Genomic DNA, 128,501 nt, shown 5'->3' with positions numbered 1-128,501 from the left:
TACCTCGCATCGATGACGCGCTGGATTACATCGCTGGGTCCAGTTGGTTCAGCTCGCTGGACCTCCGCAGTGGTACTGGCAGGTGGAGCTTGCTGCTGAGGCACGGCCCAAGACTGCATTCACCATAGGGCAAGGACTGTGGCAGTTTAGGGTGATGCCTTTTGGACTATGCAATGCGCCAGCCACGTTTGAAAGGTTAATGGAAAGGGTCCTCAAAGACATTCCCCGTGCCCGCTGCGTGGTCTATTTGGATGACTTGCTGACTCATGCCAAGGACTTTGAACAGGCTGTTGCTAACCTGCGAGAGGTCCTGACTGCCATCCGCAGGGCCGGACTAAAGCTGAACCCGGCCAAGTGCAACCTTCTTGCTCGCCAGGTGAAGTTCCTGGGACATGTGGTGAGCGAAAAGGGGTGGCCACTGACCCCGAGAAGGTGGTTGCTGTGGGGGACTGGCCTCCCCCATCGAACGTCGCAGAGCTACGAAGCTTCCTGGGGCTGGCCTCCTATTATAGGAGGTTTGTAAAAGACTTTGCCACCGTCGCTAGCCCCTTGCATCAGTTGACAAACAAGGGTCAGTGGTTTGGTTGGACTGAGGACTGTGCAGCGGCTTTTGAACAGCTGAAAACTGCCCTTGTGAGTGCCCCGGTCTTGGCGTATCCTGACCCCAGCCAGCCCTTCCTCTTGGACACTGGCGCCAGCAACGTGGGGTCGGAGCTGTGCTCTCCCAGAGGGAGAGGCTGAGGAGCGGGTGGTGGCATACTACAGCTGCAGCCTCAACCGGGCGAGAGGAATTACTGTGTTACCCGGCGTGAGCTGTTGGCTGTGGTCCTGGCGGTTCGTCATTTCCGACCTTACCTCCTGGGCACTAAGTTCCTGCTCAGGACCGACCACGCCAGCCTGACCTGGATGCTGAACTTCCGCCAGCCGGAGGTGGACATCCTGGGTCCGTTCCCTGTTACTGATGCCGGCAACCGGTATGTCCTGGTCGCGATGGATTATTTCTCAAAGTGGCCAGAGGCGCACGCGGTGCCGGATCAGAAGTGCGATGACGACGGCGCGGACTCTGGTGGATGAGATGTTCACGCGGTTTGGTGTACCGGAGGAGCTCCATAGCGACCAAGGGAGGAATTTCGAGAGTCAGGTGCTGGGAGAAGTGTGTCGGAGGCTGGGGGTGAGAAAAACGAGGACCACCCCCCTTCATCCTCAGAGCGATGGTCTGGTTGAGCGGTTCAACCGCACGCTGGCCACCCAGCTGGCCATCCTGACCAGCCAACATCAGAGGGACTGGGACCAACACCTGCCCCTTGTTTTGTGGGCGTATCGAACAGCAGTGCAGGAGTCAAGTCAGTGTACTCCTGCAGCGTTAATGTTCGGAAGGGAGCTCCGAACCCCGGTGGACTTGGTGTTCGGGGCGCCCCCTGAGCCGGAGATTGCTGGTGGACCAGAGATGGACTACTTCCGGCGGCTCAGGGAGCGGTTGCACACGGTGCATCAGCTGGCAAGACGGACATTGGAGGATGCTGGGGCCCGCCAGAAACGGGCGTACGATACCCGTGCGCACGGTCCTATGCTGGGGGCCGGAGACCGGGTCTGGGTGTTTTGCCCCCAGAGGAAGCGGGGGCTGACCCCCAAGCTCATGAGCCACTGGCAAGGCCCGGGCGAGATCCTGGAACAGCTATCGGAGGTGGTCTTCCGGGTCCGGATGCCGGGGCGGGGAAGGCGGGTGGTGCTACACAAGGACCGGCTGGCGCCATACCATCCGCTTGCCCCCAACCCACAGACTGGTGCGCAGCCTGGGGACTCCTTGCCCCCTACGCCCGCCCCAAATGGGGGCGCCATGGATTTCCAGTCAAGGCCGAAGCGTACTCGACGCCGGCCCGGATATTTGCTGGACTACAGAGTGGACAGTTAAGGTTGTGGGGACACTAAACCTCTTGGGGGGGGGGCTGTGTAATGACCTGGCTGGGGTTGTTAGCCAGGTGCATTCTGGGTATTGTGTTGTTTGTGTTTTCTATCGTTCTGCTAGTTCCTATGTGTTTGATCCGCATGTTGTGTTAGTGTTATGTCGATGTAAGCCACAGTGAAGTTGATGTGTGTTCTGTGGAGCGGGTTGAAGTGGCATGGTTAGCTGACACCGCGACTCTATGTGGTGGAAGCGTGATAGGGGTCCGGTGTCAGCAGCGTTACAGTGTGGTTGAAAGAAATGTTAAATAAATGACTGGTGTGAACCACTACTGCCTCCTGCTGGATCATTTGGGGATTACAAGCCTGCTGCTGAGACGCTCGGGGTCGTGCGGTGTATGAGGCACGAGCGCTCTCCATTAATTGCAAAGTTCAGCGATAGCTGCTAGCGCCCTGCTAGCCGTTTTAGCTAGTGAACAGTTTAGCCAGTTTAGCTCTACTAACCCACGGTCATTACAATATGCTATATAAAATATTTTCGAACCCAACAATAACATTTCTCACTATTGCCCATTAATTTAAAATAAACTAAAAAGGGTAGGCCAAGTTATAAAAAAAAGTAAATTTACCAAGTCTTGAAAAATAAAACTGAAAAATAGAATAATAAAATAAAATATCCATTCAGATCTTTACAACCAACAACATAAAATTGATCTTAATTGGATAGACTAATTCTCAAATAAATTTGCAAAATAAAGTAAGAATAAAATAAAATTTCAATTCTCAAATGAATTTGTAGAACGCAACTAATTTTGTCTTGTTTTAAGCTTGTTTGTTTTGCAAGGAACTAAACTCTTTGTTTGCAACCGAACAGCTCCACTCTCCTTTCTCCTCAATTCACTCTCCAACAACAGCCTCCTGTTTCCGTTTCCAAACTGATTCATCCATATCCAGGTATTTTTTTGGGGGGGGGCTGGGGGGGTTGGACTTCTGATGGGCCAAAATCACCAAATTCCTTTTTATTTTGTGAAACAAAAGTAAATGAGCTTTACTAAAATCGCTGTGAGTACATCAGTAAATGAAACGAGGAAACGGTTGAGTGCAGTGTTGAAAGCTGGGGCAAGGCTTGGTGTGGGGTTTGACAGACACAGGCTTTCTGGTCGGCTCTATGGAGCAGACAGGCTCACAAAACCCCCCACTTCTCTACCAGACTGAAACTGTGCGAAGAACAATGGACTAGTCCCTCACTGACTGTACAAATATAGCTGTATTTTTTATTTGTTATTTATCTAACAAGTCGCTGTCATTTTGACAACAGAGATTTGCTGCTTCATTTTGCTCTTCCTTGCCTACTGAGAAATCTTAAAGTAATGTATATAACCCTGGTTCTCTGAGTAGCATGAGTGAGTGTCTCACTATGGGGAACGCCTCCTGTGTGACCTCATCAGAAGCTCAAATGCCATTATGCCAGCACTTACAGGCTGGCTAAGTGACGCCAATGTCAGGAGGGGCTAGTGCCTCCCTTTGAATGACATCTGACATAGGCCAGATGTCATTCAAAACCAGTGTTGGGCAAGTTACTTTGAAATAGTAATTCAATTATAGTTACTAGTTACTTCTTCAAAAAAGTAACTGAGTTAGTAACTGAGTTACAATATTCTAAAAGTAATTAATTACTTGGAAAAGTAACTATTGCGTTACTTAAAAAAACAAAAACAAAGAACGTTTAACCCTCTGGCGTCCAGAGTATAATTGGCCATTTTTTTACTACTCTTGATTTTCTCTCCACATTTTGCCTTTAAAAACTATTTACTTTGCCTTGTTTGGTATCATTCTTTTTAGCACAACCTCACGTGCCTGAATTTACAGTTATTTTCTCATTTTGTCATACTGTATAACCAGAATTGATCTAAAATCAGACAAAAAACATAAAATCACAGTAGAAAAAGTTATATTTTTACTGTAACAACCATAAACATGTTTAATGAATCATATTTCATAACTTCAAATGCAAATATTAATTGTCAATTTTAAAATCCTATGCACAAGTTTTGCAAACAACAAAGTTATTTGCATCCATTTACCTTTTACCCTTTTTTTAAATAACCATTTCAAACTATTTAAAGAACAATCAGCTGTTCTTCAATAAGATGCCACACAAATTATTTGTGCCACTCCAAAAAAATCATTTCTGTCCACTATAAAGGAAAACATCACAGCCTGATACCTGCAGGTCTGACAGCAGCAGGTGTATCACTCCTGTTTTCTACCTGGAGACAGCAGTCGCCTCATTGTTCTGACACACAACACAAAACTATCCACAACACTACACACTAACTACACAAGACAACACATGAACTACACACTCCAAACACGCTAAACGTCACAAATCTCACATCTCAAAACTTGCTCTCTCTCTCTTTCTCTCTCTCCCTCTCTCTTTCTCTCTCTCTCTTTCTCTCTCTCCCTCTCTCTTTCTCTCTCTCTCTTTCTCTCGCCGTCACTCCTAAAACTTTTTTTTGTTTTGTTTTTTTGCTCATAAGCAGAGAGTGCTTGCTAGCGCTAACGTGGCGAAACTATTGAGGAAAAAACGCCGCGTATATATTGTTTATCATGACTCTGGTTTTACGTGGCCCATCAACACAGTTTAGAAACTGGCACCTTGTTGCTTTGTCTTTAAGTGGTCATGTGATTGACTTACCACGACTACTTTATTCTTCCTCAGTCAAACAGCAGCACTCATGCGATTGTTTTGCTTCCTTAGCTCCAAGTGTTGTGCTAGACAGTGATCGTGATTACCGTCCGCGGGAGCGTGCAGCTGCTTAAAGCTGTAGCGCCCAGATTACTTACAGCTACTTCCGTGCAACTGATATAAGATGCGGTAAGCTGAAGACAGCTTCAACCGTCTGTTTGTTGAAAAATAGTAACGGACCGCGTTTCCTTGTTAGTAACTGTAATGCCGTTGTAACGATAGGAATAGTAATTAGTTAGATTACTCATTACTGAAAAAAGTAACGCCGTTAGTAACGCCGTTACTTGTAACGCTGTTATTCCCATCACTGTTCAAAACAAGCCCACCTCTTCCTCGCTTCCATAGCAAGGAGGGCGGTCTGGTGAGACACTCACTCATGCTACTCAGAGAACCGGGGTTATATACATAACCTTAAGTTCTCTTTCATAGCATTCATTTCGTGTCTTACTATGGGAGAAATACTGACTCCCGGATTGCCAGACATGCCTGTTAAGAAGACAACTGTTCCCAACAGCACTTCACAGGGGAGAAGCTCCCACCTGGGCGGAACCTGCACTGAGGACTGAATGCGCTAGGTTAGGTGCTGTTACATCTAACCTGTAAAACCTAGCAAATGTGTGAGGTGAGGCTCAGCATGCAGCTGCACACACTTCCTGGATAGAAACTCCCCTAAAGAGAGCCCATGAGGTTGCTAGACCTCTAGTGGAATGCGCATGCAAGCCAGCAAGAGGGTGAAGGCCCCTGCTAGAATAGGCCAGGGCAATTGCTCCAACTATCCAATGGGAGAGGCGCTGTTTAGACACAGGCTTTCCCACTTTGTCTGACCTTGCGATGGGGTGTTTCTTGTTGTACAGGTTTGCTTTCCACGTCACCGCAATCTCATCAAGTAGCTCTGGGAAAACAGGCAACACATGCTTCCCCGTCTTTTTCGCCTTCTGCAATTTCTTACCGCCAAAATGAGATTTTACAACCTCAGATTGTATGGCGGGCCATGGGATGTTGATCCTGGCAGCTAGGAGGTGGCTGTAGCTCAGGAGGTAGAGCAGGTCACCTACTGATCGGAAGATCGGTGGTTCGATCCCTGGCTCCTCCAGTCTGCATGTCAAGTATCCCTGCGCAAGATACTAACCCCAACTTGCATCCGATGCATCCATCGGAGTATGAATGTGTATGAATGCCGTTAGAAAGCACTAAGTGTAGATGAAGTGCTTGTGAGAATGGGTGTGATTCGGTGAATGAGGCATGTTGTGTAGAGTGCTTGGAGTACTCCGTGAGAGTAGAAAAGCACTATATAAGAATCAGTCCATTTACCATAGCTGCACACTTGCACATGCCCTGTATGTCGAGATCCAGGGGAGATGACGGTGCCGGTAGTTATTTATACCTCGCTGGTAGCCGAGGGCTTTGCAACCCAGCTGATGCTAGCCAAGGAGTTGGACTCTTCCTCCTCGTCATCAGACAGCAGGAGTTCCGAGTCAGCCAACTCATATCCATCCTCGTTAGCATCTCCTCCCCAGTTGACTCCAGGATGGGGGAAAAACTCACATTCTCCGTGTGCCTCCAGCGACGGAAAAGCAGTTGCGATGGGCTGAGGGTCTGCCTCTGCCCAGCTCGGCCCTAGTGTTGCGGCCAAATCATAGGGCATCTCAATTTCTCCTTGCGACGCAACAGCCTCACACAGAAAAGGGTCGCCACCCGACAGGTTAGCATGGCGAGCTAGCCTGCGGCGGAGTAGTTTGCATGGGAAAGCCGCATGTGTGGGTGTCAAGGCAGCCTGAGCGTGTGACAAGCCTAGGCATGCCGCACAGACGGGGTGTGTATCCCAAGCAGAAATCTTCTTGCCGCAAGAACAAAGTTTTGTAACTTCGTTGTCAGTCGTAGCCATGGTTAGAGGGTTGCGTAAGTTAGCAAGACGTACAATGTACAATGTACAATATAACACCCGCTGGAATACAAAAGTATATTATATAGTATATTATATAATAGCAATATTCTCCACACTTAAGTGTGGAGAATAATGCTATTCCTCAGCTAGTGTGGGGTGAAAAGTAGTGCTACTTTTAATGTGTGAAACCGCTAGCGCTGAAGGGTATTGCTACCTGATGGTGAAGCTAGTGGTACCTTTATTAGAAAAGTGTTTCTACTTTGCGTTGAGAAAATATTGCTACTTCCCACGGTGAAAGTATTGCTGCTTGACACCAGCACTAGCTACAGAACAGTGTTGCTACTGCTTGTATGCTAGTGGACAACTGAAATGCTGGGAACAAAGCTCCTGGTGACCGAGTTGTTCAGTCGAATTTGTGGACAGTTTAGCTTAGCAACCAATAGCACAGTTGTCTGCAGTAGTGGTGGGCGGATCGATCCAAATATTCATTGTATCGATAGCAAGTTGGCATCCGTATTGGATCAATACTGGCCTGGTGAGATCGATTCTTTGCTTTAAGTTGCGCTCTTGTTTGCAATGCTGTGATTTCGTCGAAGACGAAACAGCCAGGTCGCCGGTCGCTGGACTTGCCGCTTCTGTGTCAGCACAGAGCAGAAACACTTTGCTCCCCCTCCCCTCTCTTGTGTTTAGGTGTTGCGCTATCACGTGACGTGACTTAGATGCTTTGGGGGTTGTTAAGTTGTTTACATATTAATTATATTTCCACCAGTTTTTGTTGTTGAGAATTTTAATTGTAATTTTTCTATTATAGTTTCTCAACAGTACTTGTTTGTTTGAAGTTGTTTACTGGTTTCCGTGCACTTTCAGATTTTTCTTTATAAAAAAATAAAATAAAAGTTGGTACCTAAACCACCATGGCAGACCCGATGGCATTTTCATGCATCACAGCATCATTTATTTTTACAATAATCACACGGTTGCTGTAACACATTCAAAGGCTGCATCTCTCCCGCTGCCAGCTGTACACATCACCACCACCACCAACACAAGCAGAGCACAGGTTTTAAGCTGGCAAGGTGTGATTGCAGACCATTGGCGCCCTATGCCCCAACCCAGCGACGGGGAAGTGTCCACACTGGCGGTTGCCCGCGTATCCAGTGGCGCCGGTGACGGGGGGTTCCAGGGGCCGCCCATGTGGCAAGCAGCGGCGGCGCAGCAGGCATGGAAGTGAGCCGGGGCTCACAGGCAGCTGGGTAAGCGCAGGACCACGCAGCAGGCCAGCCTCTGTTGGAAGAGAGGCCAGATCGGACGGCCCACTGCCTTCAGGCGTGGCAGGACCCCCATGCACCTCGACCTCTGTCTCCAGCTTGGCAGGTCCCGCTGGCGCGCCAGCCTCTGGCTCACCCCGAACCGGTCCTTCCCATGCCCTGTCCACCCTTACGATAATCACACAGTTGCTGTAACAGTACATTCAATGGCTGCAGCTCTCCCACTGCCAGCCGTACACATCACCACCAAAAACAACAACAACACAAGCAGAACATAGGTTTTAATAATGCATTTTCTATTTAATTAATAACTTTGTCCTAATTATGTCCTGGGTTTAACTATTTAATGATAAAAAACATACAAAAAACACTTAAGGTCATGAAAATTAATTGAGATTTAGAAATTCAATGAGGCTTCCACCTTATTTATTGAAAATTATCGGTATTAGTATCGGAGATACTGGCCTGTATTTACTTGGTATCGGATCGACACCAAAATATGCAGTATCGCACACCACTAGTCTACAGGCTATTTTACCCCCAAACTGTCCATATTCAGTTTGGGGGTAAAATATTATTTTCTTTCAACTTCTAAAAGTTTGACTTAGGGGGCAAGACATTTGTTTGAGGGGTTGCCCCCTCTTGCCCTAGCGCAGAGCCAGCCACAGTAGGTGCCATACGGGTATACCCTGGTAAACCACCTTCATAGTAAAGAAAATCCAGGGTTTAATCCTAAAGTTAACTGGATAAGACGAAATCCTGCTTGGTTGTATAGGCATCTGGTGTATACCTGATGAATGCAGCTGTGGTCCAGGTGCTAGGGTGGATTGTCCACTACAGGGGAATGTTTGAAGTGAATAAAAACTGTTCTCTGGTCACAGTCCAAACAAAAACACATACCCAGACAGAAATATTTCTCTGTGTTTCTCTGTGTTTATGTTGGATTTATTGTAATTTATGGTCTGACAAATGTGCACCACTACAGTATGTACGTGTTTCCATTTGGCAGTGAAAAAAAAGAGGTTATTACCCACTGCTACCCTGTCAGAATTAAATAAGTCTACTTCTTTTTTATGAATTATACCTTTAGTCACTGGTTGTAGAAGACTTCAAAAAAGTTTTGTTGGGTTTTTTTTTTTTTTTTTTTTTTTTACCATTGTTGCCAGTTTACTAGTTTGACAGACATCACATGACAACAGTCTGCAAGTAAACAATCATTATATCGATTAATATGAAGCAGTTTATGTTGGACTTGTGTCAGAACAGTCCAGCATCACCTCTGCCACGTCATTTACCACTTACATAGCATCTCATAAAAAGAACATTATACCAATGCTTTGGCAAAATCTCATGCTCAAGCCCCCTCAATTTTTGCTGAAATTCAATAATTTTGAAAAGAAAAGTGGGACAATATTCCACCACAGCGATGTGAAACACTCAGTGCAGGTTCTTGTTGCCAAGGGCTGAACAACAAGTTATTAAGTTTAAGGGGGAATTACATGGGGCCAACTAGGTTTGGTCTTCCTCTTTCTTTTACAAAGAGAAATTCTGGAGAAGAGAACAGAGCAAAATAAAGATTTCACAGGATTCCTGCTCAAGTTGAGCCAAACCTTAACAGTGGAGTGTTGTCTCAGAACAATACACGGATCTAAAAACAAGTTAAAGGCAACCTAAAATGAAACTAACCTAGTTCAAATAGGTTGGTTGAAAATCTCTCGTCATAGGCCAAACTGTAAATAGGTAAAAAGTATGTGTTTCACTCTCTTTTTATAAAGAGGTTTCAGTAACACTAGTGCGTGTACAGTATGTGGAAAAGGCATTCTGTGGATGTCTATCCATTACCATGTACTAACCATATTACTCATGCTTATTTTAAAAAGTCCTTCTTGGCAAAACTCTGAGTTATATTTGTTACTTTTTAAGAGTCATGAAAACAGCATGGCATCCAGTTTTAAACGGGGAGATGACGCAGGGGGACTTCAGTCTTGTTTTCTGCAGAAGTACTACACGCATGTGGGAAAAAATAACTTGTCAATTTTAAGTACCATGTCCAGACATGGTTCCTTATTATTAGCCTATTATAAGCTTTATTTTAAAGTTAGTAGATTACTAAGACAGTTTACTAGCTTAGTTCAAATAAATACCTGACTCTGTGGTGGCTGCACCCCCTGACTATTGCCTACTTTTTTATCTGTGTTCAACATCTTTATCTTCTGCACATTCATGAAGCTCCAACTGATGCTGAAGTTTCGGACATCTGGAAACCTGACTCGTGCATCCTTGCAGGGGTGCTTTGCTGGAGGCCAGGACATGCTTGTCTTGATCTGTCAGAGTTGCAGTCAGGGAGAAACAATTTCACTAACTTCACCTTGTGAGTGTCTTTCCCAGAAATGACTGACATACGGTGGCTGGTGTAAGAAGAGGACAGACGGACATTACCTGTTCTCTCCCAGCTCTCTGAAAAGGGTCTGAAGAAAAGTTTCTATTTACTACATATAGTAAACTGTTTACTCCAACATGAGCACTCATCTGGTGGTAGTTTATGTTAATTCCAGAAAGTGACCAATTCATCTTAGCCTAATGTTTGTGCTTGTTTTTAGAAATGGACTGCATTTAGGCAAAAGGCAAAAAAAAACCTTAAAGAAGTTAACTCCATCTGTCTGTCTCTCTGTGTGTCTGTTTCTTCAGTTGATTTATCTGTTGTAAAAGGGGTCCAGCTGGTAGAACTGGGAATATTTAGCTTCTCTCAGCAGAAGTTGGATTTGGGAAACAAATTCAAAGTGATCCAAGGTGAGCCCAATGAGGAAAAGCTTTGCCGTTATATTTTAAAGAAGTGCTTACATCTCTTAAATCATCATTTACTGACTTTGGGTTGCCAGATTGTGGATTATCTTGTTGAACAGGGCTGAAGTGCATCTGGACTAAAAAATAATGTGCAAACTTAGCACATAGCCTGTTGTTATGATACAGTCATTGATCAGTGAAAAGGAAGGTTTCCCAGACAGTTGAGAGACCTACTATGATTTGGAGATAGTTGCACTTTATATAGGTGCATAGCCTGGCATAATCCATTATTTAGATATATATTCATATATTTTACATAACTCAAATTTGAACCTCTTTTTTTATACTGTTGATCATGTATCTTGCATTGTTATCACAGCACACTGTAAGTGTTCTTTTATTTATTTCTTTTTTTCACAAATATGTATGCTTGGTTTGTATTTGAAGCTATTAGCATCCAGTGAGCGTTGCTTAGGACAGTGATTTAAAACAGACAAAGTAGGATTATATAACACATCCAGCAGCTTTTAATGTAACAGATTAATATAACATGTTTCCTCTGTTTGATCCATGTGAGATAGACATGAGTGGCTTTAATTTCCTTAAGTCCTCTAAAGACAGTCAATACATTTGCCAAGATGTCAAACTTTTCCTGTACTTTTTTTTTGACATTTTGTGCATGCACAGAGACACTTGTGTGTCCCTTAGAGCAATACATCTATCAGTGGTGCAGCTGTATCACAGGAGACTCCATTCAGTTGAGACCCTGTGGAGGGATGCGTTAGGGAGACTCTGCTGCTGCTCTGGTGGCTTGTCTGTTCATAGTATTTTTCTTATTATGTGGAATCATTACAACTTTTTTTCCTTGAAAATTAACTAATTTCTCATCAATTTAAAGGTCCGGATAAAATGTAATAGAGCTTTTATTAATGCCATGGATGGAACTGGTATGCTGCCTTTAGCCTTTAACAAGGTAAGCTAAAATGTTTGCTTTTCAGTGTTACAGTGTAAAATTAATGCATTACACATGTACTCTGGTGTTGCTTCCCCTGCAGAGACCTGGGAGTGCTGCTTCTTTACAGCCCAGTGAACTATCCAGGTTTGAAAACCATCAGACTGCAAACCCTGTCACCCTGCAAGCTGTCCGCTGTCTTCAGCCAGGCAACAAAGCCAGAGACGAAAATGGATGGTGCTTGTCATCAGCTCCAGATCCAAGGAACGGAGGAGGTGAAAGAGCCTTTTGCACAAGCCTAACAATTCTGTGCTGAGCTGGGATTTGACAGTGCACTGACTCAAATACAGGTTGTTCTAAACGGCTTAACAACACAAGAAAAAACAAAATTCTTGTTCCACAGTCAGGATGAGCTGGAGCTGCAGTAACTATAGAAGCAGAAATAGATTAAATGGGATTAAAAATAAATGGCATTGAGCATGCATATGATTGCTTTAGCTTTAGATGGATCTGGTTCTGTCCAAAAAATACCCTCGGCAGCCACATGTAATGTCTTGTTTGTTAAATCTATCAAACCGCCTGCAGGATTGGGATTTTATGGTGATATTATGCAGGAAAACTATTAGTCTGTGGTTACACTGACTTGTTTTCTTTTCCAGTTTTAGAACAAGCTGAACTGAAGTGAAATTTATTTTGTCAGCTGATTTTCTTCAAGGACGCCAATGAGCATATTGTATATGTTACACTTGAAGATAAAGTGGTTACACCCACAGCTTTTTTCTGACACTATATAGAGCGACCTAAAATTTTTGTACCGTATCAGTATACTTAGTAATGAACACCTCTTTGATAACAAAGAATAGATGGGTAACTGAACCCATAGCACTGAACCTACTCGCCGTGTTGTGTGTCTCTGCAGAAGTTCCCCAGCTTAGAGAACCTGATTCCCATCGGTCGTTGCATCCTGCAAAGGTGAAAGCTGTTATTCTGAAGTCTGAGAAACTACATCCAAAACCCCCTGTGGAGGGTAGAGACAGGTACCCTGTACACAGTGATACAAAAAACACACACAGACAGACAGGCCCAGACACACACACACACACTCTCTTCATGCTGTGTGTCAGTTTACAGGTTGATGAGTACATGAGAGCTGAGCACTCAGTGTTGGTGTACAGGGAGTGCAGAATTATTAGGCAAATGAGTATTTTGTCCACATCATCCTCTTCATGCATGTTGTCTTACTCCAAGCTGTATAGGCTCGAAAGCCTACTACCAATTAAGCATATTAGGTGATGTGCATCTCTGTAATGAGAAGGGGTGTGGTCTAATGACATCAACACCCTATATCAGGTGTGCATAATTATTAGGCAACTTCCTTTCCTTTGGCAAAATGGGTCAAAAGAAGGACTTGACAGGCTCAGAAAAGTCAAAAATAGTGAGATATCTTGCAGAGGGATGCAGCAGTCTTAAAATTGCAAAGCTTCTGAAGCGTGATCATCGAACAATCAAGCGTTCATTCAAACTAGTCAACAGGGTCGCAAGAAGCGTGTGGAAAAACCAAGGTGCAAAATAACTGCCCATGAACTGAGAAAAGTCAAGCGTGCAGCTGCCAAGATGCCACTTGCCACCAGTTTGGCCATATTTCAGAGCTGCAACATCACTGGAGTGCCCAAAAGCACAAGGTGTGCAATACTCAGAGACATGGCCAAGGTAAGAAAGGCTGAAAGACGACCACCACTGAACAAGACACACAAGCTGAAACGTCAAGACTGGGCCAAGAAATATCTCAAGACTGATTTTTCTAAGGTTTTATGGACTGATGAAATGAGAGTGAGTCTTGATGGGCCAGATGGATGGGCCCGTGGCTGGATTGGTAAAGGGCAGAGAGCTCCAGTCCGACTCAGACGCCAGCAAGGTGGAGGTGGAGTACTGGTTTGGGCTGGTATCATCAAAGATGAGCTTGTGGGGGCTTTTCGGGTTGAGGATGGAGTCAAGCTCAACTCCCAGTCCTACTGCCAGTTTCTGGAAGACACCTTCTTCAAGCAGTGGTACAGGAAGAAGTCTGCATCCTTCAAGAAAAACATGATTTTCATGCAGGACAATGCTCCATCACACGCGTCCAAGTACTCCACAGCGTGGCTGGCAAGAAAGGGTATAAAAGAAGAAAAACTAATGACATGGCCTCCTTGTTCACCTGATCTGAACCCCATTGAGAACCTGTGGTCCATCATCAAATGTGAGATTTACAAGGAGGGAAAACAGTACACCTCTCTGAACAGTGTCTGGGAGGCTGTGGTTGCTGCTGCACGCAATGTTGATGGTGAACAGATCAAAACACTGACAGAATCCATGGATGGCAGGCTTTTGAGTGTCCTTGCAAAGAAAGGTGGCTATATTGGTCACTGATTTGTTTTTGTTTTGTTTTTGAATGTCAGAAATGTATATTTGTGAATGGAGATGTTATATTGGTTTCACTGGTAAAAATAAATAATTGAAATGGGTATATATTTGTTTTTTGTTAAGTTGCCTAATAATTATGCACAGTAATAGTCACCTGCACACACAGATATCCCCCTAAAATAGCTAAAACTGAAAACAAACTAAAAACTACTTCCAAAAACATTCAGCTTTGATATTAATGAGTTTTTTGGGTTCATTGAGAACATGGTTGTTGTTCAATAATAAAATTATTCCTCAAAAATACAACTTGCCTAATAATTCTGCACTCCCTGTATATTGGCACATATTGTCTCTCTCTCTCTGTAATGATGCACAGCTACCTTCCACACACAAAACTGTAATCTGGCTAAATCGTAAAGGTGAAACATTTCTCATGATACACGATCCTAAACCTACCGGAAGGCAACTTTAAAACCTGTAATTTATAAATTCTACATATGTTTAATTATATGTCATTTTAAATGCACCACTGCTGTTTATTTTTATGTTATTTTATTTTTTTACTTTTCCATCATCAAGTACTTCAATAATGTGCCTCGGCAGTAATGTGGATTGCAAACATATTAACCAGGATGTAAGCTTTCCTTAAAAGGTTTACTATTTTAATTAGAATTTCCTTTTCACAGGTGGTTAATATCACATGACCAAACCACATACTTACAAAGAATTCATTGTCTTCTGTGTGCAGTATACAGTAAAGTATATGGTTCTACTTTCAGGTCCGCCACCACCAAGTCACCCCGTGAAGCCCTGCCTAAACTGGAAGAGCACTCTGTGAACTGCTCTGGGCGAGTCTGTGCACTTCAGCACTGTCTCAACTTGACAACACTACTTTTAACTTTCTACTTCAGGTGTTTTTCTTATCTTAGTAAGCTAATGGATATTATTCATCCTTTTTTCAGCCAGCAGAAAACACACACACGCACACGCGCACACGCACACACACACACACACGCACACACGCACACGCACACGCACGCACGCACACGCACGCACGCACGCACACACACACGCACACGCAGAGCGCTTTTCAGAAGAAAAGCCTTTGATGGCTATTACAGCAAACAAACGCTTGGTATAATTGCAGACCAGCCATTTGCATGTCTCCATGGGAATTTTTGCCCATTCATCTTTAGCAATGAGCTCCAAATCTTTCAGGTTGGAGGGTCTTCTTGCCATCACCCTGATCTTTGGCTCCCTCCACAGATACTCAATTGGATTCAAATCACTGGGCCACTGCAAAACGTTAATGTTTTTGTCTGCTTACCATTTTTTCATCACTTGCTGTGTGTTTTGGGTCATTGTCGTGCTGAAATGCCCACTAGTGCCCAAGGCCAAGTTTCTCTGCAGACTGCCTGATTTTGTTGTTAACAATCTTCATGTATTGCTCTTTTTTCATGGTGCCATTTAGACTTAGTTTTTATCTTGCAGACGTCCATGACCACTTCCTTGGTTTTCCTGGTGTTGAGGGTTAAGTTATTGTAGTCACACCATTCTGTTAGACGTTGGATCTCATCTCTGTAGGCGGTGTCATCACTGTCAGTGATGAGCCCCATCAGAGTGATGTCATCTGCAAATTTGATGATGATCATGCAGGGATGTGTCACTGCAGTCACTGGTGTAGATGGTGTATAGGAGAGGACTCGGCACACATCCCTGTGGTGAGCCAGTGCTGAGTGACAGGGTGGATGATCTCTGGTTGCCAACCTTGACTGTTTGTGATCGGTCTGTGAGAAGGTTTTTGATCCATGCACATGTAGTGGGGGGATTCCTGAAGTCCCAGGAATCTCCAGGTGATGCAGAGTGGAGGGCAGTGGAAACTGCATCCTCGGTGGACCTGTTTGCCTTATAGGCCTTATAGGCAAACTGGTGGGTCTTTCCTGACTTGTGAACAGCCACAATGCGCAGCCGCAGGTCATCACTGAGCTCCTTTCTTCTAGCCATGACTGTCCACAAACCAACTGCAGCTGCTGGTTTTCACCTGTTGAGTTGATTAAAACAGCTGTTCCCAATTAATCAGGGTAATTAGGATGCTTTAGAACAGCTTGGACTATTTGGAATGGCATAGAACAGGGGTGTCGAACTCCAGGCCTCGAGTGCCGGTGCCCTGCAGGTTTTAGATCTCAGCCTGGGTCAGCACACCTGAATCAAATGATTAGTTCATTACCAGGCTTCTGGAGAACTTCAAGACATGTTGAGGAGGTAATTTAGCCATTTAAATCAGCTGTTTTGGATCAAGGACACATCTAAAACCTGCAGGACACTGGCCCTCGAGGCCTGGAGTTTGACACCTGTGGTATAGAACTTTGGAGTTTCTCAGAGACTGTGACATTTTGTGAAGGGTATTAATAATTCATGACATGGACAAGATACTTTTTGATCAAATGTAAATAAAAGCTGATCATTTCTTTTTTTACTCCGCAATAATGCCTCTTGTTCATCGTCTTATTATCTTTTGGGAGACACCTATGTCATTTTCAGTTAAAAAAAAAACAAAAAAAAAACTTGCTGGTTGAATAAAAGTAACTTTAAGTCAAAATAATTAATAATTGACAGCTTAACTGTATTAGCAGATCATTAGCAGCTCCAAGGACAGATTCCTTAAGGAGGAAGAATGAATAGAGTAAAAAGGGAGTTACATCGTTACATTGGACTAGTCCAGGCAACTCCAGGCCTCGAGTGCCGGTGCCCTGCAGGTTTTAGATCTCAGCCTGGGTCAACACACCTGAATCAAATGATTAGTTTTTTACCAGGCCTCTGGAGAACTTCATGACATGTTGAATAGGTAATTTAGCAATTTGAATGAGCTGTGTTGGATCAAGGACACATCTAAAACCTGCAGGACACTGGCACTCGAGGCCCGGAGTTGCCTACCCCTGGACTAGTCTTTCAAAAAAGGCTCCAGTGCAGGGGTGCCCAATCCTAGTCCTCGAGAGCTACCGTCCTGCAGCTTTTAGATTCATCCTTGTTCCAACACACCTGAATCAAATGAATGTCTTGTTATCAGGCCTTTGCCAAACTTGATGGCATGCTGAAGAGGTCATCAAACCATTTGATTCAGCTGTGTTGGAGTAGGGATGCATCTAAAAGCTGCAGGACAGTAGCTCTCGAGGACTAGGATTGGGCACCCCTGCTCCAGTGTATCCCTGGTTTCTGCTGGACATGTAAATAAGGGTTTGCTAGCAAGCTTGGTGTACACTGTGCAGTATCAGTCACTTGCTTGTATCCTTATGACTATAGGAGCTGTGCTACCAGTGTATGCAGTGGACCCAAAGAAATGTACCAGTGTACCTGAGGGGACAGCAGCAGGCAGATGAGAGAGCACTGGAGAAACTCCTATTGCTTAAACAACAAGAGAGGGACGAGCAGTACATGGAGGAAGAACAGGTGGGAGCACGTGTACACTTCAACTGCCATAAAGCGACATGCATCACCTTGATCTTGTCCCAGAAGTAAAACTTGACCCAAGACACTGGTGCTCATCCTCTGAGAAACATTTAATTTCTCAGCAACACATGCAATGGTTCAGTAGGACAATATAATCTGCACTGAAGCGTCACCCAAATAATGGACGTAGCATCATCACGGTGACTGAAAACATGGCGTTGGTTCGGTCAGGCCACAAAGTCTCAAGTCACAAAGCTCAGTCACACTGTCAATTATATGAGCACATAACCAGACTCAGCAGTGCTGTCTTTATTCTGCTACACATGCAATTAACAACACATGAGATCTAACTAATGCAAAACCAATACACTACCAGTACTGAATACAGCACTTATAGACATACATGAGTTGATCAGTGCAGTCTTTTATTTTAAGAGTGTCCCAGGTTATTTAAAGTTTTTAATATGCTTAAAGAAATAGAAATGCTATTTTTGCATTTTATGTTGTGACTTTTTTTAAGTTGTAGTTCACTTGAGAGTATCTTGGGAACCATTGTTTGTGGTCAAAAACAAAACCATGTCTCCGTTCAAAAAAAGGATGTGAGACCCAAAACTTGTCGTGTTATGCAGCTATTACATGTCACAATAAGTTAAAACGTCAGTCGTACCTTTGGAAAAAAAAATGACCAGTATTCTCTAACCACTTCTCATTCCTTTATATTTTGATAGAAAATGGAAAATAGCTACATTACGAACGTATATGCACATGACACTGCATTTGTGTAACCATGAACTTTAGCACTGTCTCATCTTGACTGTTCTAGATACACTTCACTGCTTCTGCTTTGGTGTTTTTTCCCGTTAGTAACCTTATTGTTTTCATCCACTTTCACTACTCACATGACATTGTTTTCAGGCAGTGGATTTTATTTAAAAAAATACTACCTGTTTAGACAGAGACGATTAATATGTAATGATAATAACACATAGTTGGATATTATCAGTTCTAAGAAGATGTTCCCTCAAGAGTTACCAAGAATAAACGGAGTGAAAAGAGAGCTGCACTGGACCAGTTTATCACTACGCATCTCTGGTTCTGTTTGCTGTGTAAATAATGGATTGTTAGCATGCCTGATTCATTGACACATGCACAAACAAACATGAAAATACAGTACATAAGGCAAAAACAGAGTTTATACAAATCTAACAAGCTTAAAAGTCAATATTTGATCAACTGACCACATTGATTCTCTATTCCCCACAGCTTGAACTCTCTTAGACAAGCTTTCTTGTCATTTCTGTAAGAAGTCTTCAGGAATAGTTGGCTGGCTTTTGTTCTCTTCTCTGTCAAGATGATCCCACACTGCTTCTGATCAATGACAGCCATACTGAGATCAAATGTTGAGGACACGTTGAACCGTCAGTAACTGCAGCTGTTTTTGCTGCTGTTAGCTACTGTTAGCTGTTGCTTACTGGTGGTAATGAAACCTTCTTTGAAGTGAACGTAACTTTATTGAACTGTGACACATGACATAAACTGTTATGTGAGAATTTAGTTATACTGTTTATGAGAGGGAACTCTTGATATGATATGACTGACAGTGGTTGTTCGTGTCATGTTCCTGGGTCTGTTGACCCAGCGTTTTGAGTCTTAGTTTATTTGGATGTTATGTTTAAGTTCTTTAGGGTAGCTAAGTTCATTTGTTTATTAAATTCCCTTTGTGTTTTCTACCCTTGTATTTAAGTTTCCCTCTCCCTTTATGTGTTTCATGCTGCATGTCTTATGTTGTCAAGTTTATATTGTCGTGTCTGCCACTCATGTTTCCTGTTTTATTTTGAAGGTCTGTGTCATATGTCAGTGTAGTCAGCTTTGCTTCCTTTGTCTCATTATGTCAGACTAGTGTCAGCTGTTTCCCCAGGTGTTTCCACTTCCCCTAATCACCCTTGTGTGTATTTAGTCTGTGTGTTTCTGTTCATTCTTTGTCAGGTCGTCTGTTGTTTCACGTCATGTTCTCCACGCCATGTTTCTAAGGTTGTTGTTTGTTCAGTTCACCCAGTTTAGGTTAATGTTAGTTTTGCTTCAGTTTCTCTTGCCCTTTGTTTGTACCTTTTTTACCAGCCTCATTAAACGGCTCGCAAGTTGGCATAATGTGTGATTTTTGTTTCGCTTTCTTAATTCTCTGATAAGCTGGCTTGGCCCTGGCTTATCAGAGAATTAAGAAAGCGGAACCGGCTGTCCAAACCGCCACAAAGCTGCCCGCTGAGATTGAATTGACGGGACGAGGTGCGGGTTTTCAGAAAAGGCTCACAGACGGGGACGTGGTCAAGAGCTTGGAGGCAATTGCGGCTGCAGTGAATACTCAGAATAACATCTCTGAGCGGATATTGAGACACATCAGGGAAGAATCCGCTCAAATCAACAACTATGGGCGGAAGTTGGAATACATCACGGATCAGTTGGCTGCGGTCGCGAGGTCTCAGAATCTGATCTGTGAGCAAAAGAATGACAAGATCACGGAATTGAAGGTAAATAACAACATGGAAAAACTCGCAACTATCCAACGGGTGATGGAGGGACCAGTGTCGGAGTGCTAAAAGAAACAGCTCAAAATTCTCATGAGTTGTTGGAAGACAATCGCAATCATAATATGACTACCCTTCCGGCGCCAGCTGCGGGCTCAAGGCTGGAGCCGATCAAAACAATCCCTGATAACGACTATGCTGAGACTGTTCCTTCCCATCCCATGCAAGGCCACCTGGGTTGGCTGGTAGACTGTTTACTTAGCCTGGCAGGGCGAAGGACACTGTCTCCGCTGAACTATGGACACGCATACACATACACTTACACTGATAAGCAAACACTCATCCCCCTCCCTTTCCAAACGCCTTCGATGCTTGTTTCCTGCGGGGGAACACGGCGGGTCTATGTGCCGCGCTGGAATGATAGCGCTGTGCAGGGCGGCTGCTGTGTTCGCTTCGGATAACTCCTCACCCCCCACCCATCCCCATGGCTTGTCATGTCCTTCATAATGTTGTGCTGTGGACATTCATGTGCTTTTTTGTGCAGAGGAGTTTTTGTTTCCTGTTCTCATGCTGTCCTACCATGGAAGCACAGCATGAGTAGGGGTCTCTTTTTTTCCTCTTGTACTTTCCCATTGTAATGTACATTTCAATGTTTTTCTCTAATGCTACCAATCTCCGACCGGTATCCCCATGTAATGTCTGTGTTGTATGTGTAAGGTCGGGGGGGGGGGGGTCCCATTTCACTGCAGGGCAACCTGCATGTGACGAATAAAGCTTTGATTGATTGATTGATTGATTGCTTGCTTTTTGTTGATACCCAAGTTTTGGTTCCTCGTTAATTTTGTGTCTGCATTTTGGGTCCTCTTTTCAAATTCCTCAAATTCTGCTGCCGCATACTGTGATAGCTCGTCTCTATGTGTGTTGGTGTGATCCCCATGAAGGACTGGCCAGCTGTGTAGCTGGTATAATGTTAGCTTATAACCAGCCTTTTTATTGCCCAAACACTATTTCATACCTGTTATCTTTGGTATTTTCATAGATTAATGCTTGAATGATTCAAAGGTCAGTGATAAGGGAGTCAGCAAATGACAAAACATTCCTCTGATAATGGTTAGACACAAGGGCTGGACTAAAAATGAGTGAAAAAGCAGACAATGACATACTCAGAAATAATGGAGAACTGTTGTTCAAAAACTCTTTAAAAAAATAAGAAGAATCACAAAAAACAAACAAAAAACCCCCAAACACACCACACACACACATCACTTCTTCATAGCAGCTGTGGAAATATAAATGGGGGTCTCGCTTTAACAAATCACCCACAACAACATATCACAATGTTGTTAACGATATGTTTAGGAATCCAAAAAGTTGTCTAAAGTTAATTTGGTGAGTTTGATATGTTTTACTTATAATGTTTTTATTATTTATTGTTTGTTTTTCTTCTCATTATGGACTTTCTGATAAGGCTTTTTTGTTTTGCTTTTTCTGGTAGGTGAAACTGAAAGAACGGCGTGAAAGAGCGAAGCAGGTGGCTGCATTCAACCTTCAAATGTCAGAGAAGGAGCTGGCTCCGCTTCATGTCAGTTCTGGAAGAGAAACAAAAACTGATTATTCCCACTTACAACCATTTACATCACAGTTTTGGTCATTTGCAGTTACTGTTCAAATTTCATGTGAAATGACTCAGTGAACAGTGACTAATTCTCTTATAGACACTTGTCGCAAATTTTAAGCAGATGACGTCATGACTCATTTATGACTCATTTTTATTTACTTTGTAACTCTCTCCCTCTTTTGAGAAACAGTTTGTTTGTTTGTTAATTTATTTCGATCATGTAAGCAATATACAGGTACATTTAGCAAAGCACGGTATTAAGATTTAGAACATACTCTGGGTTTTCTGTAGAATTCGTTCATCTTCCCGGCTCGGCCACTCACGCCTCCCAGGAGTATCCAGCAGCATCGTTACATGAACGAGCTTCAGATTCAAAGAGACAGACGACAGAAATTCAAGGCTCAAGGCGAACAGGAACGTCGTTTCATGGAGTGTTTAGACCAGATACATCTGACTAAGGGGTGTGTAAAGGTGCCACAAGCCAGATGTTTCAAATAATCATATGTTGTGATCACAAATATATCATGTAATGTTTACCTGTGTGGTTTAGGGTAGCTTTGCAGCAAGCTCAACAACTCCAACGTAAACGGGAAAAGGCTGAGCAATACAAGAGAGCTCTGGACACCCAGGCAAGTCAAAGTTACTTTCAAACTTGACACAAAGGCACAAATTCTTGCAAAGAATTGTGTTAAGTCGCATGGTCTTGGTAGCGAATATGGAATGAATTCAGCGCAAGCAATTATCGGTATAAAACTAATGTACCATATTAAAAAAAATGTTATGAATTTAATGATAGCAGCGCACCTTATGCTTACCACTGTGCAGCATGCCCTCTTCTTTTAAAAGTCCATAAACGGTTACAAAAAAGGTTACAAAAACTCATGGGTGAGGCTTTGGACCTCTAAACACAGCACGCAAAAATTATAGGTAGAATGTAGGGAAACTGTCCAGAAAAGTAGTTTTCAAATGTTTTTGTCACGTGACCATCTGCATTCAGTCTAAAATCTAAAATCAGACTGTTTAATTTGCCCTTAGATGTCTGAAAAGAAGTGCACAGAACCTCCAGATTGCCACCCTGACAGCTCCACGTTCAGCCGCTGCGAGAAAGCAGCGTGCAAAGCAGAAAGCCGCGAAAGGGCACAGAAGGTCACCATCCCTCCATAACAGTTTAACATTTCACTGTTAGCCTCATCATACTGCAACAACAACATTAGTCATACATGCTCTGTGCATATTCAGTCCACATTGTTGTATTAAAACTACCAAGTGTGATGTGTTTCACACTGACAGATCTTCCAGGTAAATTTTAGTGCTGCCACCGAGAGAACGAAAGAACTGCACAACCATCAGGCACAGCTGGAGAAGGAAAAGGAGATGCTGAGACGCAATTAAATGGAGTAAGTAAAGGCAAATAAAAGAAATGGACCAAAAAGTACATGCAAGGAAAAAGATGACAGAATAACTATGGAACGTACTTTCTTCTTCTCGTGGTTTCGTTTCTGTCCAGGCTAATGCACGATCGTATCAGACGCTTTGAGAAGATGCAGGTCATCAGCAAGTCGCTAAAGGAAGACTGGAGTCGCAGTGTGAAGCACAAATACCAGGAAGAGGAAGACGAGAGGCACTTTCGGAGGTGTGCGGGTGCAGGATCACTCTAACTTTTATAGTTAGTCAAAGTTTTGGACCATCTGCACAGAAAATACAGCACTTGTTTGAACATTGATGTGATTACTGACACTGATCTTCTAAGAGTCTCTGGACCTCTAATGAATCCAAGTCCAATATTTACTCTCTTTTAGCCCTATTTTTGAGTCTTACTGCCTCCTGGGGGACATATTTACCTCTTTAGCTGCTTGATGCTCCTCTTTGTTCGACAGATAGTCACTAAATCTATGTCTGTTCTGTCCAGTCTTTTATGTCATTTTCACTAAATATACAAATATATTAAAGTTGATGTCTGATGCATGATACACATATGAGAAAGAAAGTGCACCTTCTTTCAATTCTAAGGTTTTATGTATCAGCACATAATACATTTGGTCCTGCAGGTTATGAAATTATTTCAGTATATTCAGATAAACAGCACTCCCTGCTCCCCTGCCATTGATTTAAATAAATAATATTTATGCTGGTGGCCAAATTATTACATAAAACAGTTATTAGGCAATCAGATTTTTGGAAATGTTAGAGCTCAAAAACTGCAGGAAGGTGTTCGTATCTGAAGGATGGTTAAAATCTGAAAGCATTCCTCAGTCTATCTGTATACATGGCATGACTAAGATAGCCTAGTATCCAGACATGCTGGGTCATTGTCATAGCAAGTTCAATAAATTAAGCTTCTTCAAGATTAGGCAATCCGTCAAAGTAACAAATGATGGAAAAGATTAATCACTTTGTGAATCTTCAGAATTTATGAAGTGGAGTCAGACATTATAGCACGAATCGCGTAAAAGTTAGATTTTTCAAACTATTTATTTTGATTTATATAATATTTGCTAAAAGTGCATTAAACTGTATCACTACTTCCGTTCTTTATTAATTCAATTTCATCCTAATTGAAAATGAAAGATATTTTCAAAACGAAACATAAAAAGAGGACGTTTGGCAACCATCACTAAGACTGGTGTCAATAGAAAATTGTACTTAGTAGTCAGTATAATCTTTTAATAATATAAGTTTGCATATGATAGAATACTGCATGATGACCTCTTTATAACTCAGACTGTTTTTGATTCACTGTGACCCGTTATCATGCAGGGAAGGAGCAGTACCTGCTAGATAAGAGCTTAATAAGCAGTTTCACTTTGTACCAGGTAGAGGAGCCTCTCCTGGCACACGCGCACACACGCGCGCACACACACACACACATATATCCGCACATGCTCACGCATCAACATTCCATTGAACAAACGTATTACTCTTCTTGTGTATAAATAAAGACCAGGGCAGTGGCAGAGTGCGAGTCTCGGACTGGCTGCCCTTGCATGCAAGTAAAACTGTGTGTTTCTCCTCTCTGATTCTCAGCTGAAGAAGTGTCTTAGAGTACATCTCTTGACGACTGGTAATTATATTCAAACAGTAATTAGGCAACCACGTTTTTGTAATCATCAGCGTGCACGAACCACAAGAAGGTGCTCATTGGTGAAGGCAGTCCAAATATCCGGGAGAAATAAAACATTCCTCAACGTGTCGATGCTCATGTTCGCATCTATCATATGACTTGGAACAGCCAGTTTAATAAGTCAAGACAGATTCTTAAAGATGAGGCAGTCCTGTGTAGATGATATGATGAGCTGGACTATGAGAAATTATTTGCTCAAATGATGTTTTACCAGAAATCCACACAAAAATGAAAACAATATAACTACATCACATCACGTTCATGTGTAAAACCTAGGAAGTGAAAGCGCGTACTTTATTTTTCACATGACTGTATTGAGGGGAAACTGCGCAGTTGGGTGCTACTCCTCTGTTATTTACTACAAGCACAAACTTTCACATCAGTTTTGAAAGATCTCTAAATCAAATAATCATTGCACATATATCACCTCTACAATAGAAAAAAATAGATGTCACATATTCTCATGCTTTACATTTCTTTTCACTCTTTGAGGTTTAACTGTTTCTCCTTTAATTATGTCGCACCCAGACTGGAAAACACATTCTGGAAAATGGTAGCGAATGGACACATGCACTAGTTTCTCTGATTTTTTTTGTCCTCACAGTCTCAACTTGAACATGTCCACCATTCAAAATACAACTCATAATAATTCTGTCTTCCTGTGGTTAGGTCTGCTGGTCACCTCCTGGTTGATAAGCTTGCAGAGTACAGGCGTTGTAGCCAGTGTAAGAGGAGGACCACCAACTATGGAGAGACCAACATCTGGAAAGACTCTCATTACCTGTCTGGTACACAGTTCATGATCTGAGGACATGAATGTGAATAAACAACCAAACCTCAACTTATTGTGTGATGGTCACCTAAACAAAAATTACCAGGTTATGTACAGTGGTGTGAAAAAGTGATCGCCCCCTTCCTGATTTCCTGTTTTTGTATGTTTGTCACACTTAAATGTTTCAGATCATCAAACAGATTTAAATATTAGACAAAGATAACACAAGTAAACACAAAAGGCGATTTGACTAGGCCACTCCAAAGTCTTTATTTTGTTTTTCCTAAGAAATTCAGAGATGGACTTGCTGGTGTGTTTGGGATCATTGTCCTGCTGCACAAGTGCGCTTCAGTTTGAGATTATGAGAGATGGTCTGACATTTTCCTTCTGGATGTTTTGGTAGACAGCCAGAATTCCTGCTTCCATTTGCCACAGCAAGTCTTCAGAGTCGTGAGGCAGCAGATCAACCCCAGACAACTGTTGCGCCAAGGGCGTAGATTTGGTTTTGGCATTGGTGGGGACGGATGATTCAACCACCGAACCCTACCCTGTTCCTTTTCTTTTTTTTCCTTTTTGTCATTGCTTCTTGCTTCTTGATAAAAAGAAGGAGAAATATACTTGTCTACATATGCTATTCTTTTAAACCATTTAAAATTACAGTTCATAGTTTTATATGTGAATTATATAATGTTAAATTACTATTAAATAAATGACTGACTAAGTATTTTAGACTTAGTTTACTTCAGCCATATTCCATATAAATCAGGTATCATACAAAAATAAAAATAGCTTCAAATACAGTCATGACAATAAAAGAATATGACTTTAAGGACTTAAGAACATTACTTCAGTTATAGTACACCAACATCTCTTATACATTGGCACTAAGGGAACACTGAATGACCTGGTGGTTTTTGTCCATAAAACTACTCATCTAAGATTACCACAAAATTATTATTATGTGCTTGATGTGCCTCACCTTTGGCCCTGGCTCTTCCCCTCTGACTGCACTAGGACATATTGCCACTTGATAAAATAACACATTGATTCGTGCCATATAAAAAGTGAGACTTGTCAATTCAGATTCTTTGTCAAATATACACTAATGAATCAATTTACATCAGCAGCCTAACAACTGTCATGATAATAAATACTAGTTAATCTATAGCACCAAATCATCAGTCAGTCACCTGTGACCTTGCCTCTTCACCTCTGTCCGAGCTACAACATGGCAGAGCTGCCTCTGTCACCTGATGAATAACAGTGAGACATTCCAAATACATGCAGTCACACATGTGCTTCAAATACAGTAATGAACCATCAAGTCATCATCCAATTTCACCTGTGATCTTGTATCACCATTACTCTCTGAGCTTTGTGTTGGTTCTTCTGTCACCTGACAAATAGCACATACATGACAATAAGAATAACATGGGTAGCTGCTTCAGTGTTTCTGTCAATTTGTGCAGATCTTGACTCATCAGTAATGTTTGTAGGGTGAGTGCATTTTTAAAACAATTTGTGCAAACTGCACTACAAGGTGGAATATTTGCAAAATCATGACTACCTCATGATATTTTGTCTCAAAAATCAACCCTATGAATATGTCAGTGCCATTAGGAAAAAATTATTGTGTCACCAACATTTTAACGTTAGACATATAATTTTAACAGCCTCTGTAAACTGATATCCTGGCTTGCTCGAGGCTGCCGTTTTCTCTGACACTTTCAGTCAAAATTAGAAATGCTACTTTGGGAGACTGAGATAACTAATAGTGCTGACTGTTGTGCAGTTAGTTTCCAAAACACGTTATTCATGGTTACATACAATTTTAGACTCATGTGGGCCAAAGCCTAGCATAGCCTGTAACGTTATTATGACGGACACATTTTATGAGTGAACTTGGCTTTAAGTGACTGACAGGTTTCTTTGAAAAATACTTTCTTATATCCAGGTTCTTCCTTTTTGTTGCCATCCTTCTCTCCTCCTTGCAGGTCCTCGCAGCACAGGCTTGGCGCTGCTAAAACTAAACAGAGCTCCCTGAAAGGCACAGCCAATCACATTGGCCATATTTGTCACATGAGGTAGGACTCCAGTAGCGAACGTAATTTAAATCTTTCTGCACCGTTGGGTGAATGAGACGTTGATAGATCTTTTTTTTTTCTATCGGGTTTGTTTTTCTTTACTTGAAGAGAACAAATTATTGGTGGGGACAATTCAATAATCGCTGGATATTGGTGGGGACATGTCCCTTCCGTCCATGCCAAATCTACGCCCTTGTGTTGCGCTCTATAAGTAGTTATAAAACTTAAATTTTCTGAATTGTTGGGAAAATCTCTAAAGACTATTCTTATTTAATATTGTTTTATTTTTGGACACATTTCTAGTTCATTTTTGTAGTTCACTAGCTCCAGGAGCTTAGAGTTCAGACGAGTGATGTCATCAGTAAGCGCAGAAAGAACGGGAAAAAAAACAGTGTCTGAGACATGAGAGCAATGTTTTGCTGATGATACGCTATACTGCCTGTAAACTCCAAACCTGAACTGAGGAGAATAAAGTTGCCAAAAGGAGAATGGAGTCATGTCTCTCTGAGGGTGCAACACAACCACACTGCCACCACCATATTTTATCAGATCATTCCATTTTTATCATCCATCCATCTTCTTCCGCTTATCCGGGGCTGGGTGGTGGGGGCAGCAGCCCCAGCCACCTCCTCCAGCTTGTCTGGGGAAACACCAAGGCGTTCCCACGCCAGCCGAGAGATATAATCTCTCCAGTGTGTCCTGGCTCTGCTCTGGCGCCTCCTCCCAGCATGTCCCGGGCATATTTTATCAGATCATTTCATTTTTATCACTTCATCATATTTATACGATGTTCGTTTTCTAAAATGCTGTGTTAGTTTTATGCCAGATGTAACAGGACTCCAACCTTCCTTTTCATGATCTGAAACATGTAAGAGTGACAAATACGAAAAACACTAGGAAATCAGGAAGGGGGCAAACACTTTTTTTACACCACTGTATATATGATACTTTAATGGTGTGATGTTCAGGGTGCTGTTGCTACCTATTTTTGCATGTTAGAAAACTCACCTTTAACCATAATCTCTTCATTTCTCTGATATGCCACACACGCTGACTGTACTGTACCACTATTTCTTGAATAGACACAGATACATGCAGCTACATGTCTCTCTCTTCTTTGCTGGCTGGTAGATTTTATGAAAATGGTCTGTGTTTGGGCATTAATCGTCTTATGAAGAAGGCACAAGCAGTTAGGTCCATAAGTGGACAATGACAGCATTTTATAAAATCCACCACACTGGAATTTAAATCCAAGAATCCAGGAATCAGGATGTGACAGAAGTGCAGACTTTCTGCTTTAATTTAAGGGAGTTAACAAAACTTTTGCATTAGTAGGAATTATTATTATTCCCTTATTTTTAGAGGCTCAAACATAACTCAACAACCTACCATAAATACACAAAGTAACTACAGTACAAGGACTGTTTTAATACTGGAATGTAAATCCTTTGTTTTCAGTAACTCCCTGAAGTCACTGACTGCAAATAAAAATTACCTGTTTGTACCACATTCTAAAGCTGCGGGAGAGGAGGTTCATTTTTATTCTCCCAAATTCTCTCCCTCATGTGCTTCGAAGTTGTTCCATGTAATAGACGCAAGTATCCCATAAAAAGTGCTTGTGGTAAACTTGACTGTTGCTTTTTTGTATTCTTAAAGATTTATGATCACATGGAAAGCGTTTTATACTGAGTCTATGAGCACTGGGCCTGAGTTGACGGTAGCAGCGATTCAGAATGAAAACAGCAGGAAAAGAAAAGGAAAAGAAAAAAAACGTGGGATATTTCAGGTGTTTGTTTTAAGCTTCACCTGATCCAAGACATCGCACGAAAGTTTGGATTACTCACAGACAAGATTTTACAACTCCTTAAAGGTCAAGCTGTCAACTATGATCTTTAACGACATCAGTCCCATCCTGTTTTGTTCGTGCCAGAGTGGCCGATCCTAACTGAATTTACAGCTGCTTTGTTTTGTTTTTTTTATTTGACCTTAACCGTGACTGTTATTCACTGCTGAGGGTGAGCTGCTTGTACATGTACTGAACATGTCTGGTGTTTGCATGCATGCAGCCAGTTTTTTTTAAAATGTTAGATCACTTTGAATGCAGCTGAAATGCAGCGACGCCTACCGAATTTTCCTACAATACCTTATAACCGCGGACAACTGCTCGGGGTTCCAGGCCAGTGGGGGGCCTCCAAGAGCCAACAAACTTCAAAGTGCAACAGTAAAAAGGTGCAGTTTGCCTTGACAGCAGGAGAGACCTGGCCTGCCCCACCTCACTTGTTTCACTCACTTTAAAAGTGAAAGGCATTATTTTGTACAGCTCTACTTTCAATAGCACGCAGTCTTTGCATATGGAGGTCATAATAGAAACACTTCATCAGTAAGAAACTGTTTACATTTCACATTTGGTTTGTTCATGTCAAAATATTTATAGCATAACTTCTGTTACAGCTCAAAGGCTTGAGCAGACGTTCCACATACCACAGGCTACAGCACACCACCCAAAAAACAATGATTAACATGTGTTTGTGAGTTTTTCATTAGAGCCCCAGCAAACTCTAGAATCATTAAAACACCCCACGTTTTAATAAACTGCAGCCTTCTGCACTGCACACAGACTAGACGCTGCACATATTGTAAAGTTTTTTATCACCAATTTTCCTACATAGAACAAAAACACGTGTGGATTTCTTCAAAACTTTAAGCCTTTCCCAAATTGTAATCCTGCTGTCTTTTTTGTTGTTGTTTGTTTTGGATTTTCCAGCAATGTGCTGTAAAAAATGTTGCACTGTTCATGAAAATGAATTAACAAATATATGTTCAGTGGGTCTCTTTTGGTTTGGTTCAGAAGTCCATTGTTAATAAGAGTACTTCCACTGCATTCAGAATACATAACAACACTCGTACTCATGTCCAGTCTAGAAACATAATAATCAATATTTGCTGTTTCTCAGTGCTGGTCTTTTCTCTCCGCATTCCCTGAACCCCAACTGCTTGAGGCAGATGGCCATGGAGGTTTTTCTCTTAAATTTTTTATCTTTTAAAGTTTTGTTTTGTTTTTGTTTTTTTCTAACACACGTTACTATGTAAAATTCTCAAATATGACTCATGCTGTGATTTGGTGATATGTAAGTGCAACCAAGTAGAATAACACTGACTGTAAAAAAAAAAGGAAGTAAATAAAGGAGGCGTAAAAGAGCAGATCTGAACACTGAATGTGGCGTTCGTCAGTGCAGCTCAGCAGTCAGATGAGTAATGAAGCCGTCTGTGGTGAAGTTCCTTCTACTTTGACGGAGCTATCCCACATGTGATCCTCAGCACAGGTGTGTGACTCAAAATGCACTGAAAACATTACAAAATGATGAAAAGCAAGAGGCCCCAAGTTTGTGAGGACTGTGTGGATGGAAATAGAAAATAGGAATAGCTATGGATTTTTTTCATCTGTCATTAATGTAAAAACAAATTGAAGCAAAGATAAGAGTGAGGAAAATGGAGCAAGATGATGATAAACCATTTCTTTGGTGTGGGAGGATGTGTTCTGGCAGTGGGGAGTTTTTATAGCTGATAAATGTTGCGTTGCAGAATTGTAACAACAATCTTCTGGCTGGAGTTGCAGTTTTCCGATTACCCAAAACTCCCTTGATTAGCTCGTGAAGGGTTTCTGAAAGGTTTAAAACACAGCTGTAAAAAACTGGCCACACATTCTGCATGAGAGTTTACTAAACAGCAAACTGTGCTGTATTATAGGAAAAAGACTTAAATAGTGTTTTAGGATATAGACTGTGAAAACAAAATGTCCCCAATCTATTCTCTGCCGTAAGTGTTTAACTCTCAGTGTTTGTACTAGCTGCACTCTAAGACTTTTAGTGAGTTAAGTCTGTTAAATGTGCTGGAACCACTGATGTCAACAACTATCACTCATGATTTTTCTTCAGGGTCACCTGATCCACACAGAAAAAAGGGATTGGCCAGCTCTTGGATTTACATAAGCATCTTGCGTGTATTTAACACAAGTGCCTCATGCTTTAAAGTTAAGTGTAACTATATAGTGTAGAAACTACATGATATGCAGAGAGGCTAGATTAAATTGTTCATATCATGTACGAGTGAATTAAGTCAATAATATAGCAGTGTTAAATCCCGCAACACTGCACGGGATTTCAGTCTCATGCGCTTTGGATTGTGGTTTCAGGAAGGCATCCATCTCAGTCAAGTCGAGCAGCCGCCTCGACTTTTTTTGGTATACCGAAAAAAGTAATTTGGGTGGTTGTTACATTAAAAAAGTCTACCTTGTAATTTGAACACAAAAATGTTTCTATCTTGAACCTAATTAAATCATGTAGGATCTGTAGGAACAACTTAATTTGTTCTTGTTGAGATGACATGATACAATCTAGTAAGAGTGGTTAGTTGCTGAACTCGTGAAATTCACAAGATCACATTAGATTTCAAACTGCAGGGAAATCACTGGAATTATAAGAGGCAGACAACTACACCACGTGTATGTTATCGCTATTTATTGTGGTTTAACCTGTCAAGGACAAAAACGTACAGAAAATTCTGCATCAAGCCTTGAAATCATAGCTTTCCTACTTTCATTAAGCCTGGATTGGTGGCATGGTGGCCAATGCTGTTGCTTCATAGTAAGAAGGTCCTGGGTTCAAATCCACAATCCGGCTAGTTTGCCGTGGTTTCTCTCTGGGTATTCTGGTTTCCTCCTACAGTTAAAAGTCATGCAGTTATTAGAGTTAGGTTAATTGGTGATTCTAAATTACCTGTGAATGTAAGTGCAAATGGTTGTTTGTCTCTATGTGATTGGTAAGCTGTCCAGGGTGTACCCTGCCTGTTAACCTATCATTTCAGGGTTATGCCCCAGCCCCCCTGCAACCAGGATGAAGATAGGAGGATGGTAGTTGTTGTCAATTTTTATGGTAACCGGACTCTAGACTTTGTTGAACATTATGTAATATGAAGACAACATGTAGTATTTAAGTGACCAAGTAGTACTGGGCTAAAAGTTATTGAATAGTGTTGAAATAAAATGAGAAATTTGTGAAGGATTAAAATATTCCAAGAGCTCAACTTACTTCATCTAAACATGTTTCAATCGCGTTTTATGAACACAAAATGCACATGTTTACTGAATATGAAAAAGTTGCATTGATTTAACTCAGTTGTTGAAGTTTCTGCCAAAGCAAAACATTTGTGTGCAACCAATGTCCACTATTGAATTAAGTAAATCCAACATGGCCTTTTTTCAGTGCAGTCCTAAATATATGCTTCACGTGCATCACTCTGAGACATGACATTTCTAATTTTAGAGACATTGCGCAAATGGAGGAAAAGCACTCATACATATTTGTTTAATATGTGCACTGAAGGACGTAGTCAAAAATGACTCAAGGAACACTCACAATGTTACTGGAGGACAAGGCAATGCCATCCAGTATCTGCTTAGATACCACATTTCTAGGATTTTTAGTGCCAAGTACAATAACCTGAGTTTTATCTGAATTTAGACGCAGAAAATTAGATCAGGTCTTTATGTCTTTAGACCTGGATGACCTCTAATTTTCTGGGTCAAAGTGTTTACTGGGGTTAGCAGGTGCACACTTGCTGAAGGGTTCCTGTAAGCTTGCAGCATGGGGGGAAAAAAGTAAAGCCCAATATAATCTTATTTTGAAAAACATGTTTAGAATGTTCATGAGGGCTTCTGGAGCTACAAACAAGTAAATTACTACTCCTATTATGGTGTATTATTAATGTTCAAATCATGGCTGTATATTTGTAAAACATTTAAAATGTGTTTGTTTGTTTTTTTATTTGTGTGAAATATAAGATACTGATCCACCACACAGAGGAAAACAGCATACCTTCTCAGATTACCGAAAACAGGAAGCAGGAACAGGAAATCTTTCTTTTGAAACCAGTGGAATTATTTACTCATCTGCACTGCTGACCTGGCTGACAGCATAGCAGCCTTCCCCTCATTTGATAAACAGTCATTCTCAAAGAGAAAAGAAAGCTTGTTTGTTGATTCCACAACAGTTCTTTCCATGATCCCGATTTCAACCCGGACTTGTGTGCTGGACTTGTGTGCTGGACTTTTCCATATGGAAATCGTTCATTGCCGTCTTTTGTAGAGGGCACTACCTCATAAGACATCTTTCCTCCCCTTTGTCAGAAGACAGCAGGAGAGCAAGTGACAACATACTTAATGCACTTTTCCTCCCACGTGACGATTGATGGTGGGTGGAAGGGGTTATGTGAGGCTGAGCAGTTTTGTTCTGCAAAAGCACAAAAATGCCAGCAACATAATTGGGTCAAATGTGATCACAGTGCCTGTGGAACAAATCTGTGAAATGTCTGAAATTATAGAAACACAAACCATATGAACACCCTCTACTCTCTGTTCTCCCAGCTGTTTTTCATTTCCATATTCCAAGGGATAGTAGATCAAGTGGCTAATGGACAGTCATTACAGTTTTACTGGCATGCATGTAGTAGTTGGGTTTCTGACAGCAAGTGTCCAGCTCCACTTCATATCCAGAAGTTCCCACCCTGCCTGCAAACCACATTTACCACAAGTACAATCTCCACAAAGCAAGCAAATCATGAGTGGAGGGAACTGCTGTGTCACTGAGCGACAGCCAGAGCAATAATGGATAAAATCAGTGTTTGCAGGGGGAAAACATGTACCACTACAGATTGTCTCAAGATCATTTGTGACATGTGATTTTTGTCAGCATTGTTGATGTCTGGTGTTCACAAATAGCGTTTAGCATTTTGCTCAATAAAGACTGATGCTCTGTGTTTGCTATGTGGATAAATACTCAAAAGATCTAACATTCATTTCAAATGTTATCAAGCAATTTGTCATGTTAATCTGACAGAGCTTTTATCTGTATACTCCAGAATGTGCACAATTAGTGTTGTTATTGATGAGGCTGACCCAGATATAAAGTACAGGGTGGGCAATTTATATGGATACACCGTAATAAAATGGGAATGGTAGGTGATATTAAAGTCCTGTTTGTGGCACATGTGACACATCAAACTGTTTGATGTGTCACATGGCCCTCTTCCTATTGAAAAAACAAAAGTTGTATCCAAGATGGCCGACTTCTACATGGCCACCATGGTCACCACCCATCTTGACGAGTTTGCCCCCTCACATATACTAATGTGCCACAAACAGGACTTTAATATCACCAACCATTCCCATTTTATTACAGTGTATCCATATAAATGGCCCACCCTGTATAACTCATCTAAGACTCATCTGGCCCACTCGAATGGGTAATATAAGATGATTGGAGAAGAAAACTGTAATCAGCATCAAAAGTGAGCTCTGTTATTGATTAGAATCGTTTGCAGGACATCTGAGAACCAAAACCTGGAGTCCAGAAAAACCACACCTGCTCCCTAGGCCCCTGAACAGCACGTCCTACATGTGAACATGTGAGAATGCTCACACTCAAGGGCGCACACAGTCTCCATCATCATGTGTCACGCAAACAATGAACTCACAAAGTCTCACACACACACACAGTGAGGGCATCCCATGTCGCACGCTCTGCATTGCAAGAAATGCCATTTCCTGAGAAAAATAGAATGTGCTGTTCTGCTAAAGCCTCCTCCTTTCCTGTTCCCCTCATAACAGTAACACACACCCTAATGTTTCACACTTAACCTCAGTTTTGTTGCCTAAGAGCTGCTGTGACAAAACTTGCTTCCAACCTCAGTTTCCCAAATGTATCTGCATTTCAAGCGAGAAGCCCATCTTGGCAACAAACCGGGATCAGCATGGATTTGCCAAAGCATGTGTGCATGTTGTGGTTTGTGGTACAAAGTGCCCTCAGAACTAATTTCTCAAGCTAACAGTTGTTTTACAGCATTCAACAGCTCGGGCAGAAAGCTCCATTTAGACTAATAATTTCTAATCAGAGGATGAATTAGCTGCAAGGCTTTGCAGACAGCATGTTGTGCTGCGTTTTTACTCACTGAAAGACGCACTTCAAACTCTATTAAGCGTGACCTTGCATTCTCACACATGCATAGGTTCATGTTAAATCTGCTTGTTGCTCAGAATTCAGCTGTTCCTCATGCCTGTTTATGGTCAAGCTATGCTAAGAGGGTCGCTCAAAACACAGCCAGAGGGCATGGGAACAAGAAGAGAGAGTAATTGAGTGTGCAGACACAGAAAGAGGGAGGAACAGAGGATACTTGATTTATATATGTATAAAATTAAATAAGAAGCCCCCCTTACTAACAAATTTGACACTAATTTTGTGTTCTGCCATAAGTTCAACTTAGTATTTTACACACAAAGCAGCAGCAGGCATGATATCCACAAAATTTAATCGATAGTTAAATGGATGATAGATAGATTGATAGTGTCACAAATAACTCTGTGACGTAGGCAGGATAGGACCCAAACACAGACTCAAGGAGATAAAAATAAACTCAACTTTATTACTGGTCCAGAGAAAATACAAACTAAATTGGGAAATTACTAAACATAGCAGGAGACACCGCCATGAAGGATGAGAGAGAGAGATCACGACAACAGACAGAGGAAAACAGAGGCCTTAAATACACAAGGAATCATGGGGGAACGAGAAACAGGAGGGAAACACAGCTGGGGCTAATCAGACACAACGAGACAGGAAGACAAACTGAACATAACACACCTTCAAAGTAAGACAGGAAGTGACATGCACAGTGAGAGCCAGACAAAGACATGTGAGCTTGACAATGGCACACGCAGTGGTGATGGTAAATTTGATTCTTCTTACTGAATCGAGTTTTAATGAGTCACTCACCAAAGTGAATCGGGTTTTTTGAGTCATTTGATTCACTGAGTCAGTTGACCAGAGAGTGCAAAAAATGTACATTTTCACTCAAACTTAATTTCTTTTCTCTTTTCATGTAAATCCTACTGCTAAGATGAGTGATTCTAAAAGAAAACAACTATTTTATAGAGCAAAGAAATTTCTAAAGGGAACATTTATTTTGTTTATTTTTATTTTATTGGTATTTTCCTTAAATGTGTCAAATATATATTTTCTCATCTAAATGTCCACTGAGCTGTGAGCCAGGGGGCGGTAATGCGCCTTAATATTGGTTGCCAACCAAGAAGAAGAAGAAGCTGTGAGCCAGGAGGGAGGGGGTGAGTGAGTGAGTGAGTGAGTGATTCGTCTTGATGCATTCTCAATCATCCAGGAAAGTAAATCTCCAAAAGTTGAATCTGTTCATCTGGACGTAGCGTTTTGTGGGAGAAACGTTTCGTCACTCATCCAAGTGACTTCTTCAGTCTCAGCTGACTGCAGGTTTCCCCAAACCTTATAAACCGTACATTTGCATAATGACTGAAACCAGCCCACTGAAGGAACAATGGGCTGTGAGGTCAGTTCCTTAATCATAATTATGCAAATTCCCATGACCATTGATCAACAATCACTGACCAAAACCCACTGATCAAAGAACACTGATCAATGGCCATGAGTACCATTCACAGAGAGTTGGGGAATGGCTGCAATCACAGCATTGTAAGATGACAGCTCACCCAAACAGAGAAAAACATCCTTGCTAAAGGGTTGAATTTTGCCGTCACACCGAGACAAATCCCTCTAGTGGAGCTGATCACAGCCACAGAAACAGCAATTCGTAACAACAATATTGCAGAAGTGGAAGCAGAGCAACTACGGACGAAAGTTTCGGCCTGTCTCAGCAATGCAAAGCCCCCAGCATCCAACTCCATGGAGGAGAGGAAGGCACTCATATCACTTAGTGATGACAACAACATTATCATCCTTCCGGCAGACAAGGGTAGGTGCACAGTATTGCTTAACCAGAAAGACTATCATGAGAAGATTTTGTCACTTCTCAGTGATGAAAATACTTATGAGCCCCTGAAACGAGACCCAGGAAGTGGCTACAGGAAGAGGGTCATAGACTGTCTGAAGCAGTTAGAACAAGACAAGGCTATCGACCGGACCTCATACCACAGGCTGTACCCAGGGGAGTCTACACCAAGTCTGTATGGTTTACCGAAAATACATAAGCTGGGTGCACCTTTAAGACCTATTGTCTGCATGATCAACTCAGTCACCTATAACATCTCCAAGTTTCTGGCTTCGATCCTCAACCCACTGGTGGGCAGCTCTGAACACCACATCCAGAACACCCTGGATTTTGTTGAGAAGGTAAGAGATGTCATTATGGAGGCAGATGAAACCATGGTCTCGTACAACGTTACATCTCTCTTCACTTGCATCCCAGTCACGGAAGCGTTGGAGGTAGTCCGTAAGAGATTACAGGATGACACCAAACCTCAGCAACAGGACCACTCTCAGCATCGACCAAGTGTGTTTGCTTTTGGAACTGTGTCTTCATTCCACCTACTTCACATACAAGGGTCAGTTCTACAGGCAGAAACATGGGTGTGCCATGGGCTCCCCAGTTTCACCCATCGTGGCCAATTTGTACATGGAAGAAGTGGAAAAGAGGGCGTTGCTATCCTACCCTGGAACACCACCAAGCCATTGGTTCAGATATGTGGATGACACCTGGGTGAAAATCAAATGTCAGGACGTACTACATTGGACCAACACATCAAATTCACCAGGGAGGATATGAAAAGTGGCAGGTTAGCCTTCTTAGACTGTGAGATTTCCATCAGTAATGGGGGACATCTAAAAGCTGACGTGTACCGTAAACCCACGATACGGATCAGTATCTAAGGTTTGACTCTCATCATCCACTGGAGCACAAACTGGGTGTCATCAGGACGCTACAACACAGAGCGAACACCATCCCCACTGACACAGCGGCTAGGGAGGCAGAAGAACAGCACATCAAGAAGGCCCTGAGTAATGTGGTTATCCCAGCTGGACTTTTGTCAAAGCTGGAAGGCACCTAAAGAAAGCTCCAGCCGATCCAGGAGAGAAGGACAACCGCTGCCCAGGCGAAAACCTGTAGTGATCCCATATGTGTCAGGAGTATCGGAACAGTTGAGACGCATTTTTCTAAACACCGGGTCTCTGTGGCTTTTAAACCCCAAAATATGCTGCGCCAAAAACTGGTCCACCCTAAGGATCGGGTCCCCGACACAAACAGAGTAACATAGTGTACGCTGTTAAGTGCCAGGAGGATTGCCAGGATTTATACATCGGGGAAACCAAACAACCTCTAGCGAAGCGGATGGCACAACACAGAAGAGCTACCTCATCAGGGCAGGACTCTGCAGTTTATTTACACCTACAGGCCACCTCACAGCCCATTGTTCCTTCAGTGGGCTGGTTTCAGTCATTATGCAAATGTACTGTTTATAAGGTTTGGGGAAACCTGCAGTCAGCTGAGACTGAAGAAGTCACTTGGATGAGTGACGAAACGTTTCTCCCACAAAACGCTACGTCCAGATGAACAGATTCAACTTTTGGAGAGTGAGTGATTCGTTCGCTCAGTAGCGGTTTTAGATACAGGCGACACGGGCGGTTGCCCGGGGCGGCATCGTGGTGGGGGGGCGGCATCACGGGCATCGGCAAAAAAAAAAAATTGCTTGTACTCATGCTGCCCCGACATCATGCCAGTGCATATTGGGAATGTCATAGGCACCGATCGGTTTTCTACCGCCCATTTGCTGGGAGTAAGGGCGCCCTCCGCTTATGCAGGTGCGCCTGCTGCTTGCGGCACAGGGAGGAGAGGGCGGGCGGCGGGGATTCTCTGGCTGGCTGGAGCAGCATCTAATAACCAACTCGCAAAATAAGACAAAATAAAACAAACCAACAAACATGAAAACACCAGACATCATGATACAGACTTATAATTTGCAATCCGATGTTTTTCAAAATTCTATACGCGGAAAGTGAGCGCGAGAGCCCTCGGTGCGCCTGCTCGCTGCTGAAGTCAAAGTAAACTTTATTGTCATCTCCGCTACATACAGTCCAGCATATAGAGAGACGAGACGACAAGGCTCCAGTTACAGCAGTGCAAGGAAACAAACAATAAATATTTAAGAGTAAAAAACTAAATATACACTTTAGGACTCGGGGTAAAGGGATCAATAACAATTTAAAATGTATATTTTATATTTTGTTGATTTAAAGTCTCACACACAACCCGTTTTTAAAGTTTAAAAAAAAGAGAAAAGAAGAGGAGTGTAGCGACTTCCACAGTCGCTAGAGGCCGGGGACTGAGCCTGCCTATTTGCCTGACGCGCTGTCAACTTTACGCAATAATGCGAAAGGTGGAATTGCTTGCTTGTTTATTAAAGTGCTTGAAAAGTTTACAAAGCAATGTGATCGGCTCGCGATTCAAACTCTTAAAACGTCACAGGCTCTAATGCAACAAGGGAAACTCACAAAGCGGTCAACAAAACTACAGCTACCCAGCCCTGCTCTGACAAAATCAAACCAGTGAATGACAGACTGACAACGCCCTCTTAACGTCACCGCTACCACCCACGTGACTCCCGTTACACATCACCATAGCAACCAAACAAATGAAAACCCAGTGATTATTAAAATTCAATACATTTAATTATGGCTCCTACATGGAGAAAGATACAGGTAAGCAGATGCGTCATTGGATAATGGCAGGTCATGTATCCTAAAACTTTCAGAATACTTTCTTAATTATGTGGGTTACAGTTCCTCCAAGAAGAAATGGTAAAAATAGTAACAGTAACAGACTAAACTCCAAACAATATATACAATAATATAATATTAATTAGTCAGTGTCAATTGTTGATTTGTCCTGTTCTCATTGTACGAATTATGATGTCTGTTTAGTAGCCGTTTGCATACGTGTGTGTGTGCGTGTATGTGTGTGTGTGTGTGGGGGGGGCGCGCCAGAGGGGGTGTTCGCCCAGGGCGCCAAACAGGCTAGGACCGCCACTGCGTTCGCTCTATGATTCAGCACAGGAGGGAGGGGGTGAATGAGTGAGTGAGTGAGTGATTCGTTCGCTCTACGATTCAGCACAGGAAAGGAGGGGGTGAGTAGCTCAAATGTGCTGTTAGCATGTTAGCAGAGCGATGCTACTGTGAACCGAGGAGCTATTGTCTTGATGTGAGCTTCTACTCAGGGTTTTTTCTTCCAGTTCAGAGCAGAAATGTTTTTGTTAAGATACTGGATGTTGTGTTTTTCTCCACAATTTTAATTATAAGCTAGATATATTGCTGCTAACAGCAACAGGGATGAATCAGTGAGTCAGTTGGGCTTGTGAATCATGATTCATGAGTCAGTAAAGTGATTCTCGAGTATTGAACGATTCGTTCATGATTCGCGCATCACTAACACGCAGGCATGAAAGCATATGACAGACTGGGGAGATGAGATGGAACACAAGGAGAGAAACACGGGAACAGGTAAGGGAGACAAAACAGAGACAACGCTAAGAGGATAAGGGAGAGCGAGAGAGAACATGAGAGAGCAGGAGAGAGAGGCATAACAGGCTGGGGAAACATGGGCAAACATGACATACAGGGGAGGCATGGAATAAACGCGAGGAGAGGAACATTCCTAAATGGGGAAAACCCCACGCACTTTAAACAGAGACACACAGAGAGGGACACAGAGGACAAAGACACAATGGGAGCCTAACATAGAAACTATCATAGAATAAACTCAGGACTAGTAAATGAACCTTAAATTATAAACCATAATACAAATTGACATAAAAAATACCAGAAACTCAGAATGCTGGGTAAAAATAACCCATAACCATGACAAATACATTACTTTGATAAATGCAAGCACATTTACACCTTGTGTTTAGTTTAAGTGACCTGGCACATCGCTGAGCACATGAAGACAAAATGATTATCAACCCATCATAAAAGACCCTTTAAGTGAAGAAACTGGGTAGTCCACTAAAAAATGTGATTCTTTTCTACTGGGATGACTGGTTGCAATGTGACAGAATTTTCCAGTAGCTATTCCTCACATAGCTACTGGAAAAAAGGGACTCTGTAATATTAGATCTGAGAAATGATGTTCCTAAGCCCTCCTTCTTGCATACACAAACACTTCATGGTACTGCATGCGGGTACTGCATGCCATCACCTGTTAATCTGCTGCAGTTCGTGTCCTCATGTCTCTCTGCACTTGCTCTGTATTCTTTAATAACTGGGCGTCTCCTGACATTTAGATCTAAAGGCTCCCAGTGAGCTGCAGTAACAGGCCGTGTCTGACACAATAAGCCTTAATGCATCACTTTGGCAGAAAAGACCGTGAGGAGCCTTCAGAGAATTCAGTGTAATTCTCTTTGTGTGGTTGTTTTAAATTAATGTGTGCCTCATTATCTAAGACATAGAGATATAGTACTGGAAGAGTACTTATCCCTCCTCCATTATACCGCAAGAGGGAGCATCTCCTAAAATGAGCAGCTGTAGTGGGAGTAAACCTGCCAGGCCACTCACTCTAGCAGTGTGCCTACCAAAAGCCTAGAGACTGTATACAAATGTGTAACGGTTACTATGTCTATATATTTGCAGGTAAGCAGATACAAAATAGTTAATAAGTCCACAGGTTTGCAGGGAATGTGGGAAAGTTGGCTGTTAAACCCTTTGTGTATGTTTATTATGTATTTATCGGTTAGCTGTGTAGATTAGCCTTGAAGCTAGCAATTAGCAGCTAGAGCTAATTGACTAGGCTGCTGCAGACCTCATGAGTCTGTATTTATATACGTACCTGTCTGTAGTTACTGTGAATTAAGACTGAGAATCACAGTATCTTTATGTTGATGTTCATTTCATTTATGCTACTGTAAGGAGTATTGGTTGTTTTGCATTGGAAAGAGGCCAGGCCGCTCACCATAATGCAGTGAGCCTAGCAAAGGCCTAGAGACTGTGTACAAACATGTAACAATGTGCTATATATTTGCAGTATATACAGTAAAAGTGGACTCACAGAAAATTAAAACAAAAACTACAGAATTTGAACAACTAACTAAAATAAAATAAAATAGAAGAAACAGTTGTAGTTGCCTCCACCAAGGAGGTTATGTTTTTGGTAGTATTTGCATGCATGTGTGCCATTCTGTTCTAAATAGCACTAAAAGTTTTGGCTAGATTGTGATAATGTCATGCTCTGTTTGCCTCTCCCCCTCCTTAGTAACAATCAGGAAATGATACTGGTACATGGGGATTTTAAATATCACATTATTTTGCATCCAAATATCACCTGTGATCTAACTTTTACATTTCACATCTGCCTTTCTTTCAAGTTGACCCCAAAATGTGTTATTTTTCACTACACTACAAACTTAAAGTACTTAATCTAATGCTAGCAAGCCCTGACTAGCTCCCTTTCTAATTTTTCTGCCTTTTTCTATTTTGTTCACAGAATTATTCTTTAGAACTTTCAAGTACATGGTTTTGTGTGATGAAGGAGTACACTAGCAGTTTACAATAATGACAGTGGATGAAGTAAGACACTTATTGTAATAAGCTGCAACAGCTTCCTCCACTGTGAACTCATTGGCCTCCTATCATATCAGACATTGTTTCACTGCCAGCTCAGAAATGAAACAGACTGAGTAAGATTCACTTTACTGTGAAATTTCACTCTGTGTGTCCAGTGTTACAACACTTGAACCGCAGCTTGATAGATTACAGTGAAAAACAAGAGAACTGCAATCACTTTCATAAATACTACAGGAAGGGATCCCAGGAGGAGCTGCTGGAGTTGGCGTGAATTCTACTGAGAGACAAATTGCAACACGTCCATTCATCTTAATCAAAAACGTCTTGTTCAGATCCTCTTTTTTTAAACTGGATTAGTTTTACAAGCTGTGTCTACAAATCTGTGTGTAGAAAAACCAAAATACAGAACGATAAAGTTATTTTTTTAACAGAATGAAGATGTCAAAATACAGATGACATGACAGGTAACGATCGCGTGAATAAGTAAAGTTAGGACCATAAAATAACGCGGCAGTCACCCATTTCCTATGAACTCTGGGAAAATTACATTTTGTTCGTTCTGACTCATTTTGATATGCGGAAATATTTCACAGCTATCGCACACAATAGACGGAATAAAATGGGCCGGATGGAGCGAACAGGCTGTAGGAACTAAAAGAGTAACACTGGAACAATATTCCCATTGTCATAAAAACAAGGAAAACCCCTTTGTTGGCAGAATGACGCAGAGGACTCCCTCCTGCTGTGAGTGCACCTCTTCCCACACGGAAGCTCTCATTAACCCAAAATGCACCACTCTTCCTGCTGGTTGGTAATTGTGACTGGGATAAAAGCTCACTGTGGAAACTCTTCTTATTTTTGTGGAGACAAATGAGCGAGGTTTAATGATGACTGCAGAAACAAAGACTCAAGTGCAGTGAGGTAACTGACCTGTTCCTCTAACAAATTCTTTAAAAAGCTGCAGTAAAAAAAAGAAAATCTGTAAAAACAGACAATGTGCCTACTCGTAATGCACAGGAACATAACAGGAAGCTTTCTGCTGGACAAAATGGAGTGTACTGATTGGTATAGCAGGTCCCTGCAACACTGTAGAAAACAGCTGTCCGTAAAAACGCCCTTAATCTGTATGCTTTAGCACATTACGCTACATGAAGGCTCCCTGCAGACCTTACTTTGAAAAAAACAACAGCAATTGTCTTCTGGAAGCAGTACAATACTTCCCATGCACTGTCACAGCAAACACATCATCAGATTGACGTTATCTGTGTTGCTTTACATAACAGCAACCAGCTAAAAGCAGCTTCTGCTGTTTACCAAGTACAAAGCATGAAATGTAAGAATTTAAGCTCATCATGGACGACACTTATATAACCGTTTCTACTCTTAAGGACCAATCAGACACTTCATGTAGCATGCATCCAGTATTTTTTTTTCCTGGGTTTTTTGTTGTTGTTGTTTTTGTTTTTTGCTGCTCTTTAAGTGGTTTATTTACAATAAAAACATTTACAAACAATAAATAAATAAATAACAAAGCAGTAATGTCAAATGATGCTTATTACAACTCAACAAACCCTGTAAGAGAAGGCTTTCTTTCCACACTCTTGTAAGAGGCTGTAGAGTGTTTGTGGGAGTGGTGGTAGTTTTCCAGCCCTCGGGCCCCATATTGTTCTGGGGCCTTTCGCACTAAACTTGAACGCCTGCTTTTGGGTCACTCCAGGGAAACTCACTCAGTGACTCAGTGATGACCTCAGACCCTCAGAATCAGTTATTTTTTATACATTAGCTTAACATGTTTATAACTTCACCATCGTGAGTTCCAAGTTAAAGGCCCTAAAAGTACAGTTAATACATTTAACTCGCACTCCAAGTGTCATTAAAGCCACTTTTTTTCTGTAACAGCTTTTGAGCATCAGTGTTTTAAGGTGTGCTAGGTTTTAATGGCAAAGTTTCTCCAGTTTACCTGTATTTTTATACCAGGATCATAACCTTGCAAGTGGAGAAACTAGATTAGTGTTTAGTCAAAAATGCTTGGAAAGAAAAGCGTCTGGACTTGTTGAAGTTGCTTGAGATTAGTGTTTACGTGCTTTATATAATAGTTTGGACGCGTCACATCAATTAACAACTTTAGGCACTGAATATGTTTTTTTAAAATCTGAGCATGCAGAAGGGGCCTGAATCACAGAGGGTCTCAGGATAAATCAGTTTGCAATTTGTTGCTTCATTGCTTGTTCAGCTTGTGGCAATTTTCTTTTGGCAAAAATGTAAACTTTTAAGGGATCTGTTTGTTGATTTTGGCCCATGTTCTTGGTTAACTAGCAATGATTCATAGCATAAAGCTAAAATATTGCACTCCTTCTTCAAATATACTAAAGCTGTTGTAAAAAGTAATAATAATCTGCTCATTCTGAGGAGGTCAGATGGGAGCTCTTCTCAGATTTGATTGATTTCATAAAGAATGAGGCTACAGGGAGAAGAAAATCCAACTAATAATTTGCACCAGAGTTTAAAAACTCCGTCATTTGCTTATAAAAAAATCACCTGTGAGATTTTCAACAAAAGATTTGCACCCAGAGAACTGCCGCCTACTGAGAGGCAGCAGTTGAATTACACCACCTTGGTTGAGGTACTAACCTTAAAGCACTCAGCTGTAAGGCCTTTTAGAGCTGGTAATATGACAGCTGACTGCCTTTCTTCTAACTTCTGTTTTTTGGGGGAAAACAAAGGTCGAGAGAAAGTAGCAATAATTTTCAATTCAGTTTTATTTATATAGCGACAAATGACAGCGACAGTCACATCAAGGTAAAGCAAGCATTCAGGGTCACCTGATCCAGCTCTAACTGTATGCTTTGCGTCAAGTCTAAAAGCCCACTTAAACATGAACACATCCTTGTACACAGTTTACCAGAAGAGCAGAAGAGTTTACAGGTCAAGGATCTGGAACTGACTGAGAAGTCACTAACCACATCATCAGCATTCCTAAGCCTCCCACATGGAAGCACAGAGAGGACAACTGGGTCTGGAGCAGAGAAATCGAGATTATTTCATCATCAAAAGTGCAAAAGGAGCCGATCGCAATCTCCTGAATGTTTTCTATGGCCAGTAGTGACTTTACTGGGAGGCTGACTGAAATAATAACTTGTGTTGTGTGCTCACACTATGTCTCATGTCTGGAGGAGTTTACCCTCTGACCTTCAGCACTCATTTAATCAGAAATAAAGAGTAGTGACCTGAGAGAAAAGAGGTTTTAGAATAACAGGAAAGCTGACACTGAAAATGTTATTGTTCTGATGGTATTTGGGTTATCTGAGTCACACTGTAAAAGGTTTATGCGACTTACATGAACGGTTCCTGCAGCTCTGCAGGGATTAACAGCACCTCCTGCACAGCAAATCCTCATTTTGCAATGTACCTCATACTCTACCACTTGTTGCTCTCTAAAAAAGTCCACTTGCTCACACATGTGCAGATTTAGGTGCTCTGAGAATGAGATAATTTCTGGTTAAAAGCCCTGGAAGGTCCTTTGAGTTTAAAGAAGGATTCGATTCACAGGCATTCCTGATATCCGGGGGTCCATGTGGTTTACATGCTGCCACTTTTCCTCAGTAAGGGATTTGTCTCTCAGGGATGGGTGGGTACTCAGTGTGACTCAGCTTGGAAGCTACCAAAAACAAAAAATGGTGTATATATAACAGTGTCTGAGTCACAGCACTCTTTAGCAAACTGTACATCTTAAATTATAAGAGCATGTAGCTGGAATTCTCTGACAGCACACGTGGATGGTATGATAATAAAGATTTTGCAATCAAAAAGTTGTGTTTGTAATTACTGTCTTAATGCCTGGGGGACAGCTCTCTGCATCATTGAACATATAAATATCTTAAGGGTTAGAAGATCTGATCACCACTAAAGAATAAAGAGCCAACAAAAAATATATACATTTTAAAGCATTGAACAGTCACATTAAGGTTTGCCAGTTGTCCACTTGCTATTAGGAAGTGGAAGTGGAAGGAGTGTCAGTGGCCTGACGTTCCAGCATCTCAGCAGTGTACTCACTTCCATCTGGACCTCTACTCCACCACAGAATGGGGTACTATATGTGGTGCACCACTGCACTCATCCATCCAACCATTTTTTTTAACTGCTTTTCAAAATGAAGCCTATGCATAAGTTCAGTGAGGAAGATCTGTAGTCGCACATCTGTTTGTTTCCCAGGTGCTAATCTAAGTTTTACATCATTTCCACTTTCCCATGCTGTCAAGTTGATTGTGACATCACTGGTCTAGTCCAATCATCTATCTGCTAGCCTTCTGAGGCTCCATTCAATCCTCCATCTTCATCTCCACCACCAGCATCTAGACTCCGGTTTGGTCCTGCTCTAATCCCTGTCACCACTGGGTCCTCTTTTCCTGTGCTGGGCCATCCGAGTCTAACTGCCAGAGTTTTAGAGTTTTGGTTCCTGTATTGACTTCTTGTTTGCTCTCGTAATTAGTTTTAGTTCCTATAATATTGCGTTTTCAGTTCCTGCTGTGGTGGTAATCTATATCTTCTCTTGCTTCTAGTGATTTTGTAGTTACTTCTTCAGTCTTGTGTCAGTGATAGTGATGTGTCATTTACGAATGAGCCAGCTCTAGCAGCAGTGTAGCAGCTCGACTCTCCCCAAGAGCAGACTCCTCTGGGGGAGAGTCGAATCTTCAACCGCTCTTGTTCTGCCCTGCCGAAAATTTCTGCTGCATTCCAGATACCTCGGAACTCGGAAGTGACGTCACTACAGAGTTAGCATGTTCCAGAAAAAGTGAGGAAAAATGGGATTTGTTTTGGTCCTTAGAATGGCAAAGCCATCAGGTATCACTAGTATTACAGCATAATACTTTTTTTTGTGCTTAAAAGACACATTTGTGGATAGAGCCTGATCAGTGCTCCATGTATGGTTTATTTAGTGAATCAAAAATACAACAGTGGCAGTGCAGAAAAAAATTACTTTTTATTATTGTTTACATTTAGTGCCACCATCTTCAAATGCTAACTTGGGATATAATGGTCTGCTCCGATTTTTGGAGTGGGAAATCCAAGTTAAGAGGGCGTCCACCAAAGATTTTCAATTAGGACCTCAGGATTTTGACATCTGGCTTTTGGTAAGCAAAGGAGGTGCCTTATTTTAAGGGTCACAACATTCATCCAATTATATGCACGATGCACAGACAGACTAGGATCCATACCATGGATCCGAGTGAAAGAAGGAGGGGGCAGAATATCCAAAGACAGCTTGACAGGTCAGGTACACAGAACAATAGAGAGATGGGGATTTCCATTTAAATGGAAGTACGTTGACAAAATGAAGACTTCACTGCCTGCTATTCCTGTCAGCTGAGAACAGGAAACTAAGGCTACAATTTACAGATCAGATCAGATTTTGACAACAGAAGATCATAAAATTTTTGCCCGGTCTGATGAGTCTCAGTATTTCAGAATTTGGTCAGAATTTGGTGTAAACAATATAAATCAGTCATGACCACAGCCTACACATTTTCTGATGGCTGTTTCCAGCAGGATAACATCCAATAGAGCACCTGTGGGATGTGGTGGAACAGGAGATTTGCATTAGGCTCCATTTTACCTTAAAGATCTCAAAGTACCATATCAACCAAGCAGAGCACTTTGCTCTCAGGCTGCTGGCTTGCTTGTGGTTTGGGAGACAGACATGCTCTCTGGTTTTAATATTAGGCTTAAAACTTTCCTTTATGATAAAACTTAGAGTTAGGGCTGAATCAGGAGACCATGAATCCTCCCTTAGTTGTGCTGCAATAAGCCTAGGCTGCTGTAGGCTTTCCATAATGAAGTGTTTCTTGTTTACTCACCTTTTTCACTCAGTGAATCCAGGTTGTATTTGACTGAACCTTGATTAACACTGACAGGTATATGACTGAGTCACGATGAATAGTCTTTTCATATGAGTTATTCTAAACGCATCTGTAACCTCTCACCAAAGCTCCTCAGGTGTCCTCCCCTCAAACTGCATCCTTCATGATTTAGTTGGAATCAAGTTTCAAAGTATATCAAACATCTTCTTCATCACATGAAACATGACTGGTATGAAATAATCCACTTGAAAATGAACTAGTCCAAAGCGGGAACCTATCACAACAAAATCCAACTTTTGCATCTGTCCCATACTTTCACATTTATATTACCTAGAAAGCTTACAGAGATTTTACAGATAGCAAGATGACAAGGCTGGAAAGGAGAAAGAGCATGAAACCTCAGCAAAGAAGGCAGATCAAAGCGATCTCAGGAGAGGGCAATATATTTAGAAAAATAAAACATTGAGCGGCTCTCGTGATTCCTTCGGCGTCTGTGCTGTCAGATGACGAGCGATTAAACTGCACCCATGACCAGCATTCCTGTTTCTGAAGGGTAAATACCACCGATCTTTTGCATTATGTGGACATAATGGATGTTTTGATCAAATTACCCTGTGATCTGATTACAAGCACTGGCCTTGTGAGTGAAAATGACTTCAGTGGAGAGGAGAATTCAAGATAGTCTTTACCTACCGCATGAACCAAATTAACTTTGCAAGGACATCAAATCATATCAAACCCAAAACCGAAGAACCAGAAACAGAAAACCACAACTCCTGAATGATGTCATACATGATTTGACATACCTCTCACAAGGATATGAGTCATTTTCCTATAAGCTAGAATATCACATGCCCTGCCAGATAACTGTGCTCACCCATAGTAACGGTGCAAAACTGAATGTGTCCCTTTAAAAAAAACAAAGCTGTTATTGGAAAAAAAAGAATCCCTTGCGTCACATTTGTGGCACGTCACATTTGTGGCACGTCACATTTCCCAGTTTGTTCTCCTTATTCTGTTTAGCTTATAGGCTGAAAGCATTATGGGGTGAGCCACACTCAAAATCCTATGGAGGATGATCACTGCCCTCTATGGTCAAATCTCAAGAAACAACGAGTTTGCTGTGTTCAGAAATGTGGTCTGTTGCTTTGAATGTGGAAACAGGGCATGAGCCACTCCCATAAAATCTCAAATTTTGCATTCTTAAAGTCTGACTTTCAAATTTTATTATATGTATTATTTACAACAAAGTAACTCAAAGAGAATTTTTTTAAAGCTCATCAAACAAAGGTAGAAATGACAGTTTTCACATTATTTAAAGGAGTACTGCACTGCACTGCATACTGTGCTGTAGAGAAGTCAGCTGAAAAGCATGCTATCTGTAGAGAGACCCTTGAGAGAACAAGAGAGAAAGAAGACTCATCCTGTTTGTAGTAATACACAGCTGTACTTCAGAACTGCGCAGTGTTAAGGTGTGGTTACAGGTATAAATAGGAGAGGCAGTAAGCACTGATTTTCAGCCTGGTGTTAAGAAACTCTTTAAAAAGTTTAGTGTGAAAATAAAGGTTTACATTTTGACTGCTAACAGCTATTTGGAAGCACAGCTTTGATGGGAGGATACCTGAGAGGGATGCCACAAAGGAAGCCAGGCTTTCTCTGTGTTAGTTGCCTCTATGAAACTGAAAACACCAGTCAGTCTTAACAGGTATGACATCGGTGTGACGCCCGGCTCTGCTTTAGGTTCTGTGCTCACATAAAAAGTTGTCTATGTAGATCATCAGTCATCCAGGTCATGGTAGTCTAAGAAAGAATGCCACTGGACTTCTGTAAGTTTCATAAAGACTCATCCATGAGGCTTTTTCAGTTCTAAACTAAAGAAGCCTCATGGCTGAGACGGAGAACTTCACTAAACCTAAAGAAGTCCAGCTATGATTCATGACTCTTGCACAAAGTGATGCCATTATGAGACAATCAGTCACAGACATTATCTGATGATGATGATACAAAGTTGACAAAAACCTATAAGTGAACGCAGTAAAATGCAACATGACTGCAAATTAGATGATTTTAATGCTGTTGGAATTTAATGTACAGAGCACTAAAAGAAACCTTTTTTTAAATAAGTTAATTGTTTTATTGCTGTGCTGCTGTTTATTTCTAAGGTGAACTGGAGACATTTAAATACAAACTGCTACTATGTGCCACAGCCTGATAAAAGAGATGTGGAAATCACTTGAGCTTGTAATGATGAATTTGATTGATTAAACAGCTATTGGTGTGTGCTCTGTGTTCTAGTAGCTGTAGTTCCAGCAGTGTATAAGAAAACAACATTCACATAGAAAATGTATCCCCTAACAGAGACTCTATGTGCATTACACTTAAAACATGCTTTAATAAAAAAAAACTGTGAAATCTTTCCATTTCCAGATGATTATAAATGAAACCTGTCATTATAACTGGCTCCTGACCAGAGGGGTGCGCTGTGAAGTGAGATTGATGGGTTAGCAAGCTTAAAGTCAGAGTTTTCTGTGTCATGCAAATGGCTTTTTCTTACCTGGTTAAATCATTGTGGTAATGATAACCTGTGTTCAGTATAAGTTACTGACATAAGAACCTGCTTCTGGTCAGGATCAAATTATTTTCTTGGTTTTAGTTTAAAATCATGTGGAAGCACCACACTGATTATTTCATTCACAGCATGCTTAAAGTGCAATACAGTGGTCCCTCGTTTATGGTGGGAGTTATGTTCTAAAACTAACCTGCGATAGGTGAAATCCGCAAAGTAGCCAGCTTTATTTGGTACAATTATTATAGATGTTTTAAGGCTGTAAAACCCTTCACTGCACACTTTATCTTTTCTCAGACAGGCATGAACATTTTCACACTTTTCTCTCGTGTTTAAATACTTTGAAAGTTATACCTTCATAGAAGAATAAGACCAGTATTATAGAATGAAACCAAAGATCAAACCCTGTTTTCAGGTCCAGAACATGGGAATATAGCAGCAGCGAGAGAATTCAACATTAATGAATCAATGGTACGGAAGTGGAGGAAGCAAGAAGAATGAGTTGAATAAAGTTTGACTTATCCTACTGCTTTGTTTCGCTTAATGCAGCTTATGATCCAAAAAATACGGTAACGTCTAACTTCCTTTAGCATGTCCAGAAGAAGTTTTTGTGCGATGGTTAGCATCTTCCTCTGCCTTTTGGGTGCTACCGCAGGTGCCCTTGACGGTGCAAAACGTTTGGTCGACATTGTTGTGTTTGTTGGGGAGAAAACATACAAACATACAGTACAGCACTTCAGAGTCACACTGCTAGCGATCAAAGATGTATGTAAATTTGACAAGCTGAACGCATTCTGTAGTGTACAGGAGACACGGCATGGAGGAGATTTATTGACAATGGTCTACAGCCAATCAGGACACAGAACACAATGCGCTGTAAGAAAAAAAGAGCATACAAAACTGCACAAACAAAATCCACGAAACAGCGAGGCCGTGAGAGGTGAACCGCGTTATAGTGAGGGACCACTGTAAATGAAAACTGTCATTATAACTGGCTCCTGACCAGAGGGGTGCGCTGTGAAGTGAGAGTGGTGGGTTAGCAAACTATGTCGAGCTTAAAGTCAGAGTTTTCTGTGTCATGTTCTTAGTTTTAGTTTAAAATCATGTGGAAACACCACATTTTCACTGATTATTTAATTCACAGCATGCTTAAAGTGCAATATAGATTCTATAATGGTGGAATATGTTCTAGGTTTCGTGTACAACTTGTTAAGTCATAGCTGCCGGACTAAAACAACTGAATAAACCACCGCATTGCACTGACATACTTGTTCAGTCAATCATTTTTAATCCATTCCACTTTGATCTGATCCAAAAAAAACCACACAAAATGATTTCATGTCTCCTGTTTTTTGCCACATGGAGCAAAAATGTTTCATGTTTAAATGAAGCCAGTTTAAAGTTTCAGAGCTCTGATGTGCAGCTGCATCTCAGAAATAAACATGAGCACAGAGAGTGCCCTCAACAATAAAATTAATTTGAATTAACTTAAACTACTCTGTGCCGCGTTAATGATTTTCTGCTGCACTGATGTCTTGTCTTATCTGTAAAAATGATGGATTTTTTTGCTATATTCTTTATAGTCTGATAACATCTTTGGCTGGAGTTGGTGGCGCTCATAGGGATCAATTTATGTAGAAGAAGAGTCACATGATCCATAAAATACCCATTTTCTTGTGAGCACACAGAGAGCCTGAAGCAGAGAACCTAGTTTAACAGAGAAAGATACCCTGACAGCTACACTTGAGGTTTTAGGTTTTGTTGAGCCAGCTTGTCCAAAGAAAGCCTGAGTGTGTTGAACTTCGTTTCTCATTTTACCCCTCAGGTTATGTATTCAGTATAAGTCACCACAGTGATTCAGCCAGGTAAAAAGGGAGCCACTTTCAGGATACAGAAAACTCTGACTGAAAGCTTGACAGAGCTCACTAAGCAGTTAATCTCACTTTGTAGCACATCTCTCCAGATTATTTGTAGTTTGTGCTTTGCATTCTGCACAATTATTTGTTATTCTGTTGATTGAAAGATGGGAAAGTTATGCACCAACTGATGCCAGTCAGCGTAAAAATAAAGGTTAATATCATAAAACACTGACACGATCAGTCAGTGTTAGAGTCTGAAAACAAATTACCATTTGAATCTTAGTTTATTGTGGTATTTCTTTCATTTATAGACAAAATCTGTCTGTCTGTCTGTCTGTCTGTTTGTTCCTTGTCCACAAACTCTTGCTGGATGATCAGAAGTTCAGCAACCACATTCTTAGCTATTTTATATATCATGATGTCATTGTGTTGCCTAGCAGCCACATTGCAATAGGCAAAAATGATCATTTTTTTAATTTATGCACCTATAGCACTTTATAAATTTATCCTTTTATTTTGATTTCACAACAATAACATCTCATCTATATTCACAAAAGCTGAATTATGCATACTGTACTATTACAGCATCATTGTGTTGTCTAGCAATCAACTAGCAGTAGGTTAAAATTACCCATTTTTAGCATTAAAAAAAACATCTTTTTACTATTTTCAGTGTGATTAAATCTTTTTGCCAAAGCAAAAATAGGCCAAACAATACACCCACATGGTCACTAGTTTAATATCTTATATTATATTTAATATAAGCTTTGAAGTGAGAAATAATAGCACCAGCATGTCTGTGAAGGTTCTCAGTCATCCAAGTCATCTTGGTCTAAGGAGCTTGGAAAGAAAAGCATCTGGACTTCTTTAAGTTGCTTGAAGACGTTTCACCTCTCATCCGAGAAGCTTCTTCAGTTCTAGGGTCAAATGGTGGAGAGTCCCAGATTTAAGCTCTGTAAGTAACCCCCCAGAGGGACCACTTGACCCTAGAACTGAAGAAGCTTCTCGGATGAGAGGTGAAACGTCTTCAAGCAACTTAAAGAAGTCCAGACGCTTCTCTTTCCATAGCACCAGCAGTTTTCCATTATAGTATCGCTTGATCACCATGTTGGATTAACAAGTTTAATTTTTAACCTTTTATGCTCGTCCTTACTTTCTCTCATATATATCCTGTTACAGTGGTGGATGCATCATGATTATATATGAACCACTGATAGCGATGAGCAATATTTTCAAACTGCTTTTTTTCCTATTATTGGCTCTATGTGATGTCACTGAGAGCAGATATCCTTAATTTGGTCACCTTAGGAACACAGCAGCTCCACACTCTGTACTGTGGAAAGCTTTTGCTTATGAGGGGTAACCAATCAGAAGAAAGCTGGCTTAAAGAGGGGGATACAGGAACTGGAAAGGATGAACTGGGGAGCTGCACTAAAGCTCAGTATAAAGCATATAAGACTGTGACTGGGAAACATGTAAAACTATTATTGCAATGTCCAAGAAAAGGGGATATAGGGCCCCTTTAAATTACTTACAGGCAGGATCCCATCAACCCAGCTGTCTCTACACAGTTGATTTCCCAGTGTCGACATTAAAGTGCATGAGAGCGAGTTCACTATAGTTTGCTTTCAGTATGTGGAATGTTCACCATGATTTCAGGGCCAGCAGGCTGCAACCACTTTAGGAATAAAGTTGCTCTATTGGCATTGCTTTTCAAACACAATAATTGTGGTTTTTCTGAAAGCAAAGACTCGAAACAGGAAATTAGAAGTCTTCATCAGAAAATAACTACGGGAATGCACTTGGTGTGAAACGTGGAGATCTCTATTAGCTGCAGCTGAGCGAGCCAGTGGTTATCATCTTTTATAAGAAGGAATTATAAATTATGTTTCAAATCTTCTTGCCAACAGTCACATTATCTCCCTTTTGGCTTTGCCTTGAGTTTTACATGTGTCTTAAACTCACCCCCAAGTTTTCACAGCGAATAATTTCTCAAAGAACCTCTGTGGTTATCTCATTTTGCCAAACAGCTGTTTCGTGGCCACGAGGGACGAATGAGAGAAGAGGTCCAGGAAGGGAGAGATTTTTCAAACTCGAGAGGCTCGGAGACGGGAAAATACAAAGAGGGTACAGAGCAAACAGAAAGAGACACGAGGACATGAAGGGACAGAATTCAGACGTGCGAGTCTGTCCACACTTGCTTGATTGTGTCTGCGGCCAGAAGCGAGAGGAGGACAGTGGGAGGAATAAAACAATTAATATGAACAGTACTCTGGGGAATGTTCGTTTCCTTGACAACAGCGGGCACAGCCAAACAAACGGGCCCTTTCATAACCATTCAAAACAAACAGAAACTTTATTAGCAACCTAGCATTAGTTTTTTTTTTTAAAAAAGAGGCGTCTCTTTCTGTCATCCTGGAGACTGAATTCATACATTTTGCCAAATTGAATTCAGCTCCCGTGCTCCTTATTTCAAGTCATTTAATGTGGATTTGCACAGTTTCTAAAATGTAGTCTTGCATTCATGTGAAAGTGTGAGAAACAAGCCGAGCCTAGAAAGGCTATGGAGCTGATTAGAGGTAAGTGGGAGGAGGATGAGACCCTGACCCCGCTGTTCCAGATAGTGGTCCACAGAGAGCTAGAGGGAGGGAGGGAGATGTACAACAGGGTGAGAAACCAAAATGAAAAACCTGAACCATTGATCCATACAGTGAGGGGATTCTGTGTGTCCGTAATGCATTTCCCTGGCTTGGCCTGGATCTGGTCTGGAGTGATAGCCTTTTCTGTCTTAATGAGAAGAATCCGCATCAATAGTGCACTAGGGGTCAAGTGAACGGTATGATAATGTGATTCTATGCCACAGTCACAAGATCTCAGACCATTGAAACTCCTACAGGGGAGGTTTGCACTGGTGTGTTAGACCGTGCTACCATCACCAAAGGAGGAATGCTGTTTTTAGAGTTTCAGACAGTTGGAAGATCGATGCCAACACCTACTGAAGCTGATCTAATACCACATAGTTGCCCAACAACCTTTCTAAGACCCCCTTTTGGATTTTTTCCCCCTTGAACTTGTTGCCTCGTTTGCATGTGTGTGCCTTTTCTTTGCAAATTTGTGTTGTTGGATGGGCGCGGTTATTGTTACTCAGAGAAGTTTTATGATGAGCCAGCCAGTACGCCCTGTTTCTTGGCAAAGGTGATGCGCTTTAATCAGCTGCAGGATATCTTCAACAATGGCTCAGCATTTTCTTTCCTTTCTTGCACTGAGTAAGAAGTGAACACAAACTGCAAAGCAAACATACAACTACAGTCAACAGCTGAACATATGGTAGCACGTGGTATAAGGTAAACCCTCAAAGCATAACCTGCTTTATTCTCACTTTTTAAAAACTCATTCAGACACAGTTTGCAAATCAAAGACATTCTGTATTCAATAAGCCCTAAAACTGTTGACTTGGAACATAAACTCACTGGGAAAGTGTTTATTGAGGTCATAGATCAAGTGAGCAGCATTTTTTTTTACCACAGTCTTCAATACAATTCAATACAATCAGCCTTCTTTACTTTTCATTATAAACCTCCTAATTCAGAGCAAGAGGAAGAAGATAATGAAGAAGAAAAAGAGGACGAGTGTATATGGAACATAAAAGGTGAGGTTCTGAGGTCTTTTTTTTTTTTGTTCTCATTTTTTTGCCCCTGTGGCTCCACAAACAGAAACTAACCACACTCTCATGACTAACACGAATGAGTTTTGACTGATTTTAATTACAAAGTCTATCTGTGAAGGCTCTACACAACAGGCAGGGATGGGCGGAGGTTTGCAAGCTGGTTAGAGAAGCACAAATCCCACCATTCACCCTCTAGTTATGTTCTTCTTTCTCCAAGTCTTTCTGGTGGCTGTCGCTCCAAATGAAGTCATAACATGTACTAACAGCTTGCACATTCAGCATGGGTGGTTTAAATATCAAGCAGGCTTCCAACATTTGCATCAGGAGCCGTTTCTTCCCACTAGATTCATTTCTCTGAGTCATCAATGACAATGGAAGGAAGCTTATAAACATACAGTACATGTCAGTTTTTCACGGAGAAAAAGAATAAAAAATCACAGCTGCAGGATGTGAAACGAGACTTTTATTGTGAAATAAACACCTTTCCCCGAAGCTGGCTGTTGCCAAGAGTCACGAGAGTGATCGCCGCAGTTCAACATGTCTGAGAGTTTGTTTAGGCAAAACACTGATGTATGCGTGTTACATAGTTATCTAATGAGGCTTTTGACAAGTGTTCGCGGATGTACTTGAGTTTGATACAGGAAAGAAGAGAGAAGGAATCTGGTCATGTTGTCCCAGCTAAACAATGGATGTGGGTCAGTGTTTGTGTGAGTCGGTTGAGGTATGCGCAGTATCTCAGTTTTTTTCTCTCAAACACCAACAAACATACACTCTTCAGTTTCCTCTGTCGTAATCCTCTCTGCACGTTTTCTCATGCGACTTGGTTCAGGTGTGCCAAGCTTAATGTTTTCATCTGTAGTATTTGATCCGTATTTGCACAAATATAAGTTCTACTTCTTCTACAAAGTGAATGAATTTGCTATATTTGTGCATTAAAACCAAACAATCAATGTGTTTTGACTGAAAGTGCAGACTTTCAGTTTTAATTTTAAGAGGTTTAACAAAACTTTTGCATTAAGTGTTTAAGAATTAAAGCCATTTGTATACATTTATACTTTTTCAGAGGTTCAAAATTAATGAAATAACGTAACATCATTTAAAATATAAGGATTGTTTTGATAGTTGGATGAAAGTAATTTTCAGTCAATAACTGAAGAATATAATTTCTTTGCCTTAAGAAACTCTTGGGTTGCTTTTGCACTATATTTTGGTTCATTATCCATTTTCACTGTGATCAGGTTTTCATCATGTGGCTGAATCAGAGCAGAGATTAAACAACTGCATCACACAATTCAATCTGCTGGTTGTAGCAGCGGCCACATCATCGATAAGCACTGACTCACGTCCACTGGCAGCCATGAAATTGCCTCCACATGTTTGACAGGTAATGTGATAGTTTCATCTGTGGGGAAGTTTATTTTTCTTTTCCAGAACTGTGCTGGCTCTTTTAGATGTTTTCTGGTAAACTCTAAATGGTTTTGCACATTTATATTAATAAAGGCATCTCTTGATCTTCACAATCACACCTTCCCACAGAGTGCTCTTGGCTTTGTTAGATGTTTTGAAGTTGTTTTTTTTAGCCAGGGAAATAATTCTATTATTATGCACTTCAGATGTCTTCTGCGTTTTTTCAGGCATTTTTGGTGTTGCTGAGCTGATCAGTGCATTCCTTCTTTTTAACAATGCACCAGATTGTTGATCCGGCCACTCCTAAAGTTTCTGCTCTCTTACAGATTTATTTTGGCCTCCCTCATTTGCAGTGACATCTCTTTGGATTCAAATTTAAAATGACAGTGAAAAAAACTAAATTCAGTACTTTGAATCAGCGTCTGCTTCAAAACTAAAAAAAGAAATGGTGTCTTTGTCCAACAAATTATAAACCTAAGTGTAGTCAGTTTGCCTGTGGCCAGATTTTACCGATGTGATAGAATTGCAACCATGCACATGACTTTACATTTGTATATCTGACATTACTTTGTAGGCACCAAGATAGATGTTGCAAGACAGATGGTCTCGATACCAAAAACAAAAAAAATATAAGTCAATGAGGGAAGTAGATTGCTAGATTATTTTTTAAAAAGTGTAATAAAAAAACTTGTGCGATTAAAGTTCAAACTCTTGAGGTGATCTCAACTGCACACCTGCTGAGGTAGGCAAAACTCTACAGTCACCATTTCAACAGCTTTGCACTTATCTGACAGATAGTTTTCCTCATAAGCAATTATTGATCAGAAACATTTTAATTGCTAATTCTTTGCATCTTGTTTTAAAGGGTGAAAATCCACGTTTTTCTCTTTGGGAGCACGTGCGCGTTACATATTGGTGGGTTTCTTTCCGAAAATGTCGTTATGTCACAGACAAACTCTGTCTTTTTCTCTGTTTGGTCATCGCTGCCAGAAATTCTACAGCATAAAATCGAGCTATTGATTGTATTAAATCCAGATGCAGAAGCGACGTGTGATACGAAAATATACAGCACACACACTTCTTTGGATTTGATTTTACGCGCAGCAGAAAGTTGGTAACCAGCAGCTGTGATGGGAAAAGTCACATGACCGGGTGGTTACACTCACTCCGCATCGGATGTGACTGCTTGACTCCAGACAGGCAGGCAGGAGAGCACCTCCTACTCCTCCTCCTGTAGCAGCAGGAGCGCGCAATGATTCAACGCGTCCGCTGTCGACTCCTTTTTGGATTCACGGCTCAAGCAGCTGAGGTCTGCAGTTCCTGAGTGAAGAGCTGAGGGAGACGACTGGTTTGCTTTCGCAGCAGGAGTTCTTCACCGCTTCAGCTTCCATCGAGGGCGCTGTCTGCTCTGGTTTGAGGGGTATTGCCCCTCTGTCGGTGTTCAGCCAGCAGCTCACCTGCAGAAACTCCTGACAATGTCTCGCTCCCAGGCGGAGCTCCCCCGGTAAGCCACCTCTATGGCAGGTTTCACCCAGTTCATAGGAGGGTAGGAGGGCTGGGTGTGAACCGTGAAAAATCTCCATAGGGCGAGGTTGTAAAATAAAGAAATAAACCTGTAAACTGAGAAGTAATTACCGCCGGCAATTAGAAAACCAGTGCTGAAAATCGATATTTAGCCTTCTGATTTTATGAGTTCAAAAGATAGAATTTTTTTTAAATCCAAGAGTCAGATATGGATTTTTTTCTATCACCGTCCATGACAGCAGTGTATAAAGTAGTTGATCTGACGGGAGGCAGAGAAAGGTCTGAGCGTGTTTAAAATACAATATTCAGGCTTTTATTACCCCTATTTACAACTAACAGAGCCTGTATTTAGTTATTCCACCACTCTGGCAGGCTTAAGGCCAATCCCTCTGGCCACTTTAGGAATTTTCCATCCGAGCACAGTACAGCCTGATCTTTGCCCTTGTTCGTGGTATCTGCCGCATTTTTTTAAGTGGAAGATTGTGGCTGCCAGATTTCAGTGGAGTTAAAAATTCTTCAAGCTGAAAAAAAAACCTCTCCTGGCTGTAGTGATGTAATCTGAAATGCATTCTAGATGTTGTTTTTAGTTATGTTTGCTGAGGGGTCTGAACATCCGGTCACGGTATGATGAATTTTATCTTTTCAGTGCAGCTGTTCACTCATCTCTCCTGCCTCTTCTCCGCAGGTTGACCGGCCTCCTTGTTCTCATTTTCCTTCTACCCGTTTTCCCCTTTTCCTCATCGTCATCCTCCTCCTCTCACCCTCAGTGGGTCCTCCAGCGTATCCCTGTGGTCATCCCCCAGCACACGGACGCTCGACCGGCCCCTCATTTTCTGTCTCAGGCCCGCTTGGATGTCACCTCCCCCTGTGACCCCGAATGCCACAAGAAGGCCCCTCGTCCGAGCTACTGGGACCTGCGGAGTCTCCTGGCATATGAGACTCTCCACTCTAATGGTCGGCTCACTGAGACTGCCATTGGGATCTATGGCTACAACCCCAACTCTAACACCAGCCCAGCCTACTTAACTGGGTCCTCAGGCAAGGCTGAGAGGTCACATGTCAGAAGAAAGCGCCAGATCTTTGGCCACGATGGGCGATTTAGTATTGCTGGGCAGGACTTCTTGCTTAAATATCCATTCTCAGTGGCTGTCAAACTGTCCACTGGGTGTTCTGGTACACTGGTGGGAGACCGTCATGTTCTCACAGCTGCTCATTGTGTTCACGATGGTAAAAACTATGTGAAAGGAGCTCAGAGGCTCCGGGTTGGCTTTTTAAAACCTAAGCAACGAGACACACAACAGTCTTCCTTCCACCTTCTCTCCAACTTCACCAACAGTGTCGAAGGAGATACAAGTCCCTACGCCCCACCTACCAGTGACAAAATGAAGTTCCAGTGGATCAGAGCCAAGCGCACCCACGTTCCCAAAGGCTGGATAAAAGGGAATGCTAATGACATAGGAATGGACTATGACTATGCTTTACTTGAACTCAAGAAACCCCACAAACGGCGCCACATGAAGCTGGGAGTCAGCCCCCCTGCTCAGGGACTGCCTGGTCGCCGAGTCCACTTCTCAGGATTCGATAACGACCGGCCAGGACAGCTGGTGTATCGGTTCTGTCGTGCCGGTGAGGAGACTTCAGACCTGTTGTACCAACACTGCGACGCTCAACCCGGGGCTAGCGGCTCGGGAGTCTACGCACGGATGTGGGATGGTCGGCGCCGACGCTGGGAGCGGAAGGTGATAGGTGTGTTTTCCGGGCATCAGTGGGTGGAGCGACAAGGGGCGTCCCAGGAATTTAATGTAGCGGTGAGAATCACGCCTCTGAAATATGCTCAGATCTGCTACTGGATAAAAGGAAACTTCATGGACTGTAGGGAAGGGTGAAAACAAAAACATGAGGACCACACAAGGGGTGTAAAACCACAGCCACAAATCCTTTTGGCATAACAGGAGCTACACTTTTCAACCCCACTGCCTGCAGCACTGATATGTTAACATAAATATGCCAATATCTACACGCAGACTAGACTCAGATCCAGTAATGACATTAAATTCATCAAACGGGACACTTTAATTTTTGCCTTTGCTTAGTTTTTGATCATCACTCACATTTCTAAGAGATCAAGAAAGTCTTTTTCTCCCTTTTAGAACATTTATCAGGATAACTTAAGTTTTATTTGGGCCCATTTAATCTGAAACATGGACCGATGGGGTGGAACCAGAGAAACTGTTTATCTAAACACTGCAGCATTTTAACTGAGCTAATACTAAAGATTGCACTGTTTTCTCTACTGAAATTTATATTTGTGAATGAATGTACAAGTCAGCTACCAAAGTTGCCAACTGTTTCCTTCCAAACTTTAAACCTCTCAGTGGAAACAGTAGTTATCTAGAAGCATAGCATGCTTTATTTACAGTGGGAGGCGGGGTGGAAACATTTTACAGTGGTTGGTGCTTCAGGACTTTTGCAAGTCTGCAGATTACTTGGTAAATGAAGCCGTTTGTGGAGTGTTTCTTATTGCCAAGCGCCATCTGCTGGCCACATAAGAACACTGCAGGTGTCCACATGAACATCATGGCAACCCAAGTTAGTTTAGGCCTACATAAGCACTTTTTACTTATTTGTGACGTTTCTGAAGAAACCAGAAAACTGGCAGACTTAATGAAATATATGCTTTGAAATAAGGCAACAGTGTCTTCTATTTTTTTCCCAGTCCGCTCACGAGACACATTAAAACAAACACAATGTTGGTTTGACAAGTTGTTTTTATTTCCAATTTCAAAAAAAAAAAAATTGGAATGCTGTGGGGAACCTGAACACTGTAAAAAGCCGAAATACGAGGACCAGCTCCTTTGACTTCTCCAGCACTGACATACTCAACGGGTTCAACCAGGAGTCTGAATGTGGAAACTTGGATATGTCATGTTTTTTTTTTTAAAAGTATTTGAAGTAAATGAACAACAAGCTGACCAAAATCAAGACAGTAGAACAGTAATAAATTTAGAATCTAGTCAAATCTCAATTCTTCAGCTTTTATTCAAAGCGGACTCTCCACAGAAGCAGGAGTTACAGAGTTAAATTGTGTCATTTCAGAATTACCCTGGGCAAATTAAAAGATGAGAGCCATTCACAGCTCATTTCAGCAATGGCGCTCAACTGAAGGCAACAGCACAGAGAAAGAAAAAGAAAACAAAACATACCGATTCACATCAACGGCACAATTCAGCTGCAAGACTTCGCTACATTCAAGTGTAAAGTGACCACAAAGTATAAGCACCAAAGAAAGGGGTGACGTTTGCAGACAAACTACAACACGTACAGCATGTGAATTAGAGGATCTATCAAACCTGTGCGCTCCACATGTACACTGGTTCATCTCAAAGGTAGTTTCCTCAACTATTTAACACTCAACCTGAAAGCAGATGGTAGCAATTTGAAAAAAAAATCCACTTTGTCAAACTAATGCTTAATACTGCCTGAAGTACGCACTGGCTGCAGACTGACGCTGGTGATGGAGAGGTGGAGGAACATAAAGGCAAAACTACTGACAGGTAAGGTGTTGATCGCAAAGTGTGGCTACACAGAAAGGCAACAACAATGCAAGGCAACCTGTTTGTAACACCATTCCGGTAACTGAGAATACATGAAGTGGCATTGAGGTGGCTGTCTTTCCACACCCTGTGATTACGCATTCACTCCCCACTGAAGTGTCACTATTAAACATCCTCTGCTTTCAAACCTAAATGAGAGCATGGTGACAGTGACTTATTTGCAGTGGGTGAAGGGTGAGGATGAAGAATGTTCCAACAGAATACATCGTAAGCCATATTTGTTTTGCGATAAGCATCCAGTCCACAACAGACACAGACCTGATGTGATGCAGTCCTATATCCCATCATACTTTATTCAAGTGACTGGATGAACATTAAGTAACATGGTGTATTGTAGCCAGATTTCAGTGTGTGAAAGTGTGCTCAGGCATCACCCTCTCACAGCAGCAGCCTTTCTCACTTTAAGTACGCATTAGTGGGACGGGCAGGACTGTACTTGGACTTTCATGAGTGCGCACTGAGTTTAAGGATGCCAGACAAAAGATTTTCCGTCTGACACTTGTGAGGTTGTTTGGAGACTGGTGCTGTTACTCCCCCCTCCAGTGATATGAAGCAAGCAGATACTAACTGTGAAAACATGGTTAGAAGCTGAATGAGAAGAACACGGCATTGTCTGCGGAGGCCGCGGATTGGAGTACCAACTGTGTTTTTCTTCCAGACTGCTCTCGAGTCAGTTTGCATGAACAGTTTATTGGACTTTGTGTAAAAAAATAACATACTGAGACTTTGCTTAAAGGAATACTTACTTTTAGGAAATGTTTTCATCCTTTTACATTTAGATAATAAGATTCATATCACACTCGATCGTAGCTTCAGCTACGTTTTAGCGTAGGTTTAAGTACAGTGGAACAGCTAGTCCAGCCAAACCTGTACAAACCAAAACTAAAATTACCGATAAAGACCCCCTAAAGCTCATTAATATGAACATGTCTCACATGTACTGACTGAACAGATTTATTTTTAACCTTTGGCTTTTGTTTCAATTAAATAAATAAAGTTGTTTTTTTTTTTTAAAAGTCTCACTCACAGGGAATCAGATTCTGCCATTATGTTAAAGCCGTCTCAAAGATATAAACAAAAAGATGTCCTTTAGGGTCACTACAGAGGCAGCAGCAGTGGAAACAGTGATATATCTAACACGGACGCTTGTACAGGAGCCCTTGGCATTTAAATTTAAACGCCTTGGGAACCTTTAAAATGTTGCTTTTCTTTAGAGTAAACTTTCCAAAGGGACATTTAATCCAAATCATGAAAAATGGCCAATAAAGCCAAACCAAGTAAATAAAAACAAAAGGGCGGGGGACAAAACACAAGCGGTCTACTACTTCAGAAATTTCGGACACCTTGTGCATAACTCATTCAAATCTTATGTGCATCTTTGTGACGGCAGAGACTTGTAGCAGAACAGCAGGATTTGACTCCCAGGTATGAAAAGGTACGGTAATAATTTGTCAGACTAGCCATTTTTCTTGTATTTGCTAATGTTAACAGATTGAGTGTCTAACTTTGATCAAAAGACAATAAGCACATTTCCCAAAAATCCCAAATTATTCCTTTTAGAGACAAAGAGGTGCATCAATACTGAAATAAAGAAATCATGCTACCCCCCAAAAAAAAACGCCTGTTCCAGATTTAAGACTGAAGCAGAATAAAGGACAATCAGGACCCAAGCATGAAACCTCCCTCTGCTCTGAATCGCTCGCCTGTTTTAACCGACTGTCAAAGGCAAAGTCTGCACCGCCATTGGCCGTCTGCACTTAAAATATCTTTGGTGAAAAGTCACTTCCTGGCATTCCCTGACTTCTCTGTCGCCTAGCAACAACATAACACAACATGCTAATGACATGAGCGTGGTAATGCCCGGTGTAACTCGAAATAGTATACAAAATAAAAATATTCTTTTAAATAGGTCTATATATAAACACTGCATTAAAAATTGAACCGTATCAAAACACAATTTGAGTTCACAGTCTGTCCCTTAATCTCCAAGCGCCTTCCACTTCCATCAGGCCTCCATCCGTCTCGCCTCCGCGTCCAGAGTTTATAGCAGAGGTCTCGCCGTGCAGAGTCTTTACTGCGACTTGAGCCCCAAACTGTTGGAGGACAGAGGGTAGGAATAGGCTTTGCCCAGCACGATGCGGTCTCGGAGTAGTTTGAAGAGGACATAGTAGTTGCAGAAGAGAATAAGGCCCAGAGACAATGTGTGGTTCCAGCGCTCAGAGCGCAGCAGAGAGTATAACTGGTACAAAACCACGCTGGACTCGATCCAGATCAGCAGGTTCAAGATCCGCAACGGCTTGTGGAACAGGAACTGGAAGCCAAACAGACAAAGAACGGGGAGAAAAAATGACAGAGTGTCATAGATTAAAAAATAAATAAATAAGCTAGAGGCAACAGCGCTAGGGGCCTTTCTGGTTGGAGTTCCCCTGTTAACACCGTGCCTGCACAGGTTTCCTCCCACAATCCAAAGACAGGAAGGTTAACTGTTAAATTTAAACTGGCTGCTCGTGTGAATGAGAGAGAGCGTGGGTTTCTGTCACAGTGTCCTGGACTGGCTATAGCTTTGTGGGGTGGGAAAGCAAAAAAAAGACTGAATGAGTACACATGTATGGACACTTCGCAGGTTAGGGTGACAGGCAACTTAACCTGCTGTGGACTGTGGGAGACAGCCAGGGCACTCAGAGGAGGCGGCGGTAAATAAATATTCAGAAATGTTGGGCACAACCAGACGCTGAGCAGCTTCCTAATCACTTCACCGCTGTGTGAATCCAACTGTTTCAGGGAATCCCACTAAAGATCACATCTTACTGCATGTTTTTCTTCTCCAATATCCGTTTAAAGGCAGTCTGTGGCAACCTGCTAACTTATGCCATGTTCACTCTAGAAGCACAAAAAGTTGCATTATAATTGTCAACTAAACTGAGGCTGAGTTGCCACACACGTTTTGCCGCAATGCTTGTCGGCATCACCACAGGCTGATGATTTGTTGAAGCTTGGCTTCAGAGTCAGCGAAAAGTAAAGATGCTAGCTCAACTCTATCACCTATCACTGAGTGAGAAGTGCCATACATCAGCGCTTCTGTACCGGCAGTCTGAACACTCTGAGGAAACTCGCACTTTATTCACTTTATTCACTTGTTGCAGTAGCTTGTGTTTAGAAATGGGCCACGTGGAGCTCTGTTCTAAACATCTGGGGTGAAGACTCAGTGAAGAGCTACATGATGGACGCAGCAGTAATGTCAAATCTTGTTTTTGCTGGCAGGTAAGAGCCCAAACCATCATTAGTGTTACTGTGGACCCTTCTGTCCAAACCAGTCAAACAGCTTGATTTTCAAACCCCAGCCCAAACATTCATACCATGATCTGAACACGCTATATGGGCCTCTTGAATCCAGTATTTTGTGTTAATGATCTTTAAAAAAAACAAAGTGCAAAAGCCTGTTACAATCCAAAAAAGTAAAAATCAATTTAATACCATCTCTATTATTATTTTTTTTTTTTGTGCAGCTTAAAATGTGGCAGAAGTCATTTCTACCTGATGGATAGACTTAAAGAGTTTGTCAGTTTAGTTTATTCAGGTCTACTGTATTAAACAAACAGTTTCTAGAATATCGCTCTTAAATTCAAGACAATTGTGAGAAGCCCCGCGTCTTCTCAGGAGAAACTGTTGGTTTCAACAGCAAAAACGAAGAAAAATCTCATTTCATCCACTCGGCAGAAACAAGTAGGAAAATCTAATTTTATTGGTAAAGCTCTAATATCCCGTTTCCATAAAGGCAGCATGAGGTTGTGCTTAGTTTATGAGTACTGTGGCCAGTCCTTTCTCTTATTTCCAAACACATCATCACTGCCCACACACACAAACACAAAGCCCAATCAGCTGATCAGAATTATGGTCAGTTCACGCTCACGCTCACGCACAGACACACACACACACACACACACACACACTCCAATACAGTAATTTACCTTGGCAACATGTAAATAAAGCGCTTGAATTCACTGGAGCTGAAAATGTTATATATATACACACACCAGTGATGTTTCTCCTAAAAGACATTGACTGAGTTAACACTAGACTAACCTGCTGAATGTTGATCATAATCACAGATCAAACAGAAGTCTGCAAAAAATAATCACCCAGCAAACAATAACTGAAAAATTGAAGTTGAACCAATTTTAGATCTCCTCTTTGATCGATACCATGAAGTTTTGTACAAGAAATCAACACAAGTCAAAGTTTTTGTGAGGAAAGCGCCACCTCTTGGTGACACTCTGTCACTGAATTTTCATAATCAAAAGTAAACATGCCTCAGTAGGAGGGAGGAGGTCTCCCAGGAATCATGAATAGGCTTGGGTGGCATTTCTAAGTGTGTCTGTACCCAACCTCCCTTCAGTGGTGATAAGCTAGTACTCTTGTACTGCTTGCAAGTAATCAAATACTGGTGTAAGAGGGACACTGCTGAACAGCACAGAGCAGTGACTACATAATAAGGAAGGCAGTTCCACCAGAGCTGATGTTTTTTGTTTGTTTTTTCCTCATTTCTGAACACATTTGAAAAAAAAAATTCATTAGAAACCAGAAGAGAAAATGGTGAACATCAGTGTAGTTAATATGGGAAATTCACCGGTACTCACATAAAATCTTGCATGGGAAACATCAGAGGGGAGAGCCACATTATAGGGACCGACCGCCTTATACAGACTTCGACTATGTCGTACTAAAACCCCCTGAGGCCAAATGGTGCTTTCTGACCACCTGCAAAACATTAACAGCACAGTTATACATAACCTATTAGAGAAGTTTAGAAATGACTTTTTAAGTACACTGGGCCACTCACATGTGCTGAGGTGCGTTACTGTATGAGCCGTGCTCCAGCTTCTGCCAGCGGCCGAGGTGAGCCGCCGAGCGATGAAGCAGGTCGCAGTAGCTGGGGGGCAGCAGCTGGCTCATCAGCATCACGAATGCGTTGATCCACACCATGATGAGATGCTCACATGACCAGCGCATGTCATAGTACTGGGTGCTCTGTAGGAGTAAGAAGAACGAGTAAGAAACCAGACGCAACCCTACGCAACACGAGGTCGGGAATTTATAACGGAGAAAGAGACTTAAGTGAAACACCCACCTTTACGAAGCACAGGGGCAGAAAGGCTACGTAGTAAGCGCTGAAGAGCGAGTTGAAAAGCACTTCCTTGATTCGCCGGTTGAAGTCGCTCTTCAGCTCCTCCACCTCTGCTCGAATCAGCTCTGGTGTGTGAGAGTGTGTGGGTGGCGGGCAGGTGTGTGTGGGCATGTGTGGGGGGCTAGAAAACTGCTCTCTGAGGTTCTCTCGTAACAGGAAGAGGAAGTCGCGTGGTCGGAAGAAGGGGGTTTCTGTTAGGTCGGTCTGCTGGTGGTCAGCTGTGTAATCGCAGTCGGCTGGTGCCGCCTGGCTTTTCCCTCCCTCTTGATGGAAGCAGCAGAGTGGGACATAAACACCGAATCTGCGGAGGAAAAACAAATAAACGACACAAAAGCATTTTTTACCTTCAGATCAGGATGGAATGACAATTGAGATGGTAAATACCATGTCCACATAGCCTTACAGCTATCTGAATCATTTCCTTTAAAAAAATCTGGTTAATCGCTAGAAAATGTGTAGTAGCTAAATTATTCCTTTTCCAATGCTTTTAAGTTTAGGATTTTTTTCCACTGCTGCCAGCCATCTCATAAACCGTGTATGTGAGCAAGGTTTTCACTTTTACACAGTCCAAACAGAAAAATGTCTTTTTGAATTTGATGCCACAGCAAGCAGGAAAAAAAGACAATTGAAGTTCTGCTGACCGATGTTCATTTGACAGTTGTGGCAACCATTTGTGGGAAGCACTTCAGATAAAGCGCTTATCAGATCACCACACAACCTGTGCACAATTTTACAATACTTCATTCAGGAGCCGCACAGTCCAGTTTCTGTTATTTCTTTTAAAGCAACTGACCCCTATTCCAAATATAAAAATTATCCCCATTTTTTACAATTTGCATGCATTGCGCCTCTGATAGCAGACTTTGACTGCTTCACTCCAGATAATTCAAAACATTTAGAAATACTTTGCTTTGAGACAAATTATTCAGTGGTAGGCTGGCCTTTAGAGAGTGAAGTGGACCAAACACTCACGGATATCCCAGGAAGAGGAGGTTAAGCACTGAGTGGTTCTTGCAGAGGTTGACCAGCGTCCAGCACAGCACCCAGCCGCACAGGGTCAGCAGGCTTAGCCGAGCTGCGATTAAAAGCACGTAGCGCAGCAGAGACCCCCCGCTGCTCTGAGACACCTGGGCGAGACAGAAGCAGAACAACACGCCGTTATGAGAGAGAGCATGGCAGCCACACTGACATCATGAGGGATCAGGTCCCTACAGTGTGCTTGCTGATTGCTTACAGAGATAGAATCTGTGTTTACCTCAGAAACAATTGTCCAAACGAGCCTCCTGGCCAGCATTACTGTGATGAAGATAACCAGGTGGTAGTCCATTAAATGAAAGTTCTGTTGTAGGGAGATAAAAAGCTAGAGGGTTTTTTTTTTCTCCACAGAGACATTTTTGCTTATTACATTAAACCTCTTAATAAGAAAGTGGTACGTTATGAGTTGGGGAAAGACAGGAACATACTGATGTAGTTTTACTTACAATTTTAAAAATGTAATAACAGAAAACTGAAATGATGACCTATTTTTAGGACTACTGAGGGAACTGGTGGGAAAAGAGTGTGTCAAGTGTTCTTACGAGCGAGGTAGAGGCAGCGGGGTGGCTGTATGGGTACCACCACACTGTCCTGTAGATGTTTATGTACTGGACAAACAAGGCCACCAGCAAATAGAGAAAAAGCAGGAACTCAAACAGCAGGCTGCTGTCCAATGGGAGCTCGGGGATCCTCGAGTGACGGACCGGCTCCGGAGTAATGAGGGCTGAGATGGGTGGAGCAGATAGACCCAGCGTGTTACTGCTCCTGGAGACAAAACGAGAAAAAGAAAGCACACAACACAGGGAGAGAGGGAGAGGTATATAAAAACTCAAACACATCTGGGTGTGTGTTTAAAAAGTCACACCTACTGCAAGGTAGGGTAGGGCAATATGGCCAAAAATATTCATCACAATATACATTTGAAAATTTGCGATAATGATATAACTGACAATATAATTGATGGGAGACAAAATACTTTACAACTCCACAACTTTATTAGTGCAAAAAAAAAAAAAAAAAACCATCAATGTATTTTCAATTAAACAAGTGGCTGTTTATTATATGCATTAAAGCTATATAAAAAATTAACAATGCAAATGCAAATTCCTTGCTGACAGTTTAGCCAAAAGGCATTTCCAGTGGAAATGGGCTGACATGTCCTGAACATAACCATATATAATATCCACAAAAATTAAATAAAGAGGTGCTTTGCAACATGCAGTGTGCCAAATAAATAAGTCAAATACATATTTTTCGGACCATAAGGCGCACGGGATTATAAAGCGCATTAAGCGAAACAAAACAGTCAGATAAGTCTAACAACTCATTCTTCTTGCTTCTTCCACTTCTATATCATTGATTTATTAATGCTGAATTCTCTTGCAGCTGTGTGACTGATAGCCTTGAGTTCAAAATCTGCTTCATAAGCATGTCTCTAACTCTTTGGGGTCCTTATACACACACAATACAATAATATTATGTATGTTATTTTTTGACACATTGGTTTGAGGTCAGTAAACAACCAGAATTCATACATGAGGCGCACCAGATTACAAGGTGCACTGTTGATTTTTGAGAAAATTAAAGGCTTTTAAGGGCGACATTTAGTCAGAAAAATACGGTAATGACAACGGTCCGCTTGCATGTTCTACAAAAAAAAAAGTGCTTTGGTGGCCATCTGACAGACAAAAACCAAACCAGTTCCACACCACCAATTCTGGTTCATCCCTTTCATTCAACGATCCGCTTTCGCCCTTCTCATTCTCCGCCGCCGCCGTGCTTTTTCCGCCATATGCGTATGAAAACAAACCCATATTCTAACGCGACCTTTCATTTTCTTATCATTACCTAACATTGTACTGGTATTACCGTGAACGGTACAATATGGCCCAGCCCTACTGCAAAGTGTGTATTCAAACAAAATGGGATGTGGAGACGAGTCTACAACACCCTGGCAACTGGTCAGCCAGGTGAACTCATTCCTTCTAACCTCCTTGTGATCACCAACTAGTCAGGTAATACTTGATCAGTTTCTTCCCTAGCAACCACTGGTAACTGGGGGCGTGGGGTGGGGTGGGGGTCAGTAGGGATGTGTAACTGAGGCTTAAAATAAACTCAGTTTAAAGTTGTTGTTTTTTTTTGTGGTAGGGATGCAACAATACGCCAGCTGAATAATCTGCATATGCAGACACTGGCTGATGTTGACTGCTTTGACTGCTATGGGTGAATCATGCAGGGCTTCCTCCTGAACGTTGATGCTTCAAAGTCATCACAGGTTAAAAGACGGTGTGATAAATCACAATAAATGTCTCATTTAGATGAAAGTGACTCATGTATCATCAGACTTCTGACTTTCACCTCACACAGAAAGTTGGCATAATATAAGAAAAAAAATTTTTATTTTTTTATTTGTGAATTGGCTCAGAATTTCTTAATCAGTCCTGCTTTAAATACAGAAATGAGTCAAAATCTCTTTATTACTGCATCCTGACAGAACTGAGAGGCTCTCTGTGTGCATACCTGTTCCTGAGGCCTGTACCATTCCCAACGTTTCCTCCAACCAGAGTCTGCAGGGACGGCAGAGCGGAGCGACTTAGCTGCTGTCTGCTGGGACCCCTGCGACCTCCTGGCATGGTCGCCTATTACTGTGGCAACCAAGGGCAGAGCCCACCAACCAAAAGCCACTGGGACTTCCCCCTTCCTCCTCAGTGAGCCACCATGTACTGCCAGGCCACTGTGAAGCAAACCAAAAGAGAAGACAATGTTTCATAAGACAAAAAGAAAGATTATGAAAAACCCACATCACACCGTTCAAACTGAACTCACACAAACCCGAAGCCCTCTACTCTGCGAGAACAGAGCTTTGTCATTTGTTTTGTTAAATCACTTTAATTGTATATAACTGTTTTCAGAATGAAAGGCAACTTCAACAAGAGTTTACAAGCTTGTCAAAGCTGCTGTGTTTGATACAACTAGCACATTACTATGTAATGTCAAACATTTTTGAACTATACTTAAAAAAACCTGTTAAAGCCTAAGAGGAATAATACACAAGGTTGTCTTCATTCACATATAAAACACTTACAGGTCCTCTGAGCCATCTATGCCATCTTATCTACAATAAGTGGAATTTCTTTGGACTGTTATGAGGATAGTTTCTAGCTGCTCTTTTAACTCACAACCTTACTTAAATGACAGAAATGGAACAGACAAATTATCTGACACACTTTCGATTACAACACAGTGAAAGCTCCACCACAAACTACAGCCACTCAAATGAGCTCACAATGGTTCAGCACTTTATTGAAAGATAAAAAAGTATAACAGAGATTGAGACTCATAGCAGGGCTGCTGAATAGCTTTAAGCTTGGCTTGCCTAATAAACTTGTATATACACATACAGAGTCATCTGCACTGCACATCACACATGCTCTGCAGTCTTGGACGCTTGTCGGCACTATCTAGTAGTGAAAATGTAAGTGTCTTACTCAGCTGGATTAGCCTTCAAAGGGAGTTTAACTAGTGCAAAGTCTGTGTGAGGACAGAGCAGGAAAAGTCCTGTGAATCTACAGGAAGAGTCCTCCTGCACATTCTACTTACATTATTTGTGTAGGATGTGGGGAACACAAACAAAAAAAAAAAAAAAAACTTCAGATGAGATCTCAATTCGAATTTTGAGTTGCTGCCCATTTCATCACCAGTCTAGGTAAAAGCAGCTATAGAAATAGACACAGAGATCCCCTTTATCTTTCCAGAGGCTACACTCTCCTGTCAAACCCCCTGTTAAGCAAGGCAAAAAGATGCGTCATCGCTCTCCAACTGCACAGACAAGGAAACCTGAGCATAAGCAGTTTTGCCTGCTTATGCCGATTTTGGGGGAAAAAAATGCCTAGAGGCATTTACAAAGTGTCTTCATGTCAAAGAATTCAAATGCTAACACACCTCTGAGGGTGTGTGCAAACGTGTTTAGTGAGACTGATATACACAGAAAATGACAACCTGTCAGACAAAACCTACTCTCTGCTCCTTTAAAGAACACAAACAAATGTCCCTGTGCTTACTCATGCCTGGCCTAATTCACGGGCTGTTATTGTTTACACCTGAGCTTTTTCTATCAAGGTGCCCAATGAGCTGTGGTAACAGGTCAGCTAGGTCATACTCCACAGCATACATTTAGAAAATAAAAGTCCACAGATAAGCAACTTATTCTAAGTTTAAACTGTTCCACAAAATGTTCCTGTGTGTGTGTGTGTGTGTGTGTGTGTGTGTGTGTGTGTGTGTGTGTGTGTGTTTTTAAAAACAAGTTTGCGATCGTTTTCCGCAAATCTCCAAGATCTCTGTAGTCATGTCAACCAAAGAGTAGTAACCTTACAGATATTCAGCTTATGGCACATTTAAAACAGTAAACTGGTCACATATAAAAAGCTGTAACTGGTTCATTTTTATAAACATTAAATAAATATTTGAATACTCTTCTGTTTAACTAGCAGTTAGGTGACTGGCTGGTTAACAAATATAACTGAGGGGTTTTTTTGTTTTTAAATCAGTGCATTGATGAGCTTACTGGCCAAGTAAACACAAAAACTTCTATTTCTCAAATGTGCTGCCTTTTCTGTTTTATTTTCATTGTAAATTAATTGTTCTAGCCTTTCTGTGCTTGCTCAAAAAAATTTAATAATAAAACATGAAACTGATGCAATGAGACAATTTTTAAAAAAATCTGATGGTTTTATCTCATGGTTTTAACACTGATTGTGTTAATCGGACATTACGTCTTTATCTGAGCTGAAAGTCGAGCTAAACAATTCTAACAGCAACTCTTGGCAGCGATATGTGACGTGACACATGTACGAGTTTTTGCCAGTTGAATAAAGTTAATTTAGTCCAGTTGGACGTCTGAAAATATTAAACTACGGGAGTTTAGAGTTGAAACAATGAATCAATAAAATAATACAAAAACAAAGGCTGGTTATTATGATTAAAGGCCTTTACACACCGGGTGCATAAAATCTGTGCAAATGTGTCCTGTGTTACAAATATTTTTCAGACTCACCTATTCTTAATGGAGATGTTCAACAACCAACAGTGCAATATATATGCAGTAAAGTGCAATAAGTGCAATAAAATCATGTATATTATATAAAAGAAAAGGGGAATTCAATGTAAGCCACTTTTAACAGCTCAATAATTTAAATAATTTGCAATCAGTTCCAGATTTTTAAGAATTTGCTGCAGTTTTATCTCGTGCTCACTAGTTACTTTATTAGGTACACCTTACTAGCACTGGGTTGGACACTCCTTTGCCTTCACAACTGACATAATTCTTTATGGCACAGATTCAACAAGGTGCTGGAGACCTTATTCAGATTTTGATCCATACGGACATAAAAGCATCACGCAGTTGCTGCAGATTTGTCAGCATCCATAATCCTTTTGTCTGCATCCATAATCCTTTCTACTACGTCCCAAAGATGCTCAACTGGACTGAGATTTGGAGACTGTGGAGCTCATTTGAACACAGTGAACTCAATGTTTTATTGAAGAGTTTGACATGAAATTGAGCTTTGTGATATTGGGTGTTATCCTGCTTTTACAAGGGTGATTTATTTATTTATTTGCCAATGAGTAAGTTTGTTAATAATGATGAGGTAATACAAGCAGTCAACAGAAAAATAATAATAATAGCACTGTTTTAACAGCACCCTCTTTCATCGGCGAGCAAATGTCCCCTCCTCAAGTTAGTCCTGTTTGAGTACTTTGCTCACACTACACGTCTGCACAAGCGCCACACCGCTTTGGTTACATCCTTAGGTTTGCCTCTTTCATCCCAAATTGGCGACTTTATTTTATTTTTTTTTCTTGCTGTCAGCATTAACGTGCCGTCATCACGACTAACGCGATTAACAATGAACCCATCTGGAGCACAGACTGAGTCAAAATCCCTGAAATGTCTCTGTCAACGCATTTCAGGCAGTTTGTCCAAAGTTTGTTCATTCTGCACTGCAGATGAGTTGAGCGCTTTAAAATTTTTAATCGCGTTAATCGTGATGACCGCGTTAACGCTGACAGCCCTAAATTTGGGGGGAAATTAGTTCGTCCATGTTTGAACTTCTGTGTTGTAAGCGTGCAAATCAGTCCGTGCGTGATTACATTGCTCCGCCCATCAAAAAGTGTGTGCATGCGTGAATATATCGCCAATCGTCAATTATTTGACTGAAGATTGTCGGTTGGAAAATTTTTAGATATAGCCCCAACCCTATTACACATCAGTTTCCTGTTCTTAGCTGACAGAAGCAGCACCTACTGTGGTCTTCTGCCGCTGTAGCCCGTCTGCTTCAAGGGTGGAGGTGTTGTGCATTCAGAGATCTCGTCTACATATCTTGTTTGGAATGAGCTGTTGCTTTAAGTTACTGTTGGCTCCCAATCAGCTCAAAGCAGTCTGGACATTATCCACTCCACTCCACTCTGGGATCAACAAGGCATCTTTCATGAGAAAACCACAGCTCACGAGAAAGTTTCCATTCTTCTGACCATTTATGTAAACCATAGAGATGGTGATGGGGGAAAATCCCAGTAGATTAGCAGTTTCTGAATTGCTCAGACCAACCTGCCTGGCACAACCATCTTACGTTCATCATCACCTTTCTTCCTCATTCTGATGGTTTGAATTTCAGCTCGTCATCTCGATCATATCGACATAACTGAATGCACAGAGTTACCACCCTGTGACTGACTGCGTAGATCTTTTGATTAGATATCTGACTGATTAGACGTTTCCATTGACAAGGAGTTGAACAGGTGTTCCTAATGAAGCAGCCAGTGAGAGTGTACATATTATTCTGTGGGTTTCTCTATTTTGTTTTTCCTTCTTCTGTCGAGGGGATAGTGGCATTTATGAGAAGAAAATAGGCTGGGTATATGTGCGAGCCTGTTCACTCACCATTATAGAAATGCTGTAAAACATGAAACATATACTAAAAGCTAAAATAATGATAAGCTACAATAAAAAGAGAAACTTTTGAGACTTTGCTGATTGTACACCATGAACTATTGAATTTATGTCTCCTAGGCATTGCATTGTACGATTTTCTTCCCCCACGATTTTCTTGTTTGCTTGTTGCAAGTCTGCAAACAACAAAAATGTCACCTGAGGAAGTGTAGCTACAACTCAAATACTTGTCACTCTCATTATATAGATTTGTATCATTGCCCAGTGACGTAAAACACACACACACACACAAACCAAGAACGTAGTCCTTGCTTTTTTCTCATCAACCAGAGATAGGCCTCTAAAAGAAACGCAAACCAGAGCCAGATAAGCAGCAGCCTCTATGTATACTAACATTTCCTTTATGCTGATGGAGCTTGTGAAACATGATGGAGAAGATAAAACAGCTTGCTCACAGGCCACTGTGCGGCATCAATATCGAGCATTGGAGCTGACTGTACAAACAGGAAACCGACGTTAACTCACGCACACGCGACTCAAACAGAGCATAGGGACGCAAGATGACAACTCAAAAAAAAGAAGCCAAAAGTGAAAACAGGAACTGAGGCTTACAGAAATGAACTACAATGAAGGGATTGCAGGATGGTGTTTAGCAATTTTGTGGAAGTGCAACATGTTTCTTACTTTAAGTGCGACTCCTTACAATTGTGAAAGGCTTTTGTTGCACTGTTGGACGCTGCAGAACATTTTGTGAGGTGTTGTTTTGATGGGGGGGGGGGGGACTTGCTAAGACATGCACTGAAAGCTGCTCGCCTGAATCATGACATAAGGCAGCGTTGTATCCTTTTTTTAAGACTGCGGAAACTTGGGAGCGCACTTTGAAAAGAGCGCTAAAAACGGACACACGCAATAGCTTTAAGCTCGGTGGCAAACGTGGAGAGTCTGAAAGCTGTGTAAAAGCCGTCGTTACTCACAAAACATCGACAACATGCGGGCGGCTGAGCTGGACGAGGATGCATCAGTCAGTTGTGCGGCGAGTCCGGGTTGTACCGAGCATTTCTCCGCCTTTCAGCTTCAATTCCCCGGACTGAGCTGCTGTGGTGACGGGCTACAGCGGCGAGGGCGACGCTGGGGAGTTGCTTTTTCTCGGGGTGAGAGCACTAAACGTCTCAAAAAGTTAGCCCTGGGCTGGAAGAGCAACAGTGTAAATGCGTTGCACAGAGACCGACGTGGCAAACCCGCACCGCCTCTGCGCGTGTCGTCATCAGCGCGCGACTAAAGCAAGCTCAGACTGCACAGTCGCAGTTTGATTAAAAAAATTAAAAAAAAAAAACAATACAAAAAAAGCTGATCTGGAGTCAGTGCATCGTTTTTTCATCTTTTATTCTTAGTGCTGCACTTCACTCATGTACTGTACTATCAGAACATTTTGCATGCACATGATTTTACTGCCCATACTGTTGTTTGTAGTGGCAAACTATGCAGCTTTGCCCCTATGCCCACAGTCTCTCCTACTGCCCTACAATGGTAAAATACATAAATAATAATAATAATAATAAATTATGGAATTGCGATTGAAGATAACATTTCAAAAGAGAAAAAGAAAGAAAAAAATCGAGATTAAATATCCTGTTTTTCTAAGAATTTAATTCATATTCAGCATAATAAAAGGGACTTAAGTGACTTTGAACAAGACGTATTTGCTGGTCTTTTTGCTGGCACCACATTACTTTTTAATGTTTTTTGCATAATTATGTGTGTGCAATTTCTAGTATTTCAGAAACTGCTTATCTACTGGGGTTTGCCCACACAAACATCTCAAGGGTTTACAGAGAGTGGTTACAAAAAAGAGAAAATATCCAGTGACAGGTAGTTCTCTGGGTGAAAATGCCTTGTTGATGTCAGAGGAGAATGGCCATACTGCTTTGAGGAGGCAACAATGGTTGAAAGAGCCAGTTGTCCCAACCAAGATATGCAGAAGAGCATCTCTGCATCACCAGGTGTGGTATTCTGCCTGTACACAGCAATAGAAGATCACACCTGGTACCACCCCTGTCAGCTAAGAACAGGTAATTGAGGCTACAGTTCACTAAGGCTCAACAAAACTGGACAAGAGAAGATTGTAAAATTGTTGCCTGGTCTGAAGTTTTTGTTTTGTTTTGAATTTCTGCAGAGACAACTAAATGTTAGGAGAATTTAGCATAAACAACATGAAAGCATAAATCCATCCTGCCTTGCATCAGTGCTTCAGGCTAATAATGGTCTAGTGGAGTAGGATATTTTTTTGGCACACTTTGGACCCCTTGGACTCAGCATTGTTTAAATACTACAGCTTGCCTGAGTATTGTTTGTGACCATGTTCGTTCTTTTATGACCCCACAGTGCCCATCTTCTAATGGCTGTTTGCAGCAGGACAACATGTCATGTCACAAAGTTCAGATCATCTGAAATTAGTTTACTGAACATGAAAATGAGTTATCTGTACTCCTTCACAGTCAAAAGATCCCAATCCAGTAGAGCACCTGTTGGAGGGGGTAGAACAAAAGAGTCTCATCTTAGATGAGCAGCTAACAAATCTGCAGCAACTGTATGATGCTGCCATGTCAGTATGGAGCAAAATCTCAGAGGAATGTTTCCAGCACCTTTCTGAACATATGCCATGAAGAATTAAGTCCGCTCTGAAGTCACAAGGGGATTCAACCCATTACTACCCAGATGTAACTGGTAAATTGGCTGGTAAGTGTACAGCAAGAGCATCAAGTGATAAACAATATTTGAGAAACCACTGTGTGGCTGCATTAGGGCATGCTGCTGAAACAGTGACAATGATAGTGCATTCAGAAGTGCTGTTTGTTTTTGCCTCATTAACAGAAGCAGGTATAATTAGTGTCTGGTTTCTCAGTTCAGCTCCATCATGTGCACTTTCAACAAAGACAGTGTAAACAGGAAACGGGGAAAAACAAAAACAAAACTCATGCACTTTTAAATCTGAGAAAAATACATATTATTTTACATTTAACTGTGCTACTGTCCTTTTGCCAAATAAGCCGTTGAGACTGAAGAAGTCACTTGGATGAGTGACGAAACGTTTCTCCCACAAAACGCTATGTCCAGATGAACAGATTCAACTTTTGGAGACTAATTAGCCGTTCTTCCAGTTGTTTCTTTTTAGTGTGAGTTACTTTCAGTTTTTTGTTGACCCTGTCCCAGGACTTCTGAGATGAACTGCTGCCATCAAATTGAGAATGAGCTCATGTTTTCCATGAAACGGTGAAGTATCCTAGTTTAAACATTTCACATTTTCTGTGTCCTGTTTTGAATAAAATAAAACTTGAGATTTCCAAATCCTTACATTCTCGTTTTTATTTACATTTTACACAGGTTCCCAATTTTTGGGAAGTAGGTTTGTACAATGACTTTACAGAAAACAATTTCATAAAAAAATTAAAAAAAAAAAAAAACAATAAAAGCACCATATAACAGAAAAAGAAAAAACCAAGCTGAAAATGACATTAAGACATGAATAAAAAAAATCTACATTAAAGCGCCAAAACAACTGACTTGCTTTGCCAGCATGTGACAAACCCCCAAACAAAAACCCCCAAAACTATAATTCTCCTGCAACACCTTGACCTTTACACAAACAGTCCTGCCATCCGCTTTAATTTGCATCATATTTCAGCTTTATTTTACAGTTCTACTGTGAATCGTTTTGGGGTTTGGGGTACATAGTCGATGTCTGATAATTTATAGCTTTTGGATACATACTTTGATATTGCTTTTGCATTTTAGGCTATATTTAGGCATGCAAATAGTTCAGAATATCAAAAACTATGGCTGTCAAGAAAACAGTGGCAGTGTGATCACATATCACAACCTACTCTGATGATTTCTCTCTACATGTGGAACATCGCAAAGATTTGAAGCCCTTACCGACACAACATGTGCGACTATCAAGTTGCTCAAAGGTCAAACAGGAAGAAGAGCAACTCACAGGTACGTTGTACCCCAGATGTCAAAGATTTATTGAAGTACTATGACAAAGTGACTGTACAGTTCTTTAAAAAGAGAGAAAAAAATAGCTTTTTAATAACAGTGAATGAATCAAAAAGGTCTGTCACTCCATTGACTGTATGACTAATTTACTCCTAGTATCTCCTAGATATAAGTTATGCACACATGCATTTTCTAACCATAGCCAAGTAATGTATGCATTTTCCTTTAAAATATAGCAAATACAAAAGACACTAAAGACATTATGGAGATGTAAAAGCAATATTTTGTGATTTAACAAAAGCATAAAATGTAATCATATTGATGTTGTTTAGACTATAAATGATAATGTAACAAAAACAAAAATGTTTACTCACCCTGAGAGACTTTTCTTTTGTACCTTGTAACGTTTGTTTCATGACTTTATCCCTTATAAGAATTAACTACCAAATAAATAGAGCTTCAGCATATAAAAAAAAAAAAAAAAAAAAAGCAACAAGCTTTTAGTCCAGATTTCCTTCTGAATAATTTCTTTAGACTAACAAACCAGCTGAGGGGAGTTTTACCACAATTTCTTCAGAAGTCACAATCATCATTTGGTTTTATTTAATTTAAAAGGTTTTCCTTCTCTCATGAGCCATTTGACCTCTATCCACCTGTAAGAGGGGAAAGCATGACGAATATCTGGATTTTTCAATCTCAGAGTTTATGTCCTTCATCAGATGTACAAAGAGTTATTCATTTCACAGATTTAAAAAAAAGAAAGAAAGAAAATAATATATATGTATATATATGGGCCTATAAAGGGTTTACCCAGAGCCAGACAACAGGCTAATGACTTGGCTTGCTCTCTGAAACAGAAGTCAGTGTGTTTCGTAGATGGAGGGCTCAGATGACGATGCTGTTGCCACTGCGAGAGGCCTTGTCCTGAGAGAGACATACTAACTTTAGATTCACTGCAATAGCAAACAGAGGTTTTTATTTTTAATAGTGACTGCATGTTTGAGAAATGTGTGATACAACTGCATTTCAGTTTGTAAACTAAAGCAAGGTTTTTCTTACAGAGTAATAATCATTTCTTCGTGCTCCTGGTTTCTGTCCCGGCTCGTACTCTGTGTAGCTGGGAGGTTTATCGGACCAGCCTCCACCTCCTCTCCTCGCACCTCCCACCGCCCCTCTTCTGCTTCCCTCATCTGAGCTCCAGGACCCTCCCCTCGAGTGTCGTGATGCTGGGGGAGAGTAATTTCCTCTGGACCTGCTGTCAAACAAGTCATCCCTGGAACGGGATCGAGGGCGGTCCATGCCTTCTCGTGCCCGGCTGCGACCCCGCCCATCCAGTGACTCCTCACTGTAGCTACGGGGAATACCTCTAGATCTGGTAGGTGATGGGTAACGTCTGCCCGCGCTCCCTCGCTCATCACGACGAGTGTAGCCACTGCGGCTGCTCTCACTGGAACTCGGTGGCCGAGTCTTGGGCGCAGAAGGTGGAACTCTGCCTAACTGCGACTCCCTTATTGGTGGAAGTGTAATGACACGACGCTCTGCTGGGCCATCGTCGAGGCCAGAGATCATGCTGGGGGGGCCTGGTGAAAATGGGACATTGACGGGCATGCGCTGGGAAGGAGGTGCATACTGCTGGGAAGGAGGTGCATACTGCTGGGCAGGAGGTGCATAGTGCTGGGCGTGAGGTGGGGGTGGTGGCTGGGACTGAAAGAAGAGAGAGATACGAAGAAATAAATATAACTAAAACTTAAAAAAAATAATAAAATAAACTAAAACTGTGCCCAGGATCAATGCTACAAATAGAGTATATACCGTTATGGTAATTGCATCATAAAAAAAAAAAATCAATCAATCAATCAATCAATCAATCAATCAATCAATCAATCAATCAGGGACTTATCGTCAATAACTCAATATGATAAACCTCAGAAATGAAGTGAACCACTACAGGGAATTTCAGGTTTAGAAAAGCAGGAATGTTCCACCATTTTAACAATTTTTGTTTCCTGAGGAAACTAAAATTACAAGGTTGAGGACACCAAGTCACTTGTGACGTTCTAAAGAGTAATATTTAATTTTCTAACACCATGCTGTGATTAACTTGTTGTGTTAAGTCTGAATGTCTCTAACTATATGCATTCTTGACATAAAAAGTGAAAGACGTGTTTAAAACTAAGCAAAAAGCTCTCTCTTCACTGTGGGTTTGATGAGCCCGTCTGAAACGGTCACACTTTGACTGATGTCATCAGAGAATTAGACATAAGTCATAAAAAGTAGTCGCAACTGACTTGTGTTAGCTCAAAAAACGATACAGAAAGCAAAAGTATTCAAACAAGTGTAACGCTTATGACGTAGTAGGCCATGAAGCATAGGAGACATTACAGTTCACAGATTATTGCCTGTAAACCAACAAATACAAATACAACCTTTGCCTCAAGCATATTTTAAGTAGAGCCCCACTATCTCAGGGTTGGGGAATTAATTCCCCCCCCCCAAAGGGGCCACATGAGTAACTGGGACTGCTGTGGAGGAATGCAACAATAAGCAATACAGTTATTTTAATATCAATTCTCCTTCCTCAACAGCTCATTAGTGCCACTTGGGGAAAATTAATTGCCCATCCCTGCATTAGATGATCACCATGTGTAGGCTTTAGAAATTGAAACTGGCCTGTAGAAAATGGTAGAGGAGAATTTTCAGATGTTCAAAAAATAAAGAAGAGATTTGAATGTGTTTTTTTGTTTACATTAAAAGTCGTGGGAACATACCTGTAGAAGAGGACTGGTCATGTCCAACCCCCTCACTTGGTTCTCCAGGTAGTCGAGCATGTGATTGTTATTGGCTGGTGTGCGGTTACCTTGGACACTGGGAGGGGGCATGCTGTAAGCTGAAGACTGAGGAGGAGGGAGAGGCATTGCCTTTAAAGGGATGCTGCTCCCTGCAACAGATCCTAAAGAAGGGGGGGGGGGAGCATTTAGAAAGGTCAGAAAACAGAAAATTAAAAGCTATTTACGTCTGTCATTTTAATATGTGCAGATTAATGTGTGCATGTACCAGGGTAGAGCATCGGGTTGGGTTGCATCTGGCTGGAGACGTGGCTCAGTGGTGCATATATTGGTTGTCCTCCTAACCAAGGATTCATGGCCTTCTGAGCCTGCTTCACCATACGATGCTGCATCACAGCTAAAAGATGAGAACAACAATTTCTAGTATGTAGGTTATCTAAAAGTATATGGGCTTTTTATCTGCAGCATGATAAGGTCACATGTTTGATTTCACTAAGGCTATTAGCAATAGGTACTTTCAAACACAAATGAAGGCCTGCAGAAAGGATCTGTTAATGACCAAACTGAGTGGAGCAATGGAAACAGCAATCAAACATTCACTAGATATACAGGCAATTAAATATTCTTCCTTCATGGGATCTGCTGGGGGGTTTTTTCCTCCTCAACTCCCAAGCTGCCTTATTCCTTGACTTCTGTTGTTGAAGCACCCTTAAATGAAAGCTTCTACCTTTCTCAGGACAGCAGCACCTCTGTGGGCAGCAGGGACAGCGGACATAGCAGCAGCATATCTGAGGGCAGCACTGGCAGCAGCAGATGCATAAGAGCAGGATGAGAAGGAGGGCACCGATGATGATGAGCAACACAGTTAACCAGTCTGAAGGAAGACGAAGAAAAAGGGAGACGCTCTGTGTTCTGTGTCTTAAGAAGCAGACTATATTACAGCACTAATGACATTAACAGAAGCTGCAGTGCACGCGATTACAGTATGTGTGTTTAATCGTATACATTCATATTCTCTTTCTTACTGTAGACAATGAGTTTGACTTCTTTGTAAGAGATCCCACTGGTGTCTCCAGGAGCATTAACATTGCAGACGTAGACCCCGTTGTCCCACCACATCACCTCATTGATCACCAAGTCTGCCTCTGTCCAGACAATGCAAACATACATGATTAAGTTTAATTCAACTTCCTCTGTTGTGCCCTATTTTCAGAAGCTCAAAGAACTGGACAGCATTCAGTCAATTCACTTCCATTCTAACAAATTAAAAGGCCATCAGGATAACATACTATTAATCTTTTATTTCTGCAAAAATTATCACATAATGAAAATGAAGGAAGAACAACAAAACAAAAAAAAGTTCTCACAGTTGTTTTATCAAAACTAACAATTCACATTCTATCAAGCAACTATTTTAAAGATTTATACAGGCAAGACCACAGATGAGGTGCTTCAGCTCAAAAATCACATTTAGGCTCATCTTGGCGTGAACTCACGGTTCTGGATGGTAATCTTTCGTTGCTGGTACTCTGCTCCCAGTATAGGCTGGTTGCTTCCTGTCCTTTGGAGCACAGTGCGTATTGTCCGTTCACGATCTGGACAGTCGTTTGACGGATCTTGTCCTAACTGTAGTTGAGCCTGGTATGCTGCAAAACCAGATATAAAAGCTTAATAATGCAAAGACTGACAACTGGCCACAACATGTTACTGGCTGTTTGGGATAAAACTGATGGTTCACAAAAGACAAGATCATCAGGCACAACCCCCAAATGATCATAGATGAAATTAATATTCTTGTTTTGGGCAGAAGACGCGTTGCAGCTTTGGGATGAGCAATGTTATGTTATTATTATGTTATTACTTTAAACTATAGCACAAGCACACACTCCAGTGCAGCAAATTTTTATTGTGATGAGAAATGTGTGCAGTAGGAAGCACCACGCCAACTGAGGTGAGAGTAAAAAAAATTTAAACAATAAAGAACTGATTGGAAAAAACAATAATTAGTTCAAATGAACACAGAGGGTAGAAATCCAAAGAAATGTATGTGAATTTAAATCTACATGTAAGATTTCCATCTCTGTCACCTATATGGGGAGTTTTTTTGGTACTTTTATATAAAAGGGTTTTTTTATATTAAAACAAAACAGCAAACTACTGTATAGGTTTCAATATACACAGAGGTCTGAAAAGCATTCATTATGGCTGTCTTCTTTTCCCCCACTCTCTAACTTGAAGCTGAAAATAGTATTTTATGCACTTGTTTTCTTTATTCACTTTCCCCCCCTACTCTTCTCCACTGTTCATAATTGGCATGGAGGCAGTTTCAGGCAGACCACATTTTGGAATTTATTGAAAAATAACCACACTTTAGCTGCCTGCTCCATTTCATGTCAACAGCGTAGTTCAGGGAGAGATATTTGTGTTACAATGCAAATGCAGCACCCTCTCTGTGACATTAAACAACTACACCTCAGGTGACAGTTGCTTTTGTACCTGTGGTGTAATACTGCAGTACAGGGTCCATGCAGAAGGACTTGAAAGTCCATGTGAGAATAACGTTTTGGAGGTCCGCAGAGGTGGAGTAGTCGCAGCGGAGGACCACTTTGGCAAACATAAGCGTGCTGTACTGCGTGTAGGGAACGTTCACCTGAACGCATACTGACACTGCAGAAAGACAACAGACAGAGAGTAACCATATAGTATTATACAATGATCCATTAGGTTACATTATTTATCAGCAAAAGTCCAGGAAGAAGAATAGTGGAAAGGAGACAATGAGTGAGAGCTACTATGAGCCAAGGAGTTAATGTCAAAGCAGCAGAACCAGAAAAACAGGTGGCACAGACAGAGACACAGGAAGTGGCCTACTGTGAAACTACCAAACAAACACTGAAAAGCTGGAATGAAACCCGATGAGTTCATCTAAGTGTGGGCATAGCGCAGTGGCTCTTTCCAGAGTGGAAATAAAGAAAATCGTTAGTTTAACTTTAAAGAGTGAATCAATGCTCAGGGTCCCAAGTATCTCTAAAGGGACCCAAATATTAATAATCTCCGACAGATAAATGTTTAAATCGGTTATAAAGACGAGTAACACATAATTTGCTTAACCAACTATGAAACAAGACGGTCATGTTTGATTGCTTCATATAAACACCTGTGTCATGTGACCGATACTTATGTTCATTTTTGTGTGTTTTTTAACATTTAATTGATAAACTGGTTTAGTCCACTTGTTTTTACACAAACATGAAGCTAACATGTAAAAAAATTGAAAAAATTACCTTTCAGAAGCGACAGCAGTACGACTGCGACAGGAAGTCTCTGCATGATTACCAAAGGGTACAAAAAAAACCCAACCCAAAACCTTCGGCTCCAAATACAAACAGAGAGGCAACACTCCCAAGATAAAATAAATAAATAAAAATAAAAATAACCACAAAAAACTCCACAAAACACGAGTTTCTATCTTCACTTTGGCCTAACCAAAACTGCTCATTGTTTCCGCCTACGAGTACCACTGAAGAGTAGCCAATGTTTGTAGCTGATCCCTGAGACTGAGCTCATCTGTGACTCCACCCCGAAACAGGTGAGCTTTCCTGTGACGCAGGCAGGTGTTAAGCAGCAGGATGCCACGATCATTTGCAAGCGCATAAACAGATATTACCTGTAACATCTCACTGGTCTTATCTGATTTTCTCTGGCTGTGGGAGTATTTTGTTTGTATGACACTGTGACACGAAGAAAAGTCTAATCCCCGAGCCCTTGAAGCGGTATAAAGTCTACTGGTTGCTAAAAATGGATTCCCTGGAATCATTTATTTGAAAGAAAGAAGTCAAAGTCTAGCATTTGAATTCAAAATGGAGGAATATTGTTCTGAAGAGGGGAAATCGAGGTTGTAGTATCTTCGCTGAGAGCAAAGCATCCCAGTTTATTAAAAAAAAGCCCAAAGATGGTGTTCTTATATTAAAATGTTTTCTAGATGATTCAAATTGAATTAAAAATACATTTAACCAAAAATAAAAATTTAATTACAAATCTTTTTTCAAGTAAGTGTTCTGAACTCTAGATTCAATCTTTTGACTTGGCTGGAGAGAAACCATCACTGGATTAGGAAAAAATATGTTCATCTTATTCCTATTGAGCAAATATTTGCTCTTGGAGGTGTTAGGAAATGTTTTTCGAAATCCCTTCAAAGCAGCTGTGTGACTCATGAATGAATAATACAGGAGAGGGAAAAACTGAAGCTGGGCTTTGCTCTTCATGCCTTTGTTTCCTAGACTAATCAAAGTCTTCTCTAAGTCTTTCATAAACACCACAACAACAATAATCTGTGTTTTAGTGAAAACAAATTACACTCATATAACCACACACAGATCCAACCTCTTTGGTATGTTCATATTCAAGTGTACTTACCAATTGTGCTTGTGTAAAACTATTGTAGCTTAACTGTTCTGAATGATCAGCATCATAATTTCTTCTATTCCAACTTCCAAGTGGAAACAGGTCTAATTGACCAAGTAAGTGAAACTGGAACAATCCACTGGGTTCATGAGTTGTGCACTGATATGTTTATTAGTAGGAGTCAGGGACTAAACAAGTGCCATTATTTCCAAGTTACAAGTTAAGTAATGATTTGCACTGGCTCCCTGTCAAATACCATATTAAATTTAAAATATTGCTGCTTACCTTTAAAATCATAAACAATATAGCGCCTAGCTATCTCACTGAACTCCTTAGACCATACACCCCTGGGAGAGCCCTCAGATCATCAGCCCAATTACTCTTGGTACAGCCTAGATCTCGGCTTAAGACCAGAGGTGACCGTGCATTTGCCCTGGTTGCTCCTAATTTGTGGAACAACCTTCCCATTGCTATTCGTGCGTCCGACTCCATCCAGACATTTAAGTCATGACTAAAAACTCACTTATTTAACCTTGCTTTTCCAGTTAGTTAATACTCCTATACTATCTTCATTTTACGTGCTTGCCATTGTATATATCCCTTCACTTGATATCCATGTATTTCTATTGATTATGATTTGATATTTACTCCTTATTTAACTTTTATTCTTGCCTAATTAGTGCCATTGACCTGCTAGCATATTTGGTACATTGCTAATGGTCTTTTTTATTATTCATGTTTTAATCCGCTGTACTATTGTGAAGTACTTTGGTGTACCCTTGGTCTTAAGTGTGCTATATAAATAAAGTTTTTGTTGTTGTTGTTAACCTATTGGATTAAGATCTTATAAGTAGCTAAATGAATGTCGTACTGACCAATTAACTCATTATGTGTGTACTACAAGTGTTTGTTGTGCATTTGTAGTTAGATGGAAAGTTTCTCAGTTCTGGCACATGCCTGCTATTTTAATGCGCCCCCTTATTACTTTAACCCTGACAGTACATAAATAGACAGTATACGCAAAGCAGCTGCTGATTGCAGTTCATGTTCATCAGTGTTTGCTGAATTCATTTCTGAAGTTGAGTCAGCGAATTAAATTTTAAAGCCGTATGCACTTATATATACACACATTACAGTACTTATTTCATCTTGAGTTAATTCATTCATATCATAAACACACAAATGAACTTTAGATAAAAATAGCAATAACAATATTTAAACAGATCCAGTGTACAAATAATTTCATAAGACAGTCTGTTCACATTTCTTTATTTGTGGGCTTTTTGCTTTTCCGTTTTCCCTGATCGTTGTTACGCCTTTGTGAGTGAGGCTGATATTGTTGCACTATGTCCGTCTGGTCCTCGAAGAACTGCTTGACCTAAGGAAAAGACAGTAGGGAGGTGTGTGTTACAATCTTCATTTTAATGTTTCACTGTCAGCTGCTCACCGTCTCTGCTCTGTGAAGGTACACACCTGCTCCAGCTGTTTCTCAGTGTCATTCACATCCACACCTTCCTCTCCTCCTACCTGGCCACCAGTCATTTCATACAGATTTAAAATTGACATCTTAATCTGTCCCAGCTTCAGTGTTTTCTTTGTAGCCGTTTCCTGTATATTATTCCATTTCTTCTCCTGTATGAACACAGGACAACCAGAGTTCATTCAGAAGACGCCAAGATCTAAGGCCGTCTTAGCACTGAAGCTGGGATTTTGATCCAGGATTATGTGTCATACCCATATTAGACCTTCAGAGCGTGTTTTCTCCAGCTCGGTCTGGAGCTGAGACAGCTGGTTGTTCCTCTGCAGCAACAGCAGGTTGTGCTGTTGCTCCAGTGTCAGCAGTGCTTTTCTCTGCTCGTCAGCCTGCTCCTGTGCCTTACTCTCCCTCTCAGAGAGCTGGCATCTGAAGTGGAGGAGACTCTCTAAATGATCCGTGAGCGCCGCCACATCTTCAAACTGTAACACAATTACACTCTCATTAAGGATGTAGCCTGAAAAGCAAATTGCCATCTATTTCAAACATGCCAGAGTTTGCCTGCAATCTGAAACAAATCCACTGCTATCATTAGCAATCGTTACCCCAAATCCCAAAAAAGATGGGACGCTCTGTAAAATGCAAATACAAACTGAATGCAGTGATTTGCAAATCCCATAAATCCATATTTTGTCTGTGTCTATTTTGTCTTAATCTATTTGGAAACAAGGAAGCTGCAGCAATTTCAGGAAAATGTTCCTCAAGGTTTGACTATATCATGGTCTACAGAACATATCAACAAAAGATTCAGCAAATAAAGAGAAATCTCTGTGTGCAAGGGACATGGCTGAAAATCATCATTGGGTGCCTGTGATCTGTTCCAACAGTGTGGCTTTGTAGTAGAAGAGTCTGAGTGCTTAACCGGCCTGCCTGCTCAATGACCGAGGCCGGTTGAGCAACTAAAATCCTACATCAAACACGAATGAGACAACATTCAATTCCCAAAATTTGAGGAAATGCTCTCCTCACTTCCCAGACATTTACTGATTGTTGTTAAAAGACAGGATGCTACACACTGGAAAAGGTGACTCTGCCCAAACTGTTTTGCCATGTATTCATGCCATCACATTCAAATATAGCTGATATTTTTATGAGACAGTCAAATATCTGACTTTAACCATATATGTTAAAAACAGGCATTAAAAAAATCAGATGATGCACTGAATTGAGAATAATATTTGTCACATTTATTGTAATACTTGTATTCAAAAGCTACAGTACCTTAGTTATTTTGAGCAGCTGCTCCATGAGATCTCTGTACACAGAGTGTCTCTTCACCTGATGCTCGAGCTCCTGTTTCTCCTCAGTCAGTTTGGCAAACTGCTCCTTCAGCCTCCCTATCTCTGCCTCTTTTTGAAGCACCCTTTTTCTCTCCTGCTCTGCTTTCTCGATTACTCGATTAGCTTCTTCATCCTAGAAGCAGATTGAGGGCCTTACTTTTTTTTTTCCTCCCATAACATTTATAGCATGTGACGTGATCTCCTGTCGTACCTTGTGATACATGTCAAAGCTTAAATGCAGGTCCTGTATTTCCTTTATCTTCTTGTGCAACTCCTCTTCACGCTGTTGCAAACTCTCCAACACCTACATAAACCCACATAACAGGGTAAAAAAATTAATTATGCCAAGAATTGTATGAGATTTTCGCTACAAGCAGATAAGCATGCCATAGTACTGGGCTGTAACTAAGCGTATTTACTCAAGTGCAGTTTAGAGATACTTAAATTTTACTTGCAAATCTTAATGCAAATCTAATGCAGTCCTACTCTTCTTCTTCTATAAGCACGGGTAACAAAATTAAGATATTTTTATACAAAACATATCAAGTGCTTATAAAATTAGTTGCTGTATATTAAAGTACACTGCTCAAAACAATTAAGACAAACATTTGATCATCACAGTAAAACACAAAGTCAGTTGCACTTAAGGGATCCCAATCTGCCCAGTTAGGAAGCATAAAACAATGCTAATCAATTTCACCTGCTTTAGTGCAAATAAAAGCGACAACAGGTACACTGGAGAGGCACAAATAAGACTTCCCTCCAAAAAGGAAATGGTTTTGCAGGTGGTGACCACAGACCTCTGGTCTTGTCAGAAAACACTAAAATTGGTTCTGGTTCACACTGAGCATATTTTACACAGGTTAAAGAGTCTGGAGACACTATGGCAAATGTTATGTTGCCTGCAACACCAACCAGCATGGTTTGGCAGTGGGTGCATGATAGTGTGAAGATGCATTCATATTCTTTGTGAATTTCAATCCAGCGGGTCCCCCTAAATGAGGTGGGTCCCTCATGCCTCCCTCATGGAGTCTAATTCTGATAGTTTGTTCAGAAACATGCACAAGTAGCTCACTGGAGGTAATTTTGTAGGATTTTAGAAGTGCTTGTCCTGTTCCTACTTAAAAGTGCAGCGGCTGGTGCTCCTACTGGGTTGATGCCCTTCTACAGCCAATATCCTATTATTTCTACTACTGAGACTGTGCTGGGAGGAACAACAGGCTTTCTTGTGAAGGCACATACAGCTCCTTCAAAATGTGTAATTTTGGGGAGCTGCTCAACTAGTGGAACCTCAATGGGCTGAAGGAATCATCTCATGCAACCACTAGTGACAAAAACTAAATGTATAGAAAAATCTGTCAGGGATAAGGAAAGAGCAAATATCTGTGACCACCAGCTGCAAACTGCATCGTTTAAATTCTTTAGTGTTGTACTGTAATGAATGATCGCTTAATTCTTTTAATGATTATGGCATTTATACAAATACTTCCTGCTATATCATGTAATATAGTCCTGCACGTTTATTGTTAAAATCATTGACTGTAGAAGACTGTTTTCTACAGTCAATGGTTAAAATCACTGAATGATGGTACAGCCCTGCCACTGCCTCCAAGTGGCAGATAATTGACTGTTTAGATAATTATTTAGGAATGAATAGATGCTCCTAATAACGTGCTCTTAATTCGTTTGATCAAACTTAAATACATTTTTTCGTTTTTAAGATAAGAAATACTTAAACATTCAGAATCGTTCATTGTTTACAGTGCTTTGGTAAAGTTCACGCTACCCTTCAGACTGACGCTTCGGCTATCGCGAGAAGTGACTGCCTCAGGTCTCGAGAAAAAAATTCCGCACCTGTTTGCTTTCCTCGTACTTAGCTTTCAGCTTTTTCTCCTCTCGCTGTAACGCCAGTATTTCTAAAAGGACACAGCTACTGTCGCGTCCCGCTGCTGTCCACATCCTGTTCACACACAAGCAGCGGCAGAAAGTTAGCAGCACTGACCGCTCAGATTGATGTTGGCTGGGCTTCACTCGCTCGGACGGGAAGAAGCAGCACACAAACTCACCGTGAAGCCGACTACTCCTCAGGCGTTAGCTGCGAGAACATGACTTTATGCGTTTTCTTTTCAAATTTCAGTCAGAATAAACTGTATGGTCTCCAAGTTTTACTCTCCTTCCTGCAGAAGACTACATTCCAACGCACGCCTCTGTAGCGTTTCTATGGCAACAGTACCGGGAACCTTTAAAGACGCAATCCGCGCAGTGGCTAAAGTTAGTGGGGGCTGAAAATGTAATGGCATCTGGCTGAAGTAAGGAAGACTTGTAGAACAAGAGAGTGACCCTGAATCAGTGCTATCAGCCTAGACAGTAGAAAACTGTGTCCGGTTATGAACTAAAAACTCTGGTCGTCAGCCTAAGCAGGTTTTATGATGGGTTGTGCATCATTATTGTGTTTTCTGTTTCAAATCTTCATAAACATCTTAGTCTTATGCATGAAGGCCACTAGGATCGCAGGGCTAACACAGAGAGGCAATCAGTCATCCGCACACTTATGGGCAATTTAGAATCTCCAGTTAACCTAACACCAGTAACTGCATGTATTTGAACTGGGAGGAGGCTGGAGTGAACCCAGACATAGAGAATGAAGAGAACCCGCTAACTCCACATAGAAAGATTCACATCGAGGATCTTCTTGCTGCGAGGTAACAGTGCCAACCACTGCAGCACTCTGCCGCTATATTTTGTGTTGTGCAAAAGTGCTTTCCAATCTTTTTAATTCCTCAAAGACTGTTTCGCCCGTGAGCACACCCATTCTGCACCTCCATCTGCCAAGAGCCGCTCTGTGTTTCCTGCTTGCTCAAGACTGAAGCCTGTGCTTGTGCTGAGGCGCTCAAGCATGAAGACGGCACACTCACTTGACGATGATTGCACCATTTTTGTGCATTTCATTTCATATCATACTAATGGAAAGCTGCAATCATTTACACAGAATACTTAAATATTTGTGGTTAAATTGTCAACTTAATGACACAGATGTTAAAACAGGTAAATTTCTATGTGTTTACCACTAATTTAAGCTGTGTGCAGTTTAATCAGATTTAACTTACAGTAACCAAACAGTCCACTGATTGCCATCAGATTTTTGACCAGTGACCAGAAACACTTGGTAGTTAATTACTTTCATCCACACCAAACCTTTAAGATCCGCTGTGGCATATGTTGATGTCATATTCCTCTGCAGTCAAGCTTCCTTACAGATGAGAGTTGCTCAGCAGCATTCCTGACATTTCTCAAGCTGTGAGTGGTCACTGGTTTATCTGAACCCTCCCATCACAAGCATGCAGTGAAGGAGCTCACATAAACTCACAGAATAAGAGGTCAAAAAGTGAATTATTAAAGTGAATTATTTCCTATCCTATCTTAAAAAGTAAATACAAACTGTATCCAAATCTTTCACTTGGGTAGAAGTAGCAACAGTAAAGGCCATTCTTGGGGGTAAGTATGAAGTCTTTATCGGGAAAAGGTAAAAACTTTGACCCAGAGTAGCTCTACTGTTAAGTTCTTATTTATTTATAGTTAGCTTTTATGCAGCAAGCTATCACAGTGTTATGGGAACATTATGGTTCAGTGGTGGCAGATGGGCAGAAAGTCAAACTGCATAAATATGTGGTATAACCAGTCACTGGGCTAATTTTGCTTGTGCTGTTGTTGGTCCACCAGCCACCCGTGGTGAAGAGTGAAGATATACAACAAGTGAAAAGTGTCTACAGCAGCCACTGCTTGTACCCTTCATGTTCTCTTTTTTTGGTCTTTGATGGTCTTTTTGTGCTTCATCTAGATTGAGCGGTGTGCAGCTGGCATTTTAGAGGACTTCACGGAAACACATTTGCGGTGGTTGAAAGCCCCTCTCTGTAGCCAAAGGCTAACGCAAACAGACACAAGTGTGATAGTAGAAAGCAAGTATACGTCAACCTGTTTTGGGTCTCCAAAGCTGCCCCTCCTTAAAAGTCCCCTTTGTTTTGACTGGTTGCCCCTCACATGCTAAACCCTCCCTCTGGAGGTGTGGCCAGATAACAGAAATTGCAACAATCTGACGTCAGCTTGGCCCAATAAACCAAAAAAAGAAAAAAAAAATCTTCTAATTAAAGTATTTCTTATGAAGGATTATAGATTTTGATGATGTGTTGATTAATATGTAAGCAAATACATGACTATTATTGGTTTGTTTATACAGACATGTCTTTAGATGGACAACATTTTATTATCTCAACGTTCTGGTTAATGTTTAAAATATTTATCCACAAAAGTAAGTAGAAACGACAGTTACACAGTAAATGCAGTAAAGTCTGTATAACGATGCAACAGAAATACTAAGCAGCATGAAAGAGAAACACCCTCCACTGATGTCTCTGCAATTTAAAACAAGCCATCTGAACTTTAACCCTGGAGTTTTATTTCTGCTGACTTTATTTTGCTGCAAAGTCAAACACTGCTGGCCTTAATGTTTGCCACCCTGCAAGTAGGCGCTTTAGGAACCTACTGTCTGCAATTGTTGTAACAAATGTGGTATGTCGGCGACAAACAGGGAGGATATCTGCAGCTTTGCTGGAAGAACCGATATGTGAGTGTCGAGCCAGCTGTGTAGTCAAGACAGGCAGTCTGTGATTAAAACAATGAACAAAGACATGAGTCATACGCAATCACACATTGTCTCCTTAACAGAAAAATAAAGAGTCATCTCTCTCGCTCATGCTAACTCCCGCACACAGAGTTGTCTCTACCAAACACAAGACAAAACAAAGGGGGAATTTTTCACCAACCATTAAAAAATAATTACACTTGTCTAATAACAAGTGTCACCAACACGGGAGTGATGAATTACTGGATGGGGTAATATTAGAGCAAAATATTTGATATGACTGTTCCAGTAAGCACGCTTAGTGTGTGGCTGCTGATAACATGGAGTTGGTTTAACTGCTAGCTCGACAGTGATAAGCAATGGCTGAATTATGGTGATGGAAATACAGACTTCATCTTATGTACGTACTTAAGTGCTTACACAAACATGATCATTTACAAATTTTAAAAACAAACACACCATGTGCATAAATAGTCCCGTACAAAAGTGTAGTAGAAAAATCTTTCAAAGGCAAGTTGCAGTTCAATACCTTTAAATGTTTACAGATAATACAAAATGTAACTTTTAGTTATAAATCGTAACATGTTTCTAATAGAGGAGGGAAAGCTCCACAAAGTAATGTTACTGTCGCATAATAATCCTGACCTAAGAGTAAATCTATAACACTAATGTGGGGTGATTTTCAAGCCACAAACAAAAGGAATATCCAATGGAATTTTTTTTGGGGGGGGGGTGTCATTAACGATTCGATAATTTTTCACTACTTTCATACCGTTTCAGTTTGTCATGTATTGTTGTACATTAAAATATTTTGATGGGAAGCATGTTTTATCGCATATATTAAATCAGGTAAATATATACCTGACATTAGTGATAGTGTTAGAAAACTGCACATTAGTGTTCTGGAGTTAACTGCATCACTGCTGCTAATGCTGCAGCAAATGTGGGTCAGAGGTCAGTATAGGCAAAGTTAATCCACACCTTCATTACTTTAGTGCTGCGTCATTGCAGCTTTATCTTTTTATCCAGACTTAACAGGTATTTTAAAATGTTTAAAAATGCATAGATTTCTGTCATATTAGGTCATTTACAGATTATATTCAGGCAGCTTAATGCTCAAATTTGTAACCACCTACAAAAGGCTCATTCTGAGGTATCCTGTTGCTATAAACTTTTAATAGTAGACATGCAAAACTTAATCAATTCAGATGTTTCTAGCTGATACATGTTGCTACATGGAATTAAACCGTATATTATAAACCTCATTCGTATAAGTGACTATGTCACTCGAAGTTACCACAAGAAGTTACCATTCATTTGGAGTTGTGTTTTTACCTAAATAATGAATTTATGTTAGATATTCTCCTCGTGTAGCTCTGCTTTGTTACTCTTTGACTTCTGAGAGAACCTGTCCAGCATCTAATCACTAACTGTGCCTCTAATTGATCTGGTGCTGAACAGTGTGTTTATCTCAGCTCTGATGAGAGGGAAGCTAAAGTGTTTATAGCATTTGTTACTTTTACATTTGAGCTACTACGGGGCAACTTGTTGACGGTCTTTAATAGTTTGTTTTGTTTTGTTTCAGATTGCTGGTGTTGTGTCACATTGTCAGCATTGTCTCATTTCTCCTATCGTAAGTCAAAAAAGCTTTAGCTCCTTTGGTCATTTTAGTTGTATTCAGATGATGGATCCACATTAGCTCTGTCAGAGCTCTGTTGACCTCTGACGCATAACCACTGTTGTTTCATTCATGTCAACTGTCCCATAAAATAAATAAGTGTAAACATTTGGTAATACTGATTACTGCTGAAGAAGCTTTCTGACTAAGGTGCCTTAGTCCCTGAATACACTACTGAATGACACAGAAGGTGACATAGCTGTTCTTCACAATAACAGCGTTGTCATACACCCTCAATTCTACAGCGGTTCTTTTTTCATTCACGTAACTCATAAGATGGAAATGAATGCAGGCATTGTGTTGAAAATGTAATGTAAATCTCTCTGCTTCAGAGCCTTTTCTGACAGTAACAAGGGGAGACCAACAGCGCACTGCTTGCAGGAACGGTCCAGGTCATACTCCCTGCACGCATTAGCTCAGTCTTAGTCCACATAACACACAGCCAGTGACTTCACCATGACATCATAAGCAGAACAGCTGAGTAAAAATCTCGGGTGCCTCTGCTGTCCTCGTCTTCACTCATCAGTACTGATTCAGCTCTCCCACAGTCTGCTGTCCTTGACGTTATCTTTATGAATCCAAGTTCGTCATCTTTTATCAGCTGACAAGCAGTTCCTGTAGAGCATCAAGGCTGCACGACGATTCCAGTCTGTACTGAAGACTGAAGTCCATCAGACGATAAGGGAGTCTCGGCTGAGGAGAGTGCTCTGATGAGGATAAAAAAAGTATAAGTGATCAAAGCAACAACACAGCATATTTTACTGAACAGAGTGAGGCAGTAAAGAGAGAGTGGACATTAGCCAAACGTGGTTATTATGGTGAAGTGGAACCTGGGACAAAGTGCCTTCAACTCTTTCGTGAGATCACTTGACGATTCGTTTCAAGACCTTACTTGAGGTCAAAAAGCAGTCTCTTTTCAATCAATGTGTTTTGTAGAAGAAGTCTTTGACACTACATAACATTTTGACCCAGGTTTGTCAGTAAGGAGACAACCAGTTATTATTGTTATAGTGGAGTTGGAGATAGAACAGAGTCTTCTACCTAGTTTTCATTCTGGTAGCATCTGAACCTGACCTGTCAAAGGTACAACAACAACACTTACTACAGGCCTACAAACCTTTTTTCATCTCTTCCCCAGCCAGCTCCCTGAAGAAGACATTTTAATATGAGGCAATTTTGGTTATAAAATACATTTTCTGTATAATCCAACTGGAGCGTTCTTCAAGTTCAGGAAGTCACGAAAACTTTGAGGCCTAAAAAATTCTAAGTCCACATGAGCAAGTTTTGCATATTTTAGCCACTGTTGCCTTTTTTTGAGGTGCAGCAATCAACCAGCCAGGGACCAGAGTCAGACACTATGTCTCATTACAAGACTTTCAGTTTTTGTGCAAATGCAACACACGCACAGCAGCGTGAACAAATAGTTGCTCGCACACTCCCAGCCATATGCTATGAGCAGCCAAACTTTAGCGAGTTCTTCACTGTGAGCGACGACACAAAGTTTCCCAAAGTAAACCATGGGGACAACCACCATGAAAATGTTTGTAACAACAAACCGAATGAGACACTTTCACTTTCACCAAGCTCAAAATGTTAAAGATGCTAACCAAAGATAAGCAGCTAAAGCTAAAGCTATCCAGAAGGAGAATTTTTAATCTTTTGAAGGTGTTTTGAATATTAAGTGAAACCTACCCAGAGTTCAGCAGAGCTAAGACTTAAGCAGAGGCCTGCTTAAGTCTTCATTCTGAGCTTCATTCTGTAGAATGAAGCTCTGCTTAGCTCTGCCCAGTTTTTTGGGAAACAGAAAAGAACTTTAACCTAATCTGTAAAACCAGAATCATCAAATATTTCTATGAAGTGGCTGCTGTGTTCGACTGCCCTTGTTAACATGACACTTTGCCCTCAAACTATTGTACAGAATCTCTAAGTACCCTGGATTAGCTCATGAGTTCCTCAACAGTTTTGTGGGCTCCTAGCCAAGTGCATTTTATTGGAAACACCTTCAAAAAATGGGGAAATACAGCACTGGGTGTTTAGCGCTTTGAAATTAGCCTAGTGTTATCATTTTTCTAGTCTGTATCTTTATTAATTGCAACCAAGAAAAAATATTGAGTATACTCTTTACTGTATCCTTAAATTTGCATACAATCCCAGTAATTCACGATGTTACTCACCACTTTCCTGGACTTGTTTCTGGGATCCTCTCTGTGACTCGCTAAGGAATGAACGGGCGGCTGAGGGGAGTGAGTGTTTCCTGGAGACGACCTGTCAGTTCTTACTCGCTCTGTCTCAGTGTGAGGAGGCAGCAAATCTGCGTCGGGCCTGTTACTAGGCGAGCGACTGCAGTGCTGACTGGATTCTCCGCTGCTCTTTTTCAGGCTGCTCTTCGAGGGTGTGTCTGAATCTTCATTGCCCCGAGCCCCAGTCCTCCCCTGGGTAACCCCTCGCAACTTAGCTTTACGCTCCAGCAGGCTGTTGAGGAAGGTGGCATCATAGTCCTTCTCTTGAGAAGAAGTCGAAGGTGGACCTGCTGTGGGAGGTGGTGGGACAGCACGCTCTCTGTCTGACGTGTCCCTCCTCTTTTTGGGTGAAGGTAGTGGGCTGATGTCATGTCTGTTTTTCTTGATCCGCCTGGGTTGCTCTTCACGGTCGCTGATGTCCTCAACGTCATTTTCATTACTGTGATAATGCTGCGGTGGGGCATCTCGGTGAGAAGGGTATCGGCTGTACTCCAGATGCTCCATCTCATACTCTCGCTGTTCTTCGTCCCTCCTCTCTGCCCCTCTGCCTCCTCTCTGCTTGTAACAAGCGGCAAACTCCTCCAGCTCGTCCAATGAGCCGGTTCGCCCTGCAGTTCGGTATGTTTTTCTGTGAAGGTGTTCTGAGCGAGGGTTCCACCTGGAAAAAAACGACATGAGTTAAGTGTACGCCTGTATCTCTGCATAAGGCATTCTGTGTAATAAGACAGTCCTCCACCTGTTGTGGTTTTCCTCATTGTTGTGATTTTGTTGCCGCTGATTCCGGCCGGGCCTGCGCGACTGAGACGAAGATGGAGGGTCATCGCTGTATCGCCGCGGAGGAAGAGGCTCGTCCCGGACGTGGCGGGGCTCTGGGTCAGGGTCATCACGATAATGGTGGGGAGATGGGGGATTATCCCGGTAACTCTGTGGCTCTGGACTGCGGTTTTCACGGTAGCGCTGAGGTTCAGGCTGAGTGTCGTGATCAGGGATGGCTGGCAGAGCGTTCTTCTGGATGTTGCGATATGTTTGGCGGAAGCCACTTTCTCCCTCATGGAGGGAGCTCAGTTCAGACAGGGCACAGGCTAGATAGGACAAAATAAATACAATTAATCAAATAAGTAACACCAGCCAAAAAATTAATTAAAAGAGCCCTTCTCCCAGAACAAGACCCTGCAGATGAAGAACATCAAGGTTTTAAAGAAGTTGCCTTAAGTGTGAAATGAGAGTCATTAAAAAAAAAAAACACTTTCAGGGAAGTAGGCATGCAAAACTGCAACTAGATCACATCCAAACTACAGGAAATTCAGAAGGCAGATATGCTGAGTGCAGAGAGTCATGCCAAGAGAAGAGAAAACAAATAAAAGACACTACCAAAGCTGCAGATAGCATCAGAACACTTTAGTAGTAGAGTAAAGCCACAGAGTAGGTTTATGAGGCTTACACTGGTGGCTGGTGGACCTGGCAGGGTTGAAGTGAGCCAGCTGTTTCTCTACATACTGTAGCACCCTGAGAGAATCCTGATCCTGAGGTGAAGGCACCCGGTAGGGAACCCCTACAGCGTGCATGGGCACTGCAGATACACACTCGAGTCATCAGAAAGGGAACTTGGATGTGTGTTTTATTAGTTTGAGGACCATACTGGTGTTTTTCTACTTTACCATAAACTGAATAAATCACAAATAGTTTATCACAGGGACATTTGGACTGACTACATTTTTTTCCCCTTTTTTCTAGCTCAAATGACAAGAAATATAGTTAACACATGGCAATCAGGTAATCAGGAGTAAGCCCCCACCTGCTGTGAGTAGAGTCCCATCTGAGCCGGGGACTGAAGATATCTTGTCCACCAGAGAGGGAGGAGCAATTGGGACCATGGTTGGGACACCAGACACGAAATACGGTGGGTAGGGAGGTGTCTGAGGGGAGGAGGTGGTTGTCTTTATACCTTTTCCTGCCTCATACACTTAAAGAAAAAAAAGAAGAAGAAGGAAAAAAAGGAAAATATAATCTCATTCAGAAATGCGTCAGTTCTCTGACCACAAACTTGTGCATCTCTGAGTGTATGTTCATACTCACAATGCCTGGGGCAGCAGCACGTGTCGGGGCAGCACCAGCAGCTGACGTAGCAGCAGCAGGAGTGAGGACAACACTGACACCAACAAACTCCAATCAAGAGCAGGAATAACACACTGCCAAGTGCCACTGCCACCACAAACACCCACTCTGCAAGCACACACAGCACAAAATCCTGCACATAAATAAATACATGTCCTACTCAGCACACTGATACAGGATCAGGTTCATTTGATCATTCCGGAGCCATACTGTATTCTGAGAACGTGAAAAATAATGAGTAATAACTAAACAACAAAAAAAACCTTAAAAAAAAAAGAAAAAGTAGCGTAAAACAGTTCAAGCAACCTGCTCATAAACACAATGGCCGTAAAATGTAATGCTGAGAGAAACCGAAGGTTAAAAATGTTATTATCAGCAGCAACTTTTATTCTTCATCCGTGTTTATATAATCTCTAAAGCAGGGGTGTCTAAAGGTAGGGACTAAAACTGGCTCAGCACAGGCTCCAATCCAGCCCCAGTGCACGGCTTTGGTAAATGTGAAAGAGAGCATACATATTGGACTTTCAACTGTTTTCTTAGCTCAGCTTTGGCTACATTCATACTTCACCAAAGTAACTAAGTAACAGAAAAACAATTAAATGACAGAAAGGGTTCTGTTTTTTAGTATCTACTTACTTTGTATCTAAAAATGGCAGGGGAGGTTTTTTCAGTAAGACAAAAACATTTGTTGTGAATTAACAGAACTCTGTTTTATAATTACAGGACAGTCTGACCAGTGAGCTACCAGAAGATTCAGAGCTTTTATTTTATTTAACACTTATTTATCACAACTGCAGCCCAAGGAGTCATGCTAACAGATTTATTTTAATCACTAAAGCAGCATTTCTCTATAAGGTAAAACACTGACATGCATGACTGACGGCACATCTTGTCTGTGTTTGTGTGTAGCCCGATTTAATTTTACCATTTTTTTCATGTGATGTATTTCCTGTCAAAGCAGGAAAAAGGAAAAGTGAACTGAAACGCACTGGGACATCACAAAGGAACAAAAGGCTGGAAAGCTGCAAGTTTATGTCCCCTCGTAGATTTTCTTGCACTTATTAACCTTGTCGGGTTTTTTTGGATAGGAAAATGGGAACAAATGACATCTTAGTTGGAATATGAGTTACAGGAAAAATGTGTTATTAAATACCACAGCTTTGGAGAGAAGGATAAAGTGAGTTCAAGAGAAAACCTACATGTATCTGTCTGGGGGGAAGGCAAAGTAAAGGGAAGGCGAGTGCAGATAAGGAAGTCTTTAACAATATAAAACTAAAGATGTTTTCTCTCATACAAACAAACTAAAGGACACCAAAAGAAAACACACACTCATGTGCAGGAAACCTGTTTTTGCTACAGGAAGGAAAAGGACAGTTTACTGAACGCTTGGCTGTTACGACCAAATTGCTTGTTATGTGATATCGTTTGGAACCATAATGACTCCTTAACACACTCACAGATACACACACGCACACTGTGGGAGTCATCGTGGACAGCAAGTCATGCTGGGAGTTGCTTCCATACACTGTGCACATTTATACATTTATACAAAAGAATCCGATGCATCATAAAGCCCTCCCCTCCTTCAGATTACTGTGTTTTCGACTTGATATTATCCAAATGGTGTGGGAATGCTTGCTGACCACAACCACAAATAACTTTAATGACCATAATAGCTGTTTTCCAGAGCAGCTCATCTTAGTGGAGCAACGACCAGCTCATTACTTGATGGGTGTGGATGAGTCTCTGAGTTAAAAGAAGGTGAATCACCAGCACTTGCTGTATTATTAAATGTTGTGGTTGAAGAACAGGTTAAACAGTGTTACAGGCAGTATTAGCACAGGAACCACTGAACATGGTGTAAAAAGTGATCTTTTTTATTCTTACACCCATCTACATAGTTCCTATATTTATAGTCTGAGCAGTAAGTAGTGTTAGTATGAATGAAAGAAAGCAGGTAAAGGGGGGAAATGCATTAGGCCCCTACCTGGCATTATCTTCAAATCAAAGTCTGGCAGGAGGTCTTCAGGAACACCTGAGAAACCTAGAGAGAGAGCACAGTGGACGAGAGGAGAGGAGATTGGAAAAGAGAGAGGAGAAGCAATGGAGTTGATATAAACTGGAATGACTGATTCGAAGAAAGTTATTGCAGCAGCGGCATGCATGCATTTAAAGTGATTTAAGAGAAAGACAGAGCAAAATACAAAGAAGGAATGAAAAAAGACAGATAAATAGCATGCATGAGAGGACATTGTGGTTTTTCTCTGAAACAGGGGTGTCAAATATAAGGCCTAGGGGTCTGAATTGGTCTGGCAAAGACAACAATCCAGTCCACGAGACAGCTTTGGAAAATAGGAAGGAAGATACAAATTTTTGACTTTAAACTGTATTTTTCATGTTTTACAGTTTCTATTAGTGATAAAAACATTTCCCACAGCTTTTCATATCACACCAAAGTAACAAAGATAAACAATTAAATGACAGAAAAGAGCTACCAGAGCTTAAGCTTTGTTACGCATCACCAGCGTTTATTGTTATGTTGAAAAGCTGAGATCTACTATTAAATTGACATGTCTTTTTCTTATATCTCAGGGATTAAATATGTAGTTAAACATCTTTACACTGACAGAAATGGAAGTTTCACTTATCTGGCACACTTAAGATCAAAGTGGGCTGTATGTGGCCCTCGGCGTACAGTTTATGGTCCCTGCTCTAGAAACCTTTCAAATCAACTGATTAGAAGATTGATTGTCTGACTGCTGAAAAAAAAAGAAAACAGACTGGAGTTTGAATGAGTGTCATCAATATAGCTGCCAAATCAATGAGACTTTGCTTTTATAGAAGCCGACAAAATTTACTAGAGAAAGTTCAAGTGTATCACGTAGCTTTTAGCTTCAAGAATTATAAATATCTTCATTCATAGTGCTGAAAGACGCACCTGAAATATTGAAGTATTTCCTGAAATGCCAAACTACTCCAACTATTCGGGTGAATAGCGAAGATTGGCTGTTGAGGTCGCTGCTACAGCAAAAAACACTAAAAATGTCAGCTAAAATCAGAACTCCAGATGGCTCTTCTTTTACTGATTCCTATTTATACAGTTACCTTTCTTATGCTGTTTGTAACACTTTGGAAACAATTTACCTATTAAGCAAAAGTTTTCTTCCAAGTACTTAATAATTACATTAACTAGGCCAGCTTTATTAGCACTGTTTTTTGGGCTGAAATAAAGACATATGTTAGATACCTAACTGCACAATTTTACACTTCATTTAATTTAATGTTTTCCACTAAAACGGCAGTGTGCTTGGTGATGCATGTTAAGGCTGATGTGTTGTCGATAATATTACATATAGAGTTTGTGCTTTTTGTCTTCCTCCCCTCACCCCCAACCAGTCACAGCAGATGGCTGCCTCTCCCTGAGCCTGGTCCCACTGGTGTTTTCTTCCTGTTAAAAGGGTTTTTTTTCTTCCCACTGTCACCAAGTACTTGCTCATAAGGGGTCATTTGAGGTGGGTTTCTCTTCAATTTATTGTAGGGATCTTACAATGTAAAGCACCTTGTCATGTCTATTGTTGTGATTTGGTGCTATACAAATAAAATTGAATTGTACTAAATAGATTTTAGATGATACTTTTAGTTTAGGGTTAGACAGATTAAAGTCATATCAAGATAAAAAATAAATACTAGTTTACTAGTTATTTTTTAAATTTCTCAAATGTTCCTTAACACATCTTTAAAGAAGTCAAACAAATGTCTGATAAAACATGAGAGGAACTGTGTCATGAGCCGGTGCAGAAATGTGTGTGAATGTGTTTAGTTTGGGTGCACAAGTGAAAAAGCCAGCATATGAGTGTGTGATACCAACAAACACTGGTATTTTGCTGCTGAGTGTGTCATTCTGGCAAAGAGAGGAAAGGAGTGGTAAGTATAAAAAAAAAAAAACAGTTTGGAAAGGGTGCAAGCTGGACTACCTTGGCCTGACTCTAGCTGACAGTGCACATAGCTTATTTAATATCTTTCTAGGAGGCTATACATGTTCTTTGCTGGATTTGAAAACAGAAAAAACCTATTAAGGTTATTGCATTTAAAAAACGATGTCAACATTTATATTGCTTTACTTCAGACCGCTGTAATTTTGTTTTTATCTGCTGCTATGTCTTCTGTGTTTCTCATGCTGTTGAAGGATAACACATGTCCAGTTTCTACTAAATCCTGAATTTGCCCGAAGGCTGGTGATAAACCAAGGTTTTCTTTCAAATACGCAGGGATTGCATACTTGACCCTACATGCGATCCTGATGGGTGCCGTTGAACAAAGCCATACATCTCCTTTATGGCGTTATTTTTGTGCCACTATTATGAGCGCACGTTAAAAAAAAAAAAAAAATATATATGTGCAGGTGCAAGTGTTGCATTTTGAGGAGAAATTTATTTTGAGCGAAGAAAAGCTAAATTTGAGTGAACAAAATTCATTGCTGCGTGCAAAAATGTATTTCAGTGTTTGCTATTATCCATTCACACACACACACACACACACACACACACACACATACAATAGCAGCCCCTCTCACTCAGTTTTTGCATTCGGGCTTGCTCGCAACGTGTTGCTCGCGCTCTCAACATTTCTGCCCGTGTGCGCTCAACTCTTTCTGTACACCGTTATATTTGTGCCACAAAACCAGCCAATCACAGACTTGGATGCAAGAAAAAATGATTGGCTGTTTTGGTCTCCAATCAGATCGACATGACGAAATGCAATATCCCAGAATCCATTTCGTCCAAAACTCAAACGAGGCAGTGGCAGAGGAACACAGCGTGGCGGAGTTTGAAATATTACTCTTTCTGGGTCACAAAATAAAGTTTTAAGATATTTTCATGCGAGAATGGTGCTGTGTAAACTTCAAATATCTGCTCGATTTATCAAGACATCACATATTTGCAAAAGTGCTCTAACGTTCTCCGAGATGCCTGTTACCCACCAGCTGACCGCATAGCTAGACTGGCCATTGGGCATACCGGGCATTTGCCCGGTGAGCCAATAATGATTTTTCATTTTTATGTTTGTTTGTTTGTTTTTGTAACGGTATAAACAATGAAAGGTGGTGGATTAGCCAATTGGTCATGATCAACTCTGGCCTGGACCAATTACAATACATCCGTATTGAGGGGGAAAGGAACGCGATTTGTCCCGTACTTCAGCTAGAATGAAAAAGACACAAAGCTGGATTTATTCTGTCTTTACGCTGTCAGCTGCCTCTTCTCTCATCCTCTCACCCTCCCTCTCCTGTTGCTACTTCAATCATGAAACTGATCAATGATCAGCTGATCGTCTCTCGTTTGTTTATCGCTCACTTTGCGCCAGAAAGAGGAAACCAGCGGATGTTGCGCTAAACAACAGCAGCACGTTTAAGCTTGATCAGCTGTTGTTAGAATTTATTTAATATTAATTTCTAGTATCAGCTGATGTTTGCTGGAGTGTACATCACTGTCACAACAGCATTTGTTTTAGTTCAAAGGCTTTATGGTTTTTCCTATAATACCTGGTGGTGCAGTCGGCCGATTTTTTGTCAGTTCAGCCTTATATATTACGTTTAACCCGAGTGACCACCCGGTCAGCTGGTGGGTAACAGGCATCTCGGAGAACGTTAGAGCACTTTTGCAAATATGTGATGTCTTGATAAATCGAGCAGATATTTGAAGTTTACACAGCACCAGTCTCGCATGAAAATATCTTAAAAGTTTATTTTGTGACCCAGAAAGAGTAATATTTCAAACTCCGCCACGCTGTGTTCCTCTGCCACTGCCTCGTTTGAGTTTTGGACGAAATGGATTCTGGGATATTGCATTTCGTCATTTCGATCTGATTGGAGACCAAAACAGCCAATCAGATTTTTTTGCATCCCAGTCTGTGATTGGCTGGTTTTGTGGCACAAATATAACGGTGTACAGAAAGAGTTGAGCGCGCACGGGCAGAAATGTTGAGAGCGCGAGCAACACGTTGAGAGTGCGAGCAACACATTGCGAGCAAGCCCGAATGCAAAAACTGAGCGAGAGGGGCTGCTATTGTATGTGTGTATGGATAATAGCAAACACTGAAATACATTTTTTGCACGCAGCAATGAATTTTGTTCACTCAAATTTAGCTTTTCTTCGCTCAAAATACATTTTTCCTCAAAATGCGACACTTGCACCCGCAAATGTTTTTTACATGCGCTCAGAATAGTGGCACAAAAATAACGCCATACTCCTTTAGAGATTAAATGTATGGGGAAAGTGAGACTATATGTTGGGGCTGTTTTCACACACTAAAACCATACAATATTGAGCCCTTCCTTCCTGTAGGCTCATGGTCGGGGTTAAATCAAACTTGTCTAAACAGTTTCAAGAGATCAGTCTATCACACTAACCATGTATCTAGAATTTTCCATTAATATGTATAAAGTAGATACAATAAAATATATCAAATCTTTGCATTTTAGGCCATTAAACATGTAGTATTAGGACCAGATTAAGAAAAATAAATATATTAGTGATCATCTTTTCAATGTCCTTAGACTGATCATCACACTGTGTTTATGAGGTAAAAGAGAAATTCTTTCCTTCCTTTTACTAAAACCAATTCTGAAGTACAATTTCACTAACTCAGAGGGTATAGCAACCACAGCAGTTTGTCTTGAAAAAACAACTGTAATCTTCACATCTCGACTTTTTTCTCAAAATACATTTTCCTTTTTTTTTCCTAATGGGACCTAATACTCCATCGTAAATGTGCACTGTGAATTTCTTAGATGCTATTTTTGTAAATATCCAAATAGACTGTATATCTATGTATATCTTGAAACAAGACCTTTCCTAACCCTCTCAGTTGCCTTTTATAGTCTATGGACTGATTTCTTTTTCAAGGATGGAGGCCGGACTTTGTGCAAAAATCCAACCATGTGACACTTATACTTTATACAAGTGTCTCTCCTTGTTCCTTCTCTGCTGCTCTTAAGCTGACAGCAGTTTTAAAAATAGAGTTCACTAATCAGTGAAGTGGTTAATTCACAGTACAACACAAATTCTTTATAAAAAATGACAAAAGTAGTACTGGCATGACTTTAGATAGTGGATTGCCAGCAACAACGTTAGTGAGCACGCTGGCTGTGGGTATCACAGAATTTATCTGTGTTAGCAGGTAAGCCAACACTAGTCAGAAAAGCCTGTATTATCTAATGAAACCTGTCTGGTCAAAATTTATCTGAAGGGGGAAAACTACAAATATCAACACAATATTTTAAATCAGATGTTAGCTAATGTTAGCTAACACGTCTGGAACTAAAAAATGAAACATATGTCAAAGTCCCAAAAGAGACCACATGAGAAACTTGGACTATCAGAGCTTGACCAAAAGAGGGAAGTCTAGCTGACCCAGAAAAGCAGCAGAAAATTGTTGAATTATTTTCTCTATGTACATTTTGTTTTTTAATGAAAATTTTGTATCAGAAGCATATCATTTCTGACTGTAAATTTAAAACCAGACTGTTCGGCTGCAGGATTCTTCTTTTTATTAACCACTGAGCTCTCAAAGGCCCACATTAGCATCACCCTCATCTATTGTCTATCACTGTGCTCTGCCGACCCTCCTCCACATCATTAAATCTTCCCTGTCTTCTGTGAACCCATTTGCTCAAAAGACAAAAGATCCCCTCAGCCATTCACTGTGGCCTCAACTGTTGTTATGGAAACACAAGAAGCGCTTCACATGCCATATTAGCTACACTAAAACCACAAAATATAGCATTTTAGCACCATGGTGGATTTAGGGTCTATCACGTCAGGGTGAAAACTCACAGTTATGGAACCTGTAACACACCTACGGAGTGGAACTCACTCTGTCAAGAGGAAACTGTAAAAGCTTACTGTTGATCACCTCTGTGTATGTGTGAGTGTGTGTGAGAGAGACTGCGTCCTTTTGTGCATACACATAAGTCTTTGAGTGGCAGCCTAACAAAAGTTCAGCCTGAGAGTGTTTTAAGGCACCAAGAGCTACGTAGCCTCTCAACAGTTTCTCTGGTAACATATAAGTGAACAAAGACAAGTACACTGTTACTGTAACACAACACCCTACTGACACATTCAAAATACACATGTGCACACACACACACAGTGACGCTGAAGGACTTAGTTTTCAGGTCTAACATTGTACAAATTTCTGTGAAATCAATGACTTTTAACACAGCATTTCAGTTGATTTACAAGCTACATATATTTGCGGGTCACATCAATAATTATGACACTTCTTAGTTTTGACTGCAAGTTCTTATCCTTCATTTAAAAATGCCATGTAAATTACAAGCAACTTACCAAGAACCAAAAGCTCCACAGATGCTTCGTTCTGTCCCTCCAGATCATCAGATATGACCACTTTGCAGATGTATACTCCACTGTCTCCCCACTGGACCTCTCCTATCTTCAGGTCAGCCTCTGAATTGGGGTGGTTAAAAGTATAAACAAGTGTCTTACAATTTTTGGCATTCTGCAATCAAAAATAACAATAAAAAAAAAGCATGTCTTTCAAAAGCACGTGAATGATGCATGGTTGGGATTATTACCCTGAATAAATCTTCCCTGTTTGTTTGCATTTCTACAAAGTTCAAAGACTCAGATACAAAGTATTACATGCATTACACTGCCAAACATCTCATTGAATACCACAAGCATTAATTAGGCTAACTGCCATTGTGGAAAAGCTTTCAATAAGGTCTCGGAGCCTGGCAGCAGGTTTGTTTCCATTCAGCCACTTAATGGTCCCTTAGTGAAGTGGCCACTGATGTTGGGCAATAAGGCCGGTCTCACAGTCTGCGTAGCAAAGCAGTTCAGGAATATGTGCAGGCTAGTTAGGTTTTCAGTATATTGTCTGTGAGCTCAGGATAATTTATGAAGTTATTTGTTTTTATGTTTCCATGACTGTGAAAGGATTCAGAAAAATGTCATTTAGCATACGGTATTTGAAAATCCCTGACACATTAAAAGAGCAAAATACAGTTAGGATTTAGAGTTAAAGGTCCAAGCTAATTGTTCCTTACGTCTATACTCACTAGCCATTTTATTTTGTAGAACTGTTAAACATCTTGTTAACAAAACTACGAAATCAGCCAATAACACGGCAGCAGCTCAGTGCATTTAGGTAAGACCTCCCCATCTCAGTGGGGAAGAAAGGTGATTTAATGCAATGATGCACGCTCAATCATCCAGGTAAAGAAATCCCAAAAATTGATTCTGTTCATTTGGACGTAGCGTTTTCAGTGGCGGAAACGTTTCGTTAATTGGACTTGGAAAAGTGATGAAACATTTCTCCCACTGAAAACGCTACATCCAGCTGCTCTCTGGGCAGAAATGCTTTGGTGATGTCCAGTGTTGGTCAAGTTACTTGAAAAAAGTAATCAGTAACTAATTACTGATTACTTCCCCCAAAAAGTAATCCCGTTACTTTACTGATTACTTATTTTCAAAAGTAATTAATTACTTGGTTACTTTTTAAAAACACAATTTACAACCTGAATAGGTGATAAAGCGATAGATCTTTCAGCCCAATTCTACTTTTTCTGCATAATCCATCATGCAAAATGTAATCAAATGGAAAAGTCTCTTTTTAAAACTTGTTTTATTAGTTTTAATCTTTTAACTTTATGCATCAAGCAAAAATTAAATTATATGCAACATTCTCTGACTGGAAGAAATTTGTTTAACATTTAAACCTATTTTCTGCACATTCCAGCACATAAAATAAAATATTTTTTTTGTGTTTACACTCACTCTTTCAAATAGATGCAAGTAAAACACAGCAGAAAATAAATAAAGTCAAAGACTAGTTGCTCTATTTTCACCTGTAAAGCAGGACTGGGGTAGGCGGAGGTTTGCCCTGGTGCAGGTGTGCTGCAGCGGTCAGTTGAAGACTCTGCGAGTTTCTCTGTGAATTTCCCATTACAGTCGTAGCGCACTCGCTGCTTGCTTGGAAGTTTAGGGGGTTTTTTCGCTGTAAAAAGAAGTTTTCTTCCCACGCACAACGGACACTAATGTTTTTGTCACTTTTTATGGAATCAAACTCAAAATAAGGTCAGTACTTCCATTGTTGATCTGCACACAGCTGTTGTCACGAACGTCGCACTCGCTTACGTCACTGTCATGAGACATTCTTGCAAAAAACTCACGGTTTTAGTAACGCAGTAACGCAGCGTTCCTACGGGAAAGTAACGGTAATCTAATTACCGTTTTTGCAATGGTAATCCCTTACATTACTCGTTACTTGAAAAAAGTAATCGGATTACACTGCCCATCTCTGGTGATGTCAGAGAACACTTTGAACCTTGATGCAGATGGGCCACATCAGCAGAAGACCACACCAGGTGCCACTCTTGACAGAAAACTAAGGTTATAATCTGCATGGCCTCACCAAAACTGAACAGTAAGATTGGAAAAACATTGCTTATTATCAATTTCTCTACCACATTCAGACGGTAGCAATCACAATTTGGCATAAACAACACTGCTGCATGGCTCCATCCTGCCTTGCATCAACAGTAGAATAGGTTAGGATAGAATAGAATAGAATAGAATTCAACTTTATTGTCATTGCACATGTCACAGGTACAAGGCAACGAAATGCAGTTTGCATCCATCCAGAAGCTTTAGCCATAATATAGATATACTACAAATATATATTAGCAATAATATAGATATATAGATATCTATATATACTATATATATATAGATATATTACAGTACAGGTTGGTGGTAATGGTACAATGGTATGGGGGTGTTTTCTTGGCACACTTTGGGCCTCTTAGTACCAACCAAGCATTATTTAAACCCCACAGCCAACATGAGTATTGCTGCTGACCATTTATGACCACAATGTACCCATCTTCTGATGGCTGTTGCCAGCAGGATGATGTACCATGTCAACAAGCTCAAATATATAATAAGTGGTTTCTTAAACATGACAATAGCCTCCACAGTCACCAGATCTCAATTTAGTGGAATGGGAGATGTTTCTAGAAACTTGTTGAATCTATGCCACAAAGAATTAAGGCAAAGCGGGTCCAACCCAGCACAGCAAGGTGTACCTAATAAAAAGACCAGTGATTGTATGTTACATATAGAAATGTAGTGATAAAAGTAACATGTCATTGTCACAGTTGAGGAAAATCACGGAGCTTAGCTAGAACACCAAATAAGAGGGTGGGTTTGGTGTAAAATGTAATATGATGGTGATATGACGTAAAGAGGGAGAGCCACGTGCATAAATATGACTAGCTTGCAGACTTTGCTCCATTTGGCGCAGGAGTCAAAATAAAGGACAATGTTGGTCCAATGATTCTATTGTGAGGAGGTTGACATATAAATACAGACAGGAAATAGGGTGCATAATTGACTTCCTTTTCCTGCTAACTGAGGAAGGGGAGGAGAGACAAGCTGCCACCAGTCTGGAATACAATCTACTTTTACTACTTAATACTACTTTTTTCATTTAAAACTACATCTCCTTTTGTTTTCTTTTAATTCTTGCTGTCTTCAGAGTATGTTATAATCTCCTTTAAACTGTGTGCGTACCATGTACGCCATTTAATTAACAGAACACCCCCTACCCAGTGCATGCTGGCACAGACTCCAACCTCCCTGGGACCCTGAATAGGATTACATGGGAATGGATGACTGGGCGTCTCCAAAGGCAGCAAGGTTGAAATTTTTCACTATTTTTTTGTCCATTTACAACACTGACCTGTTTCGTGATAGGAGGTGGAGTGGGGACAGAAAGAGGCAAGAAGAGAAGGAGAAAATAGGAACTCAAAGAGCCTTACACTGAGAGAAGTGACTGTTGGTAGGGTGGGATTGTCCAATGATCAAGAGAGTGAAACTAAAAGCGGGACATTGAGGTACATCAGAGGGAGGAGTAAGAGGTCAGAGTGAATAAGTGAACAGCGTGAAAACCATTTCTTTTGTCTGCAGCCCTGGCTGGTGAAGAGAAGGCCAATTCTTCAAGAAGCTCCATAAATCTGAGGCTGGCACACAAGACTACCTCTCTGTATTCAACAAGAACACACACATACAGGCACACACAACTACACACAATCCTGTATACACGGTGTTCAGATTTTTATATACATATTTTATGTCTCTGTTGATCTCTGAAAAGGTGGTTTTGAAAAAGTATTCACACTCAGAACAGCTGAAAGTGTTAAAAAGTTTGCCGATTTTAGCAACAGGTTAACAGACTCCACATGCTGCAGCATCTGATTTGTTCCTTTTGGATATTGAAGTATTAAGGAATCTGGGAGAAAGGTGAGCCTGTACCCAAGCTGTAGGTTTTATGAACCTCGCCAGGCTTGGCAAAACAAGAAAGAAGAACATAAGACTGAACCAATGCACTGAGGGAAATCTGTGATGCTAAAAATATGGTTCACACATCACATGTCCACATTATTTTACCTTTGCAGCCCTTGCCAACTGCAAGCAAGCATGCTGTAATTCCTTTTGTAAGGCTGGTGAGCTCAAATTCAGCCTGTTATACCACAGAAAAGTGCTGCAGTGTGACCTGAATGTACGTTAGAAAAAAGAAAAAAACACAACCAGAGGTAGTGCCACAGATGCTTACTGTTGATGATGGAGATATCTCTGTTCTTGTAGTACTCTGACAATGTGACCGAGGAACCAGAGATGGAAGCAACAGTTCGGACGGTCCGACTGTTGTCAGAGCAGTCGAGGTAGCTGGCTGCCATCCCCTTCTCGTACCCTCCGCTGATTCCTCCCGTTCCGCTTGTCAGCCCTCCCCCACCCAGGCCTCCGCCCAAGTTGTCGGGAAAGCTAAATGAATCCCTGGTGCGGTCACGGCAGTACGACTTGTAGACCCACTGCACCACGGCGGTTTGGTAGGACACGGTGGTGTACTGGCACGGCAGAACCACTGACTGGAACAGCACTGCATACTTCTTCTCGTCTCTCACAAACACTTGGACGCCGGAGCTGGATGGAGGGAAGACACCTGTGGGAGAAGATGATGAAGAAGGCTTAGTAAAGTGTGAGAGATGTTCTTCAAAACAATCCAGTGATAGCTTTCTGCAGAGCAGCTCCTGGTTTGGATTCAGAAGGAAGACACTCCCTCTGCTTTTAAGATTAGACTGAAACCTTTCCTTTGTGGTTAAGCTTACATTTGGGCTGTAATGTGGGAATTCACGTGAGACCACTAAGCACTTCTTCTCCACTCACCTCGTTTCACTCCCCCAGTGTGTTACTACAATGTTGTTACATTTTGTCCAATTTATTCTGTCAGCCATGGCAAATGGAACCCTGAGCCTGGGTCTGCTAGATGATTATTCCTGTTAAAAGAGAGTTTTTCCTCCTCACCATCTTAGGAATACCACTGCAGACAGCAACACAATGATTCAGATACTGAATCGAGGCCTGAAGAGACACCTGCTCCTGTTTGCAGAGTTTAAAAACATGCTACCAGAGGATGGTGAATGACGTCATCTAGATATACCAGCAGACTTAAAAGAATTCCCAAGAATTCTTTCCTCCTTTAGCTGTAATGAAATGAAGCAGCGTGTGTGTTGGTTTGAGTTGCTTCTGCTCAGTGAAATCTGACTCTGAGCTGACCTGATGTTGCTGTGGGGCATCTGAAGCTGTGCTACTCAGGGTCACATGATGAAGGTGGGCCTGGGATCGACAGTCCACTAACAACATTACACAGGAGAGGTAGTCATGTGAAATAAAACACAAACACACACGCCCAGAAACATATGTGCGCATTTGTGTATATGTGTCAAGCCAAGCTGTGGGAGGACTGGAGCAGCGAAGAAGGGCAGCGGTAGGAATGAAGAGGGAGGGGACTTGGCTTAATCAAGACCAGGCCCTTTTATTTTCATTCTGTTACTGAGAATGAAGCACGCCCGCTCCTGAGGGAGAGAGCTGAGTGAATTTATCCAAAATGCAACAAGCTACAGCAAGGGCGAGCACAGTGTTGCGTTTACTAGCGGTGTAACAACTGCAACAGAAACACAACACAAATGTTCATATTATACCAGAGTTCCCAGATACCCACATATATCTTTTCAAGCTCAATTAAAGCATACCACCCTTGTGAAAGCTGTTGTGTGTAAAGATCGCTCAGTTTGGAAGAGAATACAACAGAATAATCTATTAGTACTGTGCAAAGTTTTAGGCAGGTGTGAAAAAATGCTGTAAACAAAGAATGCTTTCAGAAATACACATTTTTGTTAATTGGCCCCAAATGTATTCTGCAGCAGGACAACGACCTCAAACATTCAGCCAAAGTAATTAAGAACTATCTTCAGCGTGAAGAAGAACAAGAAGTGCTGGAAATGATGGTATGGCCCCTTCAGAGCCCTGATCTCAACCTCATCGAGTGTGTCTGGGATTACATGAAGAGACAGAAGGATGTCTCTTCATGTATCTGCATCCACAGAAGATCTGTGATTAGTTCTCCAAAATGTTTGGAACAACCTACCAGCCAAGTTCCTTCAAAAACTGTGTGCAGGTGTACCCAGAAGAACTGATGCTGTTTTAAAGGCAAAGGGTGGTCACACCAAATATTGATTTGATTTATCTACTGTGGTTTTGGAGAACTTTTACATTTCTAATGTTAAACAATGGCTTAGTACAATTTATTTACATTATTTTCATTACTTTACATTATTTAGTACAACAGGAACAATTAGTCAGCTGATTGATAAGCTCAGTAGAGTCAAATAGTGGGGCAAGCAGCAGGATATTTGTAAATTTCTTTGTCTAACATAAGAAAAGACTGACGATATAGCACTGACTTTTATTTAAATACAATTAGACTTTGTTATTGACGGATAAAACTGGTGGTTTTGGGGGTATGGACTTTTTTGGATTCGGAAGTTCAGCATGCTGCAAAATGCTTGGGGACCACTTGGTTAGCTAATCAACAAAAAATCAAATGACGCATTATTTACATGTATTTACCATTAATTCAATTATGCGAAAGATATTCTGGTTTATCGGATTTAAAATGATTATTTTCTTTGTTTTAAATACCTGTACGCTGAATATTTGAAGTTGTCCTCTAATTTATTTTTATTATTAGTATCATCAGCTTATATTTTCAGGTAAAAGTCTTAGGTTTTTAAATAAATGAAGCAATGAATTGACTCAAACTGAAGTCTGCTGAAACATAAATTCCTCAGGTGGGAACCTCACTCTGATTTCTAAGAACTGGAGCCCAAAAACAAACAAACCCACAAGTCAGCTCTTTCCGGGATCACAGACTGTGGGGTCATCCTGGCTTTATTAAGTTTTCAGAGTCGCTCTTGTTCCAGATGAGAAAATAAAAGTCAGAGGAGGGGCTCTGTGTTTTGGATATTAGTACTGAGGAGATGGGAGTGGCTAGCAAATGTTTTTTTCTGCTGTCGCTCAAATGTGTTGCCTTCATGTGAAAGGAATCGGATGAAAACATGTGGCACTTAAAAATCTGTAAATCTGCTTCTTAAATGATTTGCCATTAGTCTTTCAGAGCTGTTCCTCAGTCAAAGTCAATAATGTTGGTACCCCTAATTAATATATATGTCGGTTTGATTAAAGATAGCACTTTAAAAAACAACTTTAAAGCACATAACATTTACTTATAGCTGCCAGTTCCAGTGTGTCTATATAGTACTATAAATTTCATAAACATGTTACTTAAACTGTAACAAAGAATGTAGGTGTTTTATGGAATATTCCACATACTCCTGATTACAGTCACTTTGCATGGATCAGGACATAAATAAAAATGATGAACTGCAGTTTTCTAGTTTTACTTGTCATTTGTAAACATTTTTACTTGTTGTTTGTTTTTTCAAGTATTGTAGGGATTTCTCTCTCTCTCATTTAGACCCAGTAAACGTGTCTGATGTTAGACCTCCTAATCCACAGCCTCCTTTAAAGCTTATGGTCGGATCATTCACACATGACTAAAGCCCACAAACAGTCGACTGCAGCTCGGCTAGCTCAGCGGACCTACAAGCATTAAAACCCAAGTTAAAGGTTAACTGATGTGACTATTAAAGTGAGGGGAAATGTTTGCATCTAAATGCTTAATTCTCCCCCACTACATCCAGTCATTATCCCACAAAGTAGGCAGGACACCTTACTTATCCACAAAGACTACGTTACCGTTACTCCAATCTCAGTTTAACAACCTGTTGCAGCGCTGTACACACACGGGAATCACATTGGAATTTTTTTAATGCTCCTCTTTCTTACCTGCCAGAAAAACAGTAACAATCCAGCACTTATGGGAGGGAAACATATTCCAAATCCTGGAGTTGAATTTCGTAACTGTTTTCTGACCAGTGCCGCCTTCTCTTCGCCTCCTTCTCGCCCCTGAACGGTATCCAGGCTCCATTTAACTGGCACTTAACGGGACGGCGTCTCCACAAAAGCGGGACCTCCGGCAAGTGTATCAAAATAAGACGACTTCCGGCAACTGCTTTCGAAAAATAAAAGCCCAGATAAACCAACATTTTTCGGTAGTGTATTTATTTTAGTTTACTCAGGGTGTCACGGAGAGCATTCTATAAGACTATATAAATACAATTTTACATTACATTAACTAAATGATAACTTTAGACAAGATTTTCAGTTCATTATACATTTATTCACCGATTGCAGACGAAGTTCCAAACTCCACTCAGTATTTAGGTTATATAAAAATAATAATAAATATTCAAAATATTCAGTAGTAACCAGCTTTTTCAAAATGTATTATTCTGGTGTTGTATTGTAATCACTCAATATTTTGAATATCTAATATCCTTTAACAGTTTTATATTATGACATTTTGAAGTAAAACGTGTTGAGAAAAAGCAGATCACCTCTATGGCTTCTCAGATGTTACTGAGGGAAGAGTTTCACCATTGACCGATTGTAATTTTATTCTGAAGTTCAAATGTTGCCATGTTCACTATCAGTTGTGCAGCTTTACACAGGCTCCCAGTTGTACCTTCCAGCGTCTGCAACAATGGATGGCGGCAGTGAAGTCTTAACCACGGTGAGGAAAATAAAATTAAAGTTGCTGTTGAAAATAAGTCACCCTTTCCCACCCTCAGTTAAAAACTCAGTAATCACTTTAATGATAACAACGGAAGTGCAGCTTATTTTGGTTATCAGCTGATGGACACAGTTTTTTGGGAGGTTCTATGATTTTACTGTGTTTTCCACAATATCAGATGTTAGATCTTGGAATGGCAAATTGGGAAATGAACTAAACAGCAGTCGAGAGATTTCTTCAAACAACTGTCATTCAGAAAGATCAAAACTGCAGTGATCCTGTAAGGAGATGTTGCCATCTAGTGTTTAGAAATCAAAGATATTGTTTTATTCATTAATGTATTCATCCTACTACAGCGCTCCATGTGTGATTCTCTCGCCCATGATTCCTTAATCAACCCCCTTTCACCCTTCAAACTCCCCAACTTTGTTATCGCTGATATATTTTAATGATTGTTAACACTACATAGGGAGATAAACTACTCAGCTGGTTTATATTGTACTTTTAAATCCTTTAATTAATTAACAGATTAATTAAAATGAATTAAAAACAAGAAATTCATTAACACCTCCCTTGGTACAGGTGTGTCCTGTCATGTTTTAAGTAGGCTATATTTCTCTTCTTAAAAACACAGCTTAGACCCAACTGTTCTGGCTAATTACAGGCCAGTTTCAAAACCCCCCTTTCTCTCAAAAGTTCTGGAGAAAGTGATCTATTCACAGTTGCAGGCCCACCTTGATCTTAATCAAGATTGATTAATCACCTTGATCTCTGAAAAGCTCCAGTCTGGTTTTAAATCACTACACAGCACTGAGACAGCACTTTTAAGGGTTTTTAATTATTTTCTCTTAACTCTGGATTCTGGCAGCTCTGCTGCCCTCTTGTTGTTGGACCTGACAGCAGCCTTTGACACGGTCGACAATGACATCCTGCTATCATGGCTGGAGTATGCTGGGCTAAAAGGGTCTGCTCTCCAGGGGTTTCGGCCCTACTTATCTGGGAGGACTTTTTATGACAACATGGGCCTCCACAGCTCCAAAATAGCCCCTCTTAATCATGGTCCTGCCCTGTTTGCACTGTATATGTTGCCTCTGGGCTCTATTTTTTCATGGTACAACCTTTCATTTCACTGTTTTGCAGATGACTTGCAGATCTATCTGACTTTAAAAGCAGGGACAGACCCACTTCAGCTGTTATTACGTTGCCTTGATGACTTTAAACATTGGATGTCTTTACTTTTTTTTAATGAATTAAAAACAAAACAGAAGTTGTCATTTTTGGCAACCTTGTTAATAAACACAGTGACAGTGCTCTGGACCCCTTATCTTCCTACTGTAAGTCAAATGTAAAAAACCTCAGTGCGTACCTCGAAGGTTCCTTTAAACTGTGTAGGCAGCTGAACGTAGTAATCCAATCCAGCTTTTTTCATGTGAGACAGCTAGCCAAGGTTCAGCCACACCTTCCAGCTAATGTCTTTGAACATGTTATTCATCTGTTTATTACTTGCAGACTGGACTACTGCAATTCTCTATATTTTTGGTTTGGACCAGGCTTCTATCTATCGTCTCTAGTTGGTCCAAAATGCAACTGTTCATCTGCTAGCTGGTACAAAACAGAAGGAGCATATTATCCCAGTTTTGGCCTGTCTACACTGGCTGCCTGTTTCTTACAGGATCCAATTTAAAAAAAATTTATTTTGTTTTTAAATTACTAAACAGTCTGAGCTCCTTTTTATTCACGCTCCAGATAGAACCACGAGGTTCTGGTTAAAACTAACCTTATCTATTCCACAGACTAAACTTAAATCTCCTGGCGACAGAGCCTTCTCTGTGGCAAGTCCCAGATTCTGGAATAGTCTGCCTCTTAATATTAGACCTGCACAAATGCTCGAACATTTTAAATTGTTACTAAAGACACATTTTTATGGTGTGCCTTTTAGCACACATCAACCTAAATATTTTTGGTTTTAACAACCTTAGTTTTTGTTGCTGTTTTAATACTTGTTTATTGACTTGTTGTATTTTTTCTCTTTTATATTTTACTGCAACATTGTTGTGCATTTTATTTGTTAAGCACATCACCCCATGTGTTTGTATTCATGTGTGATTAGAAATGTATTTCAGTTCAGTTTCACTTTTATTTTTCATATGCAAGTTAGGGTCAACACTGCAATGAAATGTACTTGACGAGCAGAAGACAGTCACTCAGCAGTATAGTGCAGTAAAAAAAAATTGTAAAAGAGCAAAATATTTATAAAACATAGTAAAAAAAAACCCCAAAACAAAACAAAAAACATACAGTAACAGATTAAGCATAACTGCAAAACAGGATTTTGATGCCTTAGTGCTGACCATAATCAGATTCTTAAATCAATGCGATTGCACAAATTTACATGGACTTACAGATAATGTGCAAATGTGTGTTAGAAAAGCATAATTAGAAACCCAGGAGCTCTGGACAGACAGGAGGAAAAAGAAGAGACTCTATCAGGGACTTTAACAGCCACTGGCTGCTGCAACATGTCTATCCAGCAGTTACACAGCTGCAGATGTGAAGACCTGCATATAGAAGGTGGGTGCCACTAACAGGAAAACAAGTGGTTAGATATGTGCTAAAATACACACAGCCAACACACCACAGACTACATAACACTGTCACTTCTTACAGTGCAAAGCAGAGTACTATAACAAGAAAAATCACACTCCAGAGTAAAAATGTCACACAGGAGATCTCAGTCACTTGATTTTACATTTTAAAGCCATATTAGTCCCACTTGTGTGGTATTAAAGCAGTAAACAAGTAAGTAAAAGAATAAATGTAAATAAAAAAGCTAGCTCAGCATCAGCAAGTAGACCAGCTTCTCATCAGCATGCAAACACACCAATTTGAAATGCAGAAGTCTAGGTGAGGTCCGTCTGTCGATCAATCCATCTTCCTTTTGAACAGCCACCCTCACACTTTCCACTTCTTTAAATGTATTTCATAAAAAACGAAAACCACATAGATGTTGCCAACACTTCATTGGAAAGCCTAATGCAATTGCACAGTCAGACAGTTGTTTTACTACTATACACTGCTTCCCCAACTTGTGCATAAACACATGCAAATATAATTCAGGGGATAAATTGTTAGTGAGAGTACTATGGCTGACAGTAATAACCATTTGGTGTATCTGGTCACTCTCCTGATGCTTTGGGGATTAAGTAATCGGAAAACGAAATCCATGCAGTTAGCAGCAGCTAACCGCGACTGAGTCCTGAAATTCATACAGTCAAAGAAAAGTGGAAGTTCTAATTTTTGTTTCCCTAATACTGTGGTTTTAAAAAAATACAGAAACAGAAAGCACTTGATAGAAAACTGAAGGTAGTCTAGGTTTCTGCCTCTACGCAATCCAGCAATGACTCACATCAGAATGTGACCAACACAGAGTGAACGGCAGCGAAGTCACACTTGTACACAGTTCACAGATAAACCTAATGCGTGTACAGAAAGATCACACAGAAAGAATTTAACGGGCTAGATGTAAAATTGTGTGATAGTAATAAATTCCTTAATTACAAGAAAAGAACAAACCTCATTTATAGAGAAATGACACAGTGTTGGTCGCATTGTCCTCTTTCTATACAGCTTGGAAAGGAAATATTAATCAAATACTTGTGTAGACTCTGGTCTGGTGGCAGTAAAGGCATCGTAAGACAAATATGTGACTTTTAAATATATATATATATTTTTTTTGGGGGGGGGGTAAGGGGGTTGAAAGAACAGGGGGGAGAAAAGCACTGAATGTCCCTGCTCCTCTGAAAAGGATCCTGAAGTGTCTTCTTTCTCCCAGTCGTCTCATAAAAATTATTTAAAAAGATGCTTGAATCTTCCAGAACGAGGAACATTACCCTGCAGTGTCATTCTTCTCATTGCTATTTATTTTGGCAAAAGAAGAAGAAGATGATGATGATGATGATGATGATAATGAGAAAGACCAGGTAAGCAAGAAATCTGCCTATTATTCCTCCAGTGGTAATATCATTCATGGATGCTGCAGGGTTGAAGACAGATAAGTTAACAGGGGGAAAAACAGGGGTATGTATCATAATAATTTTCTGTAGAATTTTCTCTATGAAAAAAAAATGTTTCTCTTACGTGGCATGAGTGAGATGGTGAGGTTGCAGGTAGCAGCGTTGAGCTTGTTCTGTGAGGTGCAGATGTAGAATCCTGATGTATCTTTGGAGATATTGTACAGTGACAGGATGCCGTCCTCTGAAACACAAAAAATGTGGTTTGATATTCAACAAACTTTATATAATAATTGAATAGAGGCTGTGATAGAGAAGAGTGACATTGCACATCTGACTGCTCACTTTCATCATGTTAAATATCCTTCAATATTAAATACCAAACAGTGGCTGTGAAACAAAAGATAAGCTCACTTGTACACCAAGCGTAGCATCACTCTGATCATGTCCTCATTTGTTCTTTTTAGCAAAGATTTTAAATGATCAAAGTGTCACTTACTGTCAGTGGTTTGGGGGTCTTGAGGAACTGGCTGATTATGCTCACAATAATGTTTCCAGCTATAAGTGGGCGTTGGAGATCCTTCTGCAGACGCACAGGTTAAGGTGATATTCTGGCCATACTGTGCTGTTCCCTGGATCTTACAGACGGGTGTAGAGGGGGCCACTAAAAGAAGACAAATATAAATGTAGTGTGATTACTTTAGTAATCGAATGCAAGGCGTACAGGAGATGGACTCAGCAACAGTCATATCTCTGAACAGCAGGAGGAAGCCCACAATCATTATGACCATTAAAAACATACATATACAGGATACAGTAAGTGTTGAAACATGCACAGACACTCTTTTCGATAAGAATAACCAACATATCAGAACATATAAAGGTTAAACATCAGAGTGTAACATCTTATAATATATAAAGGCAGAAACGGCAGCCGACATATTACCTAGAACCACCAAGTTTGTGATGGCAGTTTGTTTGCCCTTCTTGTCACCTGGGATCTGCACACGACACTCAAAATTTTTATTGTCAGCTAGTGAGATGGAGAAAAGCTTCATGTTAGCCTTTCCCTGAGTGACATCTACATCCACGGACACCCGACCTTCATAGTCAGTGTCTATGTCAGTGACGGGGGTAGGGCCATGATAGTAGGTGGCGATCACTGTCTGTTAGAAAATGACACGATTAGTGGAATAATAAAAATCACAAGCACATGTTTGCATCTCATGAGTTTTATATTTATTTGGAAAGATTCATAAAGATAGGTAGATGCCAACCTCATCAATGGGAGTTTGTTGAGTCAAAGAAGACCAAGTGATGACGACTTGTGTCCGGGAGGTTATCGTAGCTGTAGTTATAAAGGAGCAGGGCAGTGTGATGTTGTCCCCTCTGGCATACTCATACTGACTTTGGGGGATGGTAACAGTAACGGCACCGACACCTGACAGCACTGTGATGGACATAAACAAATCAGACAGATCAATATAAAGCATTCTCAGCTATCCTGTATGTATAAAAACACTACGTTCTGATATTGAATCATTTGTCTTCATGGATTTTTTGCTAATAATGGTTCAGCAGCAGAAAATCAAACTTAAAAACCTACTACTCCACCCTCACACCCACCTACTAAATACAATAATTATCTGCAGTTTATAAACCAAGCCTGAAAAGTTGTGATGCTCTAAAATAATTATTGTTTTTTAGTTTCAGAATAAACTTTATTTATTTTTGATTTGGGGGAACAAAACCATTAAAATCTCCTCTGCTGAATCATAATGAGAATTTATTTTTGATTTTACTATTTTCTTTACCAAATGACACAGAGAAAAATGTTCATTAATAAAGATAACGGTCTGTTGAAACCCTCTTCTGTGTGCTAGCTAAATTTTAAAGCAAGGCAAAAGATAAACGAAAAATGATAACAAGGAGTCTCGCAAAATTGGTTTAAAGGCGTCTTATTTCTACTTTGTTGGTTTTTGACTATTAAAAAAATACTTTAAAGTGCACCAGTAAGAGTGATCACTTCTAAGCAGGGTTTTTAGGCCAGTTTCCTTTTTTACACAGGGATCTCGGTGGGTGAGGTTCTGAGGAAAGAATTGAAAGATTATTAGAAGAATACTCACACAGACACAGAAGCGTACATGGAAAAATCCTCTCCTCCATGGCAAGCAATTTTTTTTAAGCTGAACCCCACTGACTCTTCCTTGTTTTCTGTAAAATAAAAGGGAAGCGAAATTGCCCTGTGAGCGATGATGTGCCCGCTGGGGAAGCCAGCCTTCTCTCGGGGATCGGTGGTGCCCTCTGCTGTTCGGGTAACATTTGTTTGTGTGACTTTTCCTTTAATGTAGTACACTGTACTGTTCAGGGCTATTCTTTGATTGAAACTTGTGTCCTTAACAATGAAGTGAGATACATTTCGCTTGATTAGTTAACTCAGACATCTACCCGTACAATGTTGTTTTTTTATGGTCAAGCTCAGGGCTCGATAAAATAGTATTTACAGGTAGGTTTCTTAACCCTGTAAGACCCAACCCATCAAAAAATAACCAGAAAATTCTGAATTTTTGGAACTGAGATGTTTATTAACCCTTATAACAAAATCCACAAAAATTGTTTTGCTATAACATGTTGTGTATGATATATTGTTATTATATATTTATTATAGAATTTTTTGTATCGCATTTGATACATTGGACATTTTTGGCAACTTTTTTTTTTAACAACAATGTTATTTTTAGACAAAAAACAAGTTTTGTCCATAACATTTTGAAATGATAGCAAGTATTGATCATGTTGATGAGATAGAGGTCTATCAAACTCATGTATCAAATATGATACAATGGGCATTAAAGGGTTAAACATCGCCTCTGAATGTGTTCCACCCCGTTAGGGACGTTTACATATAGACCAGAAATAGTTAAACATGTAAATATTGATCAATAGTGACTTTTTCTTAGACAGAGTATGTCCCGTTTGTTAATATAATGTTTTATTCATGAAACTGTAACAGGTAATTTAATTACAAATACTATAGGTCTGTGTTATCCAAAAAACAAATTATTTTTAGCCCATTTTTTCCAACAGCATGGAAAATACTTGCAGTTTTAAAAACATATACATAACTGTTCCTTTTAAGATTCTTGACTTCTCAACATGGCACAACAATTTTCACAAGACTTAATGATTCTGTTCAATTATTTTTGAAAACATTTTTCCAAACAAGGTCAAATCGAACATAACAGGATGGAACAGACAACAACAGGGTGGAAAATCAGTGTTTCTGATTTTAAAATCTGAGTAAACATCTGAGGTTAATCTTTGCTTGTTATATATTTGTTCATTAAAAAGTACATCAGAATATAAACATTATGAAACACACCACAGAACCACATGCAAATTCCCCTCTTGCCTCTGCAGGGGGTCTATCCTTCGAGCTCATGTCCTCTACTGTTCCTAGGACAGCGCTCTTCTGGATAGAGCTCTCCGATGTTGTTCCTGGAATCTGCTGGAGCCACTGCACCTAGTGCTCTGATTACCACTGGGACCACTGTTACCTTCACCCTCCACATCTTCTCTTCAAGGGTTGCCAGCAGCTGATTTTTTCCGACAGACACCATGCTGGTATCAGGGTCTGGCCTGAGGTCTATCAGCTGACAGTTCTTCTTTCAGTTTGAGCAGGTCTGAGTGCAGGGTGGGGTCCAGGCCGAGAGACAAGGCTGTCTCCGCTTGATTCTTCATTCATGCTGACCCTAGGTACGAGCCAGGGCAGGAACGGGGCAGCTTCACTCTCTGTGGGAAAAACAAACAAACAAACAAACAACGCAAGATGCAGAAGATAAAAGACTTGAAGTGGAAAAAAGATCATTTTGAAAGTCACACTTTATATGCCACCTATTTCTAACAAGAGAAGCAATTTCCAGATATTTTAGTGACAACGAAAGGAAAAAGAGGAAGCATAGCTTTGCAAATGTTGGTAAATCTGAGGAACACAACAGAACCAAATCTAAAAGCTGCAATTTCACTGTAATAAGAGCCTCGACTATTCCTTTATTTCTCACTGGTTGTAGATGCATATGAAAAGCAAAACTGAGTATCTCATTAGGAAATACCTTGAATATGGGTGCAATCTTGACCATCCACTCTGATAATGCATGTGGCTGGAGGAATGGCTTTAAAAAAACATCAATAACACTTTCCCTGTTGTGGAGTGGCTGATGTTTATGATGTAGAACATCACAATCCCCACAGAACCATTCCTCTGGAAGACACTCTCTGCACATAGAAAGCACATTTTTTACCAAATTAAGCAAAAATGTAATTAACAGTAGTATGCACTTAAATTTAGCCATTCTTGACAAATGTAGCAGGTTCTATTTTGATATTATATGAGCTCAGGGTGGCTCAGTGTACTGACAGTTCAAAGGACCTTTGTCAAATTCATGTGGTTTTAGAATTATTAAAGTTCTCACACGCTCAAAGACATAAATGTCAGCCAACAAGGCATCACTCACCAAGGTTAGCTATATAGAAATGTATGTTATTCAGATGAGACATAACAACAGTAGGCTGAAGACAGTGGCAACACAGAGGATGACCAACAGTTTCTGTGTCTGTGAGACATTTCAGCTGGTATGGGCGTGCTTCTTTCTCCAGCACTCAGCAGCTTTCTGCTGCCGAAAGGACAGTGACAATGCCCAGTTAACTGACACATAACAGGACAGCGTCTCCACAAAAGTGGGGTTTACCAAAATAAGACGAATTCTGGCAACTGCTTTAATAAAAATAAAAGTCCAGATGAACCAGATTTCTTTCGGTAGTGTATTTTTTTATTCTACATTTCATTCAGGGTGCCATGAATAGCTTTATATAAGACTGTGTAATTATCATATTACATTACATTAAATAAATGGAATCAGATTACTCCTTCCTCAGGTAGTTTGTCAGACTACTCAGATGTCTTGCCTGTTGCTGCTGATAAACTATTCTCTGATTTTAAGGTCGTTTCTCTGTCTGAATTAACCAAGGTTGTAAAAGCAGCTCGTAGTACAACCTGTTCATTGGATCCTTTACCAGCCTGGGCTATAAAAGAACTGTGGTCAGCATTAGGACCCTACATTCTGTTTCTTCTAAATATTTCATTGATGACTGGAGTCTTCCCTGAATGTTATAAATCAGCTGTGGTAGTACCAATCTTGAAAAAGCCTGGACTAGATGTTGACATGGTTGCAAACTATAGACCCATCTCACATCTGTCTTTCTTGTCTAAAGTCTTCGAAAAAGTGGTTTTTAAGCAGCTCACTGAACATTTGTCAACAAACAATTTGTTTGAACCATTTCAGTCCGCTTTTAGACCAAATCACTCCACAGAAACAGCCTTACTAAAAGTGGTGAATGACCTGCTGGTACATGCAGACAATGATCGCACTTCAGTTTTATTACTGCTGGACTTAAGTGCCGCATTTGACACTGTTGATCACGGCATTTTATTGGATAGGCTTGAACATTTTATTGGAATTACAGGGAATGTTTTATCATGGCTGAGATCTTACCTGTCAGGGAGGTCTCAGACTGTTAATTTTAATAATGTTCTTTCTGAGACCTGTGTGGTGAGGCATGGGGTCCCTCAGGGCTCTGTGCTTGGACCACTGCTGTTCTCTATGTATCTGTCACCTCTTGGTGCTCTTTTACGTTCTTTTAAAGTAACCTTTCATTGTTATGCTGACGACCTGCAGCTCTATGTTCCTCTAAAAATTGGAAATTGTACTGAAATCTCTAACTTGGAATCTTGTCTATCAGCAATTAAGGGCTGGTTATCGGATAATTTCCTGTGCTTAAATACTGATAAAACAGAGTTGATGGTCATTGGACCGCCTAAATTCCAGCACTCGTCCCAAAATTTTACCCTGAGAATTGATGATAGGGTCATAACTTGTAGAGACAAAGTAAAAAATTTGGGCGTGTGGTTTGACACGGCGCTCTCTTTTGAGTCTCATATAAAAGAAATAACAAAAACCGCCTTTTATCACTTGAGGAACATAGCTAGAATTAGACAAGTTTTGTCAAACGATACTGCAGAGATTCTTGTTCATGCATTTGTGTCCTCACGGATTGATTACTGTAATGCTCTTTTCTCAGGGCTACCAAAGAAAAGTTTTAAAG

At 40.8% G+C, this 128,501-nt stretch overlaps 7 protein-coding genes and 1 long non-coding RNA gene across 14 annotated transcripts; 2 read left to right on the top strand and 6 right to left on the bottom strand.

The window, feature by feature from the left end:
• The first annotated feature begins 17,090 nt into the window (after positions 1-17,090).
• LOC120435705 (uncharacterized protein DDB_G0290301-like) lies at positions 17,091-23,151 on the top strand. 3 transcript variants are annotated; one of them, XM_039606160.1, is made up of 8 exons: positions 17,091-17,167; positions 17,244-17,390; positions 21,408-21,494; positions 21,822-21,991; positions 22,081-22,159; positions 22,566-22,676; positions 22,821-22,927; positions 23,038-23,151. In XM_039606160.1, exons 2-7 carry the CDS (start codon positions 17,262-17,264, stop codon positions 22,920-22,922), a joined length of 678 nt encoding a protein of 225 aa, XP_039462094.1. In that variant the 5' UTR covers positions 17,091-17,167; positions 17,244-17,261; the 3' UTR covers positions 22,923-22,927; positions 23,038-23,151. The 3 variants fall into 3 exon arrangements, with proteins under 3 accessions (XP_039462094.1, XP_039462464.1, XP_039461746.1); XM_039606530.1 differs by having other exon boundaries at positions 17,118-17,390; positions 21,408-21,443; XM_039605812.1 differs by having other exon boundaries at positions 17,120-17,390.
• On the bottom strand, positions 21,220-23,132 carry LOC120436255. The gene is made up of 3 exons (XR_005610318.1): positions 23,006-23,132; positions 21,806-21,893; positions 21,220-21,501 (listed from the first exon to the last, which is right to left on the bottom strand). It is a non-coding gene; the product is annotated as an uncharacterized LOC120436255 (long non-coding RNA).
• Positions 23,152-59,477: 36,326 nt separating the features above from the next.
• On the top strand, positions 59,478-62,508 carry LOC116311683 (serine protease 23). The gene is made up of 2 exons (XM_031728880.2): positions 59,478-59,796; positions 60,502-62,508. Exons 1-2 carry the CDS (start codon positions 59,768-59,770, stop codon positions 61,700-61,702), a joined length of 1,230 nt encoding a protein of 409 aa, XP_031584740.1. The 5' UTR covers positions 59,478-59,767; the 3' UTR covers positions 61,703-62,508.
• A 322-nt stretch (positions 62,509-62,830) lies between these two features.
• Positions 62,831-77,879, bottom strand: tmem39a (transmembrane protein 39A). The gene is made up of 9 exons (XM_031728879.2): positions 77,574-77,879; positions 72,171-72,384; positions 70,193-70,415; positions 69,871-69,954; positions 69,588-69,742; positions 68,559-68,916; positions 68,271-68,458; positions 68,068-68,188; positions 62,831-65,741 (listed from the first exon to the last, which is right to left on the bottom strand). Exons 2-9 carry the CDS (start codon positions 72,281-72,283, stop codon positions 65,502-65,504), a joined length of 1,482 nt encoding a protein of 493 aa, XP_031584739.1. The 5' UTR covers positions 72,284-72,384; positions 77,574-77,879; the 3' UTR covers positions 62,831-65,501.
• A 2,057-nt stretch (positions 77,880-79,936) lies between these two features.
• On the bottom strand, positions 79,937-86,947 carry ildr1a (immunoglobulin-like domain containing receptor 1a). The gene is made up of 9 exons (XM_031728878.2): positions 86,666-86,947; positions 85,878-86,048; positions 84,878-85,027; positions 84,407-84,526; positions 84,109-84,255; positions 83,650-83,778; positions 83,364-83,545; positions 81,655-82,299; positions 79,937-81,519 (listed from the first exon to the last, which is right to left on the bottom strand). The coding sequence occupies exons 1-9, from the start codon at positions 86,709-86,711 to the stop codon at positions 81,481-81,483; spliced, it is 1,629 nt and encodes a 542-aa protein (XP_031584738.1). The 5' UTR covers positions 86,712-86,947; the 3' UTR covers positions 79,937-81,480.
• A 2,090-nt stretch (positions 86,948-89,037) lies between these two features.
• Positions 89,038-93,830, bottom strand: LOC116311738 (coiled-coil domain-containing protein 42 homolog). 4 transcript variants are annotated; one of them, XM_031728952.2, is made up of 7 exons: positions 92,666-92,881; positions 92,454-92,559; positions 90,811-90,903; positions 90,541-90,732; positions 89,520-89,741; positions 89,259-89,417; positions 89,038-89,163 (listed from the first exon to the last, which is right to left on the bottom strand). In XM_031728952.2, exons 2-7 carry the CDS (start codon positions 92,556-92,558, stop codon positions 89,044-89,046), a joined length of 891 nt encoding a protein of 296 aa, XP_031584812.1. In that variant the 5' UTR covers position 92,559; positions 92,666-92,881; the 3' UTR covers positions 89,038-89,043. The 4 variants fall into 4 exon arrangements, with proteins under 4 accessions (XP_031584812.1, XP_039464812.1, XP_039464819.1 ...); XM_039608878.1 differs by lacking the exons at positions 92,454-92,559; positions 92,666-92,881 and adding an exon at positions 93,795-93,830; XM_039608885.1 differs by lacking the exon at positions 92,454-92,559 and having other exon boundaries at positions 92,666-92,879.
• Positions 93,831-94,811: 981 nt separating this feature from the next.
• On the bottom strand, positions 94,812-117,699 carry LOC116311679 (immunoglobulin-like domain-containing receptor 2). 2 transcript variants are annotated; one of them, XM_039608857.1, is made up of 10 exons: positions 117,543-117,699; positions 113,911-114,297; positions 109,620-109,739; positions 103,259-103,315; positions 101,233-101,379; positions 100,952-101,119; positions 100,598-100,726; positions 99,893-100,238; positions 99,091-99,814; positions 94,812-97,623 (listed from the first exon to the last, which is right to left on the bottom strand). In XM_039608857.1, exons 1-10 carry the CDS (start codon positions 117,682-117,684, stop codon positions 97,588-97,590), a joined length of 2,256 nt encoding a protein of 751 aa, XP_039464791.1. In that variant the 5' UTR covers positions 117,685-117,699; the 3' UTR covers positions 94,812-97,587. The 2 variants fall into 2 exon arrangements, with proteins under 2 accessions (XP_039464791.1, XP_031584737.2); XM_031728877.2 differs by lacking the exon at positions 103,259-103,315.
• A 2,758-nt stretch (positions 117,700-120,457) lies between these two features.
• Positions 120,458-124,588, bottom strand: LOC120438454 (cell surface A33 antigen-like). The gene is made up of 6 exons (XM_039608851.1): positions 124,466-124,588; positions 123,617-123,789; positions 123,286-123,505; positions 122,839-123,003; positions 122,467-122,583; positions 120,458-122,362 (listed from the first exon to the last, which is right to left on the bottom strand). Exons 1-6 carry the CDS (start codon positions 124,503-124,505, stop codon positions 122,244-122,246), a joined length of 834 nt encoding a protein of 277 aa, XP_039464785.1. The 5' UTR covers positions 124,506-124,588; the 3' UTR covers positions 120,458-122,243.
• Between the last annotated feature and the right edge of the window lie 3,913 nt (positions 124,589-128,501).

This window comes from Oreochromis aureus, linkage group 1, assembly GCF_013358895.1.
Source record: "Oreochromis aureus strain Israel breed Guangdong linkage group 1, ZZ_aureus, whole genome shotgun sequence".
Lineage (NCBI taxonomy): Eukaryota > Metazoa > Chordata > Actinopteri > Cichliformes > Cichlidae > Oreochromis > Oreochromis aureus.
This window is presented reverse-complemented; position numbering and strand designations above follow the sequence as displayed.

Coding starts and splice junctions, on each gene's coding strand:
- LOC120438454 (XM_039608851.1), bottom strand. CDS start 124,505: ATGGAGGAGAGGATTTTTCCATGTACGCTTCTGTGTCTGT. Junction 123,004..123,285: donor CACAAACTTGGTGGTTCTAG/GTAATATGTCGG, acceptor GTCTTCTTTTAG/TGGCCCCCTCTACACCCGTC. Junction 122,584..122,838: donor AGACCCCCAAACCACTGACA/GTAAGTGACACT, acceptor TTTGTGTTTCAG/AGGACGGCATCCTGTCACTG.
- LOC116311679 (XM_039608857.1), bottom strand. CDS start 117,684: ATGGAGCCTGGATACCGTTCAGGGGCGAGAAGGAGGCGAAGAGAAGGC. Junction 114,298..117,542: donor TGTTACTGTTTTTCTGGCAG/GTAAGAAAGAGG, acceptor CTTCTCCCACAG/GTGTCTTCCCTCCATCCAGC. Junction 100,727..100,951: donor TGGGACTCTACTCACAGCAG/GTGGGGGCTTAC, acceptor GTGTATCTGCAG/TGCCCATGCACGCTGTAGGG.
- LOC116311738 (XM_031728952.2), bottom strand. CDS start 92,558: ATGTGGACAGCAGCGGGACGCGACAGTAGCTGTGTCCTTTTAGAAATA. Junction 90,733..90,810: donor GCTTTGACATGTATCACAAG/GTACGACAGGAG, acceptor ATCTGCTTCTAG/GATGAAGAAGCTAATCGAGT. Junction 89,164..89,258: donor CTGAGAAACAGCTGGAGCAG/GTGTGTACCTTC, acceptor TCTTTTCCTTAG/GTCAAGCAGTTCTTCGAGGA.
- tmem39a (XM_031728879.2), bottom strand. CDS start 72,283: ATGCCAGGAGGTCGCAGGGGTCCCAGCAGACAGCAGCTAAGTCGCTCC. Junction 69,955..70,192: donor CCGCTGCCTCTACCTCGCTC/GTAAGAACACTT, acceptor TCCCTACAACAG/AACTTTCATTTAATGGACTA. Junction 65,742..68,067: donor TTTCCCATGCAAGATTTTAT/GTGAGTACCGGT, acceptor TTTGGCTTCCAG/TTCCTGTTCCACAAGCCGTT.
- LOC116311683 (XM_031728880.2), top strand. CDS start 59,768: ATGTCTCGCTCCCAGGCGGAGCTCCCCCG. Junction 59,797..60,501: donor TCCCAGGCGGAGCTCCCCCG/GTAAGCCACCTC, acceptor TCTTCTCCGCAG/GTTGACCGGCCTCCTTGTTC.
- LOC120435705 (XM_039606160.1), top strand. CDS start 17,262: ATGCAGTGGACCCAAAGAAATGTACCAGTGTACCTGAGGGGACAGCAG. Junction 21,495..21,821: donor AGGAGCTGGCTCCGCTTCAT/GTCAGTTCTGGA, acceptor GGTTTTCTGTAG/AATTCGTTCATCTTCCCGGC. Junction 21,992..22,080: donor CAGATACATCTGACTAAGGG/GTGTGTAAAGGT, acceptor TGTGTGGTTTAG/GGTAGCTTTGCAGCAAGCTC.
- ildr1a (XM_031728878.2), bottom strand. CDS start 86,711: ATGCAGAGACTTCCTGTCGCAGTCGTACTGCTGTCGCTTCTGAAAG. Junction 83,779..84,108: donor GTGCTGCTGTCCTGAGAAAG/GTAGAAGCTTTC, acceptor CTCATCTTTTAG/CTGTGATGCAGCATCGTATG. Junction 83,546..83,649: donor CAACCCGATGCTCTACCCTG/GTACATGCACAC, acceptor CCCCTTCTTTAG/GATCTGTTGCAGGGAGCAGC.